Source organism: Dasypus novemcinctus, chromosome 12 (genome assembly GCF_030445035.2).
Source record: "Dasypus novemcinctus isolate mDasNov1 chromosome 12, mDasNov1.1.hap2, whole genome shotgun sequence".
NCBI lineage: Eukaryota > Metazoa > Chordata > Mammalia > Cingulata > Dasypodidae > Dasypus > Dasypus novemcinctus.
The window spans coordinates 72,359,846-72,504,024 of record NC_080684.1 but is presented as its reverse complement, the minus strand read 5'-3'; the positions used below and the strand labels follow the sequence as shown (position 1 = coordinate 72,504,024).

The 144,179-nt window shown below is 37.3% G+C and overlaps 1 pseudogene; it reads right to left on the bottom strand.

Annotated features, from left to right (window-relative positions):
* Window positions 1-26,919: 26,919 nt before the first annotated feature.
* LOC101417999 (AT-rich interactive domain-containing protein 1A-like) lies at window positions 26,920-140,620 on the bottom strand (annotated as a pseudogene).
* Window positions 140,621-144,179: the final 3,559 nt, after the last annotated feature.

Here is a 144,179-nt window from a genome sequence, read left to right as displayed (position 1 = left end):
AATGAGACTGAGAAAGAAAAGGAATTTAGGAAGAAAAATGAGAGAGGCTGTGGTATAGGTGTTTTTGGAGACTGAACATTTTTCCTTATATTTCAATTTACATGGTTCAAGTGGGGCTATTTCTCTCCCAGCACAGACCTACATTCCCCCAGCTCTTGACTGGGCATGAGACAAAGCCTTCCTGTGACTTCTACTAGTACTCATAGAAGAGACATTTCCTCCTTCTTCCCATTAAGAGCCACTAAAGAGGAAGGATGATTGACATAAACCTACAACTGCCAATAGCCTTCTTTTTTACCATGTGACATACACCTGCGTAAAAACAAGATAAAGAGGAAATATGAGCTGAGTTATAGAGAAAAATACATAGAATTCTGATATTGTTTGACCCACTACCTCCAATGATGCCATAAACCAGTATCATCCCTTGAATTTCCTGAATAGAACGACAATACATTCCTTTGGGTTTAAACAAGGAAGTTTGTTTTCCTATTTCTTGTAACCAGAAAAGACATGTCTATTATAGAGACTTGGAGAGGAGATGTTTTAAGAAGGAAACATCTTAAAATGTGGTCAACTGTGTTAAAAAGCTGTTGAAAAGTTGAGAAGATGAGGGCAGAGAAAATTTCATTGGATTTGCCAACAAGGAATCATTGGTGACCTTGACAAGAGAGGTGTCTGTGCAGTGGTGAGAGAGCAAGTCTAAGTGGAGTTGCGAAAAAACTAAATTGGAGGTGGTTGGCTGGAGAGAGTGAGAGAGGACAACTCATTTGAAGGGAAGCAGAGAGATAGGTAGTTTCTGAGAAGGATTATGGTGCCAAAGGGGAAGCAAGGGCATATCTGATGTTTACCTCAAATTATTCATTCTCAAAATATTTTTGGAAGACAGATTGTGTGGTAAGCCACAATAGTCCTGTCGGTTAACAAGGTGGCCCCCAAATTTTGAAGTAGCAACTCTTCATTCTCTGGACCAAATGGTATAGGTGGTGGTGGAGGGGGAGGGGAGAATGCTGGTTGGACTGCAAAGAGGGACCTGGATGAAAAAAAGTAAAATAAATAAGTTTTTGGGACAACATGTAGTCACTGCCAGACAGTTTTGAATTGTTTTCAAAATAATAGACTATGGTGATTAAGATCAAGGTATCCAAGAGAGGATGGAGAGCACTGAGTAGATGAATAATTTCTCACTAATGAGTTTTACTCCTGTATTATTCAGCCAAAGGGATGCTGATGCAAAATACAGAAATCTGTTGGCTTTATAAAAAGGGTAATTATTTGGGGTAAAAGCTTACAGTTACAAGGCCCTAAAGAGTCCAGTTCAAGGTTACTCCCTTACCAAACCCCATTGTCACATGCTGAAGCAAGATGGCGGACAATGTCCGTGAGGGTTCAGCTGTCCTCTTCCCTCTTAAGGTTCTATGGGCCCAGGTTCTTCTGATCTCAGCTGTAGGCTGGAGGGCTCATTTCTTTCTGGGGTCACCTGTTCTGTTCTCTTCACAAGGTCAGCTATAAGCTATCAGATAGCTGTAATCTATCATCTCTCTTCCTAGGGCCTCTGCTGAGTCTATAGAGCTGTCTCTCTTTTTTTGATATCTGCTTCCGTGTGTCTACTTCTGTGTTCCCCTTGAGTGAATGTCTGTTTATACAGCCCACAAAGTGGGTGGGGACTCAAACTGAGTTGCCTTAATGTCATGGGCAAATCAATTTAATCAAAGACATTTCAGCTTAATCTAAAACACTCAAAGGTTATCAAACACAGAGGAACAGACCAGTTTACAGTTGTATTCTATAACTTTTTTTTGAATTCATAAATAATATCAAACTGCCACAACTCCTGCTAGCCTCTATCAATAAAAGGGAGATAATAATACTACCTACTCTTAGGGCTCTTGAAGATCAAATGAATTAATGCTTGCAAAGCTTCTCAGAGTGTATGTAGTAAGTACTCAATAAATGTTCATTTATTACTATCAGTAGACTCTTACCTTTGTATAGATCCACAAGTAATATGTTAATACTGATTAAGAAAAGACAGTCACAATTTAGTGTGGTTTTGCAGATCAAATTTGGAATTCACTTCAACTTCTTACCATGTGTCTTTGGAAACTTACCCATGAGCTTCAGTTGTGTCATTTATAAAAAGGGGACAGAGTAGTGTACCCTAGCTGATCTGTGGTCAGGTGCCAGAATTTGGCTTTTTGCAGAACCAGTGGGCTGGTGACTACTCTTGGTTTCTACTTTCATACATTTATACGCATTGGAGTTTTTTGGCAAAATGTAAAAGGGGGAGGGCTTTTTTCTTTGTTTTAGTTTTTTGTTTAGTTTTGGTTTTGGTTTTAATTTCTGAGCATTGTCACCTGAGGGCAAGGAAGGAAATAAAAGTCAGTAACTACTTGAATTGGCATGAAGTCCGGATGAGAAAAGGGCTGGAGTGATTGTTATATGACTCTCAGTACAAGGAGTGCTCCTCCTGCAAGCAGTGCTCTTTCCAAGCTTCCTTATAACACTGGGTATAGGGTTAGTCTTCCCACTTTTGCAAGAAAGATCACATCGTTTTTTATTCCCATGAAATTACAATTCTTTTGGTCAGCTTTACTGTGGTAACAAACAAATCTCAGGGGTTCACAGAAATATTTATTTCTTGCTCAAGTTGCATGTCAGTATTTGTGGGACAGCTATAGCTGCTGTGGCTCAGCTCTATGTGTTTGCTTATTCCAGTGCTGTATTAGTTTGCTAAAACTGCTGATGCAAAATACCAGAAATGAGTTGACTTTTATGAAAGGAATTTATTAGGGAAAAAGCTTACTGTCCTGAGGCTACAAAAATGTTCAGATAAAGGCATCATCAGAGATGCTTTCTCATCAAAAACTGGCTGTAGCAGATCCTGGGTTCCAGTCACATTGTGAGGCAAGATGGAGGCCAGTCTCTGCCTTCTCCTCCAGGCTGCTTTCTCGTCAAGCTCAGCTGTAGGTCATTAAGCATATGGCAGGGCTTAATTCTTCAACGTTGAGATGTTCTGTGGACCTAGCCTCTTAGGGGCTTCATTGCTTCAGTTTTGGCTGCTAGTTATCCTCAAGACCTCTCTCACATGGCAGGGTAAAAATGGCTATTGTCTTTGTGTGTTTCTGCTTTCAGTTTTCAGTTTACTGAAGACCCTAGAAAGAGGGCAGAGACCCAACTGGGGTCATGCCTCACTGACATAGTCCAGTCAGGCCCTAAAGCAATCTCATCAAGTGATATAATTAAGGTCCCTTAACTGAATCTGATACAATCAAAGGACCCCAAACCCATAGGAATGGATTAAAGAACATCATCTTTTCCAGAATTCTCAAAAAAACTTCAAACTGTCACAAGCCCCTTTATGGATATGCCATTCTCAAAGCAGTGAGGAAAAAGTAAGAGAGCTAGTAAAAACAAGTGATATCTCTTAAAACTTCAGATATTGCTAACAACATGTTGGCTCACAGGCCATTAGCAAAAGCATGTATCATGGCCAAACCTGATGTCAAAGGGTATAGTGTTTTGAAGCTGTGTATACTCTAGAAAAAACATGTTTTAAAATTTAATCCATTTCTGTGAGTGTGAACCCATTGTAAGTAGGACCTTTCAATGAGGTAATTTCAGTTAAGAAGTAATGAGGATGGACCTTAGTCTTAATTACTGGAGACTTTTATAAGTGGAGTGAAATTCAGAGAGAGAGAGAGAAAGTCATAGCTGAAAGCAACAAAACCCAGAAGAGAATGGAGAGGCCAGGAGAAGACACCATGTGCATTGCCATCTGATAAGACAAGGACCAAAAATCACCAACAGCCAGCTCCAGAATACCACAGTCTTGAGGGAGAAAGTATCAGCTTGATGACGCCTTGAATTGGACTTGCTTTATGGCTCAAAACTGTAAGCAAATAAATTCCCATCACATAAACTGACCTATTTCATGGCATTTGCTTGGCAGCCTAGGAAACTGAAACAAAGCAGAAGAGAAATATATGGTATCTACATCAAGGACTGCAAGCCATGCAGTGGTGGTTTAGAACTATGTTCCATGAAAGTTATGTTCTTAATCTTAATCCAATCCTATGGGTATGAACCCATTGTAAATAAGAATAAGGAATCAGGACAGCCTTAATCCTATTACTGAAGTCCTTTATAAGCAGGATGGAATTCAGATACAAAGAAGAAAATCACAGGAAGAAGGCAGAAGCCACTGAAACTCAGAGAAGCTAGGACAGGATGTCTTGTGCATTGCGAAGTACAGAAAAGCTAAGGAACAAAGATCACCAGCAGCCAACTCCAGAATGCCACAGTCTTCTGGGAGAAAGCACTGCCCTGATGATGCCTTGATTTTGGACTTCTCCTAGCCTCAAAACTGTAAGCCAATAAATTCCCATTGTTTAAGCCAGCCTATTTTATGGTATTTGTTTTAGCAGCCAGGAAATTAAAATACACAGCAAAAGCCTGAAGTACATAATGTTTTTACAGGGCAATAGAAAGTGGAAATTGCAAACAATATTGTAACCTATTATGTGCTATTTGCAGCTTCTTTGAAACAGTCTAGCCCTCATTTGCATAATTAAAGTGAAGACTTATGCTAGTTTACCCGGATAAGTTACGTTGCTATATTTTCTAAATTGTTGATACATTGCCCCAATGATTCATTTCACTTTCACTGTCATTAAGAGCTGTATGAGCGATTGTGATTTTCACAAAAGTAGAAATATCAAGTCAATATGCAGAGTAATCATCTTTAGAACCAATGATATATTTATAGTGAAATTTAAACACAGGCACAGACTTGGCAGGAGAAGTTTTATGCCAAGGTTTGAGTCATAACAAGCAAGAATGACAGTGTATGTTTATATAAAAGTGGTTTATATTGACTCAGAATTTGATATACAACATGTGTGTGGGCTATTTTAAAACTGATTTTTGTAAAGAACTAAAGAAAACACTGAATTCAAGTTTTACAGCTTGTTGCCATCATCTATTTTGGTTATACACCTCAAATCCTCTCCTTTTTTCCCATGCTCATCATGAAAACTTTTCATTGATTCATTCCTTTGATCATCCACTCATTCTTTCATTCATATAGTTATCAAACATTTATACATGCACTTTATTTAGCATTGGAGAGACAAAGATGGATAGTCATGCCCCAACCTGGAAATGCTGACTGTCTAGTAAGGGATATAGATGTGTAAAAAAATAATTACAATATGTAAGACTAGTGCAAAGGTGAGAAAGGCAGCCTAGTGGAATGGAAATGAATCCATTCTCTAGAGCCAGATGGTTCTAGGCTCAAATCTCAACAATTACCAGGTGTGTGACCTTAGACAATTTACCAAAACTCCCTGTGCCCCAGATTCTTATGTGTAAAATAAAGATGATTGCACCTGCCTTATTGGCTTTTATGAAGATTAAGGATAATGTGTATAAAGCAACAAGTAGAACTTTGTAACGTAAATGCTCAGTAGAGGTGTAGAGGCTGTGTGGTTAGGTCATGATCTAGAGGAACAGTTATAACAACCATTTTAAGTGAATAGATACATCTGGGAAAATTTTTCCAAAAAGGTGACAGATAAGGGAGAAATGTATTCAAGGCAAAAGGAATAGTCTATGTAAAGAGACAAAGGCATGTGTGTTTGGGTGTCCTGGACACAGAATGTGTAAGAATGGGGAGAACCTGGCCAGATGTTTGAGCATGGTAGTGACAGATAGTGGTATGCTTAGGTGCCATAGCAAAGAATTTGAGTTTATGGACTTTTTCTTCATAACTTGACTCTCTGTCTCTCTTCCACTTCCCTCTTTTACTCCTCCCTGCTACCAATCATATGTGATAAGTAGTCTCAAGAGTCTTACTGTGGCTCATTTGAAGATTAAATGTTATTGTTTCTCTTGGCCCCCTATTCCCTTCCTGCAGCCCTATTCACCCTTATATTCTCCTTAGTTCTTCCCTCTCTTCTGCTGGGAAAGTTTGTGACTTCTCACCAGCAGCCTGGTTTATGAGACATTCCTCATGACTTCTCTACTTTGTCCTGAGGTTTCTATTTCCAGATGCTAGTTAAGGATCTTTTAATGAGCTCAGCCTCAACACCAATTATTTTTATTTTGGAAATAAAAACTTCCTTTGAAATTGCTTTACACAGCATTTTCCTGTTTTACCATTTCATACTCTTTGATGTTCTCCACCATCCCCTTCAACACATCTTATTTTGAAATTGCCTAATTCCATTTTTTGAACGTCTTTTCTCTTCAGCAAAGCATTCCATTCTTCTAGTCCTTCAACATTGGCAGGTGGAATTTCAAGCTTGCTCTTCAATTAACATTTCTCGCCTTTAATTCTGAAACACTCATAAAACCCATTCAACTTGAAAACAATTGAGTGTTTTTCAAGCGTTGGTTCCCTTCTACCCCTCATATAGGATATGTGTCCTTTGAAGTTCCCCATATGGGTTTCAGGGAAACTTAAAAACTGTCCACATCAAGGAATCTGAATCCTGCCTCTGGGGTCTATACATAATTAAGATGCAAGAGAATTAACTTTAGAAGCAGCTTGGCAAACCTCTTTATAATCTAGTGATAATGTCTAGTCCCTCACGTTCACTTTCCTTTGTTTTCCCTGTTTCTATTGTTTATTTGGTCAACTCTCCCTCCCCCCTCCTCATTTATTTTAAAAATTGTCTTTCATTCTAAAAAGGTGACCAAAAATCCCCACTGATTTACTTCCCCCGCATGTAACTTTTTAATTCTGTGTGATTTCTCTTTGTCTCAAATTTTTTGGTCTGCACCTTATGATTTCTTCAAGTTTTTGAAGATCTGATCACATTATTTTAAATAACAGCATCTGCCTTACATTTTGGTTTAGATAGTCAATCTCAGGGATCTTTAGGAAGTACATTTATTCTTCTTAAAAGTCATCTTTATTAAGGTATAATTTACATAGAATAAAATTACACAATTTTAAGTGTATAGTTTGATGAGTTTTGGCAAATGTATACATCTATGTAATCAATAGTCTAATCAAGATATAGAACATTGACATCAACCCAGAAACTTGCCTTCTGCTTCATCAATCCTCTCCCTGCAATTTCTGATCTGTTTTCTCTTCCTATAGTTTTGCCCTTTCTAGAATTTCATACAATTGAAATCATACAGTATATAGTCTGTATCTAGTTTCTTTCATTTAGCCTAATACTTCTGAGATCCACCTGTTTTCTTACATGTATCTAGTTCATTTCATTTTATGACTGAGTAGTATTATATTATATATGTGCCCTGCATTTGTTTATTCATTTACCAGTTATTGGACATTTTAGTTGCTCCTCCTTTTTGGATAATGAATAAAGCTGCTATGAACATTTGCATACAATTCTTCATATGGGCATGCGTTCCCACCTCTTCCCCCTGAGATGACTTCCTCTTCAGTTTGCTTGTTGTTTGTGCTTGTTGTCTGTTTTTTCTTAAGGAGGCATCAGGAACTGAACCTGGACCTCCCATGTAGGAGGCAGACACTACTTGAGCTACATCTGCTCCCTGCTCATTTGTTTTTGCTCATTTTCTGTTCATTGTTTTTTCTCTTTGTCCGCTCATTGTTTTTGCTTGTCTGCATATTGTTTTTGCTCAGTGTCTGCTCATTGTCTGCTTGTTGTTTGTTTGTCTTCTTTAGGAGGCACCAAGAACTGAACCCGGGACTTCTCATGTGGGAGGGAGGCAGGCACTCAACAGTGTGACCCACATCATCTCTCCTGTTTTAATTTCTCTTAGATAAGTACTCAGAAGTGATAATGCTGGGTCATATGACAAGTGTAAGTGGACATAGCATTTTTTCATTCCCAACTGCAATTTTTAAGAGTACTCAATCCTTACCAACATTTGGCATTGCCATTTATTACAAATTTGAACCATGCTGCTGAGTGTGTATGGTTACTTTATTGTGGCTTTATCTACATTAACATAATGGCTAATAATGTGGAATATGCTTCATTTTATTTGCCATTCATATATTTCTTTGGTGATGTGCCTGTTCAAATATTTTGCCTATTTTTATAGATGTGTTTGTCTTTTAATATTGGTTATAAGATCTATTTATATATTCTGGAAAAAGGTCTTTTATCAACTATTTATTTGGCAAGTATTCTCCTAATCTGTGGCTTGCCTTTCGTTTTCTTAAGCTTCTTTGGAAAAGAAAATATATAATTTTGATGGAATCTATTTTATTGATATTTTCTTTTATGGTTTGGGCTTTCTGTCTTATCAAAGATTTTTGCCAAGTGTCACAAAGATTTTCTCTGTTTTCCTCTGGCAGTTTTATGGTCTTTGTTCTTGCATTTTTAGTTTTTGTTTTGTAAATAGTTTTAGGTATGGTTTGAATTTCTTTTCTTTTTTTATTAATATGAATATCTGTTCTAACACCATTTGTTGAAAAGACTTTCCTTTCTTTATTCAATTATCTTAACAGACTTATGAAAATATCAATTGTTTCCATATGTGTGGGTCTATTTCTGAGTTCTGTAATCTGGTCACTTTATATGTCTATACTTTTACTAATACCACATTGTCTTGATTACTGTAGCTTTATGGTTAACCTGGAAATAAGATAGTGTAAGTCTTAAAACTTTGTTTGTTTTCCAAATTATCTCAGCTATTCTGGGTCCTTTGCCATTCCATATAAAATTTTTTAATTAATTTGTCTTTTTTACACAAAAAAACTGGGGCTTTGATTGGGATTGCATTGACTATATGGATCAACAAGGAAGGATTGTCATCTTAAAATACTGAGACTTCCAAGCCATAACATGTTTTATTTCTCCACTTATTTAGGTATTCTTTAATTTCCCTCCATTATTTTATGGCTTTCAATGTACATATCTTACATACTTTCACAAATTTATCCTTAAACATGTAAAATTGTGTTTTATTATAAATGGTATTGTTGTCAATTTCAATTTTAATTACTCATTGAAAGTATATAGAAATGTAATTGTACTATTTATATCGATTTTTTTTATTCTGTAAGTTTGCTGAACTCATTTATTAGTTCTAGTTATTTTCTTGTAGATTCCTTAGGATTTTCTGTATAAACGATCCTGTTACCTATGAATAAAAATTATTTTACTCTTCCACTTTTCAATCTGTATGCCTTTTATTTTTTAATTGCTTCATGAAAACAGAGTTTCTAGTACAATGTTGAATGGAAGGGTTGTGAGCAGACATCTTTGTCATGCTTCCAATATTAGGAGGAAATTACTCAGTCTTTCATTATCAAGTATAATGTTAGCTGTAGTGTTTTTGTTTTTGTTTTTTTTAAATTTCATCCCTCAGGTTGAGAAAGTTTCCTTTTATTATAGTTTTTTGAAAATTTTTTCATGATTGCATGTTAAATTTTGTCAAATACTTTTTCTGCATCTATCGAAATGGCTATAATGATTTTCATTTTAGTATATTAATATGGTGAATTGGTTTGATTGATTTTGAGTATTAAACCAACCTTGAATTCCTGTGATAAACACTCTTTGATCACATATTATCCTTTTTATATTTTGTTGCATTTGATTTGCTAAAACTTTGAGGTTTTTTTCATATATGTTTTTGAAAGATACTGGTTTAGTGTTCGTTGCCTGTAATGTGCTCATCTTGTTTTGTTATAAGGATAATGTTGGCCTTATAAGATGAATTTGGAAATGATCACTCTTCCTACTTTCTGGAAAATTTTGTATAATATTGGTATTTTTCCCCCTTTAACTATTTGGAAGGATTCCCCAGTGAAACCACCTGGGCATAGAGTTTTACTTGTGAGAGGTTTATATTATATTTTTTATTTAATAACTAAATGAACCCTCAGGTTATCTATTTTTCTAAGCTCAGATAGAATGTATCTTTCAAGGAACATGTCCATTTCTTTTGTTATCAAATTTATTAGCATAAAGTTGTTCTTTGTACTTCTCTGTTATCTTTTCAATATTTCTACGATCTATAGTGATGTACTCTAGATCACTTTTAAAATGGTTTTTATTGTGATAACATATAAACAATACAAACTTTCCCATGTAAGAAATTTTCATGAGTATGATTCAGTGCTCATTATATTCACAATATTGTGCTACCATCATTACCATACATTAACAAAACATTTTCATCACCCCAAACAGAAACTCTTTGCCCAGTATGGCAGTTTGAGATTATTTTATGAATCCCCAAAAGAGAAAGATTGTGTTTGTAAAATAAGCTATTCTTCTGGGTGGGATATCCTTTGATTGCACTAAATTCAGCTGAGGAAACTTTGATTAGGTTACTTGCTGAAGTTACTTTAGGGTGTGGACTGTGTGTAGCTTGGTGGTTGAGTGCATTCTTCAGATACATGAGGTCCCAGGATCATTCCCCAGTACCTCCAAAAAAAGAAAAAAAGAAAAGAAAAAAAGGATTGTTTTAGGGCTTTAAATTCAACTACATCAGTAAGGCATTACTCAGGTTGAGTCTCCACCTGCTTACTAGTTCTGTCTGATATAAAAGGATTCACAAGGACTGGCAGACACAGGAGAGACAGCTCTGTCATTTTTGATCCTGCCATGTGACAGAAAGGAGAAGCCTCCAACAGCTGAGGTCTCAGGAAGAGATAAGCCATTTGCCTGATAGCTTACAGCTGAAATTGGGAAAAGAGCAAAACTGCTGACACTGATATAAGATGCCCAGAAAGTGACAGTTCTATGCCAGCTTGCAGCTGAAATTGGGAAGAAAGTGGAGCAACTGAGCCTGAGAAAGGAAGCTCTGAGGGGAAGGCAGAGACCAGGCAGAGATCACCTGCTATCTTGCTTCAACACATGGCAGATGACTTTTGTGAGAAAAGACCTCTAATGGTGCCTTGAATTGGACATTTCACAGCCTCAGAACTGTAAACTTTTATCCACAAATAAACAACCCCCTTTATAAAAGCCAATAGATTTCTGGTAATTTGCATCAGCACCCCTTTGGCAAACCAGTACACCCATTAAACAATACCTCCCCAATCCCTCCACCACCACCACCCAGTCCTTCAGAAACTGTAATCTACATACTGTCTCTATTAATTTGCTTTTTCTAGGCATTTTATGCAAGTGAACTCATACAATACTTATCCCTTTGTGTCTGGCTTATTTCACTCGACATGATGTTTTCAATGTTCATCCATGTATCAGAACTTCATTCCTTTCATGACTGAATAATATTCCATTGTATGTGCATATCACATTTTGTTTAGCCAGTCATCTGTTGATAGACATGTGCATTGCTCCCACCTTTGGCTATGTGAATAATGCCAATATGAACATTGGTGCACAAACATCTGTTCCACTTTCTGTTTTCAATTCTTTTGTGTATATAAGTAAAAGTGGAATTGCTAGGTCATAGAGTAATTCTATGTTTGCCTTTCTGAGGGACTGCCAAACTCTTTGTCACAGTGGCTGCACAATTTTACATTCCCACTGTGATGTTTGGAAGCTGTGTTACCCAGAAAAACATGTTCTTAAATTTAATCCATTCATGTTGGTGTGAACTCATAGAAAGTATGGACTTTTTGATGAGGTTACTTCAGTTAACCTCAATCAGAATGGTCTTACTCCTATTACTAGAGTATTTACAAGCAGAATGAAATTTAGACAGATAGGAGAGAAACCCATGGGAAGCAAAAAGCTGGACTTCAACAGAACCAAAGAGAAGAGAGAGGCAAAGAGGAGGGTGTCATGTTCATTTCCATGTGACAGTGGAGGCCAGGACCAAGGCTCACTGGCATCCAGCCCCAGAACACCAGTCTTCAACACCTTGATGATGCTTTGATATGGACTTTTTTCTGGCTTCAAAAACCATGAGTTATTAAATTCTCATCATTTAAGCTATTCTTTTCCATAGTATTTGTTTGAAAAACCAGGGAAACTATAAAATAACCACTAATAATACACATAGATTTCTATTTCTCTACATCTTCACCAACACTTTTTATTTAAAAAGTAATGGCTATCTTAGTGGGTATTAATGGTTCTCATGGTTTTGACTTGCATTTCCCTAATGACTAATGATATACAGCATCTTTTCATGTGCTTATTTGCCATTCTTATATCTTCTTTGGAGAAATGTCTATTCAAATACTTTGTTCATTGTTAATTGGGTTGCTTGTCTTTTTGTTTTTGAGTTGTACTGCTTTTAAATTCTGGATATTAAACCCTTATTAGATACATGATTTCCAAATATTTCTCCCATTCTGGAGATTATCTTTTCCCTCTCTTGATAATGTCCATTTAATTTATTTGTTTTTTCTTTTGTTGCTCATGCTTTTGGTGTAATTGCTAAGAATCTATTGCCTAATAAAAGGTCCTGCAGTTTTTCTCCCATGTTTTTCCTAATAATTGCTTGGTTTTAGCTCTTACATTTAGGTAATTGATCCATTTTGAGTTAATTTTTGTATATGGTGTGATATAGGGGTACAACTTTATATTTTTGCATGTGAATATCCATTTTTTTCCCAGCATCACTTGTTGAAGAGTTTATTCCATTGAGGGGACTTGGCACCCTTGTCAAAAATCAATTGGCCATAGATGTATGGGTTTATTTTGAACTCTAAATTCTATTCCACTGCTCTATTTGTCTGTCCATATTATCAGTACTTGCTGTTTTCATTAATGTACCTTTGCAGTAAGTTTTGAAATTGGGAAGTGTGAGTCCTCCAATTTTGTTCTTTTCTATATGTTTTTGACTGTTTGAGGCCCCTTGCCATTCCACATGAAATTTATTTTATTAGAGTAGTTGTGAGCTTACAAAACAATCATGTATATTGTTCAGAACCTTTCCATATGAATTTGATGGTTGGTTCTTCCATTTTTGCAAGGAAGGTTTCTGGAGTTTTTATTGGGTTTGTATTGACTCTATAAATCACTTTGGATATTATCTCTTTCATTTTTGATATTTCTAATCTGTAATGTTATTGTCTTGAGTTAGTCAATTGTCAGAGAACTAGCTTTTGTTTTCATCAATTTTTCTCTAATGTTTGTTAACTTTCTCTTTCACTGACATTCACTTTTTTTGTTATTTCCTCCCTTCCATTTTCTTTGGGTTGGGTTTATACCTCTTCCTCTAGTTTCTTAGGGTGGAAGCTGAGATCATTGATTGTGAGCCTTTTAAAAATAGTATAAGAAATTATTGCTATAAATATCACACTAAATTCTGCTTTATATGCAAACCACAAAGTTTAATATGCTTTGTTTTCATTTTCATTCAGTTCAAAATGTTTTTTAATTTCTCTTAAAATTTCTTCTTTGGCCTAAGTGTTACTCAGAAATGTTTGTTCAATGTCCACACATTTGGGCATTTTACAGATAACTTTATTTTTTTATTTCTAATTTTATGCCATTTGGTCATAGGGCACACTTTGAATTATTTCAAAATTTTAAAATTTAGTGAGACTTATGTTTTGGTCTAGAATATATAGTTTATTTTGGTGAATATTCTGTGTATACTTGAAAATAATGTATTATTGCTTGTGATGGTTAATTTCATGTGTCAACTTGGCTAGGTTATGGTATCCAGTTGTTTGGTCAAGCAAGCACTGACCTGATTGTTGCTGTGAGGATATTTTGTTGATGGGTTTAAATCTTTAGTCAGTTGATTGTATCTATGGCTGATTACATCTACAATCAACTAAAGAGATTGTAGCAATGGGAGTTTTCTCATCTAATCAGTTGGAGATCTTAAAGTGAGAATTGAAGATTTCAGGAGTCAGAAAGAATAATTTCAATTTCTACTTCAACCAGTCAGCTTCTCCTGTAGAATTTAACATCGCCTTAATCAAGTTTTCAAATTATGGCCTGCCCTACAGAATTTGAACTGGCCAATCCTCCAATCCTATGAGCCAATTCCTGTTTTTCTGGAGAACCTCTACTAATATATGGTGTTGTTGGATGGAGTATTCTACAAATCTCAATTAGGTTAATTTGGTAAATAGTATTGTTTAAGGCTTCTATATTCTTTCTGTTTTTCTGTTTTCTTGTCCTGTGAGCTACTGACAGAGTAATGTTGAAATCATCTGGTTGTAACATGGATTTTTCTGTTTCTCCTTTTGCTTTTATCTGGTTTTGCTTCATTTATTTTGAAGCTCTGTTATTAGGTGTGTATACATTTAAAAATTATTATGTCCTATTGATTATTAGACCCTTATATCATAAAATATCTTCTTTATCCCTAATAGTATTTTGTGTTCTACTTCAAATTGTATTAACATAGCACCTCCATCTTGCCTTTGATTAGATTTTGGGTGGTATATCTTATTCTATTCTTTTACTTTGAACCTTTATGTTTCACTTTATATAATGTAAGTTTCTTGTTGACAGTTGTATTAGTCTGCCAAAGGGGTGCTGTTACAAAGTACCAGAAATCTGTTGACTTTTATAAAGGGTATTTATCAGGGGTAAAAGTTTACAGTTACAAGACCCTAAGGAGTCCAACTCCAGGTTGCTTTTTCACAAAAGTCAGTTGCCACGTGTTGAAGCAAGATGGTCACTGTTCAGCCTTTCCTTCTGGGCTTCCTTCCCTTCAGCTGCAGGCTTGCAAAGGGTTTCTCTCTTAGGACTTCCTCTCTCTCCTGACATAGGGCTCAATTCTTTCTGGGCTTTCCATATCAGTCTCCACTCTTTTCCCAAGGTCAGCTATAAGTTATTAGGCGAATGGGGCTTTAATTCCTGGGGCTTTAATTGTTTGAGCCTTCTCCTTTCTGTCACATGGCAGGATCAAAATGACAAAAGTTCTTTCCTCTGTCTTCTTGAGTGAATGCCATTTATATCAGCCCACCAAGGGGGTAGTGACTCAACCTGAGTCATGCTTTACTGAATCAAAGTCCTAATCTTAACGGGTAATTTAATCAAGGGCTCCTCAACTGAATCCAATATAATCAAAGCGTATCACATTCAGAAGAAAAGATAAGTTTACAAACATAATCTTTCTCTATTTGGAATTCACAAAAATAATCTCAAACTGTCACAACAGTTTATAGATGAGTCTTGCTCTTCTATCCAGCCTGACAATCTGCCTTTTATTTAAATATTTAGGCCATTTATATTTACATTATTGATAGGGTTGGCTTTAAATATTCCATCTATTTATTTTTAATGTTCTCTGACCTGTTATTTTATTTCTTTTTACTGTTTTCCTTCCTTCTTTCTAATTAATAGAGCATTCTTTTCAGATTCTGTTGTGTCTATAATCTTGGTTTATTAACTGTACTTATTTGTTTTATTATTTCTGTTATTGCTCTGGGTATACAATATACATATTTAGCCTATCACTCTTCTCTTCATCACTCATTTTTAAAAATATGCTTATGATATGGTTTTGTTTTGGTTTTCTTTATGTTTACTATGCTTTGTTGAGATTCTTGAGACTGCAGATTTATAATTTCATAAAATTTAGAAAATTTCATCCATTATTTCTGCAATATTTTTTTTTGCCCACTCCTCTTCTTCTGTGATGGGAAAATCATCTGTATGCTATGCTGCTTAGTATTACCCTACAGTTTACTGTGGCTCTAGGCATTCTTTTTCAGTCTTTGTTCTCTCTGCACTTCATTTTGTTTAGCTTCTACAGCTATGTTTTCAGATTTGCTGATCTTTTCTTCTTCAATATCTACTGTGCTGTTATTTGCATCCAGTGTTTGTGTTTTCAGTTCATGTAGTATATATTTTTCCTTCATTTCTAGAAGGTTTATTTGCTTTCTTTTTTCATTTCTCTTCTTCATGGTGAAATCTTCCAGTACTTTCTTGAATATTAAGATTATATTTAAAATAGCTATTTTAATGTCCTTGCCTGTTAGTTACATCAAATCTATCATTTCCCATCATGTTGCCTTTAATTTCCCCCAGTTATTTTGCTGCTTTTTTACATGCCTGATAATTTTTTATTTATTGACAGACATTGTGATTTTATGTATGTCATTGCTAGATTTTGTTATATTACCTTTAAGCATGTTGCAATTAATTTACTTGGGATTAGTTTGATCCTTTGAGTCGTGACTTTACATTTTATTAGGGTTGATAAATATGATAAGAGCTCTGGAAATATTTCTCAGAAAAATGAGCAATTCACAACATTTTGTATATATTTTCCTGAACTTAGTGGAGTTCCGAAGTCCATCAGTAGCCCCACTATGTTGGTGTGGTAAAGTTCAAATGTGGACTGATTTCCATCCTGTTAAAGGCATAACATTAAGCAGAATAGATTATTTTTTAAAACACACTAACTTAACCTCTTTTCTAAGGCATGTTCCCTTCTGGGGTACTCTATCCTTCACCCTGTGTATAAGATGTTTCCAACTCCTGTTGGTGTGCGTGCAAACTCCTTCCAGCCCTTGTAAAGTCCAGGAATTGTTCAGCCAATCATTTCTGTTGGTTCTTTCCTCAGCCTCATAGAGTGTCACTGCATGCATGTGTAGACCCATCAACCATTTAAGAGCACTCTTTGCAAATATTCAGACTGTCTCTTTCTTTCTATTTAAAACTCCCTTCTTTCTGATATTGTGCTCCACAAATTCTAGATGCCTTCATCTCCCCAAACTTTGATCCATATCTGCTCAATTTAGCAAGAATGCTGTGTTCTACTGGATTTTCCTCTCTCTCCTGGGGACTGGAAACTTCCTATAGGTAGTAAACTGTGCAATTGTAGGATTCACACCATTTGTTTCCCTTTTCTGTGCCCATTTTCCTGTATTGCTTGTTGTACAATGTCCAAAAATAGTTGCTTCATTTACTTTTTTCCAGTTTTCTAGTTGTTTTTGGTAGAAGGAAATTCATAAAGCAATTCATGCTTTCAAGGAGAAATTTAGTACATTTATTTTTAATAAAATAATGTCTGTAAGCATTTGGAACTGAGCAAGCATTTAACAAATAATTTTTCATTCCTTCAATTGGTCTCAGTATTTTTACACCTTGACTCTACCAATTTGTTTCATTTTATTTTCTTATTTAATACTCCAAATTTCCCTCCATGTGCCACTTCCATTGATGCTCTCATATTCAACTGAGAATCTTTATCTTGCTATTCTAACTTTGGGTTTTATTCTTTCCTTTAAACCTGCTTTTATATTATATTTAAACCTAAATCACCACTCTATGGCCCTTTGAAATGAGAGCAGGCTTATCCACTGAGCATTTAACCTTATTTTCTCATTTTAGGAAGAATTTTTTAAGATGTGTTTTACATTTCCCTCAAATATTTCCAAGTAACCTTCTGCAATAACAATTTTTTTTCAGATTTTCTTCAGGCCTATCCTATTTTCCCAAGGTACAATAGAACTCTTCCTCCAAGCTTTAGTCTTATTGTATTTGTTGAAGACACTTCTGATATTTCCTTTCAGATTTTTTGGGTGGCATACACATTCACAAATCTGATAATTTCCCATCCTTTATTTCTCCCAAATTGACATACACATATATTCTATATCTTTCCATAAACTATCAATGCAAAATGTGAAAGTTTAAATTTATATGATACCATATCTTTCTTTTGCTTAACTTGGTTCCTTAATTGTGAGGTGGATTTGGATTCAGCTTTAGACCTACCTCTTTAGACCTCTAATCAATCTAAAAATTTAGGTGTTTTTCTTCATTATTTAAATAAGTTATAATAAAACTGAATTTATAGTGATTTTAAAGATGTTAGTAATTATATTAAATCAAAATAATCCAATAGATTTGGTATGAAAGCAAAAGCCAGATCTGAGCATGAAGGTAATTTCATAAACAAACTCTGTTTGCTTTCTCAATTCTGACTAGATTCTTATAGGTTGCATGTCCTTTCATATAAGTTCATAGGGAGTGTGGGTGAACTCCCTAAAGATACTGGTTTTTAAAATTACATATATTTTTATTGATTCTTATATGAAGGACTCAATTCATTTTGCAAATCCTGATTAATTTATTTGTGGTAGTGGGGTAGATCTGAATGTAATTTTATAAAATGGAAATTGGGACACAGATATTTTTCTTAGTTTTACTTTGGTGAAGAGATTTTAGTGAGTATGAGAATGACAGATATTTGGATCTCCAGGGGATACAAGCTGAAATATATTTTTATCACAGAATGGAATTTGTGTCATTTTGGTTCTCACTACAAAGGAAAATGTGAAAATGTGGTTTGCTAACTTTAGTACTTCATAGCTTATGACAGTCAATGTTTTAAACCCCAGAGAGTTTTTGGTACTTATTTCACAGACTCTGAAGTCTAAGTGCTCCTCAGATGAAAACTGCCCTTTTATTTCTTTGCTCCATTATGCTAAATTCTCTGGAACAAGCCACTGACATATACTGTGATAAGTCACAGATTCCAAAATGCTATTTAAATTATTGCTAATTGGCTTAAATTTATAAAATTAATTTTCGGCTGTGACTGGAGATGAGTCTTGGCAATCTTTGATGATACATCTTTTTGATAAAAACCATTTCCCCAAAGAAGAACCTATTTTAAAATGGATAGCTATATCTCAATCACTTTTAAGTGCTATGAGTAAATTTTAAGAAGATGGTATATTATTTTACCACTATATGAATGTCTTTCCTAGAAACAGTGGTGGGGCCATAATATGCTTTGTACATCATGGTTATACAAAACTACTCTTCCCATACTCATATATTCAAATTTTATGCTGTTCAGTACACATTGAAGCAAACCTTGATAGGGATTGTTTCATTTGATGGGTACATTGAGGTGAAGTAATAAAGAGTGCATTCTGTTTTCAAAATCTAGAGTCGAGATCAGTGATGAGCAACCTAAGACCTAACAAATTTTAATTTTGACATTCATTTTATATAAGGCATTGTGAAGAAGAACAGTAGAGCAAAAATTCCCAGAAATTGATTTTATAATTTTTTTCTCAGAAGATATGGGTAGAGAGAATCACCACATGAGTGAATCACTCCAAAGCTGAGTCCCGGCGTTGTCTGGAGTCTCATCATACTGAGGACAGTGTGAAATAATTATGATCCCCCCCCCCACCACCTGGGAACATAGAGGCATTTTGTGCTCGTCAATGCTTAGAGGTACCCTGCCCAGTTTGAGCAAAGCAGAGAGAAAATCGTACAAACATGGGAGGAAACCCTGCTTGGGGAAGGGCAGTGGTCCACATCTTCTTTATCATTGCATCTTCAATGGCTTTACAGTGCATGGTACAGACCAGGCTGTTATCTGTAAATAGAATGAGCTGATTTCAGTCCATCTCTCCCATTAGTTGTATTACCCTGCGAGAGTTTGGAAAACTCACTTTAGCTCATTGAAACCCAGTTTTACCATATATAAAATGGAATTAATAGTAATTCCTACCATAAAGGGATATTTTGAAGCACTAATGAAAATAAAGGGATGTTTTGAAGCATTTATAAGACTATGTCTTTCTAATGGGACTCAAAATATTTTCATTTTACAAAAAAAGTATTAGAACATATAAATATTTTTGCTAAATTGGGATTTATTTTAAAAATTTGAAAAGATACTGATAATCTAATTTCCAAATAGTATAGCCCTAGCAATATTCCCCAGCATTTGTAACATCCACTATTTTCTAACATTTTTTGTGTTTATGTACCTATCCTAATAGCCGTGTGATATAAAATGGAGGTGGCCTGATTCCCAGAGACAGAGTAACCCAAAGGATAGAATAACTAATGGCCAGTTTTCAGGTACCCCTGAAATAGAAGTGGTCATAGGCTGTGAACTAACTTGTCAGGCCCCCTAAGTCCCTTTACATTGGCAGCCACACTTTGCCTATGTGAGAGGAAGACCCTGTAAGGTTAAAGGTGAACTGTGCGCCTTGGCGTTGACCATCACCTGAAAATGGTCCTGCCTATCAGCTGTGGCAAACCCAAACTTCTTTTTGTGACCCTGTGCTGGTCTGAGTGTTTCTTGGCCCCAGAAAATTATGTTCTTAAATCAGTCCATTCCTGTAGACTTGGGACCCTTTGACTGAATTGAATTTATTTGGGGGCCGTTGTTTGGACTGCTTTGGTGAGGTGTGACCCAAGGTGGGTCTCAGCCCACTTGCTTTTATAAATGGGAGAAACATGCAGAGATACACAGAGTAAGAGAGCTGCCATTTTATCCTGTCATGTGAGAGAGGACTCCAGAATCACCTGTAGCAGCAGAAAGACAGAAACCCTGAAAGGCAGAGAGAGAGGCCAGAGGCTGGAATCAGCAGAGCAGCCCAAACCTGAAGCAACACGTCCCAGAGGAGAGGGGAGAGATGAGTCATGCGCCTGATTGCCCACAGCTGAGCTTGGGGAGAACGTGAGCCTGGAGAGCAAGTCAGAGACCTCATTACAGACAGGCCACCATTTGCCTTGCCATGTGGCAGGAGTCCAAAACTGTCAGCAGCCGACAACTCTGATGATGCCTTGATTTGGACATTTTCACAGCCTCAGAAGTCTAAGCTCTTACCCTAGTAAATTCCCATTATAAAAGCCAACCCATTTCTGGTATTCTGCATTGGTAACCTTCAACAAACTAAAACAGACACCTTAGTGAAGCTTAGTACCTGACATCTTGTGGCTTATTTTGTGTCTCCCTTTGATCCAGCCTCTTCTTTGTAGCTGATCTCATATCTGATGGTGTTACCCACTTCTCCACTGCCCCGAGGTTAAAAACCTTTCCCTTTCTTATCATCCCCATAATAAAGTCCAAACTCTTTGGCACATAAAATGAACTTTATTACACAACTCCTGAGGCAACTTTGCTATTTTCTAACCCCCACCCTATCTACAAACCCACACACTATACCCCAAGCCAGTTTGCACTCTAGTATATTGAATTACTTTGAATCTTAGGAAAGCTTCCTTCTGTTTACACACACATGCACACACATACACACACTCACACATATATAGTCTCCCAGTGCCTAGTGACTTGGCTAACTCCTACTTATCCTATGGTTCTAGCTTACATGCCATTTCCCATAGGAATCCTTTCTTGATTGACTAGGACTAAATTAGGTGGTCTTCTATGTATTTTCCTAGTTTAATCTACTTGCCTCTATACAGCTTGTCATATTATATTGAATGTGCCAGTTTACTTGGCATCTTCCTTTTTTAATGTAATCTCCCTGAAGGCAGAGACTATGTCTTATTCATTATTGTGTCCTAAGGCCTAGCACTATTCCTGGCTTGCTGAAAGTGTTTCCTTTGTGTTGTATAATAGATTGGTGGCCATATGCGTCATTAGTTAGAAGCACTATCCTTGGAAAATTGTGAGTCTATGCTTATACTATATGTAGGAAAAAAAGAATCAGTTTTAAGTAACTTCTTAATATTTTATAGGTTGCATAGGAGCTATATTTATGCCTTATGTTAAAAATAATTTCAGATTTTGACAACAGAAATTAATTCTGGATGTTTACACCTAAGCATTCTAGGATATATCTTGCTGAACTGGGAAATAGCAGGGAGGGCTGCAAAACTGGATCAGATACAATTATGTTTAATGGGAGCTTTTTTCCTCCATTATATTCCTTTTCACAGAATTAAAAAGCTCTATCAAAAATATTGGCTAGATTTCTAAAATTTTAGAACTATGTAATGTGAAACTGTTTTAAATTAAAATACTTGATATTCATACTAGGTTTTCCCCATCACTTATGGAGTAACTAAAGTCTGCCAAATACCTTTTCTCCAAAAAAAATGTTATGAGCAATGCTTCAAGAAATTTGTATCAGGCAAAATGTGTAGGAAAAAGCATGAAATGGTACTTATTTGACAAAAATGAGAATATAGCTTGCTTAGTAAAATTGATTAAACAGAAATGACCTGTATTATATAAGAACATAAATTCTCAAGAAAATAGTTGAGGTAGATTTATCAATAGTAACTTAGATGAAAATTTATTGTGAGCCCAGGTATTTGAACAAGAGAATATTCTCTGGGAGTACCAACATGAAAGCCCAAAATACATTCACCACGTTGATTCAGTGGCAAAATCAGAGATAACCCAATGTTGGCCTTAATTAGCAAAGAAAATAATCATGGAAGTTTGATTCAATGTTCAATTAGTCAACTGGGTACTTTGGAGTCATGTTTACAGAAGGCTTGGTGTTAACGCTGTTACAAGTATGTCCAGAGACCTTTCCTTTGGGCAGATTCTCTAGATTCAGGCAACTGTACAGAAAGCTGAACACACCAGGAACAGTTTTAAATGGGAAAAGTCAGAGAACTGTTATTGAAGGATGAGTTTTCTCTTCTGCTAATTGCATTGTATCACATTCATCACGTTTCCTAACTACTTGTTTGCTCTTAATTACCTACTTATGAATATAATTGCCTCAGAGATCTGCTATGAAATCTGAAATCTTCTGTCTCTCTTGCTTTAAAAGAAGACCACCAAGCCAGAAGATGAGTTTGAGGTTAGTGTTTCACTCTCTTGAGACTGATGAAAAGAAGGGAGCAGTGCCCTAAATATCATAGTGATTGTCACATCCCATTGAGGCATATGGAAGTTGACTTGCCAGGCATTTTAACAGTCAAGAATATGACAATTCTAAACTCTGAAATTTCAGGTGATTATAGCAGTAACCATTAAAACTAAATCGAGAGGTTGATCTTTCCCTAATCTCCAAATTTTAAGATATTGTACCTATATGTCAAACCATAGTGGCCATTTAACAAATATAATGTGCTTAGTAATTACGAAGGTCCTACAGTTGGTGTTTCACATTGGCCTGGTTTTGTCCTGAACTGTGTGGTCTCAGGAAATATGTTTTTCCTTTCTGTGTCTCTCATCCTAATTTATGGAGTGGAGCAAATGGGCCTATCCAGCTCTTGAACTATCTTGTCGGTGGTTCTTTGATTTCAGGTGAAAGTGCTCAAAACATTGGGCTGATGGTTTTCTGGTTGTCAGGAAATTATGTCTGATCTCATCAAGTAAGACAGATATAGACACCATCATCTGAATATCATGGCACGAGCTCAATTAAAATACTGTGCTTCATATACTCACCCCTGCTTTCTAGGGGACAGAGACTAGTACAGCCATATTCATCTAAACTTCATCAATCCAGGCCTGGAGTAGAGCAAAGGGCCTTGTGGTGATCAGGAAGCTGAATGTCTTAGTTTGCCAGATTGCTATGACAATTATCACACAATGGCTTGGCTTAAACACAGAGATGTTTTGACTCTCGGTTTCAGAAGCTAGATGTCCAAAATCAATGTACCAGTGAAGTCATGCTTTCCCCTGAAGTCCATAGCATTCTGATGCTGGCTCTTGGCAGTTCTTGTGGTTCTTGGCTCCTATCTTTGCCTTTCATCACTTGGCAATGACTCCGTTTTGATCTTCCAGTTTCTATTGACCTCTGTCTTCTTTCTGTGTGGTCTTCTGCAACTTCTGGCTTCCGGTTTCTTCTTTCGTGATGTTTCCAGTACTGTGAATTAAGGCCCACCCTTATTCAGTTGAACCACACCTTAACTAAAACCAACATCTTCAAGAGGTCCTATTTACAATGGATTCATACCCACAGGAATGCAGATTAAGATTAAGAACATGTGTTTGTTGAGGTACGTAATTCAATCTACAATGCTGAATAACAAGAATAAGTACTTCAACTCTTTTCATTTTTCTGCTCTTCTAAGTGCAAGAAGAGAAAATAGGATTCAAGTGTTGATGATTTATGAGGAGCTGACAATGGTAACAACAGCAAGCACTTACTGAGGTTACTAATTGGCAAGAACTGTGCTGATTCTATGCATTGGCTCATTTAACTTCCAAAGGAGCCCTACAAGATGATTTCTTTTTACAGATCATGAAAATTAGGCACAGAGAATATAGATAACTTGTCCAAGATCACAGAATTAATATCATATCACAGAGCAGCACTGACAAGTTTATTACAAATTTTGGACTATTCTACTCCATTTTGTTTTCTCGTGAGAGAAATTGTGGGAAGGGAAGACATGGAAAAGATATGAATAAATACGGATGCTAGACCTAATATTTGATCTTGGTGTTTAATAATAGTAAACCAGGGCTTCAACATCTACTTCTGAGGACACTCATCCAGAGTTTTAATGAAAAAGAAAAGGTATTATAAAAATAATGTAATAAATACATATAATATGCCTTAAAAATAGTCAGAGTCTCAGCTACCTAAAAATACTTATTTCATATTTTATAATCCTGGCTAGACATTTTTTAGGTGCATATATTTCTCATTCTTCTTTTTAAACAAATATTTATGGATTATTTACTATGTGTGCCAGATACTATTTTAACCCCTAGGAAATTAAGGTGATCATTTAGCAAAATGCCTTCTCTTAGGAAGGTATATCCTAGTGGAGAAAGACAGACAATAAGGAGTAAACCAAAATAAACAAGATAATTTTAGATATTATCAGTACTATAAAAGAAATTAAAAGGGAGAAAGAGTAATGTGGCGTTAGGTCAAGTGACCTGGGACGTATTTTCTGAGGAGCCGGCATTTGACTGAGTTCAATAGGAAGAAGCTGGTTGTGCAAAGAGCCATTGGAAGAAGATTCACGTGTAAGACTATGAGGTGGGAATGTATTGGATAGGTTTAAAGAAAAAGAAGGAAGTCAGGGTGCCTGAAGTCATAATAACACATCATACTTTTTTAAATGTTTTTCCCTGAGTTACTTACATCCAAAAATTTTTATAAAAGATTTTCAATTTCATTAATTAGTAATTTTTAAAGACGTAGGAGTTTTTACTAAACCACTCTTCATTTTTGGAATCTTGAGATAGCTTTTAATTTAGAAATATAAATAATTCTGCAATGAACATTTGTAGTGAATATTTCCCTCTTTTGCTTTGTTGAATTATTTCTTTAGGGTCAAATAATTGAAGATGTTTATGATTTTGTGTAGCTTGATTCTTTATTTTTATTTTTCCCCTTATCTCCCCCCCACCCCCACTGTTTTTTGCTGTCTGGTCCATTCACTGTGTAATATTCTGTATCTATTTCTCTTTTTGTCTTCTCTTCTTGTCTTTCTCCTCTAGGATTCATCAGGATTCAATCCTGGGGACCTGTGATGTGGAGAGAGGTTCCCTGTCACTTGCACCACCTCAGTACCTGGTTTCTGTTGCGCTTCACCTTGATTCTCCCCTTCATCTCTCTTTTGCTGCATCATCCTCTTGCCGCATGACTAACTTGCATGGGCACTGGTTCACCATACGGGCACTCAGCTCACTGCATGGGCACTGGCTCACTGCACGGGCACTAAGTGGGTACTCAGCTCGTTGCGCAGGCACCCAGCTCGCCACACAGGCATTCACGTGGGTACTTGGCTCATTGTGCAGGCACAATTTCTCTTTTTCTTTTTCACTAGTAGACCACAGGGATCAAATGCAGGTGCTCCCATATGGTAGGCAGAAGTCCTATCACCTGAGCCACATCCGCTTCTGCTTGTTTTATTAAAAGAATTTCATGCTTATTTCTGAAAATATTATAGTGGTTGTTCTCATTACTGTGAATTCCTAATAACTACAGGTTAGCCTTACTTCAACATTGAAATGTGGAGGCAAATTTATCATTATTTATATTTTTTACTGTATAAATAATACATGTTCTTTCTTATAAAGAAGGTAGAGATAGCAACAAAAAACATGTAATTCTCTTAAGTCTCATTATTCAGATATAACCAACCACTGGAATGTGTACTTCCATTCTCCTTTTTATCAAGATTTAATCTTAGCATGTAGAACATATAGTGTAAAGATTTCATACTGAGTAAACGGTTTTAAGCCAAAAAAGGAGAAAAGGAGGAATACATCAAGTTTAGCTACATTGTTTGAAACACTAATATGCAGATTTTATCACTGAAAAAATCTCAGTTGTGTTTCTTCATCAGGAATTTCAACTGAACCTAGAACTTTTTCGCACCTTGATTAGAAAGAAAACAAAAACCCAGAAAAAAAATAAACGTTAAGCTGATTGGCTGCTGAGAGCAAACACTTTTCACAGAGACCTGTACAGCATTGCGCCAAGAGGGGCCATGTCTGGCAAGAGATTAAATAGCTGTGTCTTGCTTTGTGCAGGTCACCAACTTGTTAACTCGTCATACAATAAAGGGGTGACTGGGAGAGGGTCCAAACTGTGGGGATCCAGAGGGTATGTGCAATACACAAGGTCATATATACATGCATGGTAGTGCAGCTGCTGCGGCTAAAGGTTAAAACCAGGTCTAAGAGGTGATCTCAGGGTTATTCATACAATCGAGGAAAAGCGAGAGGTCAAGGTGTTAGTTTCACACATGATACTTTGAGGGAAAAGGCTTTTTTTTTCTCCTCAATGTTAACTAAAAACAATTTTAAGAACTACAGCTTGCTGCTGACCTTGCGTTTTCTTTTCTTTATTTTCCCCATGTACAGCACTATTACTACAGTATGTTTACTGTGTCAGGTGTACAGTACAGGACATGAAAATGTCTATAGTGTACTGCACAGGACTCTCCAGTGAACAGGGTCTGTCCACAACTGCTAATTTCAACTGTAAGATTGTGCATGTACAAAAATAAATCACACACAGTTCACCAGTCACCTCTTTTTGTCCTTCAGAGGATTATTTTTTTCTTTTCTTTTCTTCTTTTAACCATTTAAAACAGTTAGAAAAGTGGCATCCTGTTGATGCAAGGACTGGGAAAGTCATTTTTCTTTTATTTATTTTTTTCCCAAATCACTGTAAACGGCGGTAACTTTGGTTAAAATTAAAAAGTCTTCTATGTAGGCAGAGCTGTATTGTTTCAAATAGGATGGGGTCCTGAGGGGAGTAAGGTGTGAACAAGGAACAGAAAGGGGTAAAGTGGGAGAGCTGGAGGGAGAAGAGAGAAACAGGAGAGACCTTTTTACCCAAGGGAGAAGCTGAACTGCACAGAGTAAACTGGATTCTGAGGTGGTTTTGCCTAAATAAAGGGCAACAGAAAGTTTCTAAGTTCTCCACACACGCACACATGTGGGGGAGAGGGAATTGGTGCCCCACGGTTGTCGTGACTGGCCAGTCCAAAATCAGACATCACAAATGACTGGTGAAACCAAAGAGTTGATCAACGGTGATACCGAGATGTCCAACAGCCGGGATTCACAGCATGATCTCCGAGGGGATCTCGTCCACCTTGGCCAGGGCATGCAGTGCACAGGCAGCCTGTGGTATCCTGTCCATGCTGGTTGGCTCAAAGATGGGTTCTGCATGTGAAGTGGGGTGACCTGGCTCTCTGCAACTGTGTGGCAGCAAGGCTGTCCTCTCGGAAGCCCAGGAGGTTGCCGATGCCCTTTTGCGGTGGCACAGCTGCCAGGCTGTCGCCCTGTGCCAGGTTGACCAGCAGAACCGCAGCCATCTCCCGGCAACTGGGCTCTTCCGGTCACCCTAGGAAGTGCACCATGGTGCTACACAACTTCTCCAGACGCTGAAGAGGGTCATGGCCAGGATCTCCACATTGTTATCCTGGAGGCTGAGTTTGCTGAGGGTTTTCGGGACTAGTCTCTGAGGGGAGAAGACAGCATTGGGGCCCAGGGTGGAGAAGGGGTCCTGGACGTCAGTTGAAGGGCCGACCGCCCAGTGTAGGAGCCCGTCCAGGACAGGCAGGCAAATGCTCTCAGGGTAGGGGAAGAGGTCCATCTGCCCCAAGATATTGGCGAGGGTGACAAAGGTGTTTTCTTGAGCATCTCCAAGCAGTCCCACCACCGCTCCACTTTGTTGCGGCTCACCCCTTGGTCCAGCTCCTCCTCATCCTCACATGGTAGCAGTGCCTGCTTCTGTTCTGGGTGCTTGTGGTGCAGCAGGATCAGCTTACCCAGGATCCACAGCAGCCCCAGCTGTTTGTGCAAAGTTGTTGCCTGGCACAAATGACAGCTACAAATGGTGTTGGAAACACAAGGGCATCCTGCCAGTCCAGAAGGGTACACAGTGGGATCTCATCGTTACTGTGGCTCTTGTCCTCTAGAATCTTGATGTTCCAGTGGCTCTGCACATTTGGCTGATGCCAAATGGAAATTTGCTGCTCTCCTTGGTGGCCTCTACATTCTTTGCATCCTCCTCTGTCAATGTGCTAGACCTGGTGGACAGCATGTCATCCAGGGGGGCTGTGATCTGGTTTTCTGGAGGGCTGTCAGGCGGTGGACCCTCCTGTTCTGTTGTCCCTGTAGTGCCTTCTGCCTCTGTGATGTATTTCCAGGAGGTCGATATAGGGTACGTGAGGCTGGATAGCCAGCAGCTCTTTCTTGCTGTCAAAGTGGGCTGGATATGCTCAGTGGTGTCCCCTACCCCCTAATCTACCAGCACAGCAGGCCACTGTCAAACTCCTGCACATGTCCAAGCTTACCTGAGCAGTCTATCAAAAATGGGTCCGTTTTCTGCACGATCTTCACAGGCAGCACATCAAACTTACTGATCAGCTTCGTTTACAACTGCTTCCTCTTCCTTCTCCTTCAGTTCAGGACCTAGTCCCTCCTTGGACTAGAGACTATCAAAAAATTTATCTGCTCTGCCACTGAATAAAACTCTTAATTAAGAAAGATAATAGTTTTCGAAACATGTTGAAACATTTGGTTCTTTGGATTTCTTAAAGACTGTATGCATATTCATTAATAGTATATTTTTACAATATTGTTTTTCAAAATGTCCAGGCCCAATGTTTCTGTAGTTTAAAAATAGTTCTTTTCTTTTCAAATCTTCTTGTAGCTTGAAACCAACACAGATCATGTGAACTAAATGTCTGAGTTTTCACCCTGGACTCTGTGGGCAGAAACTGGACCACTCAGTTGACCTCACAGGTGAGAAGAAAAGGTAATGCCTTTACAGAATGCAAAGATAAGAACATATTTGTAAAGATTTTAAAAAAATGTTTATTTCTCCCCCCCCCCCGCCCAAGTTGTCTGCTTTCTGTGTCCATTTGCTGTGTGTTCTTCTGTGACCGCTTCTATCCTTTCCAGCGGCACCAGGAATCTGTGTTTCTTATTTCATCATTTTGTTGTTGTGTCAGCTCTCTATGTGTGTGGCACCATTCTTGGGCAGCCCGCACTTTCTTTTGTGCTGGGCGCTCTCCTTACAGAAGCACTCCTTGCATGTGGGGCTCCCCTCTGTGGGGGACACCCCTGTGTGGCACGGCATTCCTTGCACGCATCAGCACTGCGCATGGGCCAGCTCCACACGGGTCAAGGAGGCCCAGGGTTTGAACCACGGACCTCCCATGTGGTAGGCGAATGCCCTATCCATTGGGCCAAGTTGGCTTCCCAATAATAACATTTATAATGAAACATTTTGCAAAAGGTTACAAGTTTACTGATTTTAGAAACAAGCTCCAATCACTTTTCCTTTGAGCTTTTTTGAATTTACTGTTAAATCCTAGTATTTTTCTTATTTTTCAGAAAATTGTATGGTCACAATTAATGGACCTTTAAACTCAGGAGCTTCTTGAAGCTTCTTTATGCTACCTCAGGGACAGCTGCTCCTCAGTGATGTCATGTTTCCTTCCTGACCTTGGGATGACATTTAAAAGCAACCATTTCCAGGGAGTAAAAAATAGTTTCTGAGTGTTCAAGTCATACTACCAAAATAGGGAGCCCATTAAGCTGGGCTTTTCAACTTAGTTACATCATCATGAATCAGTCTCTTCTCCTTCAGATTGTGTTGATGACTTTTCCCCACCTTTATCAATTTCATTATAAATGCATGCCCGCCAAAGGCATTAGGAGGGGACTAAGGAAATCCTATAGGAGAACAATGACAGGAAATTGACATAGCCATTAAGAAGTCTGGAAAAACTAAGTTTGAAGAAAAGAGGGCTTGGCATATTGCCATTTTTGGGATAAGGAAAGAATTGCGGGCAGGAATGGTTTTAGAAAAGTAAACATAAAACCTTAAGATAAGCATGGCTCATGTATAAAGTACATTGAAATAAAGGTTAAAATAGGAAAAATAGTAGAAAATTACCTTTATTTTTGGTAGTTCATAATTATTGTAAATCAAGACCCTGATTTTTTGTCTTTTTAAAGACAAAGATTTCCCTGGGCTTGCACCCATGTGATGGCCAGACTTCTCAGCACAAAGCTAATTCACTGAATTGGGGAGTTAGTGAAAGGAAAGGGTTGTTTTCCTTATACATCTGTAAGGAAATATGTTGTTAAATATTTATAGGTTTGGAGAGCAGTCTACAATAAAGTAAAAAAAAAACTTAGACAAATAAATGCAATGTGGAACGTGGAAAAAAATGACCTCATTCAGAATGTGATACAATGGGAAGCAATTTTTACAATGATTTTAAAGGAAATTCATCAATGATTATTTTGATCTCATCTCCATGTATCTGATGCCCATATCAAATCAAAAGTGAATTTGGGAAATGAGTAATAATGAAAGAAAACCCTCATGCATGACTCAATGAGATATGTGAGAACAGATTGTGCCCAAATTTATCCTTGTGTGATAAAAAAGCTTTTTCTTGTTTTTTGCCTGTTAATTTTGAACTACTTTCTACCAGACTGGAGAAGATTATATAAAGCAAAGCTTTATCTCAGTAGAGACACTCAATATAGTAAATCAGAGAGATTAGAACTTGATGAATTTTCAGAGTTGGGAGTAATCTTCAGGACAACCTAATAAAACTCTTGTTATTCACTCAAGAAGCCAAGGCTTAGAGCACTTAAATGAGTTATCTGAGGTCACATGTTCTTAGAACAAACAGGCCTAAAAGTCAGCTTTCCTGATTCCCAAATTCAGTATTACCAAAGAAAGCTTATTTGATCAATAAATCCTTACCTTTATTAATGTTTGAATGCTTTTATCAGTGAATATTAGTTAAATGGGCTATTATCATCCTCAAGTCTGTAAATAGTAAAATATATGCCTCATCGTACATAGGCAGTGGCCAACTCTCCATATTCAGAAAAGAAAAAAGTGCTGTGAGAGACCCATTGTTAGGGCCAGTAACCACGGCATGGTCAGACTGTCTGCCAAGTGGTTGCTGGCCATGGTTCTCTGTCACTTGGATTCTATGATCCTTGGGTCAGCCGTGACTGACTGACCCTGACCCATGATTTAATGCCCTGTGGTCATGGTTTTGAAATCCTTACTAATTTTATCTTTGAATTTGTATTTTGAAAGTGAAGTCTGATGGGACGATGGCTGGGTCTACCAATAGCCAACCTTTTATTTGGATAACAATGGTAAAGAGAAAATTCAATGCTCAGGTTAAAGAAAGCGAGCACAGTAATATATTATTAGTTCTGCTCCATGTGAGAGGACATGAGTTAGTCCACTCTTCTGGTTTGTGGTGAGTCCAAGAAAGCCCAAGAGAGCTTCTGGGAGCAACAGGAGTACTTATCCCTGGGTCAATAGCAGGAACATTTTCCTTACCTTGTTTCTCCTAGCCTCAGCCAGAGCTATGCTTTTATAAAATAAATGCATGAACTTGACTGCATGGATTGAGTCAAGATAGTTAAATCTTTTTAAAATTTGAATCCCTCATCTAAAATAGAGAAATTGTAAGGACAGAATTTAACCTTGCCATGAGGATTGGATGAATGCTTGCAAGTAAAGCCCCTGCCACAGTGTCATAGGGAAAGTGCTTTAATATTGGTGGTGATGATACTGAGGAAGAAAACAGGGAGGAGAATCACAGAGCTACAATCCACATGCTAGGAGGAGCATTCCTTGATGGTGATATCTTCCATAGAGAAAAAAATCCCTTGTCATGGCAGGATATGTGTGATAAAGAAAAAAGAGCAGAAGGTTTAGGGGAATTGGATTAATTAATTTAGATAATATTCACACTAGACTTTGGGGTCTCACAATGCCTAAATATAAATGAATATTAGTTTTGCAAAAGTCCTGAATCCATGATAGATTTTATTAATAATAATCCACCCATTTCCAAAAAAGGATGTGAAGTAACTTACAATAAAAGGTATAAGTACCATGGCACCAGTGAAAAAAGGGTAAAAGAATGAAAGCCAAGCCATGTAGGGAGATGTTTGGATCAGACCACCTTGGCTAGGGATGGTTTCTGCAGTGGCACAGAAAACTTATATCAGTAGTTCCTGGCAGTTAAGATCAAACCACTTAAATAATTCTCATTATAAATAAAAGAAAGCATATCAATTAAGATTAAATCTTCTTTCCCTAGTTCGCCAGTCTGAGGGGAAATGTAGCATGTAGACTGTACGCTCAATAGTAGTTTTTAATGATATGAAGCTAATTCTTTTATACATATTCAGAAAAATTAAGGGCTTTGTGTTAAGATGTGTTATACTAAAAAAGAAAAGAGTTTTCTCAAAAGTAATCTAGCATTTCAAGACTCATTACAGCAAATAGTCATTAACAGTCATTTGTGTGATATAGAAACAATGAAGGCCATTGAACTGGGAAAGGGTATATTCAGATCTATGTTTTAGAAGTTCATTGCAGACAAATTGACAGGAGTTGCTGACTGTGTGAAAGCAGGGCATGTGAGAGAGAGGTCTCTTACTTAGTTCAAGCAACTGAATAGGTGACAGTGCCACTCACTGAGAGAAGCAACACAGGAACTAAAGCAGCATTAGAGTAGGGAGAAAGATGACAAGGTTCACGTAAGACTTGGTTTTGAAGTCTCCACAGAAAGCTTCAGTCAGATACCCAGTAGGCTGTCAATGACGGTAGAAGTCACAGGATTAGATGAGATTGCCTAGGGAGAGAAAATAAAGAAGGCACAGGAAAGAACCTAAGGACAGCCAACTTTTAAGAACAGGAAAAAATTTTCACAAAGGACCTCAAGAAGAATTTTCTAAAGGGGAAAAGGAAAAACCAAGAGAATGTGGAGGTCACAGAAGCCAAAGAAAGACAGTTTTTCAGGAAGGGAGTGTAAAATATTATTGAGAGGTCAAGTGAGATAAGACAGAAAAAAAATGTATTGGATTTAACAACCAGAGGATCACAGGTTATCCTGATGGAAATGATCTCAAAGGGATAGTTGGGGGTAAAGGCTATTTGAAATGTGTTGACAAAAGTGTTAAGCTGGAAAGAAACTTGAGAAAATAATCTGGTATACCTGACGTCATTAAACATGAAAGTCAGAATGTTTATATTCAGAAACTGTTTTGGGAAGGTCTCATCACACCTACTGTTTCTCCACAAACTGCTTGGCCAAACAATGAGAGATGAAAACAGCTCTTACACTCAGCTCAATCCCTCTTGTTTTTTCCCCTCTAAACAATGACTAAAATGAATTTTATTTTACTGAATTTACTTTTTTAAAGAAGTTGTAGGTTTGCAGAAAAATCATGCAGAAAATATAGAATTACCATATGACCCACTCATACAGTTTGTCCTAATATCAAAACTTTGCATTAGTTTAGTACTTTTGATGAAATAATATTATAACTGTACTGTTAAACACAGTCCATATTTTACATTAGTGTTCATTGTGTTGTGTAGTCCCATTTTTTCCCTAGTAACACATAATCAGCCTAAAATTTTCACTTTTAACCACATTTAGATATATAAGGTAGTGGTGTTCATTACATTCACAGTGTGGTGGTACTGTCACCATCATCTATTACCAAAACTTTCCATTACCCAAAAAAGAAACTCTGTAACAATTAAGGTTTAACAGCCCTTTCTCTAATCCCACCCTGGCCCCTGGTAAACTGTATTCTAGTTTCTGATTTTAAGGATTTTCTTATTCTAATTATTTCATATCAGTGAGATCATACATTATTTGTCCTTCTCCGTCTGGCTTATTTCACTCAACATGATGTCTTCAAGTTTCATCCATGTCGTTGCATGTATCAGAACTTCATTGTTTTTCATGGCTGAATAAAATTCCATTGTCTGTATTGCCACATTCCTTTATCCATTCATTGGTTGATGGACATTTGGGTTGCTGCCATCTTTTGGAAATTGTGAATAATGCTGCTATGAACATCAGGATGCAAGCATTCCAGTCCCTGCTTTTAATTCTTTTGGGTATATACCTAGAAGTGGGATTCAAGGTCTTATGGTAATTCTATACTTAACTATCTGAGGAACCACCACATTGTTTTCTATAGTGACAGCACCATTTTGCATTCTTACCTATAATGATTTTTCCCCATCCTTTCCATTGCATGGTATATTCTATATTCTGTTTTGTTTTTGTTTTTTGTTCTTAGTAGTTGTCATTCTAATGGGTGCTAAATGGTATCTCATTGTGGCTTTGATTTGCATTTCCTTCATGGCTACTAATGTTGAGCACTTTTCATGTGCTTTTTGACCATTTGTATATCTTCTTTGAAGACATGTCTATTCAAATTCTTTACCCATTTTTTTTTAACTGGGCTGTTTGTCTTTTTGTTGTCAAGTTGTAGGATTTCTGTATATATTTTGGATATTAAACCTTTATCAGATATGTGGTTTCCAAATACTTTCTCCCATTGTGTAGGTTTTCTTTTTCTATCCAACTTGCCCTGGCTAAGAACTTCCAGTACTATGTTAAATAACAGTGGTGACAGTGAGCATTCTAGTCTTGTTCCTGATCTAAGAGATAAAACTTTCAGTCTTTCACCATTAAGTGTGATATTAATTATAGGTGTTTCATATATGCCTTTTATTGTGTTGAACAAATTTCCTTCTATTCCTAGTTTTCTAAGATTTTTATGAAGAAGCTATGCTGGATTTTGTTAAATGGCTTTTCTGCATCAATTGAAATTATCATGTGTTTTTTTTCTTCATTCTCTTAACATGGTGTATTATATTAACTGATTTCCTTATGATGATCCATCCTGGCATACCTGAAAGAAATCTCACTTGATCATGGTACTTAATTCTTTAAATGTTATGGATTCAGTTTGTTAGTATTGTTGAGGATTTTTGAATCTACATTTATAAGAGATGTATATTTGTCATTTTCTTTTCTTGTGGTATCTTTATCAGACTTTCATATGAATGCAACATTCCTCCACAGAATGAGTTAGGGTGTGTTCCCTCCTCATCAAATTTTTGGAAGAGTTTGAGCAGGATTAGTGATAATTCTTCTTGGGATGTTTGGTAAAATTCACCATATGTTCCTGGGCTTTTCTTTGTTGGCAGATTTTTGAATACTGATTTAGTCTGTCTACTAGTTATTAGTTTGTGAAATCTTTTATCTCTTCTTGAGTAAGTGAAGGAGTTTGTATGTTTCTAGGAATTTGTCCATTTCATCGAGGTTATCAAATTTGTTGGCCTACAATTGTTCATATTATGCTTTTACAATCTTTTTTATTTCAGTAGGATCAGCAGCAACATCCTCTTTTTCATTTTTTATTTTAGTTTTTTATGTCCTCCCTCTTTTGTCAGTGTAGTCTAGCTAAAGGCTTGTAGTGTTATTGATATTTTCAAAGAACCACGTTTTGATTTTCTTGACTCTCTCTCATCTTTTTGTCTTCTGTTTCATTCACCTCCACTCTAACCTTCATTATTTCCTTCCTTCTGATTTGAGATCAGTCTTCTTTTTAATGCAAGCATTTAGAGCTGTAAATTTCCCTCTGAGCCTGCCTTTAATGCATCTCATATGTTTTGGTATGTTCTGTTTTCATTTTCTTTTGCTTCAAGATATATCCTAATTTCTCTTGTCATTTTTTCTTTGACTCATTTGTTGTTTAAGAGCACATTGGTTAATTTCCACATATTTATGAATTTTCCATTTCTCCCTCTGTTATTGATTTCTAGTTCCATTCTATGGTGGTCAGAGAATATATATTGTGTGATTTCAATAGCTTTGAATACATTGAGACTTATTTTGTGACCTAACATATGGTCTATCTTGGAGAATGATCCAGGAGTACCCGAGAAGAATGTATATTCTGCTGCTCTTAAGTGAAATGTTTGTTGTTGTTGTTGTTTTCATTTATTTTTCTTTAGTAATTTCTATTCTGTTCATGCAAAAGGTGCAAAGGAAAGAAGGTGGGGGTTTAACTTGGCTGATGAAAAATCAAGCAGAGGTGACTTTTCAAATTTCATAAACAACCCACAACCAGAAGAACTTCAGAGTTGTAGCTGGTACCACACAACACTCCCAACTTCACAGCTGTCTCTTCTTAGGACCATTGGCTATGGTGAGAGAAGCTGTGAAGACAGTTGCCTGTAATGGACTTTAGTAGGTGGCTAATAATTTTTTTTAAAATGATGATAGTTGCATCACAGAAGTTCCAATCAAGAGGGTGGTAAAAAGAAGGCACAAATCATTGCAAATACCGGATTTTTTCTTTCTCTTTTTGCAAAAATACCATCATATAGAAACTAAAATTTATCTCAGAGTGGTGGGGTTGGTTGACAGAGGGAAGGGCCGAGTTGGACCTAAAATTGCATATGTGATAGAATCCTAAATGGGAATGCAAAGCAAGGCAGCTTTCCTTCTGAAGCAAAAGAAGTGGGACACTCACTCCTGACTATGTGTAGTACAAACATTGGAGGAATCTGTGACAAAACAATTAAAAAATCATAAAATTATAAAGCTTGTAAATGAATAATCTGAAGTTATATTTTATTAATGGAAAAGATCATCAAAATGGTACCACTATGAACTAAACTACCTGAATTTTCATTTCACATGAGAAATGAAAGGTCTGCTATTTAATTTAGAGTATTATTCAAGTCTTCTGTTTCCTTATTGGCTTTCTGCATAGGTGTTCTATCCATTATTGAAAGTATTAAATTCTTCTACTATTAATGTAGAACCATCTATTTCTCCCTTCAAATGTGTCAATAGTTGCTTCATATATTGTGGGGCTCTGCTGTTGTAAGAATATGTATATATATATGTAATTGTCTTTTCTTATTGAAATAACCATTTTATAAGTATAGAATGACCTTCTTTGTCTCTTGTTAGAATTTTTGACTTAAAGTCTATTTTTATCTGATAATAATACATTTACCCCAGTTGTCTTTTGGTTACTACTTGCATGGTATATTTTTCCTTCCTCTCACTTTCAATCTACTTGAATGTTTAATTTAAGGAGTTTCTTATAAACAGCATACAATTTGGACATCCTTTTTTTATCCATCCTGTCAATCTCTGTCTTTTGCCTGGAGAGTTTAATCTGTTTACATTTAAAGTAACTAATGATAATGCACAACTTTTTTCTGCCATTTTTCTATTTGGTCTTTGTAGTTTTCAATCTGTTTTGTCCCTCAATGCTTCCATTAATGCCTTCTTTCATATTTATTTGATCTTTTGTGTTGTACCATTTTGAGTCCTTTCTCCTTTCTTTTTAGGTATATTTTTGTATATTTTCTTTGAGGTTACCAAGGGGTTGAAATTTAACATCCAAAATATATATAAAAATCATTTTGGATTTGGTATTGACTTAACTTCAATAGCATACACATACACTTTTCCTATACATCTCAGTCACTCCATCTTTTTTTTTTCTTTTACTTATTACAAATGATATCTGTATACATTTTATATCTATAACCATAGATTTTTCATTACTTTTTTGCATTTGCCTTTTAGCACCTGTCAGAAGTGAGAAGTGGAGTTATATACCAAAAGATACAATACAATAGTACTGACATTTATAATTACCCATATGGTTATCTTTACTTGAGGTCTTTATTTCTTTATGCTGCTTTGATCTACTTGTCTAGTGTCTTTTTCTTTCAGTACAAAGAACTTTCCCCCCCTTTTTTTTTTGTTTTTTTTTTTTTAGAACTCCATTTGACAATGTCTGTAGGGCAAGTCTAGTGACAAACTTCTTCAGCTTTTTTTTTATTTGGGAGTGCCTTAAAGTTTTCCCTCACATTCAGAAGATATTTGGCACTTGTCCAGTTATTGTGCCCTTTAACTGTTTTCTGGAGTTTTGAAGAAGATGGGTCTGCCAGTTTTTGCTTGTTTTTCAAAGGCTGTGGGGGAACAGCATCCTGGAGTGACTCTCATCACTATCTTGGTCAACTAGAAGCCTGAATTTACATTAAAAAATTAGCTTTTGCTATACTATGGATTTAAGTCCTGATTAAAAGAAACTTTTCACATGACTGGAAATAATTTGTATACAAGCAAATGAATCCTCTCTTTTGATAGGTTCACCCAAGTTGATCCTAGGAGAAATGGGGATTTCTCGGTCATCTAAATGGATGCTTGTATCATCGCACAGAATTTAAACAATGATGCCAAGCATTTTTTGAAGCAATTCCAAACAATCTCAGGAAAAAGAGAAATTATAGACTCCTTAAAAATTTTGTTTCTCTGAAAGTTCCACTGTTTTTGTTCATGGTGGTTTGTTGGTTTTGTTGTTTAATGTTAGAGATCATGTTCCTAGGATGGCTGCTTTTATATACAATTATATATCACTATGAAATTTGAAAACATAGTCTTTTAGTTACGTTGTTTTTATTTAATTTTCAACAACTATGTGAAGTAGATATTATCTTCAATAATTTTTCCTTAGGTTGAACTCTTAATAAGTCAATTCAGAATGAAAATCTGAGTGTTTTGATTCCAAGTATTCTAATTCAAATTTAGGGGTAACTGCTCTTTTACTTATGTGTTTAGAATTTACTTATGAACTTTGTCCTGAATAAGGTTTTTGATAGCTCAGAAAGATGCAAACAATAGCAAGATAAACTAATTCAAAGTAAATAAGAATGGTGAAAAAAAGGAAGATAATTTAGGTCATTACACCACACATTCTACATAGTCAAATAAACTTCCCATCAGAAGGGCCATAAATTATGATTATTTCTTTTTATGTAATACAGTCATAACTTATACAAGTGTGCAAACCATAAGTATACAGCTCAATCAATTTCCTGATATACATAACCATGGTTAACAATGCTGATGAAATTATCGAACGTTTCCATCATCCCCAATGGCTCCCACATTATTCCCCCAAGATAATCATTATTCTGACTTCTACTATAAATTAACTTTGCTTGTTTTTGAACTTCATATAAATAGCAGTATATACTTTGTGTATGATTGATTTTACTCAACATATATCTGTGATATTCATCTATATTTTTCAACCAGTTGTTTGGATTTTTCTTTCATTTTGTAATATATGAATGTATCACAATTTATTTAACTGTTCTACTATTGTTGGACATTATTTCATGTTCCAGGCTACTACACAAAAATCTTTGAAGAATATTTTTGTACATGTGTCTTGGTGGATAAAAGCACTAATTTTTGTTGAATATATTCCCAGTAGTGGAATAGCTGCATCATATTTTAACTCTAATTGGTCCTTCCAGGTATTTTTTCAAAGTTGTTATGTAAATTTATACTCCGACCAACATATAAGAGTTCCCTTTGCTTGATATCCTCATTAAAATATTGTGTTTTCTGTTTTATTAATGTTAGCCATTTTGATGAGTGTGTCATGGTATCTCATTAATTGCATTGTGTTTGTAGTTAGCATTTCTCTGATAACTAATGATGCTGAGCATGTTTTCATATGTTTAGTGTCCATTTTGATATCTTCTTTTGTAAGTGACCATTTGAGTCTGTTTTCCACATTTAAAGTGGATTGCTTGTGAGATGTTTGCATTAGAAATATCTCCTGTTAGACTAGGGCTTATCGTTACATTCTCTTACAGATATTTTTTGATGACCAGGAAGTTTTAATTCTAATGAGATCCAATTTACCTATCTTTTATTTTAAGACTAGTATTTTTTAATCCCCTTTAAAATATTTTTGCTACTTTCAAAGTCATTCAGATATTTTTCTGTTTTCTTTTTAGGCCACAAATTTGACTCTAAGAATTTTCAGCAACTGAACAGGAAAAGAATGCACGGTTACAGAATTCACAGTGTTCATGAGGTGAAAACAAAACAGTTGCTCAGGAATCATCCTGATAATGAGATAAGAGTAAGAGTAAGTAGGATCTGTATGTGGATTTTAATGGTCATCACCTTCAAAAACATCCTTACAATGTTAGCAGTGATGAGTTGCTTCTTAAAGCATCCATTGATAAACAATCAACTGCTTTTAAGTGATAAAGTTTAAGTGAGTGGAAGCACTTCTTCTGGAGTCAATATAAAACATATTTAATGCAGAAGTAGATTAAGGAATATCTAGGCAACTTCCACAAATAGTATTTTCTTCAGTAAAGTTTTTGAAATATTTTGAAAGACTATAAGATTTACTCCTAAAGATATATTCGAATCCAGCTATCTTCGTTTGCAGAACTGCCAGAACAAATACCACACAATGGGTTAGCTTAAACAACAAGAATTTTTTTTTTTTGCCTCATGCTTTTAGAGGCCAGAAGTGCTAAATCAAGGCTTAGCAAGGTCAACTTCTCTCTTGGAGTCACTAGTCTTTTCATGAGGCCTAGTGAGATAGTTAAGCTATTATGTCAACTCAGCCAGGTAATTGTGCCCAGTTGTTTGGTCAAGCAAGCACTGGGCTAACTATGATACAAGGGCATTTATGGACTTTAGTCACCATTGACTTTACTGCAGTGGTAAATAATATATAGCTGATTACAGTTACATCAGTCAGGGAGATTGCCATCAGCAATGAGTGATGCTTTATTCAATCAGTTGAATGTCTCAAAAGGGGAAGTGATTCCAGCATTGAGTGAGAATTTCCCAGCTCATCTTCGGACAGCCAATGTCTCCCAAAACTCAAGAACCTTCATTCGACTTTCACTGGAGCTCCTGGTTGCAGTCTGCCTGTGAAACCTGGACTTGTGCATCCCCATGGTCACGTGAAAGACTCTTATAGAATCACATACTATTGACAGATATCTCTTGTTGATTCTGTTTCCCTAAAGAACCCTGATTAATACACCTTGCCTCTATCCTTGTGGTTCTTTGACTTGTATCTCTGTCTCTGCTCCATGGTGGTTTGTGTTTCTCTTACAACTATCTCTGACTTCCTCTCTTTTATGTCTTCTGGCTTTTCCTAGTTTCTTATTTCTACTAACTCTCTACAAATTTCCTCTCTTATAAGACCTCCAGTCATGCACATTAAGACCCACCCTGATTCAACTTGCCCATACCTTAACTAATAATCACATCTTCAAAAAGTCTTATTTACAAATGTGTAAACATCTACAAGAACTTGGATTAATATTAAGAACATACTTTTTCCCCCAGTGTGGCAGAACTGGACTCAGTTGTGGTTTTCCTACACATGGCTCTTCTGTCCTTCTATCTGAACCTATAATTAGTACTAGGGTTGGTATGTGTACATCCAAAAGACTTAAATCTTTGGGCTGTCCATGTGCCAGTTGGGCTCTGAATCTCATTGGAGTTTCAATACCTATTCTCCAGTTCATCGTTCTCACCTAGGACAACTAAAAAGGAGGTGACAATGGGAAACTACCATACCAAGGAACTGAGAGTCTACAACTGCAAGCAAGAGAGTCCCATCCATCAGCCCCATGGGACACAGCTCCTTTTCAATTAGAGGTGGAGTGGACATCACCATTCCAGAATCCTCAGGAATGGAGAATGAACAATGGACTAAAGCAGACTTACTGGTATTCTATTATAGACTTACTGCATTTCTAGCAATGGAAGAAATTATATCATTGATGTGGAGGCAGTGGCCACTAGAGGTTCTGTGGGCAGGGAGAGGGAAAAACAAGAGTAACACACGGGCATTTTTGGGACTTGGGAATTGTCCTGAATGGCATTGTGATATTGTAAACTACAATTTGTAAACTGTAATTCATGTTTAGTGGCAATGTTCCAAAATGTGTTCATCAATTGCAATGAATGTACTTCACTAATGAATGATGTTGTTAATGTAGGAAAATGTAGGAGGTATGGGGAGCAGGGCATATAGGAATCCCCTATAATTTTTATGTGACATTTGTGTAATTTAATATCTTTTTTAAAAAAAGGACATGTTTTTGTTGAACTACGTGGTTCAATCTACCACACTAGCTATTTTGCATAACTAGTTAATTGTGGATTATATACTTTAACAACTGGGAAGCTTGATTAAAAAAACTTCGTTTGTTTTTCCTGAATAGAAAGTCACCCTGTTACCTGGAACATGAGTTGAGAAAGTAAGCTTGGTTGGCAGAGCCAATTTATCCAGTAGGCAGATAAATCATTTGTGATAGCCATCAGAAGATAATGGGCACCAAGGAAAAACTTTTTGAAAGAATTTATATTTCAAAACATATATGAAAGTCATCAGCATGTGAATAGTAATAATTCTTAAAATTTTCTTTATTTTTAAGAAAGCTTTAGATTACATAAATATTACATAAAAAATATAAAGGATTCCCATATGCCCAACTTCCTCCCCCTTCCACACTTTCCCACATCAACAACATCCCTCATTAGTGTGGTATATTTATTATGATTGATGAACACATATTGAAACATTGCTGCTAACCATGGGTCACAGTTTACATTATAGTTTACACTCTGTCCCACACAATTTTTTGTCTATGACAAAATATACAATAGCCTGTATCTGTCACTGCAATGTCATGGAGGACACACCCAATGTCCCCAAAATGCCCTCATATTACATCTATTCTTCCCTCTCCTATCCCTCAGAACCTCTGGTGGCCACTATCTTTATATTAATCATAAGAGTTCTTCCATTGCTAGAATAATAGTAAGTCTATAGAAGAAGAATAATTAGTCTACTTTAGTTCATTGTTCATTCCCTAATCTTGTGAGAATGAACACAAGATTGTTCATTCCCAAGCTTGTGTTCTGGTTCTAATTGAGAGAGAGCTTAGATCCCATGGGGCAGATGGATGGGACTACCTTGCTTGCAGTTGCAGACACTCTGTTTCTTGGAATGGGTATTGTCTATCATTATCTCCCAGTCAGTTATCCTGGGTGAGTCCAATGAACTGGTGATTTGCTGTTGCAACTTTGCTGAAATCAGGGCTCAACTGGCGCATGGATAGATCAAAGATTTAAGTCTCTGGGACATATATTTAATAACTAGTGCTAATTAGAGGTTCAAGGAAAAGAGACAGAAAAGCCATGTATAGAGAACCTATAAATGACTATAAATCTGTTACAATGGGGAGAATAAATTCCAAAGTAAAGTCCAGAGGCAGGGTGCTGAGTTCCTGAGCTGTCTGACTTGCTTATAGTTTCTGGATATCTCCAGAGCCCTCAGGAGTCATGCTACTTGAGGCCCTGTTTACTGTGGCAGTCAATGAGATCCTGTAAGTGTAATCTCTGGAATGACCTCCCAACTCACTTTGAAATCTCCTAGCCATAAAAACTAATTTGTATTTACTATTTCCCCCTTTCAATCAAGGTATTTTTCCAGATGCATTGCTAGTTGGCACTTGGTAATAATCCCTGAATGCCAGGGAGGCTCATCCTTGGAAGTCATGTCCCACGCTGGAGGGAAAGTAGTGCATTTATTTGCTAAATTTGGCTTAGAGAAAGGTCACATTTGAGCAACAAGGAGGCTTTCAGGAGTTAACTCTTAGGTAGAATGTAATACTAGGCTAAGTTTCAGGTTCAGAAGAAAAGATTCATAGGTACAATCATCAATATCAAGAGCCTGGTATATTGGTCTGTATTCTTTCACTAGGCACTGTCCTTGCACTCTGGGGACTCTTACTGTCCTATTAGAGAATGAAGCAGAACTCCCTTGGATGAGAATTCAATATGCTTTCAGTTATAGTGTGGCTTTCCAGCCACTGAGACAATGCCCCATGAACACTTGAACAAATTCATATGCTTTAGAGGCATGTCCAGGTGAACCCCTTCCTATGCATGCCCCCATCACTTATACCCTGCACCAGCGATCCTCCCCTGCCACTGTTGTGACCCTTCTGTGATCCAATACCTCTCCAAAAATGAAGTCAACAAAATAACCAAATAAAACTAATAAGAAAATGAAATAATTTTAAAAATAACCAATAAAATACCCAAAAATTAAAAAATTTTCGAATAGTAAAAAAACAAAACAAAAATTTTTAGACCTTGTATCTTTAATAATTGTAAGATCGGTTATCTTGTATGTACAGTGACATTTTCTTCTATATATTCCCCCAGCGCCTTATTTTTTTCATTTTATTTTCAAAGAAGCTTTAAGATACAGAAAAGTCACATAGAGAATATAGGGGATTCACATATATCCTATGCCTTCCCCCTTTTTTCTTCTCCCTTATTAGTAACATTTTACATGGTAATGGTACATTCGTTAAAATTGATGTACAAATATTGAAGCATTACTACCAACCATGGTCAATGGCTTACAGTATGGTTTACACTTTGGATTGTACACTTTTATAGGTTTTGATGAAATTTGAAGTGGCCTGTATTCATTATTGCAAGATCATGCTGAACAATTCTGATGCCCTAAAAATGCCCTACATTCCATTATATTCTTCCCTCCACTTTCCTCAGAACCTATGACAACCACTAAGTTTCAATTTTTGAAGAATAAGATTCATAGTTACTTGCAATCATATTGAAGTTTTGGCATATTGGTCTGTTTTCTTTATATATGTGTGTGTGTATATATATATATATTTATTAGAGAAGTTATGAGCTTACAAAACAATCATGCATAATGTGCAGAATTCCCATATATCACCCCTCTGTCAACACCTTACACTGTTGTGGAACATTTGTTACAGATTATGAAAGAATGTGATCAGACTATTACCATGAACTATGGTCCATACAGTACATTTGGTATATTTTTCCATATACCCCCTATTATGAACACCATGTATTAGTATTGTAAATTTTTTTAAAAAGATTTATTTCTCTCCCCCACCCAGTTGTTTGTTCTCTGTGTCTATTCACTGCGTGTTCTTCTTTGTCTGCTTTTGTTGTTGTCAGCGGCACAGGAATCTGTGTTTCTTTTTGTTGTGTCATCTTGTTGTGTTGCATCATCTTGTTGTGTCAGCTCTCTGTATGTGCGGCACCATTCCTGGACAGGCTGCACTTTCTTTCGCACTGGGCGACTTTCCTTACGGGACGCACTCCTTGAGTGTGGGGCTCCCCTACACGGGGACACCCCTGTGTGGTAGGGCACTCCTTGCGCGCATCAGCAGTGCACATGGGCCAGCTCCACACGGGTTAAGGAGGCCTGGGGTTTGAACCACGGACTTCCTGTGTGGTAGACAGACGCCCTAACCACTGGGCCAAGTCCGCCGCCAGTATTGTAAATTTTTTGTAGTTCATGAGAGAACACTTTCATATTTGTGCTGTTAACCACAGTCCATCTTACACCACATGGTTCACTGTGTCTACAGTCCCATGCCTTGTACAATCTGTCCAAAGTGTACAATCAGTGGCCCTCACTTTCATCACAGAGTTGTGCTGCCATTCCCCCAGTGAAGCTTTGAATGTTTTCCTTTGAAGCTAGGACACTTTTGACAAAAATAAGGGCCCCATGAAATAATAAGTGCCTCAGCCTTGTGGGCAGAGCCCTTCAGTTTGATGAGGTGGTGTTCTTTTTATCAGGTACTGCTTATGTTCTTTAAGGCTTCTTTTCCCTCTAATTGAGAACATAGCAGGACTCCCCAGGATGGGAGTTTAATCTTTTCTTGCTTATTGTGTGGTCCTCGATCCACTGATAACACACTATGACAAAATGAACAGTTGCATATTTCACAGAAGTCTGCCCTAGCTGCACCCTGTTCCCATATACCCCCCACATCCAACACCCTACACCAGTAGGGTGTTTATCCCCATTTTTATCCACAGACATGCAAATCTCCAGAGTTCACCTGCTCCTTCCCCCCACCCTCCCCAGTTCCATGGATTGTCCAACCCAACCCCCCTACTCCCCTTCAGAGACCAACACTTCTGAACCTAATCACATCACTGCACCACTGTCATGTTCAACCAATGCATAACTATACCCTTCCACCTTTTCATAGGTTTTGCCCATACAGGCATCAGCTCACCATCCTCTACTCCCTTTCTGTCTCCTGTAAACCTGTCTTCCTGACTCTGGCTCTGTGAGTGTGCTTAATTCATATCAGAGAAATCATATAATATTTGTCCTTCAGTGCCTGGCTTACTGCACTCAATATAAGGTCTTCAAGATTCATCCATGTTATCCCATGTGTTAATACTGCCTTCCTTCTTACAGCTGAGTAATATTCCATTGTACATATATGTAATGGTTTGTTTATCCGTTCATCTGTTGATGGACATTTGGGTTCTTCCAACTTTTGGCAGTCATTAATAATGCCGCTATTAACTTTGATTTGATGTGCGTGTATCTGTTTGTGTCCCTGCTTTCAATTCTTCTGGGTATATACCCAGCAATGGGATTGCTGGATCATATGGCGCTCTATATTTAGCTTCCTGAGGAACTGCCAAACTGTCCTCCACAATGGTTGGACCATTCTACATTCCCACCAACAGTGGATGAGGGTTGAGGGTTCCCACTCCTCCACATCCTCTCCAGCACTTGTAGTCCTTGTTTGTTTGTCTTTTATCTCTCCCCCCTCCCTTGCAGCTTTTTGCTTGCTGTCTGCTCTCTGTGTCCATTTGCTGTGCATTCTTCTGTGTCTGTATTTATTTTTATTTATTCCCCCACCTTGTGGCTTGTTTGCTGTCTGCTCTATTTGTCCATTCACTGGTGCTATCCTGTGGTTTTGGTTTTTTTTTTTCTTTCCTGCTTGTCTCCCTTTTTGTTGCATCAGTTTGCTGAGTCAACACCCCATGGTGCTTGCAAGCTGGGCGGCACTCCATGGCACCTGCATGCGGGCGAACCTGCCTTCACAAGGAGGCCCCGGGGCATGAACCCAGGGACTCCCATATAATAGATGGGAGTCCAACTGATTGAGCCACAGCCACTTCCCTGTAGTCCTTGTTTTTTAATAGTCATCAGTCTAAGAAGTGGAAGATGATACCTCTTTATAGGTTTGATTTGCATTTCCCTAATAGCTAGTGAGATTGAGCATCTTTTCACGTGCTTTTAAGCCATTTGTATTTCTTCCTTGGAGAAGTGTCTATTCAAATCACTTGCCCATTTTTAAAATGGGTTGTCTTTTTACTTTTAAGATGTAGGATTTCTTTATATGTGCTGAATAGTGAGTAAGCCCCTGTTGGATAGATGTTTCCCAAATATTTTCTCACATTGAGTAGGCTGCTTTTCCACGTTCTTGACAAACTCTTTTGAAGCACAAAAGTTTTTAATTTTGAGGAGGTCCCATTTATCTATTTTTCCTTTTGTCACTCGTGCTTTGGGTTTAAAGTTTATGAAACCATGAATAGTAATAACTTTGAAAGACTAATTTATTTCAATTATTTTGTATATTAAATAATTGGGGTGTCATGGCACAAAAATTCATGTTTGTTTTTTAAGGTCCCTAAGTTTTGCATTGCCACAAGTCAGAAAGAACTTTTGGCATCATATTGTGTTTGATTCTGATTGCTAAGAACTAAATGAGTTTCCCTTTAATCCAAGCTTGTGTTCTATCATAAGGAATACATGTTTGTTGTAGAACATTTACAAAATGAAGGAAGAGAAAAAGAAAGTAATAGTAAAACCAAATTGTTTTATTTTCCTGAGACTACTACAACAAAGCACCATAAACTTGGTGGTTTAAACACCAGAAATTCATTATCACACAGTTTTGGAAGCTAGAAGTCTCAAATCAAGATTTTGGTAGGACTGTGGCCTTCTAAAGTCTATAAAAAAGAATCTGCTCCATGCCTAATTCCTGGCTTCTGGCAGTGGCTTTCAGTCAATCTATGTCATTCTTTGCCTCAGTCATCACAGGGCATTCTCCCTGCTTTCTGCTTGTGTTTGTGTACAAATTTCCTCTGACAAGGAAATCAGTCATATTGGGTCAAGATCCCACCCTAATCCAATATGGCTTCATTTTTTTCGCTCCCTGAGATGGCTCCCTCCTCTGTTTGCTCATTGTTTCTGCTTGTTGCTTTCTACTTGTTGTTCGTTGTCTGTTTTCGTTTGTTTGTTTCTTTCTTTCTTTAGGAGGCATTGGGGACTGAACCTGGGACTTCCCATGTGGGAGTTGGACACTCAACTACTTGAGCCACATCTGTTCCCTGCTCATTTGTTTTTGCACATTGTCTGCTCATTGTCTAGATCATTGATTTTGCTCATTGTCTGCTCCTTGTTTTTTCTTACTGTCTGCTCACTCTTTTTGCTCATGTCTTCTTGTTGTCTCCTTATTAGTTTGTCTTCTTTAGGAGACACTGGGAATCAAAACAGAGATCTCTCATGTGGTCTCAACTGCTTGAGCCACATTCATTCCCAACCTCACTTTAACTTAACTAATTCCATTGCAATGACTATTTCAAAGTAAGATCACATGCTGAGATACTGGGGCTTTGAACATCAACATATATATTTTGGGGGAAACAAAATTTTGGGGGACTTTAAAAGTCTGTCCTCTGGCCCACAAATATTTATGCTCTTACCAAGACAAAATACATTTAGTCCATTCCAACATCTCCAAAAGTCATAATCCATTGCACGATCAACTCTATGTCCAAAATCTTTCCTAAATCATCAAAATCAGTTATGGATTAGACTAGCAGTCCAAGTCATCCTGGGGTAAAATTCATCTCTATCTGTGGACTCATGAAACTATGAAACAAGTTATCTGATTCCAAAATACAATGAGGAGATAGACACGCAATAGATATTCCTATTCCAAAAGGAAGAAATTAGAAGGGAAAGGGGTCATAGTTGCCAATCAAGTCCAAAACCTGACAATGTAAGTTCCATTAGATTTCAAAGCCCAAGAATAATCTTCCATGACTTAATCCTATTTTCTCTGCTCTATGGGGATAACTGCCTTGCCCTTCTGCCCTTTTGGCTCTGTCCTTGAAGTCATTCTTCTTTCATTTAATCCCATTTGTCCCTTTCAGTCCAGGCTGCCAGTGTTTCTGCTGGTGTAAGATTCTTAAGAATCTTGGTCTCACAATTCATTGGCATTTGAGACTTCAGATAAGATGGTCCTCCACAGATACTTCTTAGATAAATTGCTTATCTACTCTTGGTGTCTACAACAATGGTTGATTGGATCCCTAAGTGACAAGCCTAATCTATTTAGCAAACAATTTTTCCAACCACATCCTTGGCATGACTCCAGACCATGCTATCTGAATAGGCTGAGAGTTGTCCAGATCATCAAATGTTGGTTCCTTTTTGCTTAGCAGTTAATTTCTCAATTTTTTTTTTCTTTTTGCATTTCATTACTACCAGCAAGAACTAGGCTGCCCTTCTACACTTTCCTCGAAAAACTCATTAGCTAAATATCCAAATTAATTTCTTGCAAGTTCTGCCTTTCCCTGATATCAGAACAAATTCCATCAAGTTCTCTGCCATTTTATAACAAGGATTGCCTTTCCTCCAGTTTCTACTAGCACATTCATCATTTCCATCTATGGTCTCACTGGAAATACACTTAATGTCTATATTTCTACCAACAGTCTCTTCAAGACAATCAAGGATTTTTCTACTAAGCACACCAAAATTCTTCCAATTTTGACCTATTACTCAATTCCAAGCCACTTTCACATTGTTTGGTATTTGTTACAGAAGCAGCCCATTTTCCAATACCAAAAACTTTCTTAGTTTTCTAGGCTTTCATAACAAAGCATCATAAACTGGATGGCTTAAAATAATGGAGATTTATTATCTCAAATTCTGGAGGCTAGAAATCTAGAATCATGGTGTGGACAGACCATGCACCCTCTGAAATCTGTAAGGAGTAATCTGTTCCATGTCTCTCTCTTGGCTTCTGGCAGTGGCAGGCAAGTTTTGACAGTTCTGGGCTTGCAACACTTCAATTTCTGCCTCACTCATCACATGGCATTCTCTCCTGTGTCTGTTTTTGTCTCCTCTCCCTCTCTTATAAAGATATCATTCATATTGGAATAAAGGCCCACATTACTGCAATATGACCTCATTTTAATTTAACTAATTCCGTTTGCAATGCCCCTATTTCCAAATAAGGGTGTATTCTGAGGTCCTAGGGGTTAGGACTTCAGCATATTTTTTGAGGGGATACTGTCTAACCCATTACACTCATGATCTTATAACTCGCACAACCAGAAGGCTATTTTCTGCTAGTATTTTTCTATGCATATTATATAGATGTGTACAACAATACATATTTCTACTGGAGACATAGTTTAATGATTAAGAGCAGAGTTTCTTAAACTAGGTAGCCTAGGTGCAAATCGCAAGTTCTGTTATTTACTAGCACTGTGGGCTTCCCACAAACCCAGGCACACACAAACACACACACACACAGAGTATAATCCCTCTGCCTGGACCATCTGTTCAGTGGTTTACATGCATCCCCATCATTTTGCAGATGAAGAAACTAAGGAAAGGCTAATTAAGCAATGTCTCCAAGGTCACATCATTATGAAAGATGTGGAGGACAAAGAGGGTTGTTACAGGCAAGGAGGTCTTAAAGAAAGGATAGGACTTGCATTAAAAATAATAATAATAACCTTTATATTTTGGGATAATTCTAATTTTACAGAAAAGTTTCAGAAACAATTCAGAGAGCTGTAGTATACTTCTCATCCAGTTTTCCCTAACTTAATCATCTTATATTACTTGGGTGTATTTGGTGTATTTGTCGAAAGTGAGAAACCAACCCTGGTACATTACTTTGTTGGAATTTCTACAGTTTTTCCACTAATGTCCTTTCTCCTGTTCCAAGATTCAATTTGGGATACAGTGTTACATTTAAATGAACTGGGTTTTGAAGATGAATAATAATTTGATGTACGAAGGGGAGGAAGGAAAGCTCGGGACAATGTGATAGCTGTGGGATAATGCAACTAAAGATACTGAGACAGGACTGAGTAATGAGATGTGGTATATAATGAGGGAACTGACTTAACCAAAACTGGCTAAGTAATAGGAAGTAAGGAATGGAAATGTTTGGGAAGTGATTTTGGAAAGGATAAGAATGGAATAATTGGTCTGGGCAATTATATTTTATGTGCGTTATGGGGAGAGCAGATAAGGAAGCAAGTGTGTTTAAGGAAGTTGGGAGAAGAACATGGATTTCTGGCCCTTCTTTCTCAGATCTGCTTCTGGAGTGAGGCAGTAAAGAGGATGGTCCAGACCTAGTGGAGAAATCCCACTGTCCAAGAGCTGCATTGCACTTCCTGTGATGAGTCCTATTGACCTTCCCTTTTGTGGAAAAACAGTTCTCGCTCATTTATATCATATTGTTTTATTCTATGTGTCAGGCACAATGCTAAGCACATATTTACATTACCTTGTTTAATTCTCAGAACAATTTCTTAGTAAGCATTTTCACCATGCTTATTTTAGGATAGGAAACTGAAATTTAAAGAGGTCATGTAATGTGCATAAGAACAAACTACCAAAAAGTAGTTTGGAAAATCTAACCCAATCTCTAACTGATTCCAAATCCTGTCTAGTTCAATCTAAAATTTTATTAATTATACTAAACAGATTTCATAGTATAATAATCTTCCTTTTTCAAGCAGGTTGCTAAGTGTCAGGCATTTGTATTTCATCAGCAGTTTTCTAAAGGAATCCACTTAGGACTTTGATATCCTCTAGTATTCCTCCAAGGCTCAGAACTTGTCTCTGTTCTTTCATGGATAGTGGTTACACAATAGAGGAAACCGTCTTAGGGTATCAGTCATTTGAGTAATGGAGTCAGTTTAGCCTTGGTGGGATATATTTTCAAAGATATATTTTCAAAGTTTCACTTACTTAGGGGTTCAATCATGACCTATATTGCTCCCACATTTTGGTTTGAGACTTGGCTCCAGGATGAAGACAGACAGACAACTTGAGAAGTGGCAGGAAGAAGCTACTGGCAGGGATATCAGGGGTTTTCAAAATGCCACAGAGAGGAAAAGGAAGTTGCATGATGTTTTTTCCCTGCTTGTATTCCGCTCTGAAAATTAGTGCCACTGAGAAGGGAAATACGTGAGGCAAGGTCTTCAAAGCATCTCTCACTGAACTCTACCTTCCTTTATTCCTCTTGTTTCTCTTCTGCCAGGTTTTTTCAGAATTTCAGGCTTTCAGCCAGGCTTTTGGAATAAAATAATATTCATCAGGGACATACTGTCTCAACCTGGCAAAATCATAAAAAGTCAGCCTTGGTTCTATCATAATATTGACCTTCAAGTCTGATGAGTTGGCATTTTCTTGGCACTCATTTGGGATTGTATTCATCATTTTTAGGGTTTGTTTTATCTCTGAATTATGACTGATTATCTTACTTGGGTTTTCTCCTATCTCAATAGTTCAACTGATATACTTTCTCAAACTTTCCTATTGACTCCTCCTCTTATAATTGATAACTGGTATAGTGCTCCAATACTCCATCTGTGGCCTTCTCCCTTTCTCTATCTACATTCCTTCCTTAGGTTTACTGGTCCAGGTCCATAACATTCTGTATCATCTGTTGCTTCTGACCAACAATTTTATATCTCCAACATTAACTGTATACTCCTCTGAACCCAAGAGTCATGTGTTTAAATGCTTATTTGACATGTCTTATTGAATATCTGTCATCCCACCTTACTAAGTCCTACACTAAATTCTTAAGGCTCTCCAAACTTTCTTTGCCCAGAATCTTTCACATATCAGTAAATGACAGCAACTTCTACCCATTTGTGTAGGTCCCTATTTTAGGAGTCACAGTTGCTTTCTCAAGTCCCCTTACTGCCCTACTTCAATCCATAATCAAGTCCCATTGGCTATACCTAATTCTGATCTCTTCTTCTCATCTCCACTGCTGCCACCATAATTCTCTTCATTTCTTGTTAATATAGCCATAGCTTCTAACTGGCTTCCCCACCTCCATTCTTGACCACTGACCATCTATTTTCCAGAGTTAAAATGTAACTCTTCCACAGAAGACAAAAAGTTAAATTTTAAATTTATAAACAAGATCTGTCATGCTCCTGCTTAAAATCTTCCATAAGCTTTCCATCACACATAAAATGAAGCTCTAACTATTTACCACCATCTACAAGACCCAAACAATTGGTCCCTACTTCCCTTTCTAACTGCATCTTACCACTTTCTCCTTTTCTTTTTCCTGTTCTGTTTTATAAACAGGTCAAAATTGTTTCCTTCTTAGAGCCTTTACACTTGCTTTTCCTTCGTCTTTATGCTTCTTCTTCCAGTCCTTCATGAACTTACTTCTTATGGCTAAATTTATGCTTAAGTGAAAACTTCTTGGATAAGTCTTCCTTCACCACCCAATTTATACCAGCCCTTTCTTGTACATAAAGTCAACTAAAATTACACATTATATGCCTTCCCTGCTGGTATTTAAACTTTACAAGGGCAGGGACTCTTGGCACATAGTAAGCATTCACAAATTTTTGATTGTTTGAAAAAATGCACATCTCTTCCCTCTTAAATATTCCTTCCAATGCTAAAATTTCATAATTCTTGAATAATACAAATGCTCATTTTGCATCTTATATATGAATCTTAATAAGGTTTATGAAAATAAAGACCTACAGAAAACCAGGAAAAGTCAATTTGGTCGTTCCAAGATATCTATTGAAAGTAACACAGATAATCTATTTTTAAACATCTGTCATAAAAAATGCTGTATGATTACACACAATCTCAAAGCTAAATGCCCATTTGTATTTTTGTTCTTGCTGACACAACTTACCAAGAGATGAAAGAATGGAAGAGAGAAGGAGAGAAAAAGGAAAATAAAAATTATTCAACTTCTACAATGTGACAGGATACTTTGTTGGAGATATTACATATCATTTTTTAGTCTTCCCTATAAACCTTTTAGTCTTCCCTATAAACCTTTCCTATAAACCTTCCCTATTAACTCCATTTTACTGATGAAGTAAATAAGGTTGGCTCTTTGATAATTTACCTGAGGTCACATGGGTGGTTATTAGTGACCTCAAGATGCCAGATCTGTTCATTTTAAAAGCTCAACCTTTTCCCACTATATTACATTGCCAACCCTGCATTATACTGAATATTCAAATATCTTATCCCCCTGAAATGACACAGTTTTATTAGATCATAATATTTTAGAAGTAAGCCCATAAGTATTTGTTTCCAGTCTTATTTGCTATTCATTAAATCCACAGGCCTTTTGATCCAGACTCACAGGTGCTGTTGCTGGTGGGATGGTCTTTTCATGGGGTGAGGTTGGAGGATGATCTGAAACCGTGAAAAGAAGGTCATATAAGGGAAGACGCCAAGGGGAAAATACTCTTAGTAAGTGGAGATGAGAAAGAGAAATTATTCCCAGGTATGTGTTTAAGTATGGTCTTCAAAGTAACACCATTTAAACTAAATTAGCCTTACAATTAATTCTGTAAATGTTTTCTGCCAAGCATCTAATAAATACTTGGAGGTGGGGAGGATAGAGAGGAAGAGAAGAAAATCATGCCTAAAATATTTTAAAAGTCTGTGCTCCTTGATCCTTTCTGTTCTTCTTTGTTTGTCTTTCAATATACTTTTTTTGGTCTTTTTTTTTAAAAAGGTATACAGATCACAAAAAATGTTACATTAAAAATTGTAAGACGTTCCCATATACCCACCCCTCATCTCACCCCACTTCTCCCACATCAACAACCTCTTCCATCAATGTGGCAGGACTGCAAGGAGAAACAACTGAGGAGAGCTGAGCAGCTTCCTCTGGTTCCACTAATTTCACTGTGTGCCCCACTAATAGGTATCAAATTTTGTCATTATCCAAGTGTCTAACATACCTACATGCAATTGGAGGCACAATTTTATTCCAAAGTACATTAAAATTAATTTTGATTAATGGTCTCTTTGGAGAAATCTCATGATGACAACTATATGGATAGCATATTATAGGTTAGGATTGACTTTCAGATGACTTATTTTACACAGTGTGTGTAACCTGATACGTTCTTTTACATATGAGGACAATAAGATCCAGCATTTCACTGACTTCCACAAATTCACATAAACTCTTTCCATATCCATCTTGGTTATTAGACAAAGTATGGGTTCAGCCATGTGCATTTCTGAGTCTCCATTTCATCAACTGTAAACTGAGGATAACAAACCACTGCCTATTCAGTAGAGTCTTGTGAGGATTAAATCAGATAACATGTAAGAAGAACCATAGTTAATGTTAAATCTGTTAGTTACAGTATAATTCTGGATAGATAAAAGAAACATACCCTTTCATTTCAATGGAATATTAAGTATTTATTGTTTATAATTAAACTATGGCAAGAATTCTTTTAAAGTAAAGCAAATTGTTTTAAAAGGAATATTGTATTGCTGGAACAATAAACTACATAAGATTTTGTTCTTAATGTGTCTTTCCTAGAATTGGTGTTTATAAATAATTGCTGTCCCCATAGTTTATGCAACCACTTTATTAGAATCCAAAATATTCCCCCCTGCAAAAGGCCTATTTTGAAGTATAACACTGTGAAAGTTACAAAATTTATATGAGGTAAATTTCCACTTTGACAGTGGGGAGCAGTTTGAAAAGGATGTAACAAAGCAATTCCTTCTTTGAAGGATACAACAGTAGACCCAGATTAGGAATATACTGCATTTTGAACCTAATAAAAAGTGTGAAATATAGTTTTGAGTTGCCTTGGCAAGATGTGACAGAATGATTAAAAGATAAAAGGTATAAATGGCCTATAAAATGTTTCAAACCGCTTGTTGAATATCAAAGAATTATTGCTAAATATAATTTGATGAAAATGAATCAGAAATTTCAGAGATAAATATTCCTTCAAATGAACATGGCTATGAAATAAAAAAAGAGAATAATGAAACATGAACATTAGTGATGCTAGAAACACATTTAAAAACAAAAGTCAGCATCAGGTAAATGAAAACCTAGATTTCATCCAATCCTCTCAATACTCTTTTAGGGCAGTGTTCCAAGTAGGTAAGAGCAGAAACTGCAAGGTCTCTTGGAGTTTAAGTTCAGAAGTTAATTGTCAATACTTCTGCTACATTCATTTGTCAAATCAAGTCACAGACCTATTGAGATTCAAGGACTGAGAGGAGTGACTAAATCGCAATAAAAATTCACATGTCCCAGGACAGGAAGTATTGTGGCCCATTGCAAACCATGTACCATCATAATTTTGGTGTTTACTAAACTTTCAAACAATTTGTATTGGCACAAATTGCAAAGAAAAAGTGCATTTTCAGCAGAGATATTTTATTATGAATGATGATACAATAAGAAGAATTTATGCATTAGAATTCTGTGAGAAGTATGTGAAACAAACATAAGAATAAGTTAGGACATCAGGACAAACTTGACTTGAAACTGTATGGATTACACCAAAAGAAAGAGAGGTAGAGCCATGCAATAGATTCAAGGTTATTTTCATTTCAAAGGCCTGGAGAAAAAAAGTTCAGTAATAAGAGCCATAGTTGGAAAGAATTTAGGAGGAACATATAAATAGATGATATCTCTGGCATTCTCACACCATTTCTGAGCCTCCGCCTCTCATCTATTCCATCTCTATGATAGATTAGGGATGCTGAAGTCATACAACGTCTGGGAGATGAAGGAGTTGTGTTTATCATTCTTGCTACTCTCAGGAAGGCCATCAATGAATCTCACCTAAGGAGCTTCCCAGAGCCTGAAAACTTGCATATTCATGTTCAGTTACTTTCAAATAATAGGTAGATATGGTTTTTAAATAATGGTTTTCATTTTAAATTTAAAGCAGTGTTTCTCGACAGGGATGTGCCCATTTCAACGTTTCTGAAGTCATAACGTGTTTTGAAAACCTTACTTAATACTTTACTTTTAAATTTGGAAAGGGAAAAGCATACTCTTTAAAAATGTGGACAATAGTAACTAGAGTACCACAGAAACTTCTGTTCTGGTAGTAGAGATGCAGATGATATTGATTGATTCTACGAAGACAGAGGTGACAATAGGATGATATTTATCCCTATATCAGGGTTTTAGAATAGTGGAGAGGATGAAGAGTATATATAATCTATACATAATTATATATATATTTAAATCATGATCAGATTATAGAAATATACATATTTAAATCATGGCAACTTCATATAAATAAGTATGCATTTAAATACATATAACTATACATATTTATATGAAGCGGCCAGATTTAAAGAAAAAGATGAGAAATATTCAAGGACACATACTTAAGACATTCAATGGACATATCTGCTTTCTGGAAGCTTTCTGATTTACCAATTGTATTAGAGTGGAGATTACATAGTTGGGCAGATGGACGTTGTAGAGCACGTAATTCACACAATTATTTTCATTCCTAAACTTTGCAGGAAATCTTTCAAAATAGAACACTGAGAATATATCAGGCTGCCTTTGATTTATGCTGATCCATTTGGTGAATAAGAAACCTTAGTATAGATGAAAGTATCATTAAGACAAATTTACATATTCCTAATCTTTTACAAGCTTGATATAAAAATCTTTTAGCTACCCAATTATTAGCCTCAGTAAATTCAGTCCTCACTTATAAGATTACACTTAAACCATTTTAATGCACACTGTATCTCCAAACCCCCAGATAGATTAGTCTAAAATAGAAAAACATGCATAGTTCATTTAAGCAAGAAAAGACTGCAAGTTAGAATTCTGAATTTCCCAAGTGAGTAACATCAGAAAAATTCCCCTCACCTGTGTGGATTGTGAAATAAGCAACTCTTTTACTGAGAGGCTCTCTCCTCATGCTCTTTGTGAACAGAATCAGTTTTTTTTTTCTCTACTACCAAATATAGACTATTAGATCTCCACAGTGGCTTCCAAATCCCCTCAGTCACAATGGTCTTCAGTTCAAAGGTTTGTTGTAAGCAGGACAGTCAGTGGCAATGTGAAGAAATCAAATATTATGGAGCAAATTAGACTGGCTCATTTTTGTATCTTGTCAAAGCAGCAAAAAATATATAATGACTTCTCCTACTTTGCAAATAATGATTATATTGAGGAAAAATATAAATAAGATATAACCTAGGAATTTTAAAAGTTTATGGTCATGGAACTAAAATGCTGAGTGTTATGATTTAATGTGTATTTAAGATAATAGGTGTGAAGCATTTAACAAACTTTCTTCACATATACTAAAGGTTCTATAGCAGTTTCATTAATATTAATTTTTGTTATTGTTACAATGTACATATGAATATTTTGTGGGATTATTTTTAAATACCTTTTCTCCCACAGAAAGACATTTTTATTAAAAGAGATGAAAAATAATTTTCTCTGTATTTGACATTAGTGATTTTTTCACTTGAGTAATATGACATAGCCAAATGTAACCATCTCCAAGGGACTAGTTGAATTGTTTTGTTGCACTATTATACAAATATTGTTTGAGAGAAAGAAATCATAGCTTATGAGTTCATTTTGCCCATTGATTACCTATGATGTATTTGCCTGGACTGAAATGGATAGAGGAAGGGGAGGTTTTGGCCACTGGAGCCCATAAAAAACAGTAAGAGTTCAGCAAATTAAAATTTACCATTAAAGAAGAAATACAAACTCATGGATGAAACAAATAGCAATACCCTCCTCAATTTAAAATGTCACAAAATAAAAACACTATAAATAAAGAGAGCAATTTATCTCTGCCACAACAGGATTGCCATAGCACGTGCTGTTGGTGGCAGGCACCCCCTCCGTCTTCCCTTCCTACTCCCCTCACCCTTCCCAGATCCTGTGAACCTGGCTGTTGCTTGTAACAGCTGTTAAAGCCTCACTTCTGGAGGACTGCCCTTGGTTAATGAGAGCCATCTCACCAGAAGATGACTGGGAGGCTGGTAACCACAGGCTGATGAGGCAGGGTTTTAAAAACCCAGCCCTCTTGCCTTTAATCAGGACAACCTCTGTGATACAATCCAAGTTCCAGAACTTGTGATCAGGAGCAGGCTAGACTTTTCTGAAAGCCCACAGTTGCCTGGCTTTCCTAGTGCTCCCGTTGCATCCTTATAGTTTCTCACTCAATAAATAAATCCCTTATATAAGAATTCCCATCTCTGGCTCCGCTTCTAAGGAACCTGACATAAGGCGATTACCAATATCATACATTGTCCTATTGTGTAGACAACAATGTGAGATTTTGAATAATAAGCCTAATTTTCTACAACTGTCAACCTATACTCTCATTGCTAATTAGCATCCATAGTAACTATCACTTATTGGTTGCTTTATTTATTAACTTTGATAGATATTTTAATCAAATAGAATCTGTATGGTTTGGAACAACATATTTGTATGAGAAGAAAAGCTAAATTCTACATTTGCTCATGTTTACCCAGCTAAGGTTATGGTTTAGCTCTGTGAATCCATCATGGGATTTGGACCTAGACAGACGCATATGCTAATCCTGGTTCAATCCCACATTAGCCTTTATCTTATTCCTTTAATATGGGAAAAACAATGCCAATGCCACTTCATTGTTGTGATGACTAAGGTCATGATAATGTAGAATAATTGTTTGAATGAGTGCTTAGCACATAGTAGGTGCTCAGTGAATATCTTGAACAATGGAAAACGGCACAAATGCAGGTGTCAGCAAATCAGTTCATTAAGCCTGAGTTTGTCAAGGGACTCTGTTTCCAGTCCCTTGGGAAACAGATTTCTTAACTGATAATGCAAGTCCCTTTTAGAAGATTTCAAGTAGAACCTGTTGAGCTTGGAACCATAGTTTACCCATGAATATCCAAAGCGGAGCCGGACATCCCAACTGATGGCAGTGGCAAGGAAGATGGCAATACAGAAGCTCCCAAATAGTACAAATTTTAGAACCAAAGACTTCAAGTTGGTGAGCCATAGGCAAATCTGTCAATTAGACAAGTTACGTTTGTCTTACAAAAAAGAAAAAGAAAATGATTGAGCTAATGTTAAATATTGGAAGATTGTACCTAAAATGTAGTTTTGGTTATCCTGAAAAACCACTAAGCTTTCTTCTCTACATGATAACAATTGGCTGGAGCCAAGTGTAAGGTGCCTTCTTTACTAGAATAGCAGAACAGATGCCCTACAGTGTTTCAGAGTCAGGATAATCATGTAATTTATTGTCAAAACCAGATGCTTTGAGAAAGATAGGGACTATCATTAATTATGCCAGAACAATAGACATAAAACAAAATTGGCCCAGGTAAAGTGCGGTAAATCCTGCAAGGGTCCCTTCCACTGCCGACTGCTCCTCACACTGAGCCTCTTTATTCTACTTTTTTATTTGCCTGGTCCCTGTGGGTATCATAGGACTCTCTTCAAGGGAATCTGGTCCTTTGCATGACTCCAGAAATCAATTAATTTCTCGGACTCAGTAGTTTTATGGTGAATTTCTATTAAGTAAAAAATATCTCTAATAAAATCTGCCTAGTATTTCCAAGATGAGTTACAGTATTCAAATAGTGTATTGTTTTCTATATCTTTCTCTAAATTCAAGCTACTTCATAATTAAAAACATTTTTAAAATTTGTAAAGGCTTAGATTTAAGAAAATCAGTGGGAAAAAAAGCAGAGTTTTCATATTGGGATATCAATAATTTCAACAAGTTAACCATGTTTGTGGAATGAGTTTGGAGAACACATTTGATGTGGGTGGTGAAACATCTTTGAAAGGAGTGATCAATGATTGGAGATCAGAGGAAAATCACACATATGGAAGCTAGAATTGGAGATGTGAACGCTACCAGCTTAAGAGAGAAACAATGCAAGTGTACTTGGAATGGACAGCAGGCTTAGCAATCTGTTGCACTGGACTTTTAGGGACTTACCACAGACAGTATTTGTTATTGCAGAACGTTTTGCCTCCCAAGAGGAAGGAAGACTAACCAAAAGAAATACAATGTAAAAAAATACACAGAAGATACAGCAAAATAAAGTCCTAGACTATAAACCCACAAAAGGGTCAATATGTTTCTTGGTAATTGTTGAAGTAGCCCACACTCTAATGTTTCCATCTAAAGGATGTTTATATAGAGTGGACTTACTGGTGTTCTGCTGGGGAACCATTGTGATTACTAAGTAATGGAAGAAATTGTAGTATTGATGCGAAAAATGTGGCCTTGGTAGCTGCTGATGGTAGGGAGAGAAAGAAGAGACATGATGTGGGGGCATTTTCAGGATTTGGAGTTGTCCTGGGTGGTGCTGCAGGGACAAATGCTGGGCATTGTGTGTTCTGTCATGGCCCACTGGGTGGACTGGGGGAGAGTGTAGACTACAATGTAGACCACTGTCCATGTGGTGCAGCAGTGCTTCAAAATGTATTCACCAGGTGCAGTGAACATGCCACGATGATGGAAGAGGTTGTTGATGTGGGAGGAGTGGGGTAAGGGGGGCTGGGGATTATATAGGGACCTCATATTTTTGAATGTAACATTGAAAAGAAAATAAAGAAAAAAAAATAAAGGATGTTTACAGAAGAAGAAGATTGAGTAATGCTTGCACTCACTTTTTGGCCAACCTCCTCTATTACTCCCCACATTATCCACTCTTTTGTGGCTTCTTGGCTTTCTAAATTTTGTTTTTGTCACAGTGGACTTTTTGTCTCCTAGAATCTGGCTTGCCTGAGGAATGTGTGTCAAGAAGCAGTCCTTATTTACTCATTGGGAAACTGACCATGCGTGAGGAGTCAGGCATACCCAATGCAAAGAAAGGGAGAAGGGCCACATGCTCTCTGACCCACTGCACAGGATGTTAGCTTCTGGGCAATGGGTCACTTTGCTCCTAACATCATAATGAAAACCACATGGCAAGGAAGTTGGCATCTCAGGCTTGGGTGTGCTGAATAATTGACCCTCTAGCCAAAAGCCTTTTCTAAGTTCCAGAAATTCCTTCTTCAGATTCTGAGGTATGCGAGATTCTTGTTTATCCCTCAAGAAAAACAATTTCAGTTGTTTTAAACAATTTTTTACTCTTTACTTTAACCACAGTTAAGATGGTTAAGTTAGGGTGTAAATAATGTTTCTATAACATTTAACCTAGTGTCTTAACTCAGTAGTCCTTTTATTTTTGTTTAGTCTTCTTAGCACTGCAATTTTATGAAGGAAGAATAAACTATTAAACATTTTAAATAAGCCCATTTCATGCAAAAGATGTTAGTAGATATTTTGTCTTTAGATAAACATTTTATAGCTATTATGGTAAAACCTGCAGGAACTCGTCAGTTGACCCACCTATTTATATACAGTCCTCTTCTGTATTTCCTCTTGCCTTCCCATCAAAATAATAGTAACAGTCACTATACACACACACACACACCACACACACACATACTAGATAAAAATAATGAAAATTCTAACTAGAATATTGATAACTCTACAATGAACACACTATTTCTATTTGCAATTATGTGCTCATTGTAATAATAATACCTATTTTGTGCTTATTTGCAACAATGTGGTTTACTAAGCATTTTAGGTATAGTCTCACAATTAGCCTATATAACAACCCTCTGAAATAGTACTAAGAATATCTTCATTTCGCAAATTTTAAATTGAAATTTAAATAAATAAACAATTTATTTGAAGTCATGTAGCTTATTAATGGCAGAGCAGGGACTGCAATTCTTATGTTTATCTGACTTTAAGTCTGGGTTCTTCAGTCACCGCCATATTGCTTCCTTTGTTTTAGGCTCTCTAAAATAATGGAGACAGGTTTTAGAGAGCCAGATTCTCTGAAGTGCTTATCAGATGTCTTACTTTGACAACTAAATGTTGAGCTTTCACATGATCCCAGGCATACAATCAAGCTATTTGTCTCCAGAATAGTGTCTTTACCTTACACTATTTGTCTCAAGAGTAGTGTCTTTACCTCTCTAATCTTCAGTTTTCTCAATGTCAATAAAGATAACAATGCCTAGCTTACAGGATTATTGAGTATATTATCAATAAAAGGTAGCTATTATTTAAAAATAAATAAGTTCCCAGCATAAGGTAATCAATAAAAGTTTATTTATTTTAAAGCCATTTTACTGAGATACATTCACATACTACAATGTTGGACATTCATCACCACAAAAAATTTTAGAACTACAAAAAGGAAAACTCCATACCCCTTAGCAGTCACCTCTAAATCCCTCTAGCCTTCCCCAGCCCTACAAAACCACTAATCTAATTTCATCTTTATAAATTGATTAGTGAATGGATGGACAAATGAGACAGAGTTTTTGTCCACAAGAAGTTAACAGTCTGGCAGCAAAATTGAAAGAAACACCTAGCTATCTGTGCTTCAGTGGCATGAGTTCTATGCTATTGGAACTTATAAATTCTATTGGTAAAGAAGTGAAGCTAATAATTAACATTGGGAAGAAATGAGAAAGCAAAGTATTCAGGGTGGCTTTACGGAAGAGATGATATTTGGAAGGAGAACTGGATGGAAAGAAAAAAGGAAGGGAAGAAGGAAATGTCAGGCTGCTGGAGGGATTAAAGTGGGGAGACATGAAACAGAAAAATCATTTAGGAGATCATTTTTATCTTTAGGCCAGAAGATGATGAGAGTTTGAGTTTGGCAGTGGCAGTTAAAGAAAAGAAAATTAAGAATTCCGGAATATGTGAGGGGTTGGCAAGGCTTAATGAATGATTAAATGAAGGAGGTGGGGTAGGAAGAGATAGAACTAGGTTTCTAATTTGTTCAACTGAGAAGATAAGGATGTCATTGAGATGGGAAAACTATTTTCCACAGTATAATTCTAGGCAACTTACTACCTTCTTAATCTTCACTTTCCTTATCTGTAAATTTAAGACAGCAAAAACCCTTACCACATATGGTTGTTGTGGGATAAAGTGATATAGTATATGAAGTACTTAGCACAGTATTGGCACTTAGTAAGTGCTCAATAAATTGGCAGTGATGGTCAAACAGAAAAGAGAAAATATGTTTAATGGTGGCATATTTGAGTTTGAGTTACTCATTAGTCATTTAAGTTGGCATGTGGAATTCCTGAAAGAACTTCTGGTAATTTGTGAATTTAAGGAAAAGAAGACACATTTTTGGTTGGAACATTCTAGTTTAAGTGATGTTTTAAAACTTAAATAAAAGGGATCACAAATCCACTATGGCCCTTCATTAAAAGATCAGCCAAATCAGGAATGAATGAGGAGGCTTTCACAGCCAACTGTAATTCTCCATATTCTACGAGACTGTGACTGCTTGCTTCTTGAATGCAATGACTACTGCACTCAAACAGAGAAAACTTACTTTCTTCCTCCAGAGTACATTTAAGAGGGAGTCATAATCACTCCTGACTTGCTCAATGTATGTTTTAATCCAGATTTAATTTAGTATTTCAGCCCTTCCTCGCCCATTGTCACTTTTATTTGCACTTTCCTATTTAAACTGTAATAATTGCTCCTATTTTTTGTTATATTTTTGAGTCTTTAAAATTGACTTCTTCATTTTAATAGTATCATTTAAATTTTTTTCATGGTGTTGACTTTTTAATTCATCTATGTTGTTTGTTTCTTCAATTAATAAAGTGAAATATTATTTAACATTCCCTAGTGGAACTCATTCTCAAGTCAAATCAGGGGTGAAGGGTAGGGAATGGATGGATACCCCCTACATTTTGTGATATTCTTTGTGACTGAATGTATTTTAAGAGTAAGTGAATAGGAAAAATGACTATTTTTTCATATTAAGTTCAACCCTTCAATCTTCAGTCTCAGGGTTTTTATGTCATTTTTTAAAAGCAAATAACTCACTTGTGCATTAACTTTAATTCCTAAAACACAATGTAGTCATGTAAAATTGTTCTTTTTTATTGTTATGCAGACTAATCCATGTTAATAAGACATTTAACCAACACAAAAGATAATTTGAAGAACCTTTTCAGCCTAAGAATTTGGGGCAGCAGATTAATAGTACAGCTTGTTGAATCTTTGCTTGGTCGGATTGTTTACAGAAACTGTTGCCAGTAGAATCGTCTCTGAATTCACCCAACACCAAAGGAAGCACAGACTGTTTATATAACCTAAGAATGTACTCTATAAGTGACTGTTTTTCCTGAATTAGCATTTATGAAGCAAACCACTTAACGATTCATGGTAAGTAAGTAAACAGACATTTAAAAACTTCTTTAGATATGGAATCTATTGAACGTAGAGAATCAAAAGAAGCTTCAACTCATTTATAAGAGAAAGAACATTGTTGACTCCCCTCGGCAGCTGGTATGAAGATACAAAAGCAGATTTGTCTCTGAGACTCTGCTCAGTTGTGCATAAGGGCAATCCTTCTGGTTTAAGTTATATTTAGGGGATTTGAATCTCTGGACTGACAATATGATAGCCAGGCCCTGATCCTCAACAGACTTCAGCTCCTACACTCTGATTTATTGGACTTACCCCACTCAGCTAACATGGAGTTGAAGAAGGTCAACCACCACACCATGGAGCCTAGAGTGCCTACAACTGAAAGCAGGAGGAGTGCATCCAGTATCCATATGGAATCTAAGCCCCCACTTGACATAGATGTGCAATGGACACAACCAATCCAATGTCCACAGAGAAAATGTGGCATTGGTGTGGGAAGGGTGGCCATGGTGACTGCTGGGTGCGAGGAATGGGAGGAAGAGATGAGATGGGGAGGTGTTTTCGGGATATGGAGATGTCCTGGGTGGTGCTTTACGGACAACTACGGGACATTGTAGATCCCCCAGGGCCCACTGGATGGAACGTGGGAGAGTGTGGGCTATGATGTGGACCATTGACTGTGGGGTGCAGCGATGCTCAGAGATGTACTTACCAGGTGCAATGGATGTGTCATGATGATGGGAGAGAGTGTTGCTGTGGGGGGAGTGGGGGGTGGGGGCGGTGGGGTTGAATGGGACCTCATATTTTTTTAATGTAATATTTAAAAATATATATATATATATAAAAAAGAAAGAAACACAGTAATGAAAATTCCAGAGATAACAATTTAAAATATTAAAATACCCTGTGTACAATAAAATATTATAAGACATTCAAAAAAAAAAAAAAAAAAAACAAAAGCAGATTTGTGAGTAGACTTTACACACCTTTAATATTTTAGAGTGCATGTTCATTTTTGCCAAAATCTCAATCCAGTTGTTATGCTGAAGATTCATCTTGTAGACACTGTCTTTCTATGACCAGAATGTCACCTCCTCATCTTTAGGAGGTTAAATCATCCCATTGCTGTGTTCCCACAGAAAAGATGTGTAATTAGGCCCTTTGTGTTTAAAGGGTAGAAAAAGAAAAATCTACTTAAAATCTGTGAGACACCCAGTGAAAGAAAGGGCAATGTGGTTTCAAATTTGTACATTGGCACCTGAATTAATTCTGACTCCTTGAGGAGGCTGGCATTTTAGGGATGGCTGTATACCGGCTTAAAAAAAGGTACCAGTTAAGAACTCCAGCTGGAGGGTTTCAAAAGGACACGGCTGAGGTTAACTTGAGAGAAAATTCATGGCTCCTGTGCAGGGATCTTGATTCACTACACATCAGCATCATCTCTGAGATTGCACAGCAACTAAAAGCAGTCCCAGGCTCTTCTCTCCTCTTCAACTGGGGTAATGGAACTCAAGTTTCCCACCTCCAGTCTCGCTCCTTGTTGGACTGTGGGGAGGAAAGACGCTGAGCTTTCTACTCACCTGCCAACTGAGAAGGATTTTGACTGCCTCAAAAAACAAAAACAAAAGCAAAAACAATCTTATCATATTTTAAAATTGGCATAGGAGTTCACAGCAGCTTTATTTTGGACAACTTCAGCGTGTTGGCAGTCTTTTGCAACAATAAGTACTGGTGTTCGATTCAATCATACTTTTAGACTGGCCCTAACCTGTTCGGTAGGTTCCGCTACAAACTGTGAACTTGATCAGGGCTCATTTGTGGGATTATGCTGGACTGGCAAGAGAATGAATTTATCAAGACCTTATAGAACGCTTTGACATCTTGAAAAGCGGATCAGTCAGGTGGGAAGAGGTGATAAATGCAGCCTACCCAGAGTTTTCTAAAAATGTGAATTTGTTTTATCTCCAGGGAAATATATAAAAGGTGAAGACTGAAAGTAATTCTTAGACTTTATATTTAATTTTTTTAAAGAAAAAAGAAAAGATAAAAAATTGAACCGTATGTTGGAAAGGGGGGCACACCCTGTCAGACATCACCAGAGACCGCAGTCCTCATGTGTAAGAACGCCCATTGTGGCCCAATCCAATAAAAGCCACTAGTGATAAGGTTCCCATGTTGAAGTTAAGTGGTTTGGAATGCTGTAGTAGAGAATGAGTAGAATGAGCAGAAACTGAAAGCATTTTCTAGGATACCAATTTCCATTTCACCAGAATATATACTTGTCTTTGTGTAATTCAGACCACTGAATGTCTTTAGAGTGGCAAATAGCAAAATAACAAAATGGAGACAGCTGATGGGTATCTACTTAATTCTTATTAATTAATGTGCTCTGAGAGACAAGGCCGCAATAACTATAGCAGGAATTTATACAGAATCAAATGTGTTTGGGCATATGGAATATTGACAAGACATGCTTAATTTCTTAACCTGTACCAGAATCCTGGTTTTATTAAAATTGAAATATATATCTACTCCTTGATCTAATAATTCTGCTTTTGAAAATTTATCTAAAAGAAGTAAAACCTTATGTGAGTAGAGATGGAAACATAAGAGAAGATAGAAATAAAAGTACTGATAGTAAGTTATAGACATAAATATACAGATAGTTGTTACAACACTGTAGTGAACAAAAGAAAATACCCTTGGAAATTGAAAACATTAACAGTAGGGGAATTGTTGAATATATTTTGGTATATCCATACTACGCTATGTTAGGCAACATTAAATGAATGAGTTACAAATATATGTATTGTCCCAGGAGGTTGTCCATGATTATTATTAGGTGAAAAAGCAAATTGTAGGGTAATGTATATGGTATGGGCCTCTTGTATGTGTGCTTGTGTATGTGTGTGTTTGTGCATACAAATCCACATGCATGTCATGTCTGAGCATGGAGAAAGATGTAAAAGGATACACCAGGCTTTTAGATTGGTTACCTCAGTGAAAGTAAGATTGAAAGAGACAGAGAAGTGAGATCTAAGAGAAATCTTTTCTAGTGACTAGATTCAGATCCTTTTTTTAAAAAAAGATTTATTTATTTATTTCTCTCCCCTCCCCCCCCCAGTTGTTTGTTCTCTGTGTCTATTCACTGCGTGTTCTTCTTTGTCCACTTCTGTTGTCAGCAGCACAGAAATCTGTGTTTCTTTTTGTTGCGTCATCTTGTTGTGTCAGCTCTCCGTGTGTGCGGCGCCATTCCTGGGCAGGCTGCACTTTCTTTTACCCTGGGCGGCTCTCCTTACGGGGCACACTGCTTGCATGGGGGTTCCCCTATGCGGGGGACACCCCTGCGTGGCAGGGCACTCCTTGTGCGCATCAGCACTGTGTGTGGGCCAGCTCCACACGGGTCAAGGAGGCCCGGGGTTTGAACCGCTGACCTCCCAGGTGGTAGAAAGATGCCCTAACCACTGGGCCAAGTCCGCTTCCCAGATTCAGATTCTTTTAGAGTTGTTTTATTATCAACATTTTAGAAATTCTGTCCCTAAAATTAAAAACAAAACAAGAACAAAAACACAGAGGAGGCAGCCTACAGCTGACATTTTTTCACTTTGCCAAAAAAGAAATAAGAAAAAAATTATCTACTAGCAGTATCATTTTCTAAGAGAAAAGATATTTAACACAAAAAAAGCAAGGAAGGGCATGATCAAAGGTATTCTTCCTAAGAAAGGACAGAGGGAACATGTAACTGCCTTGGAACATTGCTTTTTTTTTTTTTTAAAGATGGTTTCAGGGATTGAACCCAGGACTTAGCACATGAGGAGCAGGTGCTCAGCCACTGAGTTACATCTGCTCCCTGCTTTTACTTTTAGTTTCAATACAATTCAGTGAAAACCTGATCATGGATCAAGTTTTCAACTGACTTTTAGTGGAAAACACCTCACTCAATGTCAGAACACAAACATTCCAGCCACCCACTTCCTTAGCTCCAGACAATTCCTCTGGCTTGTTTCATCTGGAAGGTAAGTGGGTTAGACCAGAGCATCTCTAAAGCTGCTCTACCTTGTAACATCTTATTTCCATGATGATTTCACTTCTCATTCTCCACAATACTTCTATTCCTATTTTTTAAGCTGTTCATTTAACAAATATTTATTGAGCACCTAAGTACATATCAGGCATAATGATGGCTGCTGGGAATGCAGCTGTGAACGGGACAAGTGAGGTCCTCTACTCCCAGGCTTGCCTTACCTTGAAGAGATACAATAAGCTCATAAATAGAATGAGTAAATGGAGAGGTGATTACAGATTGTGTAAATGAAGAGTAAATGAGTAAGTGAAGTAAATGAAGAGAAATGACAGGTTGCACCAATGTTGTAGAGGAAGGAAATGATGGAAGGTGAAGGGGGGTTGTAGGGAGAGGCCACTCGTGATGCTTTGTCTGTGGAAGGCCTTTTTGAGACTTGAGTTAACAGAGGAAGAATGAGCAGGCATCAGCTATGCAGGGAGCTAAGTAGAGAGCACCCCAGAAAGAGGTATAGAAAGTACAAGTTTATGAATTGGTAAAGGACTTGTTTACTCCAGGAACAGAAAGGAAGCCAGAGTGACTGAAGTGTAATAAGCAAATGGGGAACCGGAGTGCAGGAATAGTACAAAAAAAGGATGGAGAAATGGGCAACCAGGTCATGGAGAATATGGGAAGCATTTGAGTTTTCATTGAATATATAAGTATATTTGTATATACACATGTATTTATAATCATATAAATGCAATGAGAAGTCATTAATAGTTTCTAAGCAAGGGAACAATATAATCTGATTTCTGTTTTAAAATGATCACAGACTATTGGAATCACAGAAAGAGAATAGAATGGGGCAAAGGAAACATTTAAAGAAATAATGCCAAAAAATTTTCCAGAACTGATGACTGATGAGATATGATGTATGGTCTTTGGATCCTGATTAAAATAAATAATGGTAAAAAGAAAAAAAAAATCACCAACTGCCACCTGAACGATGGAAATTCGGGTTGCAGGAAGCACAGAAAATAACTTGAAAGCTATTGTAGTGGTCCAGGTAAGACATGATCTGCTTCTTACTAGGACTTTGATGGGGAGAATGAAATTAACTGAAACAATTAGAAAAACATTTTGGAGGTAAAATAGACTGGAGTTGCTGGGTTGGATGCAGGGCATAAAAAGAAAGAAAGAATCAAGGCTCACATCATTGTTTTTCACTTGAAAAACTGGGTAGACAATAACATTATTTACTGAGACAGAGAGGACCCAAAATGTCAGGGATTTTGTTTTGTTTTGTTTTGTTTGTTTGTTTATTTGTATTTGTCTTTTCTTATTTGGAGTTAGGTGTGGAAATCGAGGAATTAGTTTCTGTTGTAATGAGTTTGAGACACTGATCATCCAGATGGAGATGAAAATTAGGTGACAAAATGAGTCTGTGGCTGAGAGGAGAGGTTGGAGCCAGAGACAAACATTTTGAGAGCTATCAGCACACATGGGCAGTTTTAAAGCCATTTAAAGAAATTTCAACCCTAGCCAGCTCGACATCTACAGCTGATTCAGACCTATCAGCAATGCTAAGAAATAATACTGGTGAGGTAAAAAGAAATATCAAAAGTGTGCTATTATTAATGCCAGTAATTTATTTTAAAACACCTAAGCACAGACACTATTATATGATGTATGTGCCATTCTGTTGCCTTGCTCAGGAGTTCACAGAGTATAATTGGCTTAACATTTCATCAGAAGGGTCACATTGCACAGCATTTTTGTCTTAATATCTACATGTGATGCTTTGCTGATATTGGAAGTGATGTTGCATTGGTGAATTTAGTAGCTTTTTAATTACCACAAGGGATGTTTACATATAGATTTGATTAACTTAAATAAAATGTATTTAAGATATGTGAGATGCTTCTCACTCTACATGAAACGAATAGCAAGCCTTTCATCCATCATCTTTCAGAAGGAACCTGAGTCAGGATGCTGAAACAATTCTGAGTCCCACTGTGAATTCAAAGGATTCTGAGTACTTGACGCATACTAGAGAGTAACAGAATCCTACTTCTAGAATATCAGCATGTTTGCCTCAAATGAACCTTTCATGCATGATGTAGTTGAAACACTTGAAAGGAAAGAGGGTTGACACCCTGTTTGAAATTGTATCCCCCCTCACCTCCTACTCTACTTTCTGATTCACCTTTACCTTGATCTATTTTTTTCCTCCATCACATATACTACCTTCCAACATATACTACCTTTCAAATTATTTTTAATTTAATTTTTTTCCTGTTATATAAACTTGTATTTTTATATGAATGTGGTTTTTTTTCTGTCTTCTTCCACTATAATATAAGCTTCAAAGGGCAAGGATTTTTAATCTCTTTTTGTTCACCATATTCACAAGGACCAAGAATAATGCCTAGTGCATAACATACTAAACATAATAAGTATTTGTTGAAGGAATAGATGAGCTGATAGTATAGGTTGTGAGATGTATCTGTAAGCAAAAGAAAATTTGTAAGTATAGCAGAGTTCCTTCTCAATCTCACTTTCCTTTTAACCTGATAGTGAGTTTGAAGGAAAAGCCTTAAACCTCACTTTTCCCTCACCATTGGAGGTTACCATTATCTACTGCAAATAACTGAATAGTTGCACCAGTCCAAGTTGGTCTAGGTGATCTTGCAAAATTTGGTTCAGTGAGAAGGGTAGTATTTAAAAACATGGCATCACAAAAGCCAAGATAGGAAAGTATTTCTAGAAAGAGGAATTGTATTGAATGCTACTGAGGCATCAAGAAACAAGGAGTGGGGAGCAGGTGTAGCTCAGTGATTGAGCTCCTACCTCCCATGTCCCAGGTCCCAGGTTCAGTCCCCAGAAATTCCAAAAAAAATAAAAAGAAAAAATGACCTGAGTGGAGGTTTATTCATTGGCAATTCAAAAAATTATGTATAACAAAAAAAGTAACAAGGAGAATAGAAAGTGTTCTTTAGATTTGAAAAACCACAAGCTGTTGAAGCCATTGACAATGGCATTTCCAACAGCTGGAACTACATCAAGTATCACATTAGAGGAAGGAAAGAGATAGGGACAAACAGCTTCCCCTTTGCATGGCTTCCTCCTTTCATCAAGAAGCAAAATTCCCAGAACTCCTCTGTAGACTCTGATAGGCTGGCCTGTGTCACAGAGAACACATAGTTGTCAGGAAGGCTGGGATGTTGAGTACATGTGGCTTTTTCATCTTCTGGTTTGTGGGGAAGGTAGGGGCTGGAAATGGATGCTGGGTAGCTAACTAACATTAACTGTTAGTCTTTTTGTTTGGTTTTGTGTGGTGGTGTTGATTGTTTTGTTTGTCTATTAAAGATATAATATAGTATAATAGTAATACTACTGGATATGGAACCAAGCAGAGCTGAATTTAAATTTATGTCACTGTTGTTTTTTTTCGAGGCATGTGACCTTTTAATAACTTAGATGACTTTCAGATCACCTGTAAAACAGAGAATTATATAATGTAATACACAGGTTTGTAAGTAATATGTCATTTGGAACCTGGCACATAGAAGTTACTCAGTAATTTTTTATTTCTTTCATTTCTTTGAATTCAAGATTTCTCTAAAATTCCTAATTTGCAATAATGTTAAATACTAGTCTTTACCTCTTCTCTAAGTACCCCTAATATATTATCTTGCTCTCTCTTCACGGCACTTTAAGAAAACGTTTTGTCTCAGAACCTGACACAGTTTTCTTAATTAATGTCAATATTCCCTTATGAATCAGAATTCACAAAGGGTTTTAAAGGATATATAATTTATTTCTTCCTGGGGGACTATTATGAACACTTAAATTTGGAAGAATTCTTGATATTGATGAAGGGAGAAAAAACTTTCAAAAAATGAGAAAGAATGAAGTAGCACAGAAGACAGAAGAGACAGAAAATGGTTTGGGGAAGAGAGTAGAAGAGAAGGCATAACTCATGCACATGCAAAATATGAAAAATTTCTCTTAGTGGTTGTTTCTGCTACCAAGCCACAGAAATGAACCACACAGCTCCCTGATGATCCTTAGACGGAGTAAGGAAGATGGTTGATGGTATTTAGCCACACTAAATAAAGCCTCATGAGGGCTTTTATGATTTTTGAAAGAGATCCAATCACACTGTGGTTTGTGATTTGAACAAACTGCCCTAAAATGAGCTCTGACACAATCCCAGTGTTGCAGCCTGGTTCATGTTTTGGCCCAAACTGCTACAGTAAGACAAGCAAAGTGCCCCGAATACCGCAGTGGCCCCTTTAGATAACACGATTTTATTGCTGGAAAATATAAACATATTTTTCCCCAAATTTCCATCATGATCAAGAAATTTTTGCTAAGGAAACAGAGCTAATCCACAGAGAATTGTGAAACTGATGAGAGATTCAGATTACCCATGATTTGTCTTACGCGTTGCCTTTGAGCCAAAACAAATGCAATATTTAGAATCTCTTTCCCATAGGTGTTAAGGGAAAGGGGGAATTTTCTCTAGGATACATATGTTTCATTTAGGAAAAGGATTTTAGGATTAGGATAAGAAAAAATATGCTCTTACTCTCCCTCTCTAGAGTACCTACATGAGATGAGCATATTCATGAGATTTTACCTAAAGCAACTCTTCACACTTGCCAAATGTCTGCATGTTTTCTAATTTAGGAAAGTGGTGATTTAGCTAGACTCACTGCCCATGTCTTTTCACTGTTTTTATTTGTAAGAATTTTTGTACAATTGATTATTTTTAAAAAATCATGTTAAATTTTTAACCATTTTAGAATGGTTTCAACCACTCTATGCCTAGAAGTGGCTGTGGCTCAAGTAGTTGAGCTCCCTTTTACCATACGGAGGACCTGGGTTCAATCCCTGAGACCCCCTGGCAAAAAAAAGAAAAAAGAAGTCCCAAACTTGCATGGTGCAGAGAGGTGCAGGGCCCTGCCCATAGCGAGGAGAGGCACAGGCTCTCACGGGCAGAGCAATGCACCTAAAAGACAATGATGCAACCAGATAGAAAAAACATTCTTTTAGCTACAAAAGTAAGCCCAGGGAAATGACATGGACAGCCTACATTCTCAAATAAACCTTTCAGCTTCTTTCTGAAATAATCTTCTGTTGCTGCTCTATAGGAGTGTTCTAAGGGTATATGTATGCAAAGTCGCAAATTCATTCACAAAAGAAGAGATAGTTTCCTTTGTTGACATTGGGCAGACTTTAGGGATTCAGCTTAACACTCACTGACAAACTCAAAGGCAAATAAAAAGAAAATCTTCTTTTGGAATGTAGTCTTTCAGGAAGAAGGCTTAGTATAAATACCTATGACAAAGATTTACAAGATATCGTAATTCCTACACATGTATGCTTTGCAACATGGTCATTTATTAAATATTGTAGTTAGTATAATAATCTTACTCCTGAAGAGAAATTCCACCTGTGTTCAGTTTCACGATCAGGTGGAATCTTCCTCTTTCCAAAATTTCCTTCCCTGGTCCTTATTGGAGGCACACACCCTGGAGTCACAACATCTTGCTCACTGTGTGATATTGGTCAATTTAATCAAACTCTTCGTGCCTTGGTCTTCTCAACTACTAAATAGGGATCCAGAAACATCTAGCTCTGGGTAGCAGATGTAGCTTGTGTTTGAGCACCTGCTTTCCATGTCCGAAGTCCTGGGTTCAATCTCAGGTACCTCCTAAAAACAAACAAACAAAAAACCCAACTCTCATTAGGAAGCGGATGTAGCTCAGTGGTTGAGCGCCTGCTTCCCATGTACAATCCCCAGTGCCTCCTTAAAAAAAATCTGGATTTTAGTAATGTTTTGACAGTAGATGAATCCCCCCACCTTTGAAATTTCAATGTTATAGATGCATTGGATTTATTTCCAACTGAGGGCTGTGAGCAAGAGAATATGAAGAATGGATCTAAATTGTTAACCTGTGCTCAACACCAAGATCTTGAAAGTCATGAGAGGTGACCTTGCACTCCTCCGGCATGAGGTCAAGTTTAGACATTTTTCTGATTCCAACCATTCTATGCCTGGAGTAGCAGCTCTGCTTTGGGGAAAAAACATAAAGTAATGTGAAACAAAGAATGTTAAACTGGAGTCAGCCACATAGTGCCATGTGGCAATGACAGAAACATTGGTAGCCAGAAAGTAATCAGAGTCTACATTTCTCACCATGGTTCATATGTGGATGCACTTAATTCTCTGAGGCCACACAATATGATGAAAACCTACCTTCATTCCTAAAGTGACTATTATAGCATTATCTATTCTACATGTGCTGAGTATAGAAACTCTTACTACTGAGTGCTGTGTGTTTGTGTGTTTGTGTGGTCACTAATGTAGTTCATGTATTTATAGGAATAGTGTTAACTATGTGGCAAACTTATAAATAATTTTACTGGAAGTTTTATACACATTACTTGTTAGGGCAAAATCAACATTAATTCAATGTCACAGTCTTTCTGTCCATATAATAACTATTAAACCACAGTATCTAATATTCTATAAAACCAATACACTCACTGAACGGAATTGCAAGAAACCAGGAATTCCAGTGTCTGCTGGTTTCTTGTCAATCATGGAAACCAGGAACATTGGTATTTGTTACTCTTATTCAATACCTTCAAAACATCTGGCCATCTTGAAAAGAGAATCGGGGTTGGATTAATTATTTGTTCAAATATGAACCCAGCTGAGTTTGAGAGGGGAAGCTTGTGTACTTTTCTTTGGAATAATAAAAAGAAAAATATTTGAGAGAGGCATTATCTCCATAGATTAACACATCAACAGTGAAAGCATTCATGCAGACACAACTATTGCATTCATCTAGCGTGCTTACTCTAAAATCATTTTCAATTCATTAGATATAAATGTTTTTAAATGTTAATATCACATTTAACATACATATTTTTAAAAGCACTCATTGATTTACAAAAGATATGTGACAACTATCTTTTTAAAAAAATCTTCCTTCCACACTGGGTTGATGAAAATTTGTTTCAAAAGTTTTTTTTTTTTTTTTAAAGTTGATTTGGAAGTGTATTTTATTGAGACTACCCAAAACTTTTTGAAAAAGATTTGCCTTCTAGATATGTAAATACGTTACTAAATTGTAGTAGTTAACACAGGGTGGTATTGTCTTACAAATAGGCAGAGGATCAATGAAACAATAGGCAATGGGAAGAGTTCTAATGAGTAAGTGATACTTACACCTGGAGACATTATGGAATGCTTCATGAGGTCATGTCATAAAAATTAATATCTTCCTTAATGATGATATCTTCCCAGTCTAGGTTTTAAATGTTTATCTTTTAGAGGTCATCTTAACCAAGAAGATATATGAATTGTGTATGTATTTTAAGCACTGACCCAGGTCAATGAGGAGACATAATGGAGCAATCTGCATCCCTCAAATGTTGTTTGATCAGTGGTGTCCCATTCCCTCTGTATCATGACATCATCATGATCATTGTTACTGTAAGTTTTCTTTAGAGGTTACAAAACCACTTCATATTTCCCCAGTGCCTATTTTCACCCATTTGAAAGTTATATTATGAGAAACATATTTGTGTTGGAGAGCAAGGGTAGTATTCCACATAGTCAGAGAAAGTTAAAAGCAGATCAAATATTAACGGACCAACACTGCAGCTGTTTTTGTGACAAGAAAGTGTTAACTTATTTCATCTATGAGCAAGCTGATGGTGCCCATATTTGGTGTACTAGAAGATGTTGAATGAATAAGTGGGGCATCTGTGGAAGCCCAAAGAGAATAACATCTTCCAAATAAATGTCTGGGCAAAATAAACAATCAAAGAACAGGTCTGTTCAATTCCACTGTTCACTCTAAAAATAGATATACATGAAAATAGAGTCAAGTGTTTTACAAAGTACCTTGGCAATAAAAAGTGCTATTCCAGAGAGGTGTAAGTCCTAGGAATTCAAAGAGTTGGGTAAAGCAACTAAATGGCTAAGTTATAAACACAGGCTGCTAGAGGGAGAAGCATTAGTAATCATGACAAGCATGGTGGGAACCCCTGCACAGAGTACCATAAATCTGACTAGCTAATGTCAGCAAGACACAAAACAGCAGCTGAAACAAAAGATGTGAAATACGTGCTGGAAAAAATGTCACCAGGGAACCGTGAATAACTTATCAGAATCAGTGATGGACAATGCCAGCCAGTCTTTCTACCTGACCAGAGCATTACAATTTGAAAGTTCTCAAATAAAGATGAAATACTATATGTTAAGATGCATTTTGTGTGTTTACTGGAAGGTGGTTGATGTTAATCCTTTTAAATCTCTGCTCAGTCAGCATTAACGCTTAGAGAACCCTTTATATGGCAGCAAGGAGTCATTTTTCAAAAGGGATGTAATGGAAGGATAATCCTAATATTTGGGACTTGATATTTAGTCCTCATTCAGCTCATGTGAATTTGCAACTCATTTTGCAGGTTGATTATGGAGCATTATAAATCTCAAAATTTGGCCAAAGCATCCACGAATGAGTTCCAATTACCTATCATGTCATGTGGGGGAATGGAGATGATGAAGTCTCAGCTCCAATAATGATGTACCATTTTCTATAAGTGTGCTGCTTTCGGGATCCCTTAAACTATCCAGAACTTTTTATAATAACATATTTATAAAGCAGATTAAATCTGGATACCAAAGCAAAGACTACTGCTTGAGACTTTGGCTTCTGGATTACTTCTCTGGGGATCCTTCGCATGTTATAAAATATCACAAAAGCCTCCTTCCCCCTTAATGTGGCACAACAACACTTAAATTTAAAAGCTATTTCAATTGTAGCTCATCTGTAAGTGTCAGGCAAAAGAGGAATTCTCCAACCTCTTCCATGTTTGCACATCAGTTTGTCTGAACCACTGGCAAAGGTAATTAGGTTGACCATCATGAGGAATGTTGAAGATTTTTTATATATTTTTATATATATATATATTTATATTATATATATATTTATTTACTTATTTATTCATTCATCCATATATATATTTGAATGCCTGTAGCTGTTGATTTGTAGTCTTTTACTTAATATTGAAAATGAGGGAGATAATACATACCTTGAAAGCCTGTTTTCCAGTTGCCTAACAGGAATGAAAGCAATTTATTTTAAGCACTAGAAATTGGATCGCAGCATAAATCTGATGGTTTTTCATAGACCATGCTGTATTCCAGGTATAAATGACATGGAATGATCAAACCAAGCCCCATCCTGGTGAATTTACTGACTTACAGGCATATGCACAATCTTATCTTATGCATATGGTTTAAAATCATAGCAGGATAACTAAGATAGTCACATAATATTGATAATGGTTATTCTGCATTATATAATTTTTGTTGATTTCTCATACCTAAAAAAGACAATGGATGGTGATATATCTAAAATGCTTTGGAAGTACAGAAAATGAAGCAGTTAATTTTGTCTGTAGGGTAAGTGGTTGTGGAAGGCTGGAGAAAGAAGAGATTTGAGCTTGACCAATTAGAGTGGAGTGTTCTGTAAGAAGGGGGAGGAAGACAAGAGAATTCTAAGCACATTATTGATAGAAAAGCTTTAACATCTTAATTGCCATTTTCTTACACTCAGTCAACTGTCCACAAAATTAAGGCCCTTGATATACAGGTGAGAGATGGTTTCAACAGCCAACCCTAGAAAAGTTTCTAGTCAAAATGTCATTAGATTCACAATCAAAATGACACAATGCAACAATTCTGATTTAAAGTGTCTTTAAGTAATCTCACTTTCTTGGTATTGCACATTCTGTTTCCTTTTTAAAATACTCCTGGAAATCTCAAATTCATTATTCAAAGCTCAGAAATAATCTCCTTGCTGAAATCTTCTTGGACACCCATATTCATTCCCATTTCTCATACTATGTTGCTTCCTTGAATATACTGTTTTCAAAGGTATCACATTCTATTATAGTTACTATTTGTCTCACTCACTTGTTTTTGAGGTACTTGAAGAAAGAGTATATCTTTTTTACTATAGTTTTATTTCTTTTACCAAGTATGTTGGCTGGCATAGTGTAGATGTTAAATAATTTTTTCTTGGACAGAATTTAATTATTACTACTTTTGATGCTTCTGAGATGATCATTCAGGTTGATTCATTTGACTAAGAAATATGATTGGAATTACTTGGCATCTATGTATGTATGCACAATTTAAAAAGTTTTCTACAGTTTTCTTTTACTTTTGCTAGCATCAATTTTATTTAAATCAACTTAGCTACATTGTCTACTGAATGCATTGTAAGTTAAGTTTGGAATTGAATAATTGTAAAAGAGATGATTGATAGAAGCCATTATATAATTATGTCAAAGTAATCCTTTATAAACTGATTTGGAAATGACACATCAGTATTTTACAATTAAAATGAAGTTCAAAGTGAGATATCTGAAAATGTAACTGACAAACTTTTACTCTTTCTGTCTTTGAAAGCAGAGTGATCAGTCATGTTCTGGCAAATGAATTACATGTTAATACATGAAACTGAGTACATAAATACCTCCGTTTAAATCTCCTTTCAAAATACCTTAATTCTTCTTCTATATTACATACCTAACTCTATCCAGATAATATATGTGGTCTTTAAAAATCTCAAAAATCTTTCACCTTCATCTTTAACATGTAGGAGAAGTGGTTAAAGGAATTCTTTTCAGGTACATCATATAAGTACAAGTGAGTCTAATCCTCCTTGGCTTGCATTTCAATTAGTCTTTAATTAAACATGTTATCACACTGTTCTCCCTGTCTCCCTACTTCTGTTATCACTAGTACTCAGCCTCCTTTGCGGACTCTTCTTTTTCCTCTTGCCCCTTGATTGTAGATATTTATTGGATTGAACCCTCAATTCTGTTCTTTTGCTCTCCTTGATGATCTCTTCAATGTCCATGGCTTAAAAAATCATCCTCATACTGAAGACTCCTAATTTAATGGCACCAGCCCTGGCAATTTCCTGAGCTATATATCTTCATTTTCAATTTCCTGCCAGACATAACAACTGGAATTCTCTGCAACCTCTGCAATCACAGTATATCTATTTTCTCCTTTTGGGAATTTCTTATCAGATTTGTATCAATGGTTCATGTTTTAGAGACAGCAATTGGGATTGTTAGGGAAGTGAGACTGAATATGAATCAGGTGTGGAGATTTTCAAAACAGCCTCTCACCGCATAATCTGTGGCAGAATATCCTGGAGCCAGGAACATAGAATGAACACAGAGTGCTAATGGTTTAAGGGGTGATTTTGCCCAACCTTCATCCCCCACTACTTCCAACTGACAATCACTGTTAGACATATGGATACCCACACTCCTTCCTTGTTACCTCTTTGTCACTACCACAATAATGTGATCGAATGTGCCTGAGACAAAGGGGAGGGATTTCTTGTTTATAACAGGAGAGAAGAGAGAGAGAAGGGGCTGGGAAAATCTGTGGAATGGTACAAATTCTGTAACATCCCCAACAGGTATCTCATGTTATTTTCTCCCATTCTTTCCACAGCTGCCTTACTTCAGTATTACTTAAACATCAGAAATGGCTTAATAAATAACTTATTTGGGAAACGGACTTTGGCCCAGTGGTTAGGGCGTCCGTCTACCACATGGGAGGTCCGCGGTTCAAGCCCCGGGCCTCCTTGACCCGTGTGGAGCTGGCCCATGCGCAGTGCTGATGCGCGCAAGGAGTGCGTGCTACACAGGGGTGTCCCCCGCGTAGGGGAGCCCCACGCGCAAGGAGTGCACCCATAAGGAGAGCCGCCCAGCGCGAAGGAGGGAGCAGCCTGCTGAGGAATGGCGCCGCCCACACTTCCCTTGCCGCTGAAGACAACAGAGGCAGACAAAGAAACAAGACGCAGCAAAAAGACACAGAAAACAGACAACCAGGGGAGGGGAGGGGAATTAAATAAATCTTAAAAAAAAATAAAATAAATAAATAAATAACTTATTTGTCATTAGACTTTTCTTCATTACTATCTACCCTACACACTGTTGTCAGAAATATATATTTATTTTTATAACTTTATTGATATTATATATGTAATAGAAATATAATTTAAATATAATCAAATTTATCAATATTTAGCATGTATTTTGAAAACTATACAGTTGTACAATCATCATGACTACCATGGAATAGAATATTTCCATCACCTCTACAAGTTTCCTCATACCTCTTTGACAGATATCTCATATCCCAACTCTTAGCCTCTGAATACCAGTCTTCTGAATTTTTCATTTCAGTTTTGTTTTTTCTAGAAATCTATATAAATTGGATCATACATTGTATAATGTTTGTATCTGGTTTCTTTCATTTAGCATAATGATTTTGAGATTTATCCATGTATCAGTAATTCACTCCTATTTATTGCATTGTAGTTATCCCGAAGTATGGCTATGCTACAATCTGTTTAACCATTCACTATTTGGGCATTTGAGTGTTTTCCAAAATTCAGCTAATGTGAATTCAAATCTTTATGTGGAATTAACTTTTCATTTCTTGAGTAAATACTTAGGAATAGGATCAATGAATTTCAAAGTAGTTATATCAATTTACATTCCCACCAGCAATGTGTCAGGCATACCATTTGTATATCTATTGTACTGCTTTTGTACCTTTGTAAAAAAAAAATCAATTTATTGTATTTGTGTAGGGCTATTCCTGGGTTCTCTACACTATTCTCTTGATATATGTGTCTATACATATGTCAATACTACACAGTATTGAACATTGTAACTTAAATATGAATCTTGAAATCAGGGAGAGTGAATCATCTCACAATATTCTTCTCTTCCAAAAATGTTTTAGCCTCTGTTTCCTTTGTCTTTCCATGTTAAATTTATAATAACATTATCTATAGCTACAAAAAAGCTTGCTTTGGATTTTGAAAGGAATTGCATTAAGTCTCTATATATATTTGGGACGAAATGACATCTTTATTTGAATCTTCCAATCTATGAACATAGTATGTCTCTCTATTTATTAGATCCCCATTTATTTCTTCATCAGCATTTTGTATTTTTTCAGCATACAAAACACAAGTCATGTACATATTTTATTAGAGTTACATCTAAGTATTTAATCTTTTTTGAGTGACTGTAAATGGCATAGTATTTTTAATTTCAGTTTCCACATGTTCATTATTCTTACACAGAAATAAAATTTATTTTTGTATGTTGATCTTGTGCTCAGTAATCTTGATAAACTTACTTATTAGTTTTAGGTGTTTTTTTTTTAACTTTCCTATGTAAATGATCAAGTCATCTGCAAATAAGGAAAATTTTATTTCTTCCTCTCTGTGGTTGTTTGAAACTATATGTACCCCAGAAAATATGTTCTTAAATTTAACCCATTCCTAGGGGTGTATACGCATTGGGAGTAGGATCTTTTGATGAGGCTACTTCAGTTAGGTCTTAATCCTCTTACTGGAGAATGTTATTCAGAAAAAGAAGATAACCACAGATGCAAGAAGCTAAAAGCAAGCAAACCTGGAAGAGAAGGGAGGGACAATCAGATGCCCACCATGAGCTTTGCCATGTGGCAGAGGAACCAAAGAATGCTGGCAACTGGTCTTCAAAAGAATACATCACCTTACTGATGACTTGATTTGGACATTTTTCCTGGATCCTAACTGTGAGAGAATAAATTTCCATTTTTTTAAGATGAATCATTTCATGGTATTTGCTTTGAGCAGCTAAAGAACTAAAATACTCACCACTTTTTATTTCTTTTTATTGCCTTATGGCACTTGCTATATTTTCTAGTACTATGCTGAATAGTAGGGAGAAGAGTAAATATACTTGTCTGGTTCCCCATCTAAGAGGGAAGGCAGTCACTCTTTCATGATTAAGTATGGTGACAGCTGTATAGGTTTTCTGTAGATTTTTTTAAAAAATTGAAGTTCTCCTTTATTCCAGGTTTTCTGAGAGTTTTGATTATGAATGCATGTTGAATTTTGTCAAATGCCTTTTTTTGCATTAGTTGAAATGGTACTGTGATTTTTCTCCTTTAGCCTTGTTTTAGTTTGCCAGAGCTACTATGACAAATACCACATAATGGGTGGGCTTAAAAGACAAGAATTTATTGTCTCACAGTTTTGAAGGCTAGACGTCCAACACCAAGGTTTCAACAGACTATGTTTTCTTCCCAAAGTCTGTTCTTTCTGGTGCTGGCTTGCAATAAATTTTGGGGTTCCTTGGCTTGCAACTTTCCCTCTATCACATGGCCACCTCATCTGGCTCTCCCTGACTTCCAGCTTCTATATTTTCTAGCTTCTCTACCTGTATCTGAATTGCTGTATGCTATTTGCTAATATTTCACTGAGGACTTTTGTGTCTATTCATGAGGGATATTGGGTCTTAGTTTCTTGTTTTTGTTTTTTACTCTCTCTGGTTTTCTAATCTGGGTAATACTAGCTCCATAAAATGAGTTGGAAGTGTTCCCTTCTCTTCAATTTTTTGGAAGATATTGTATAAAATTGGTATTAGTTCTTCTTTACATGATTATTAGAATTCTTCAGTGAAACAATTTGTACCTGGAGATTTCTCTTCAGGAGTTTTCAAATTACAAATGCACTTTCATTGATAGATTTTAGGGCTTCCAAATGATTTAATTCATAATGAGGAAGTTGTGATAGTTTCTGTTTTTTGAGGAATTAATCCACTTCATCTAAGTTTCAAATGTATGTGGGTAGATTTGTTCTGGGGGATTCTCTTATTATTCGGATGTTAGCAGGATCTGCTTTGATTACTCCTGTTTAATTCCTGACGTTGGAATTTGTGTCTTCTATATTTTCTTTGTCAGTCTTGCTAGAGTTTTGTCAACTTTATTAATCTTTTCACGGAACCAGTATTTTGCTTCAATGACTTTCTCTGTTATCTGTTTTCAATTTCATTGATTTCTGCTCCATCCTTTTTTTTCACTTACTTCTTTCTGTTTGGTTTGAGTTCATCTTGCTCTTTGCTCTTCTTTTTCCAGTTTCTTGAGATGAGTGCCTACACTATTGATTTGAGACTTTCCTTCTTTTCCAATGTAAGGATGTAGTCTATAAACTTCCCTCTCAGCACTACTTTAACTGCATCTTACAAATTTTGTTATGTTATATTTCCATTTTCATTCAGTTCAATCCATTTTTTTATTTCCCTTGAGGCTGTCTTTTTGAAGCATGGATTATACAGAATGTGATGCTAGTTCCCAAGTGTCAGGAAATTTTCCTGTTATTTTCTATTTACAGATTTCTAGTTTGATTTTATTGTAGTCAGTGAATACATGCATGATTTCAATTCCTTTATTTTGTTTTAGCTTTGTTCTGTGGCCCAGGATATAGTTTATTTTGGTATGTATTCCATGAGGACTTGAAACAAATGTGACTTAACAGACCAGAGAAAGCTGAAGTTTAAGCCAGGAGGGTGAAAATCTCTGAAACAAGCTAGTCACAATGCAAAAGCCCCAAAAAACTCAGGAATTGGAATCATCAATTACTCTGAAATTAGTTGGGGCAGAGGTGAATCTATAAAGAGGAGGATTTTTCAAAAGTTTGTATAAATAGCTGCTCAAATCCAAGATTCTCTCCAATGCTCCTCTAAGTGAGGAGACTACACCCCTGTCACCACTAGGGAGAATTAGAGTTTGCTTTTTGGAGAGGTTGAAATGAGGGATACCATATACAGCTGAAACCATGGGTATCATAAGAGAGTATCTTAGTTTGCCTGAGATGCTATAACAAACCCGTTGGTTTAAATAATAAGAATTTTTTGTCTCACAGTTTTGGAAACTAAAAGTCCAAAATCTAGATATTGACAGGTCATGCTTTCTTCAGTTTGTAACTTTCTAGTGATAGCTTGCTGACAGTCCATAATTCAGTCTCTGTCTCTGTCCCTTGGACATCTTTCTCCTTCTGTCTCTTCCTCACTCTTTTTACAATGTCCAAATTTCCTTTATTAGTATTCTAACCATATTGGATTAAAGTCCATCCTGATTCAGTTTGACCTCATCTTAATAATGTCTTTGAAGGTCCTATTTACAAACGGGTTTACAGCTATACAACCTGAGGTTAGGACTTGAATATATCTTTGTGGGGAGCATGATTCACTCCATAACAGTGAGCAAAGTAAAAATCTACATATAACAGTGAGCCTCCTCACCTGATTTAGTTTCAAGATTGCTGGTAGCCAGTCTCATACCCTCTAGAAAGAATATTGCAGGATTCCTTTCTGAAAAGTTTACCAGCCCAAGAAATGGTATCTGCATATGCTGAATCTTTATTAGTCCTTCAGTGAAGCAGTCTAGCAAGATCACACCATGCTGAAGCTGAGATGTGAACAAGCCTGCCTTTATATGCTGAGTACCCCATCAGTTTTCCAGCCTCTCTTAAAGATGAACAGGCAGCCAAGGATAACAAAACATGAGGAGAAATTCTCTAACATGAAAGGCAGAAATCAAACAAACAATAGAACTTGAAACAGAAATAATGAAAGGCACAGAGAAAATTTTTCTAAAAAATATAATTACTATCCTCAGGAAAATGAGAAGAAATTGTAGTACATAAGAATAGGAGGCAGTAAGAATGATTCAGAGAACAAAACAAACCCTTAGGAATTAAAAACAAAGGAGCAGAAATAAAAAATTCAGTGAAAACGGTGGAATATAAATTTGAAGGAAAAGCATTCTAGGAAAAGGAAGAGATAGACTAAAGGAATGAAGAAATAAATCAGATTTTCACTGTCAGCCTTATATAGCTCTTTCACTATATAGGAAGTTTTTATGAATTAAAAGTAAAAAGAATTGGACTTGAAAGTAGTGATTAATGTGACCAGATTTTTAACTTCTTAAGAAATTGGACTATTTCCTAGAAGAGAAAAGGCTATATAGCCAACATGATATATCTGATTAAGGACTACTACCTTGGTCCACCTGCTGAGACAGGATTCTTTTGAGACTGCTAGTGAGGCCAGTTTTCAAATAAGCATTGAAACCCCAGGCTGAGGTTACATGCTATTAGAAACTAGAACTATTGCAAAGAATATTGCCATAGGAAATGCACAGGAAGATTTTGAATTATGGTTAGAAAATGACAATGAAATATAAAAGGACTGGCATACCACTGAAATGTGCTAAATGATCACAATTACAGAAGGTTTGTCCAGTCCAACATCAGCAGTTTTATGTGTCAAAGTTGCCAGTGCATGCATTTTGGTAGCAGAAGGGTATTATAGGTAACATGGGGGAAAGCTGGTAAAAGATGTCGTATATATATTAAGACTTAAAGAATTGTTTTAATGAACTATTAAACATGATGCTTTAGAGCACAACTTAAGAAATTAGACCTGGTTAGAGCTGGTTACTGCCAAAGCAATTGACAACAAAGCCTTACTGAGTAGTCTTAGCTGATATATGTGATTTACATACATACATGCCCTTCTTCCCACTAATTGCATGTTTATTTATTCATCAAACATTTATTGATTTAGGCATTGTGCTAAATCATGGGATTGTCATGAAAATGACCAGATATTGTCTTTGTCTTCACAGAGCTTATAATCTAATAGGGAAATGGCACTGAACAAATGAGAAGGATGATGAGTACTTCCAAGAAGGGGCATGATCATTGGAAATGGGAGGCAAAAAAATGCGAGTGATTTAACTCATTCCAACAACTCCGAAAATACGTTTTTGAGAAAGCTGGTTTTGAGCTGAGACTTAATGTGTGGGTGAGGTCAAAGAAGGGTGTCATGTGTTTTAAGCAGCAAGAACAACATGTACAAAGGCCTTGAGGCAGGAAAGAGCATGTGCCTTCAAGGAAAGAAAAGTCTGTCCATATTGGGCAGAGTGTGAAGAGAAAAATGGGGGAGGGATCTTCATGGTGATATTATGACAGGCATAAGCTGGGGTGTGCAGGACTTCTAGGCATATTGTGGATTAGGGGCTTTATCCTAAAGGTAATGAGAATGTATTGACGGGTTTAAAGCAGAAGCTGATCAATTTTGAATTCTGGAAATATATCTCTGACTTTCTTGTGAAAAGCAGACTGGAGGAGAGAAGTGGATCCCAAGAATCCAGTTAGGAGCCTTTGTCAGTGTGATAATTTTTTGTAAAATTTTCTGTTCCTTGTGTTTGGTGTTTTACTTTCCTCAACAGCTTTTTTCCCCCCTTAAAATCCATTCTCTATATATGTCTATATATTTACAATCATTTAAATTAAATGTGAATTTTGTATTTAAGTATGAAGTGGCCAGTGATATTTCATCTTTCTGTGTGGCTAAAGCACCTGATGGCCAGCAGGTACTTTGTTTTTCCAATGGAACATAAACCACAATTTCCTTTGATCCACTGCCTTTGCTGTCTTTCGTTCTGCCTCTGTGTCTCCTTGTTTCTTTGAAAGGGCCAACCCTTTTCTAAATGCTGTATGTGGAACGGAGTTTTAAAGTGCACACCACTTTCATTATGTATTATGTGTAAAATAGACCGAATGTATATTATATCTTGATTGTAGAATATAGTACAATAAGTTGTATTGATTTTATGCTCACATTTCAAGTTTTAAAACAATGCTTCCCTCCACTGCAAAAAGGTTCTGTTCCATTCCAGCCTGCATGAGATCAGTTGGTCCATCTAGAACATAAGCAACCCATGTGAGTGTGGATATGTGTGTGATGACCAACCCCAACTTCACTTTCTGAGAAAACTCATGGGACTCTGGAAACGCAGTTACCATATGTGCTTATACAGTTATAAACAATTAAATTAAATATCAGAATCAAATCTCTCATACTCTTCCTGCTGATATGGTATAGGGTATGCTGTTCTCATGACAGTTAAATTGTTAAAACGAGGCTGGAGTAATCTCTGCATGCCACTCCTTTACTGAGTAGAAGCTAGTCAAATTCTAGATATGTGTGTATGCAAGTGAGTATGCAGTGTACCCTTATAACTTAAAAAATTACCTCTGAATCTGTATTTAGGCCAGGCCCCCTTTCTCTTCTAATGTTGTTTATCTTCTGTTTTCCTTCTTCATAAAAACAAAAACCAAAGAAACAAAAAAACCTCATCACCTCTCATTCTTTCTATGCCTCCCCTGCTATACAAAGCTGCTATTCTGTTTCCATCTCTCTGCTTTATTTGTATTTATATTTTGTAAAAACAGTCTTATATATGCAATAATACCCATATTTATATTTCACATAAGGTTTCACTATGTTATACAATCTCATGGTACACGTTTTAGCTTTCCTTCTAGTAATATACATGCCCTTAGACTTTTCCTTTCAACCATTGTCATACCTATATAATAGCACTGCTAGTTACAAACACTATGATATGCTTTCACCTTTTCTATTCATTCCCAAAGGTTTGCAATGTTTTTACCAGTTCTGCACAGATTAACCCTCAGTTTTCCATTCTCTATCCTCTTTCTTCCTCAATAGATTTTTAAAGTTTAAAAGGGTTATTTATTTAATAGCCAAGAAACTCAAATCAAATTTGATAACCAACGAGTAATAGGTTAGTGACGGGCTGTGTGTGTGCATGTGTGTGTTTGTCGGTGTCTCTGTATGTGCTGCATGTGGAGTGAGGAGAGGTCAGGAAAGGCAGGAGGATTGTCATTTTCTCATCTTGCTCATTGTTTCCTCCCCAACTCAGGGATCTGTCGCCCGAAGCACCTGCGTTTGGCAGGGCAAACTTGCAGCTGTGGTGTTTTGTATAAATCATCCAGTCATTCACCCAGAGCATCACAATTTCCTTCATGAACTATCAACCTACCTCTTGTGTAACTTTATTATTTTAATCTTAAAAAATGAATATGTAAACTGGGGTCAAAAGTTCTGTGTTTTGATAAGAAAAATAGATTTTCAAAGTTAAGGGCATGCCCTCATTTTCCCTGGTATAAACCTTCACCTAATTTTAAGTGTAACATCAATCAAGTGAGTTTGGGAAGTGAAAAAGATTCAAGTAAGATCTGAAATTCCTTTATCAGAGAATTTTTGTTTGTTTTTATTTTGGAATTTTTTTCCTTTTGTTCTAGCCTGACCTTCTTAGAATATTGGAGGGAGGCATATGCTATATATAGTTATATAAGCAGAAAACTCAACCCATACCCACTCTGTGGCATGGCTGATTGCTTAATAATTGTTCATTTACTGTTTACACAGCAATTTATAGATCGGCATGATTCTAAGTGCTGAGATTCTTGTTTTCAAGGGGCTTACAGCCAAGGTGGGCAATATAAATTGGCAATTATAATGTACATAAGGAATTGCAACAATGAATCAATGTGATCTAGGTGCTAAAAGAGCATACATAAAGGCATTTAACTCACCGTGGAAGTTGCCCTAGAGGAGGGGAGACCCAGAGGAGTTTTCCTATGGATGTATAGAATTCACACAGGTATGGAATTGGAGAAGAATATTCTAAAGCAGAGAAAACAGCATAGGCAGGGCCCAAGGACAGGGAGAACGGCCCATTTGATGAAATAATGTTCGGGTGGAGGGAAAAACAGGAGTTGAGACTGATGAGTTAAGGAAGGACAAGATCACCAAGGGTGTGTGAGACACATTAAGGAGTTTAGAATCATACTATTATGTGAGCAAGGGGGAGCCACATAAAGTCTGAAAGAGAATATGATAGATTTGGGCAGATCATCCTGGCTGCAATGCAAAGGACGGACTGGGGCCAGAAAAATGAGTTAGGAAACCATTAATGACATCCAGGCAAGGAACAGTGATAGATTGTATAACAGGGCAGTGAGAATGGAGAGTATTAGTTGGAATGAGGAATGATTTAGTAGTAGACTAATAGGGCTGGATGATTGACTTGGATATGGAGCATATGGGCTGAAGGAGAAGGAAGAGTCAAAAATCATGCTGAAGTTTCTATTTGGGAGGACTTGTTCAGTATGTGGTACTAAAGGGTCTTCCCAAATGAGATAACTAATGGGAAATTATATTTATGGAGTCTAGACCTCAGAAAAAGGGTGGAAAGTATACATATATACGTGTGTGTGTGTTCATATATATTTACATAGAAGTAAATAGGTGGGTAGGTGGGAGGGGAGTATTTTATCATCAAAGACTCTTTTATTTGCAAATGATGTAAATTCACTTAAACAATCCAGGAAATGCATTGTCTGGTGTTATTGTGAAGTCCAGAGGGTTTCAGACCCACCTGGATCCAGAGATTTAAAAGAAATAATCACGATTCAGTTTTTATCTGCTTTCCACAATCACGCTTCATTTTCCTGACCTCTGGCATTACTGTACTTACATCATGCTCATTAACAGCAGTTTCAGCAGCAAGGACATAATTTTTCCTCAAGGTTTCAACATAAGCCCTGAAATACAGCCCCAATGTTTCTATCTGACATGACTTGGGTCAAGTAACATCCCTAACTCAACTTCTGTGGCCTGGTAGGAAGGATGAAATGCTCACTAGAAGGGTATAACCCAGGATGAGCTCATTATAAGATGAGCATGGGAAGACTCAGAAAAAATGGCCAGAAAGGTGATAGGAACTTATAGTTCTAAAGAAACAAACAGAAGAGTATATGTAAGAAGCAGGAAATGGCCAGTTGTGCCTACAGATGATGCCGAGAAAAGAATATCAAATATTCATTCAATTTAACAACCAAAGCATGATTTGTGACCTTGGAAAAGAAATTTCAATGTTCTCGTGTCTGAAAACATAGCAAAGGCCCACAAATGAAAAACCGATGAGATACTGGAAAGCAGGGAGTATAGACAATTCTTTGACTACAAGGAAGATGTAACAACCAGGTTGGATGTTAGGTTCATAATTGCAGCTCAGTTATTTTGGGAACAAGTACTCTCTACGATTGATGGAGTCAAAATAAATGCCACCTGCTTCTTCTGTCCTTCCTGGCACTGTCTCTGAATTCTTACAATGAAAGCCTGATGTCTCAGCATGAAATTACAGCAGAGGAGATGGAAATTCATCATACCTAACAACACAAAAAGATGGAGTCAAGGCTGAAACAATGACCACATTAATTTCTGAAGCAGCAGAAGAAATAATCTGAGGCACAATTTAAGAATAAAATGAATATTTGGCTTAAACAATGAAAGCTTATTTTGAGTGACAAGTGTTTTTAATGAGGTAGATCCATTGATCCATTTCTAACTTAATGGGCAGCTATCATTAAATTTTTATAAACTGTACTTGGATCTATTTCTAATTTCCTTGTCTGTGTTGTGCTGAGATAGTAGGTAAATGAAAAGGGCTTTGGATTAAAGAAGCTAAATTTAAGAACTGGTTCGAATACTTTCTAATAGTGGATCTTGGAAAAATTATCAAACTTCTTTATACCTCAATTTTTTCATTGGTGAAAGATGGCTAATAATAAAAATACCCCTATATGAACATGGTCTGAAGATTAAGTTATATATAATGAAGTATTTTCTTAGTAAAAATGAAAGCAGAGTTTTCCTACTAACACAGCTTTAGTCTACACTCAAATATTTTACATAGTAAACTAGTGAGTTTTTGTCTGCTGGAGCACTTTAACATAAATCTATACAGGTATACTTGATCAATAATTAAAAGTGAAAAGCTAAGCAACTTTTTCCTTCCTGAGAATGGACTCACTATATGGCCATATATGGATAGACCTTGATTTCTATATGAATAAAATAAAAATTGAGTAGGTTTTGAGGCAAAATAGAGGAATATATGCATGCATTCCCCCTCGGTTTATAATGAGTTTTGTTATCTTCATAGGTCCACTATTTTTCTAATATTTGAAATACTTAATACATTCTTACCAAAATTTGTTTGAGGACAATGAATAGACTAAGAATGAAAAAAAATAGAGGAGAAGAGGAAGGAAGGAAAGAAGGACAATCAAGGTGCTATTGAAGTATACTAATAAACTTAAGAAACTTTTAATAGTTTAGTTTGTATCAAACTCACCATGATTATATTTTGAAGAAAACAACAAAATTTAAAATAAATGAAAGACATCTAACACAATGATTAGCATTCAATTTTGTCTATGTGTGTTCATACTTGGAAATAATGACATTCCCTAAACAGTAATTCTCTCTCAACCTTATAATTGAGTTTATTTTACTTTGTAAAATATGGATCCAACAGAAAGTTATACGCTTCCTTTGTAGTGATACTGGGGTGCAACAAGTCAGTGTTGGGTTATATAACAACGTCAAAACAGAGTACTAATAGTGATTTAGGTAACTCAAAAATGGGCAAGGCATGGATTACTCTGCTTTTCTAATGTGACATTAAGGTTGAATTATGATTAATCAGGTTTTAATTCAGCATTTTGTAAATAAGGTAATAAAGCATTTTTATATAAAAGATCGTATAAGGAATCCTACACCCAAGAGAGTTTTAAAATTATGCCCATCATTTAATACAAAGGAGCATGAAAGAAAGGAAGAAGGAAAGAAGGAAAGAAAGAAAGAACAAAAGAAAGAAAGAGAAAAAGAAAGTGAAAGAGAGGAGGGAAGGAGGAAGGAAAGGAGGGGGGAGAGAGGAGGTAGAAGGAAAAGGAAAAAGAAACAAGGAAGGAAGGAAAGAAAGAAAAGAAAGATATTTAGGAATATCTTTAGGAAGATATTCATCCCTAGGAACTTGCTGGGGTTTGAATCATGTCCCCCACAAAAGGCATATTCAGGTCCCAATCCCTGGTCTTGTAGGTATGAACCCATTTGAAAATAGGACCTCTGAAGAGATTATTAGATAAGGTGTGCCCCCACTGAATGAAGGTGAGCCTTGATGCAATATGGCTGAAGTCTTTATAAGCAAAGGACTCTGGACATGAGAGTGAAGCCATGGGGAGCAGCCCAGAGCTGGAAGTCAACAGAAGCTGGAAGAGAAAGAAGAAGATGCCATTATGTGCATTGCCATGCACATTGCCATGTGACAGAAGGACTAAGGATCACTGTAGCCAACGCTGAAATAGTGCCGTCCTTGGGGAGAAAGCACTGCTTTTCTGACATTTTGATTTTGGAGTTTTCTTTGCCTCAAATCCATAAGCCAGTAAATTCCCATGGTTTAAACAAACCCAATGTATGGTATTTATTTTAGCAACTAGGAAACTAAAACAATCCTTTACAGGAGAATTTTGAAAAGCTGAATAGACTGCGTTCCTCATGCTGTCAGATCACAACTTTGTAATTCTTGCCTATCCTACATAAAATTGTAATCAGTAAGAAATATGTGAATAAAGATTTATTTAAACACTAATTTATTTGAGTAGTGGTTGTATATGTGTTCTCTCATTTGATTTGTTTAATTTTGAGCTAATATTACTTTAACCACCTTCTGCTCCAATTATAAAGATGAGAAAACTGTGCTTTAGAGAAGTTAAGATTGGAGAATGTACTGGGGGAGGGGCACATCTCCGATTACAAAGCGCTTTCCACCGTACCACACTGAATTCCTTATTACTTATAAAAATAAGCCATCTCTAAGATTGGTTTCAGAGAATGCTCTGGTAGTCTAGATTCCATACTAACATATCAGTTTTTCAAGCCAGAGAGAGTGAGTGGATTGGTTGGACGTAGGAAAAAGAAGAGAGAAAACAGTGAAATTCTTTGGAGAGCTTCCTTTGTATTCCAATGCTTCTAAATAGTGTTAGCCACAACAGAGGTAAACAATGAAGGTAAGAAAGAGGAGAAACTATTCTTATTTATACTGGATCCTGACTTTAAGTATCACCCTATTTGGAGGGAAGAAATGTTCTTTCCCTTTTTCCCAGTTCTTAACTCAGCCCTTCCCCCTCCCACCCACCCCTCCCTACAGGAGGAGTGAAGGTAACTACTAGTGGGAGTGAAAAAGAATCATAAGACTTGCTTAACTCAGGTTCCATTTGTCTTTCTGGGATCTACCTATCCTTAGGTCTCTGGCATTCTCCTCTACTCCTGATCACCGGGTTGAGCTCCTTGCCTTGGAGAGGCAGGCTGGAGTCTTCCTTATGATCAGTTAAGTTCTAGTGACTACTCTGAAAGCCCATAGGTGGCTTCTAGGACCAGATTTGGAAGAAATAACAGAGACTTATTTTAACACCCAGACCTATGTTATGCTTGCTAGTATGACATTAATAGGCCTGCTAGTTTATCTCAGACTCTGTTTAGTTTCCTAGGCTGCTCCAGAAGGTACCATGTAATGGGTTGGCTTAAACAGTGGCAATTTATTAGCTTACAGTTTTGAGGCTGCAAAACTGTCCAAACAAAATATCATCAAGGCAATGCTTTCTTTCCAAAGACCAGTTGCCAGCAATCCTTGGCTTCTCTGTCACATGGCAAGGCACATGGTGGCCTCGGCAGATCTCCCCCCTTCTCTTCCAGGTTTTGATGATTCCAGCTTCTTGCTTCCATGCCCAGAGTGGACTTATTTCTATTCTTGGAATCCTTTATAAACAGGATCAGTTGGGTAGTATTGTCATCTTAACAATACTGTCTTCCAATCAATGAACACAGGATGCTTTTCCATTTATTTAGATCTTTGTTAATTTCTTTTAACAAAGTTTATAGTTTTCAGGGTATAAGTTTTGACATTTTTATTGTTTACTCCTATTTTATTATTTTGATGCTATTGTAAATGAAATTCTTTTCTTGATTTTCATTTTTGAATTCCTCATTGCAAGTGCATAGAAATATAATTGCTCTTGCATCTTTCACGTTTCTTAAGTGGTTCAGAATCCAGGAGGGCTCAATAGATATTTCCAAAATCCCAATATTATTACTTACCTTTTTGTGGTCATGAATGCTACTAAGAAGCCAAATAATTGGTGCCATGAATATATTGATAAATTTGGCTCACTTGAAAGGCTCTGTAATAATTTTAAGAATGTAAAAATAATGCCTTGTGTTTTCAATTTTCTCTAGTGACTGTAATTGCAGCAATGGGAAAATATCTGAACCTTGCTTTTGAGGACATGTAAATCAAAAGAAATAATTTTAAAATGGGATACTTTCTTAAGCTCTGCAGCTGAACAGTATTTGTTTAAAAACTGAAAATCTTTGACATATCATGATTTAAGAATATGCTTTCACATGTCTAATTGCTCTGATAAAAAGACATGAATCTGTTTTGAATCCAAAGCTTCCATCTGTCTAGCCTATTGCTTCAATGTGAGTTTACTAATATCTAGTTCCATTTTAAAAAATTAACATTTTAAATTAAGATGTGAAAATATGCTTTTCCTTCTTCCAGAACCTGGTATTGTGATTAGATATGCGAGTCACCCAATCCCAGATGCCTCAGGCTAGGTCACTTTCTCTGGTCAGGTACTCTCAGAGCTTCCACCATTTTTCCTTTATATCTGTCATTGCCGTAGCAAACAGGAATCATGGTTAATGGATTGCCTTCTTCGTCTCTCCATAAATGCAGGCATCACATTTGTATCTTTTATCATCATATCCCTGCTGTCCAGCATAGAGCTTATACATAACAAGTAGATAAAGCTGAGTATATATTTTAGGAAGGAAGAAAAGAAAGAAGGTGGAAACTAGCTATAATATACAAGTCTTTGGTGATAAAGAATATGTCAGGTCATTGTGCAAATTTACCCATTATTTTGATTTATGAAATCTTTCCTTTGAAACAAGAATGTCTTATAAAACGTTTGCTATCAGTGAAAACTTTAGTAGTGTCAATGGGACTATTTATTGAAACAAATTTTTTTTCAGTTGCAAAGCTTGTGGATTATCTAGATCCAGGGATCAGCAAACTTTTCTGTAAATGGCTGGATAGGAAATATCTTAGGCTTTATCAGCCTTACCATCTCTTTTGCAACTACTCATCTCTGTCATTGTAGCATGGAAGTAGCCATACACATTACATAAATAAATGGGTATGGTTGTGTTCCAATAAAATTTTATTTACAAAAACAGGTGGTTAGGCCTGTGTTCTATAGTTTGTAAAATCTTGACCTAGATCAGTGGTTCTCAAATGGAAGCAAATTTACCTCTTCTAGGAGATTGTGACAATGTCTAGAGACACTTTTTAAAAAATATATGTTTTAGTTGTTAAAAAAAGATACTTAGATTACATAAATATTACATTAAAAATATAGGACATTCCCATATGCCCCACTCCCTACCCCTCTCACATTTTCCCACATTAACTATATCATTCATTAGTGAGGTACATTTGTAACAATCGAAGAACACATTTGGAACATTGCCACTAAGTATGGTTTAAAGCTTTCATTGTAGTTTACACTTTCTCCTGTGCAATCTTGTAAGTTATAGCAAGATATATAATGGCCTGTATCTGTCATCACAATGTCATTCAGGACAATTCCCAGGTCCTGAAAATGCCCCCATATTACACCTGTTTTTCCCTCTCCCTCCCCTCAGAACCTCCAGCGGCCACTGCCTCCACATCAATGATATGAGTTCTTCCATTGCAAGAATCACAATAAGTCTAGAGTAGAGCATCAGTAAGTCTATTCCAGTCCATTGTTCATCCCAGTCTTGAGGATTCTGGAATGTGATGCCCACTCCACCTCTAATTGAGAGGGGGATTAGATCACACAAGGCAGATGGATGGGACTATCTTGCTTGCAGTTGCAGACTCTCTCTGTTCCTTGGGATGGGCATTGCCCATCATCATCTCTTTGTTAGTTGTCCTGGATAAGTCTAATGAACTGGAGAGTGGATGTTGCAACTCTGTTGATTTTCAGGGCCCAACTGGCATATGGACAGACCAAAGATTTAAGTCTCTTGGACATGTACCTATCAACTCTAGTACTAACTCTAGGTTCAAATAGAAGGGGTAGAAGAGCCATGTATAGGGAAATCACAACTGAGTCCAACTCTGTCACACAGGGGAACATAAATTCCAAAGTAGGGGTCACTGGCAGGGTACCAAAAGCCTGAGCTGTCTGTCCTGCCTATAGTGTCTGGATGTCTCGAGAGCCCTCAGGAGCCCTGCTATTTGGAGAAGTATCTACTTTGGCAGTCAAAGAGATCCTGCTGAGATATGCATAAGTGTAACCTCTGGGATGACCTCCTGACTCACTTTGTGTTTTAGCCATATAAACTCATTTGTCTTTACCTTTTACCCCATTTGATCAAGGTCTTTTTCCAGTTTCATTGGTAGTTGGTACTTGTTAGAAATCCCTTGGTGCCAGGAAGGTTCATCCCCAGGAGTCATGTCCCGTGCTGGGGATAGATAATGCATTTATATGTTGAGTTCAGCTTAGAGAAAGGCCACATTTGAACAAGTAGGCTCTCAGGAGGTAACTCTTAGGCATCCTTTAATACTAGGCTAAGTTTCAATTTCAAAAGTCAAGGTTCATAAATACAGACATCAGTGTCAAGGGCCTGTCAATTGTCTATCCTCCTTCACTAGTCATTGCTCCTGTACTCAGGCGATTCTTGGTGTTCCATTAGAGAATGTGGCAGAGCTCCCCAGGATGGGAATTTGATTTTCTTTTGGTTATTGTGTGAATCTCCACCCAGCAAGACATGCCCCATGAACATTTGAGCACATATATGTGCCTTATAGGTTTGTCTCTGGTGAACCTCCTTCCATGTATACCCCATCACTGACACCCCACATAAATGATCCTCCCTTGTTATAGTTGTAACCCTTCTGTGATCCAAAACTTATTAAAAAATGAAGCCAACAAAATAACCAAATATGATTAGTAGGAAAATGAAATAATGATAGTTTTAAAAATAGGAAATAAAATATAAGAAACTTTTAAAAATTTAAAATTTAAAAATTGGAACAAAAATAATGAAAAAATATTTTTAAAAAATATTTGACTTTGTCTTTCATCACTGTAATATCTGTTGTCTTGTATGTACAGTGACATTTTCTTCCATTTAATTCCCCAGTGGCTTATTGTTTTCATTTTGTCTTTGAAGAAGATTTAGGCAACAGAAAAGTCACATACAGAATATAGGGGATTCCCATATACCCAATATCCTCCCACTTTTCCCTTTCCCCTATTAACATTTTACATGTGGGTGTTATATTTGTTACAATTAATATACAAATATTGAAATATTGTTACTAACCATGGTCAATGATTTACATTATGGCTTACATTTTGGACCACACACTTTTATAAATTTTGATGACATTTAGCATAGCCTGTATCCATCATTGCCAGATCATGTAGTATAATTCCATGGGCCCCAAAATGTCCCATTTTCCATCTATTCTATTCCTCCCTTCTCCTCACTTCAGGACCCATGGCAATCACCAAGCTTCACTCCTTGAAGAACAAGATTCAAAGTTACTTGCAACAACATTAAGGACTTGACATACTGGCTTGTCCTCCCCTACTACGCACTGCCTATGCTCTTGAGGGACTCCTGCCCCTCTATTAGAGAACACAGGACTCCCCAGGATAGGAATCCAACACCTTCCCACTTTTATGTGGGTCTCTTCCCACTGATATAGCCCATTATGACAAGATGAACATTTGCAGTCCCTAGAGACCTGCCCCATATATGCCCTGTCCTGCAGGTGGAGACACTTTTGGTTGTTGTAATGAAGGTAAGAAATGATTTAGTATCTAATGAGTAAAGGCCAGGATACTAGTAAACATTCTACAATGCTACACCGCACAGAGTCTCACAACAAGGAGTTATACAGTACAAAATGTCAATATTGCCAAATTAGAGATCAAATCATTGCTGTTTATACACTTGTATAAATATTTGGGCAAAGGTAAAGCTATGAGGCAGCAGAGCAATGCAATGCCTGATACTGACAGCAATCTACCTTGATGTGGAAAGCCTGTGAGATCTAATCCACTCCTGAATCCCTGATTGTTGTTCTAGAATTGGAGCATAAGGCTCTATTAAGGAAAATTAGATTTACTTGGGCATGGTAGAACTCTGGTGGAAAAATGGTTTGCTGTAAAGCATTTTTTTTTCACTCAATTTGAATGCTTCTGGGAAACTATAATGAGCCTCTAATCTCTGTAACTTCTGCTGAAATAGATTCATCTACATGCTCTCTAAGAAATTGAAATGGGGAAAATATGATTGTGATCTGATAATTTAGCTAATAAAACGCATACACAAGATTGCTAAGACTAGCCACCTATAGGAATAAAACAGAATCTGTAAATATAGTCTGAGTAGTTTGAAAATGATCAGAGTGATCTTCCTGTGAAGACAGAACAGGGCTGAGACTATAGATTAGCAAGACGAAACTTAACCCACTTTGTTGTCCCTTTTTTGAAGAAAGACATATGCTCAGAAGAGGCCTCGTCAGCCTAGAGTGGCATTTCCCTCAGTGGATGATTTACTTGCTCAGGCTCCAATCAAGACCCTGTGAGGGACTCTAGCAATGAGTTTACTTGGTCATTTGTTTCTGTAAAATTTGCAAAACTAAGATATTTTAGCTGCAATCTACTAAGACCACTCTTTCTTTTCAGTCTGAATTCCCTACCATTACACTTCTTTTGCCAAGTAACATTTGCATGACAATGTGAATTTTTCGATTCACAAAGAATTCATTTCTTTGTGGGCTACTGTACTGAGGGCCTCAGTTCCTTTCTGGCTGTTGTCCAGAGACTTCGCTGAGGTCCTTACTGTATGATCCCCTCCTTATGCCAGCTTGTGTCCTAAAAGCCAGAAAAGGAAAGAATCTGATAGAGAGGTGGAAATTATCTTATGCAATCTAAACATGGAAGTGGCACCATCATCTTTGCTATTTTCTATTGGTTAGAAGTAAGCCATAAACTTGCTTATGGGAAGGGGATTAAAAAGGGGCATGAACAATAAGAAGCAGAATCAGTGGAGACCATATTAGAGACTGCCTACAATGGAGATATTTAGATTGGGTTTGGGGGAGTATTTTTAAATGGCTCACAGTCTCTTCCATGCAAAACTAAGTTATTACTAGTCAACTTGTGCAGGAATGGCTCCCAAAAGAACTCCTATAGTCAGTGTACCAACCCCGCACGTGTTATGACAAAGAGATGACACAGATCATTTGCCATCAGCATCTCACTGAAGAAAAAGTTGCCTCCATAGTAACTGTAAGTGTCACCCATATTGGTGCCTTGCAAAGCTATTTTGGGGTTGGGGGTAGGTGGGTTTGGATTTGGAATATTTCAAATATATATGCCAAATTGGATTTTTCTTTAAAGTGCAACATAATGAGTTATCTTTTCCTTCATATGTTTGTGCACTTCTTTCTTTTACATGGGAACAATGACATTTTAAGGATTCTAAAATGTATTTCAAATAAAACAAAAGCAAAAAGATAAAATGAAATAAAATATATTTCAGAAGAGTCAGAAGAGAAATCTGAAACAGCCATGCATGACAGAGGGGTGGTGGAGTCTGCTCCAGGTGCAGGCAATAAGATTATGCATTCCATAGTATTTAAAAACAGTAATAAAAGAGATGAAAATTTAGTCTAATTTATGTTATCGATATGCTCTAACAATTTAGTCAGTTATAAAGTAACTTTTGTTGTTCTAAATTCCAAACGATGGCTGCTGAGTTTTAAATATATACATATACCTACACATGCACATATACAGAGGGAGAGAGATACTTAAAATTAGTTCACTATTATTATTTGTCATTTAATAAACATTACATTCTCTATGGAATTATATTCTGGGAATACCCATTTATACATTAGCCCTAGCCACATGGGGCCTCAGCTATAATAATTTTTTCAAGATTAAATTTTAATGACTCAGAATCATTTAGCCTTGCTTTAAGCACTATTTGGTCTCTAACCCTTGTGATGATACATATACTTGTGTCTAAACCATGGATTCAAATAATCAGTGGATAATAGCATGAATATAAAAACAGAAAAATAGAATCTAAACTACTTATTTTTGTCATTATTTGAAATCATTTAAATTTTCATTTATGTTGAAATTTTTCAATTGTAGAAACATTTGAAAACGATTAGAGTTGATTGCAAAGAAACAAAGACAAGAATAATATTGTGATATCTGATGTTTATTATGAAATAAGGTTTTTATTAATACAAATCTCTGCCAAACTTATCTTTATATATATGGCCTTTCCTAATTATTTGTATACCTGTTGCTTCAAATAAAAGAACTTTTTTTCAAAAATAAAATCAATAAAAAGTGCTCTTTACTCCACTATAAGACATATTGACAATTTTGGCATGAATATGTGAAGATGATCAATTTTGACAAAGGCATTGGCAAATGTACAGAGGTTAGAGCTCAAAAGCAGAAATTATAATGTTATATTTTTCATTAGTATAATGTATAGGCATATGGTTTTTCCCTTTTGTCAAATAGTACCGCAATGCAACTAACAGAATTAATCATCACTTTTTCATATTGTTATACTAATAAATTTTACTTGCATTATTTTATATACTTGTGTGTATATATATAATAATTGTATATGAAATTTTAAAATGACAATTTATGCTATAATAATATTATTTTAATATTACTGTTAAAAATATTTTTGTATAAATAAAATTGTTACAAAATTATCTACTCTGTCATATATGCTGATCTGAACACAAATGATATTTAAAAGATTCATCAAAATGGAGAAAAATTTTAATTATGTCATTTTGTTTGTAATTTGGAAAGATATCATAGAAAGTTTATATAAAATAAGTAATAAATTATAGATTATGGATATAGATGTATATGAAAGACATGTTCTTTCATCACTTTAAAATGTATTATGTAGGACTGAAATAACTATCTAATCTTTAAGAAATGACCACTTGTCAAGTTTGGGAGTAGTATCAAAGACGAGTATCCAGGGACTTCCAGGAAGATGGGGTCAGAGTAGGCAGGCAGGGCTCAACTCTTTCACAAAAACAACAGAGAAAGGGCAAGAGGCTATCTGGTGAAGCTGCTTTGGGTGTCTGTAGACAAGGAGATTGTACAACCTCCAGGAGGTGAGGAACAGAGAGATGAAGAAGCTGAAATGAAAATCATAAGCTACACACAATGTTCCCCATGTACAAGGTCCCAGGTTTGAGCCCTGGTACCTCCTAAGAACAAACAAATGAATAAAACAGCTCTCATTGGGGAGTGGATGTAATTCAGTGGTTGAGTGCCTGCATCCCATGTATGAGGTCCTGGGTTCAATCCTTACTACCGCCTAAAAAATACATTAGATGCATAGGGATATTAAACATGTTAAATTCTGAGTCAATGCTTCCAGAGCAAGGTATTAGTTATGTTGGGATTTCATCCAGTTCTAACCATGGTGCCAGACCTACCTTCCCTTAATCTGAATAGAATAGCCAGGGAGTTTCACACTCCATCAGGAAGGTATTACTGCCCCTAACCTGCAGGAATCAGCTACAGAATAACCATCACCCTTCAGCTCCCCCTTAAGAATAAGGGTGTAAACTCTCTGAGGGGGGAGTTGAGGCAACTCTACAACTGATGCTGGTGGGACTCTCATCAAGAAGACTGTGGGGCCTCATGATCAGCTAGCTGCATGGGACACATGGACAGAGTCTGGGCAAGCACCAGAAGCAACAAAACTGAGAAAGTCACTTTCCATCTCTGGACCTATTTCCTCATGTGCTCATGGATCAAATGGGGATAGTATCATTTCTTCATCCTCTCAATTTTGATGTAAATATAAAATAAATTGATAGAATTGAAAAAATACAATAGAGGCACATAAAAGCAGACTTGAATTGGTGGAGGACAGAATTAGTGAATTGGAGGACAAGCATCTGAACTTGAGTAGACAGAACAGAAAGAGAAAAAAATGGAAAAAATTTAACAGGGTCTCAAGGAGGTGAACAATAATGTGAAATGCACAAACATACACATTACCAGTGTCCCAGAAGGAGAAGAGAACCAGAAAAAGGACCAGAAAGAATAATTTAGGAAATAATCACAAAAACTTCCCAACCCTTATAAAAGAACATAAATATCAATATCCAAGAAGGGCAATGCACTACAAACTGAATAAATCCAAATAAATTTACTCTGAGACATCTACTATTCAGAATATAAAATATCAGAGATAAAGGATTCTGAAAGCAGCAAGAGAACACAATGCTTCACATACAAGGAAATGTCAATAAAATTAAGTACTGAGCTCTCATCAGAAATCATGGAGGCAAGAAGAAAGTGGTATAGTGTATTTAAGGTACTTAAAGAGAAAAACTGCCAGCCAAGAATTCTTTATCTGGCAAAAATGTCCCTAAAAATGAAGGTGAGTTTAAAGTCTTCACAGACAAACAAAATCTGAGAGTGTGTTACCAAAAGACCAGATTTACAAAAGAGATTAAAGGGAGTGCTACAGCCTGAAAGGAAAAGGCAAAGCAAGAAACTTGAAGAAGAGTGTAGAAATGAAGATTGGTAGTAAGGGTAACTTAAAGAGTAAAAAGACAGACAATAGAAAAATATGGCAATCGATAGCCAAAGGGTAAAATGGAAGAAGTAATGCCTCTACAGTAATAATATTGAACATTAATGGACTGAACTCCCCAATCAAAAGAAATAGACTGGCAAAAATGGATTAAAAAAAATATGAGCTATCTATATGCTGTTGACAGAATACTCACCTCAGACATAAGGACACAATCAGGTTGAAAGTGAAAGGTTGGAAAGAGATATTCCACAGAAACAAAAACCAAAAGAGATCTGGAGTAGCCATACAATAAATAAAATTAGTGAACTCACAGAGGTAAACTCTAGAGGATAGGATACTAGGCGATAGAGTGTGGGTTAAGAATGGGAGCAGATGCTTAATGTATATAGGATTTTTAATCAGTTTTATTGTGAAAATGTGGAAATGAATAGAGTTGATGGTAACACATAGTGAGTATGACTAACTCCTGATTTATAAATGTGATTGTGATGAAAAGGGATAGTCTGTGGACGTAAATGTCAATTGAAAGGAAGCTACAGAATAATCTAGGGAATATTTAACATAGTGATTTCATTAATGGATGAAGATTGTGGTTAATAGTATAAATATAACAGTGTTCTTTTTTACAAAGTAAGAATATAGTAATACATGGGAAAATTACAACTAAAGTATTGTTAATTACTAATTGTAATTACTAAATGAAATTATTAATTGTAATTACTAAATATAATTCCTAATTGTAATTATGGATGATCGTTAACAGTGATATTATAATATTTTTACAGCAATGGCAAAGAAGATATTACATCAATTCTAAGGGACAACAATAAAGGAGTATAAGGGGGTATCGGATACTTCCTTTTGTAGTAACAAAAATATACCAAATTTACTGAGGTGATGACAGCACAACTGTGTGATGAAAATGAGAGCCACTGAGGGTATATTTTTGAATGGATTGTACAAAGCATGGGACTGTATAACACAGGGAATCCAGTGGTTAACAGAACAAATATGAGAATGCTTTCTCATGACTATAACAAATTTATAATACAGGGTATTAATAATTGGGTGGTTTTGGGAAAATACAACAAATGTAAGAATTGGGCTATATAGTTAGTAGTAATATTTTGACAATGTGCTTTCATGGTTCGTAATAAATGTTTCACAAAAATGAAAGGTGTTGTTGGTGGAGTGATGTATGGGAATCCTGCAATGTTACATATGTTTGTTTTGTAAGTTCACAACTTTTGCTATACACTTACTGTTTACATATGTTCATGTATGAATGATATACCTCAATAAAGTTTTTTTAAAAATGGAAAAAAGAATATCCATGATTATCTGAAAAGTCTATTAAAATACTCTGTCCTCTTTCTAGTACATATTTGAATAAGGCCAGATTTTCTCATAAATGTCAACCAAAACAAAATACTACAACATTTGAATGCAGATGTAGTTATGAGATGCCAGCTATCTTCTATTAAGCCAGACATTAGAGATTTGCAAAAATGTAAAGCATTGACTTTCTCCTCATTAAATTTTTTTTTTTGGTTTTGAAAAATATATTTATTTTTCATAATAATAGGTTAATTATATTAACCAGAGAAAATCTAAGTAAAGGTCTTAGAACATAACAAATGCTCAATAAATGTTACTTAGTAATATCATCATTGATAAAATTACTGCTGTTTGCACATTGGCTTAGTTTGTCAAGTCTGCTATGACAAAAACCACACACTGGTTGGCTAAAGCCCCAGGAATTTATTATTTCTTGGTTTTGGAGGCCAGGAGTCCAAAATCAAGGTCTCGACAGGCCATGTTTTTTCCTAGAATCTGCAATGTTCTGGTGCTGACTTGCCTCACTTCTTAGGGTTCTGTGGATTTCGTCTCTGCCTCTCACATGCTTCTGCTTCTGCTCAGTCTTCTGTATCTCAGTCTAGATTTCATCTCCTTATAAGGACTTCAGATAAATGGATTAAGACCCCCCCCCCACCATAATTCAATTTTGCCTTGTCTAAGGATCCTCAGAGATCCTATTCATAAATGAGTTCACACCTTAATTAATATCACCTTCAAAGGTCCTATTTACAAATGGGTTCATGCCACTTAAGACTTGATCACCTCTTTTATAGGAAACTTGACTCAATCCCCAACACTGATGGTACTCTTGACACAAATGTGAAAATCTATTATAAAAAGTAATTTTAAAAAGCCACCTCTTTCCAGTCTTAACTGCAGCCCCTCTCTCCCTTGGTATGCCCTACTCACAGAAAATTAGTTGAGGTTTCTGCAGAATACTGCATGCATTAATCTTATTACATTTGCACATGCTATTCCCTCTGCCTGGAAATGTTTTCTTTACCTAGTTTGTTAGAAAACTCAGTTCCTACTCCAAAACTTCCCTGTCATAGTCCTTTTAGCACTTTTATTTTTCAGCTACACAACATTTACAGCCTTTATTAAGTCATTACGCCAAAATTCAGCCACCTACATACAACCTCATTTCCCATATAAAAGAAAATGAGAATAGATGTATTTTAATTTTAAATGAAATGTAGATGTAAATTACTGAGAATGAAAGCAAAACCTTAACGTTTTAATTTCACACTTTGAATCTAAAAAAACAATAATTCTTAAAATCATAAAAACATGGTGAAATAGCTACACAGAAAAAAAAGGACATTTAAGTTATTTCTTTCTCAATATTATATAGTGAAAACACATAAACATGATTTCAGCCTTCCCTTGGCATGTTCATAAGATCATTATTCATTTAAAATAGTATAAAATGCTTACAAAGAACATTAAATTTCACAGTTACTTATAAAATAGTACATGAAAAATCACCAGTATAAGGAAATAAGAGTGTCATCAAAATGATGGTAAACTATGAATACAAAATATACCACAGTGTGAAAAATCTCATCACTTTCTATAGGAAAATAAATAAAGATAACAATCTTTCTAGGGAAAAAATATGTAGCACTAAAAATTTAAAGTGTAAACTTTATATATGAATTCAAAAAGAAATATATTTAAACATTGCATTGCTACATAGTCATCATCTATTTTGTGGAAAACAATAAAAATTATGTACTTTTTGAGTATATGTACAAAAACAAAAAGATAATTTTTACTCTTACCTTTATTGGCAACTTTTGTAGCATTTTTAGTTTTTGGTTCCCAGAAGGCTTTTTTTTTTTTTTTTTTTTTCCACAAATTTTGAAGATGTACCTTTGTCCCATTTGTCAGCCTTTTTCTTGTCTGATATTTCTTTGACTCTATTCATGTATATTCTAATTCTTTCCAATTCCTGCTTTACTAGATATTCCTTAGGATTAACTCCCTGAGTTGCCAAATAAACCCATCACTTTTACTTGTTCAAGTGGATCCAAATTCTGCAACAACTCATTTCTAGAAACAGACATCATGGTCTTGAGCATCTCATCCACAGCAACAATGAATTTGTGAATGTTGATAAATACTCAGGAATTTCTGCTGGATAGTCTTCATTAATTTCTCCACACTGGCCTCCCACGCCAATCTTCTGGAAAGAGTTTGGATGGTGGTCCCTTTTAGCACTTTTTACTTCATGTTTTTTTATTGATTTGTGCCCCTGCCAAGCCTCTAGAGCAGTGTCTGAAACATAGTAGGAAGTCAAGAAATGCTTGTTGAGAGATGTGTGAATGCAACTGAGCAGGACAAATTTACTTTTAATAATAATGTGGCTTTTCATGTAGTACTTTAAAATTGTTTTTGAGAGCCGAGAATGAGCGAAGAGTTGCATGTTTGATCTATAAGCCCAGCCTCCCCTCCTTTCCTCGCTCTCACAGGCTGCCTGCCCTCTGTCCTGCTCGCTGCTCAGAACACTTTCCCATGGCCACAGCAGCAAGTTTCCACTTGAATAAAGGCATCAAGCAGGTTTACATGGCTCTGCTCAGGGCAAGAAACTCTAAGCTATGTATATATGAATTGATGGCCTTGGAGAAGGACTACACTGTAAGACCCACACCCTGGAAGTGAGCCCAAGGGTATAGAAGAGCTGCCCAAGCAGACTTTGATAGTTCTAATACTTTTCAGCCTGAAAGCTCCAGTAATGACATGTATCTCAACCCTGTTACCATGTTTTGGACCTGTTCCGCAAGGACCTCAGCAAGCTGGTGTTCTGGGAAGGTTTCATATACAACCAAAATCCTACAGAGACCAATTTAAGGCTCACCTATAAATGGGTAATGCACATGGTGAACAAGCAGCCGCTCTGATTTGGAATGAAGCAGGAATGTTCCCTGATGGGAACAGGCAGGCACCCCTTCTACTGACAGAGAGTTTCTGTATTTGTGAAGGGAGAGCACGGCTTTTTCTGTGAGGTAGCTGAAGGTGAGGGGGGCTGACTTACACTGTAGTTAACGTAGAACACCTCCTCCCATTTTGGTGGGAAGTTCCATTTTTTGAAAAGATTGTAATCAACTTTCCTTTTGAAGTAGGAATTTGTAGAGAAAAATTTGGGAGATCAGGAAGAAAATAACTGTGGTCTCTTGGCTGAATGCTTCCCTGGCTTGGGGCAAAATGCCTGCCTGAAGACAAAGCTCGGAGGAATAACTGATGAATATCCTTAACCTTGAGAAGAAGGAAAATTTCCTATTGCTTGGCCCTCCAATTTTAACACAAAGCAGAGTAGCATTTTTATATTTAAATGTAAAAACAACAAAAAAGTTATCTATATGGGTGTGTGGATATGTGTGTTTTTCTAAAGGGGAAAGCCATTCTAAACACCAGGAGGCAAATTTGATGCAAGCAGTCTGATTGAAAACAAGGATCTCTTTTTGAGTGGGAATGGGAGAGGCATTGCTTAAAAAGTTGACTACAGGGTCATTATTTCCTCTCTACCACGTAAGGAGTTTGGTTGTGCCCTGCCCACCGTTCTGAGGGGAGTGGAAATTGGTCCATTAACAAGTGGAAGCACCACTAGCAGTGGCAGTCACCTGAGCCTGGTGACTCTGGTTTAAGACACACACATGTGCTTGTACATACACAGAGGTTTAGCAATATGAGTTGGCTGGTCAACTTAAAAATGCTCCTGACAAGGGCAATTCAGGTTATTTTCTGGTGGGAGTAGCATGTCACTAAAGCAGGCCTTTTGATATATTAAACAAAAAATTTTAAGCAAAACCAGTTTAGATTTTAATCATATTTGTAGGGTTTCTAAGTCTTTCTGTTTCACAGAATTGCTTATTGGTTTCAACTGTCTTCTAACCAATCTCTGCCCTTTGAGGAGGTGGGGAAGGCCTGGAGTTACACAATTGTAATTTTGTATTCTGGTATCTTTTTCCATGAGTGCAAGATATCCCTTTCCTTTAAGATTTCTGAAGAGTCATTTTTTTTTTCTTTTATAATTAAAAAAACAAAACAAAACCACCCTACTTTAATCCCTCCATTTTTCCCTACTGTTCTGCAGTTATTTTTATATTGGCTGTAGCAAGTAGGCTGTGGTTTCCTCTTGACATGATGACTTCTAATTGCCATTTACAGTATGTTCACAGTTAGATAATTCCTCATTGAAACCAACTGTGCAACTGCCCAGAGCAGCTCTTATTAATCAACTTAACAAAAAAAAAATTTCAATTTTCTCTTTCAAGGTGGTAAGATGTTGGACAAGCATATAGGTCTTCATTTACTAAGAATGACTTCTGATATTGCTAAATGTATCTTTGCTATTTCCTACTGAACCTCACCAGATGTGCCACTAAATCTCTTTCCTGCGATGAATGACTTTCCTAAAGACTATAAAGAAGTTCATATTTTAGCAGTGACTCTGGAACACAGAAGATTTGATTAGAGATGCATTTCTCACAGATCGTCAGGGATAAGAGGGTTGCTCTCTGGATTCCTTGACAGAAGGCCCTTGTTGACTCTCAGCCTGTTCTCCTCGTGAAGGTCACAGCATTTAGGACCTGAACTGTTTGTCCAGTCGAGTCAGGGGCTGGCTTTTGTGGAAGATGATAGAAAGGAAAACAATCAGGAAAAACTGAACAGTTCACAGGGTGTATTTCTCTCGTAAAGATAAAGAACTCCTTCATCTTGATCCCCTTTCATTGAGTCCTTAGTAGGCACAGAAGTTTGAGACAGTCACAAGTTTGCTAAGAGTTAAAATGGGAAATGTAGGATAGGATATATTTGCTGTGCTTCCTGTGTCTTGATGTCTTAATTCCCTGCTTGCTAATATCCATTTAAGCAATTTTCATAGGGCACACTACCATTACCAACTGTCCTGGTTTATCTAGGACTGGGAGATTTTCTGAAGCATTGAACTGCCATGCCTAAAACTGAAAAAGTCCTGGACAAACCAGGATTAGTTGCTCCCTATATGGGAAATTTGGAGGGCTTCAGCTGCCAGAAGTGCACTATTGTATTCATACTAACACCACCTGGGTTCCATCACTGAAATAGAGTAGAAGCTACTGCTATAAGATGGGTTTTGATGTATAATAACTACATCTATTTATACATTGCTACTGGGGATAGTAGGGCATAACATTTAGTGACCTTGATTCTAGACCTAAAGTGCCTGGGTCCGAAACCCATTTTTACCATTGACTTATTGACTATCCTTGGGAAATTTATTTAACTGCTCTTTGCCTTAGTTTCCCCATATGTAAAACTTCTGGTTCTAGAACTTATTTCATTGATTTGTAATTGATATGAAATTAGATCACATGTTAAGTTCTTAAAAGAAAGTTTATTATTGTTATTGTTGCCATAACTAGTGTTACCACTATTCTATTAATTTATTGTTCCATCCTTCAGTTTCTTTGTCTTAAAAATGGAAATAGGAGCCCATGTGCCTCAAGCACTTGAGTACCTGCTTCCCACATGGAAATTCCTGGGTCTGGTACCCGGTATCTCCTAAAAACAAAAACAAGCAAAAAGCAAACAAAATGAAAAAACCGTATCAGGGAAGTGGATGTGGCTCAGTAATTGAGCACTGGCTTCCCCCACATATGAGGTCTTGGGTTCAATCCCTGGCCCTGGTACCTCAAAAAACTAGGAAATAATAAATAATAGTATGCATGCTATAAGGATTAAAATGGAAAATGCAAAATGATTAGCACAGTAACTGACAAATAGTGAGCTCTGAAGATTTTACTCAATGTCAATATTATTACTAATGTTATTAAATTATTACTAATTAGTTTGCTTTTTCCTATTTCAAAGGCAGAAAACAATATTAATGGAAATAAGCAGATGCTTTGGATTCTTGGAATGATTTAAATTTCTAATTTAATGTGTTCTGTGGTTTGTCTTTTGTATGGCTCCAACACCCAATAAACTACCTCTATTGACAACTTTCCAACACAGTGATATGATTGGCACAGGTTACTTGGTCTCTCTAGGATGATTTGGCCATCAACAGAGAACCAGAACATGAGTCAATGGTAGTGAGAGTGGACTGCTGCTTTATATCTGGTGGGTGGTTGTCTGGACCTCTCCTAGAGAAGTTTCAGGCCAGTGATTGTTTGGGGAAGATGATTACCCTGTTTCTTTTTTTTCCCACCCACCCTCAAATTCTTAATTCCTACAATTCAAGGACCACGTAGACCTACTCTTTTCCATAAACACCAAAAGATATTTGAGAATAGAACTGCACGCATATTAATTGCTTGTTGAAAGAAGAAATGAAAAACAGGAAATGATTTTTTAAAGCAAACAGTTCTGACTGGGAAAGCAGGAAGGGAAGGGAAAAAGAGAGGATGGAAATTATAAACCAGTTGATAGAATTTAGCTAATCCTTTGGGACTCCCAGGAACACATTGTTATCAAGCATATATTCCAGGCCTGTAATGTGACTATAGATTCTTTAAGTCTCAATATAGCGTGACAGGTCATAGGCTTTGTAGCTCAGGGGGAAAACCAAAGATCAATTTAAGTAAAGTTATAACACCAGGGTTTACAGAAATACAAATTAATCTTAGAACATTTGATACCATTAGTCCTTCAAACAAGGAAAGCATATCCAGCCTTCAAAGTCTCCAAAAAGGTATGGCAATATAGAAGGAATCTCTGTCCTCACATGAACTCATTGTACATTAGAAAGACTTAAAAGTAGCTCTATTTGTAAGAAAATATGCAAACTAGCCAAAGAGGGATATCAGATACTTTCAGGTGGCCTAAGCTCTGGCTCTTACAAATATGTTGAAAGCTCAGGTCATTGACAGCTTCTGGTTGGATTTGGAGGGTTCTTGCAAAAAACCAAAGGTGTGTAGCCAGTACATGCAATAGGATCAGTTTTATTCCTTTTCTGTAATTCAGCCCTACTCAAAGTGACAAAAAGAGCCCAGAACAGGGTAGGCTTCCAGTTAAAGACAAGGTTTTAAGCTCAGCAGTCCTATAGCCTGTGAGGTGGTAAGAAAGAGTCACAGCAAATTCAGGCAGCCTGCCAAATGAAAACCAACACCCACTTGCAGAGAGGACGCTAAGCAAGCAATCATGGGCAGGTGTACCTTTATTTGGGGATAGTACGGGCCTTTCTGAATGCCATGGAAGATAAGGAAGGAAGATTTTCAAGATTTTAGAAGATAGGTGGACCCATTATCCAAACGAAGAATGGATATGCTTTAGGAATTCCTTGAATTGTTTTTATGAAAATAGTTTTGTGAATAAAAGATGATTTCTGAAATTCATCCTGAGTTCAGACAGTCACTCTTTTTCAGCCTATATTCAGGAAGTCAGTGGTAAACTGAGTATATATACTAATCAGGCAAATAGTAAAGATGGCTTTTTATTTCTGGGGAGCTGAGGGCATTGTCTTTGAGAAAAGCTATGTTGTCTCTTCTGTCTTGTACAGAATTTATTTGAGGATATGTTGAGCAATGCTGGCTCAACAGCTCATCTGCTTTGTCACTTTTCCCCATGCATATGCTTAGTTTTCTCTTAGTTTCTCTCAAGCTTTACAAATTTGATGCATCACAGAACTTAATGCTATTTTGCTATAGCCCAATGAAACCTACATATAAAGACCATTTCTCAACTGGCCCTTGCTATTTTTACTACATTTGGCTGCTTTTAGAGATTTGCTAATATCCTCTGACTAGTATTTTTATAGTATGATTTTGCCATGTTTAACATCACAATGTGCTACTACTTCGCTCTTCCCACCAGTGAAATGAATGAAATGTGAAAACTTAACCAGGAGGAACATCATCATCAAATAATATTTACCAATCATTTCAAGTATTTTAGGAGTTCCCTCAATATTTACTGTTCAATCAACTGATTGATACTTATTTTGTCTCTAATACATACTCAGGCACTGCTAGCAGCTAATTATCTGTCTCTGTACTTATTTACTAAGTGATTTATATCTGTAATGTCTGTCATATTCATGTGACAAAAAGTCAGGTAGTCTTTCATAATCTCATATTAACTTCTGTTATGCAAAGCGTTTTTTTTTAAAGATTTATTTATTTATTTTTCTCCCGTCCCCCCCACCCAGTTGTCTGTTCTCTGTGTCTATTTGCTGCTTCTTCTTTGTCCGCTTCTGTTGTTGTTGTCAGCAGCACGGGAATCTGTGTCTCTTTTTGTTGCATCATCTTGTGTCAGCTCTCCATGTGTGCGGCGCCATTCCTGGGCAAGCTGCACTTTCTTTTGTGCTGGGCGGCTCTCCTTACAGGATGCACTCCTTGCGCGTGGGGCTCCCCTACGCGGGGACACCCCTGCGTGGCAGGGCACTCCTTGCACGCATCAGCACTGCGCATGGGCCAGCTCCACACAGGTTAAGGAAGCCCAGGGTTTGAACCGTGGACCTCCCATGTGGTAGACGGATGCCCTAACCACTGGGCCAAGTCCACTGCTGCAAAATGTTTTATTTATGTCATTTCTGAACTTCCCCCAAATCTCTTCAGAGTAGGAATTATTCCTATTTTATAAATGAGAAAGTTGAGGTTCATAGCCACAGATCTAGTAAGAGGTAAAAGGGTTTTCCAAACCATAACTCTTTGATGCCACAGCCCTCTTTTTACTAGACCCATGTTTAGTAGTTGTCTGGCAAACTTTATTGAAAACTCTTCAAAATCAGAGTAACATATTGAAATTTCACTGTCTAGTATGGTATTTTCATAGTTTGTTTAATAAATTTTATTTGACTTTTGATTAAATAAAGATATTGGTCATTGATTTCAGGGGATGAATCCAGCAAGGCTCTGAGCTAGATAAAGAATAGGACTAGTGGGAAGTGGACTTGGCCCAGTGGTTTGGGCGTCCGTCCACATGGAGGTCTGCGGTTCAAACCCCGAGTCTCCTTGACCTGTGTGCAGCTGGCCCAAGCGCAGTGCTGATGCGCGCAAAGAGTGCCCTGCCACGCAGGGGTGCCCCCTGCATAGGGGAGCCCCATGCTCAAGGAGTGCGCCCCATAAGGAGAGCCACCCAGTGCAAAAGACAGTGCAGCCTGCCCAGGAATGGCGTCACACACACGGAGAGCTGACACAAGATGATGCAACAAAAAGAAACACAGATTCCCGTGCTGCTAATAACAACAGAAGCGGACAAAAGAACACTTAGCAAATAGACACAGAGAACAGACAACTGGGGTAGGGGGAGGGGAGAAAAATAAATAAATCTTTAAAAAAAAAAAAAGAATAGGACTAGTAACAAGCCACAGGAAATATCTTAGTTTGCCACAGGGCTACCAATGCAAAGTACCAGATATAGGTTGGCTTTTATAATGGGAATTTTATATGGGGTAAGAGCTTACAGTTCTCAGGTTGTGAAATGTCCAAATCAAGGCACCATCAGAGATGCTTTCTTACCAAAGTCAGCTACTGAGGATCTTGGCATCCTGCCATATGATGAGGCAAGGTGGCAGCTGATCTCTGCTGAGGTCCCTTCCTTCCCCTCAAGGCTCACTGTCTCCAGGAGCTCAACTGTGGACAATCAGGCATATGACTCATCTCTTCAGCCTTGAGATGCTCCATGGGACCAGCCTCTTGGGAGCTTCATCCTTTAATTTTGGCTGCTAGAGATCCTCGAGTCCTCTCTCTCACATGTTTGGTCAAAATGGCAGCGCTCCCTTTTCTGTATATCTTCTTTCTCTTTATGTCTCCAGTAAGAGGGCAGAGACCCAACCTGAGTCACACCTCACTGATATAGTCCAATGAAAAGCAATCCAATCAAGTGATCTAATCAAAGACCCCTTAACTGAATTTAATAGAATCAAAAGGCCTCATAGCCACAGTAATGGGTTAGTCCAAAAACAATCTTTTTTTGGGGGGGAGGCAGGGAAGGGTAGATTCACTAAATTCAAATTGTCACAAGAAGGAAGACAATCTGGGCATAAATCCTAAATACAAAGTAAGAGGAAGACCTGTAGATAGATGACAGTTATCACTCTAGAATTGGAATATTCTCCAAAATTGAGAAAATTGTCCAAGGAGAAACCAAGCATTCATTAAGTAAACTATATTCTTTTTTTAAAATTTATTTATTTATCCCCCCATCTCCCCCTACTGCTTGTGCTCACTGTCTGCTCGTTCTGTCTATTTGCTGCATGTCTTCTCCTTTTGTCTTCTCTTTAGGAGACACCAGGAACTCATCCCAGGACATTCCTATATGGAAGAGAGGTACTCAATTGCCCAAGCCACCTCAGCTCCCTGGTTTGTTGTGTGTCTCACTGTCTCTCCTCTGTGTCTCTTTTTGTTACATCACCTTGTTGCACCATCTCTCCATACCGCTCAGGCCATCCAGCTTTCTGCACCACACGGGCCAGCTTGCCTTCACCAGAGGCCCCAGAAATCAAACCTGGGACTCTCCATATGATAGACAGGAGCCCAATTGCTTGAGTGAGCCACATGCACTTCCTGAACTATATTTTTTCTTCTTCCTGTTGTTTCTCCATCTCTCTCTACTTTCTTACCCTGTTTCTCTTCTTCCTTCCTTCCTTCCACATTTATTAATTAATGATATACAAGGTTCTGTGTTTTACGCTGTGACTACATTGATGAATAATGAAAGACACATGGAAGAAAATAATTATAAAATATAATCAATTTTCTTCCAGGTGCTGAGAAAGTATAAAGGGAAGGCAAAAATTGCCAGGGTTGAGAAGTAAATTAAGTTAAAAAAGTATATAAATATTTTTCCAAAACTTTAATTATGTATGTTTTATATATGCAGATATACATATAATGAGTATATACAAACTTAGCCTTAGAAAACAAACGTCCTTAAGAACATGGGACATGCATTGTATTTACTTTTTAAAATTGTCTTCTAAATCTAGCTTATTCCTGGGCACATGCCTAATCCTCAATAAATACCTGCATTACTTTCTTAGTTGAATGCCTAAGCTGACAATTTCTTATTTTCCTCAAGTTAATTTTTTCTATGAGCTAAAAAAATGTTTATTTGGGCTAAAATTCTACATATTGTAGAAAGTCTATTGATCAAAATTTCACAGTGTTGTCACATAATCATCTTGTTTTATTTCTTCAAAGAATGTGGTTTGCTATTTTCAGGTGACTAAACACAGGCCAAGGAAATATCTTGACTTTTCCATATTGGTCACTCAACTAGAAAGGGAGACTCAAATCCTAAGCTTCCAAGTTCAGAGTCCATTGCATTATACTACCTCTATTAGAAAGAATATATATAAAACCCTTAAACTTTATAAATCTAAATTTAAAAGGGCTTCCCTTCCACTACAACACAGTAGAGTAGAAGTGTAGGCTTAGGAGACAGTAAGACCTGGAGTCATTATTTATTAACAGCAAATCTTTGAGGGAGATAAAATTAAATTCCTAAGTTTCAGAGGCTTCAAATTTTAATAAGCTGAGAATAATAATCACCTCGGAAGGCTTGTTGCCTAGCTGCTCTGAGATCACAGAGGAGACTGGCTCACAAAAGGGTGTACTAAATGGAAAGTATTATTAACAGAGCAACTGTCCATATGAGTTACAACAACTCAAAGAAGGGAGAGTGGCATATATTTATCTGCATGGTGATTTCATGCTTCGTACCCCCCCCCAAAAAAAACCAAACATGTTCTTCAACTTAATCCATTCTTGTAATTAGGACCTTTCTCAGTTAAGGTATAATTAGTACCTTACTTCAGTTAAGGTATGGTCCAGCTGAATCTGAATGGGTCTTAATCCTATTACTGTTACTGAAGGCCTTATTGGGAAGGTCACAGAGAGAGAAAAACACTAGAGGAAACAGTCAGAAGCTAAAAGTCAACAGATCCTGGAAAAGAAGGGAGAGGCAGGAGAGGCTTCCATGTGTACTGCCATGTGACAGAGGACCCCGGGACCAAGGATCACTGTCACCAGCCCCACAATGCCAGTCTTTAGGAAGAGAGCATCACCTTGATGATGCCTTGATTTGGACTTCTCCTAACCTCAAAAACATAAGCCAATAAATTCCCATTATTTAAACCAATCCACAGCATGATATTTTCTTTAGCAACAAGGAAACAAACAATCTGCTCAAAAGGACCTAACAGAAAAAGATGACTATTAAAAGATACATTTAGTTGGCAGAAGAGAGAGGGAGAGAGAGTGACAGAGACAGAGACAGAGACAGAGATTGAGAATGAATTCCAGGCAAAAGGGCAGAACAAGTGAAAAGAAGAAAGAATGGTAAAAATTGAATGAAAATAAAATGACCAGACTAACTGGAGAGGGTTCATGTTACAGAATCATAGGAAATAAGGCAAAACAATGAGGTGAAACTATTTGAAGGAGGCTTGGATTCCAGGCCGAGAACATTTGAATTTTGATTTAACCTTTCTCACTTTGTAAATCAGAGGATAGCATAATAGAAATGGTGTTTTAAAAACAAGGCTCTAAATTTTAGCATATGTTGTATGGGAAGTGTTTGAAGCAGGAAGCAGGATTAAGAGAGAACAGGTTATCACAATAGCTAGAATACATGTAAACTGATCCGCTTGGCCTTTGGGAAGCAGACAGATTGTTTCCTGGGTATGTCTTCTCACATGTCCTTCAAGCACTTCAAAATGAACATTTCTGGACAGCCAGCAAGAGGGCAGCACAGTAAGGAGCTCCGAGAGTCAGCTCCTGCTACAGGGCAGTTAGTAAACACCCAGAGCTCTCTGAAGCTAGCTGAAGCACCTGTTTGGAGGCTTCAGGAGGCCAGAAGAGCATCCTGTAACATATTTGAAGGAATGGAAGGAGGAGACTGCCCATCTGCTGAGAAGACACGTAAGTAGAGGTTCCATGTCCTGGAGGCCGGTACCCATCCTCTACCAGAAGCACAAGCCGCCTCCGGAGTTGTTCTGTGGCTGGAATTGAAAGCTCCACTTCCCCAAAACTGGGGAGGAAGAGAAGGTTGGGCACCAACTTCAGCTGCTGATAAGTAAATTGAGCAGGCTAAATAATAATCCTGAGAACAGCTAAAGTTTGAGCTTGTCCCAGTCAGGAAGAGGCCAGGAGCCACCATCTTCACTCTGCTCCTGGCACAAGGGGAAGCCAGACAGACTGAAAATCATGGTGCTGGTGGAGATTGGCTTCTTTTCATCCAGGTCAGATTGCAGGTCTAGCCTAGGCCCCAGCACCACCTAGAGCAGGGAGGAAGCTGTGGGGACCTGTGCCAGCCTCTTCAGGAAATTTCCGGCCAAGCCACAGGGGCTGGTGATTATCTTACCCTGGTGGTGCGAGCTGCCCTAGGAGCTATTCTGTGGCTAGAATTGGAAGCTCCATGTCCCAAAAACAGGGGAGGAGGAGACAGCTGGCTGCCGATTTTGGCTACTGAGTAGTAGACTCAGCTGCCTAAGATATAACCCTAGGAACAACTGGAGTGTGAATCTGTCCAAGTCAGAAAGAGGCCAGTGGCTGCCATTTTGACTCTGCCCCCAGCCTGAGGGGAAGCGAGTCTGACTGAAAATCACAGTGATAGTAGGAACTGGTTACTTTCACCCAGATCGGCCTGCAGCCCTAAGCTAGCCTTCCGCCCCGCCTTCAACAGGGAGGAGACTGACAAACCCTTCACTACCCTATCCAGATAACTTCAGGTAACTTTGGCTGGCACAAATGAATAATAGGAAGTATACTGGGGCAACTGTGGTCATTTTGGATCCACACTGCATAGATAGCTGCCCATACCTGCAACTCCATCGCCATCCCAGGCAGGGGAGAAAGGGGCATGAAGTTTCATCAGTCTCTCTGGGCAACTACAGTCTAGGCCTGTACGACTTGGATTATTTCATACAGTTGTGACTCTATCCCTACCTCTGGCAAAGGAGAAAGTTGGAAGAAGTTTCATCTGTCCCAGGGGCAATGAGGTGCCATAGTCTATAGCACCAGTTACATCCTTGGCTCCTACTACACAACCAACAAGGGAGAAAGGGCAGGAAGCCCTAAACTAAACAGAAAAAAACTGCACCTAGAATAAATACTTTAGTAATCCAGATGCCAAGACAGCAACAAAAAATTACAACCCACACCAAGAAACAAAGAGATATGGCCCAGTAAATGGAATGAGATAAGCCTCCAGATGACATAAAGGAGTTGAGACAACTATTCATAGATGTTCAAACAAATCTCCTTAATAAATTCAATGAGATGGCTAAAGAGATTAAGGATATTGAGAAGACACTGGATGAGCACAAAGAAGAATTAAAGCATGCACAGAAAAATAGCAGATCTTTTGGGAATCAAAGGTGTAATAAATGAAATTTTTAAAACATTGGAATCATATAATAGCAGAGTTGAGGAGGCAGAGGAAAGGATTAGTGAGCTTGAAGAAATGGCCTCTGAAAGTGCACATACAAAAGAACAGATGAAGAAAAGAATGGAAAAAATTGAACCAGGTCACAGGGAACTAAATGACAGCAAAAGGCATGCAAACATATGTGTCATGGGTGTCCCAGAAGGAGAAGAGAAGGGAAAAGGGCAGAAGGAATATTTGAAGAAATAATGGTAGAAAATTTCTCAACCCTATTGAAGGCCATATATATCCTTGTCCAAGAAGCACAACATACTCCTATCTGAAAAAATCCAAATGGAACAACTCTAAGACACATACTCATCAGAATGTCAAGTGCCAAAGACAAAGGGAGAATTCTGAGAACAGCAAGAGAAAAGCAATGCATAACATATAAGGGATTCCCAATAAGGTTAAGTGCTGATTTCTCACAAGAAACCATGGAGGCAAGAAGATAGTGGTCTGATATATTTAAGATACTACAAGAGAAAAATTTTCAGCCAAGAATCTTATATCCAGCAAGGCTGTCTTTCAAAAATGAAGGTGAAATTAGAATATCCACAGATAAACAGAAACTGAGAGAATTTCTAAGCAAGAGACCAGATTTTCAGGAAATACTAGAGTGTGCAGAGCCTGAAAAGAAAAGATAGGAGAGAGAGGTCTGGCAGAGAGTCTAGAAATGAAGATTATATCAATAAAAGTAACTAAAAGTGTCAAAAGAGTGGTGAAAATAAAATGTGACAGATGAAACTCAAATAGACAGGAATAAACTTAACCAACAAAGTAAAGCACTTGTATTCAGAAAATTGCAACTCAATTGTTAAAAGAAATTTTAAAAGGCCTAAATTCCTGGGAGAGCATTCCATACTCATGGATTGGAAGACTAAATAGCATTAAGATGTCTCAAATTGATATACAGATTCAATACAATTCTGATAAAATTTCCACCAGCATTTAAAAAAAAAGTAAACAAGATTATCAAATTTATTTGGAAGGGTTAGGAGTCCTGAATAGCCAGAAACATCATATAAAGGAAGAGCAAACCCTCATCTCTGGACTTTAAATCATATTACCTAGCTATAGTGGTAAAAACAGCATGTTACTGTCATAAGGACAGACATATAGACCAATGGTATCAAATTGATGGTTCAGAAACAGACCCTTACATGTATCATCAAGTGATTTTTTACTATCCTGTCAAACCCACACAGCTTGGGCAGAACATTCCATTCAACAAAATGGTGCTGAAAGAACTGGATATCCGTAGCAAAAAGAAGGTTAGAGGACCCTTATCTTATACTTTATCCAAAAATTAACTCAAAATGGATAAAAAACCTAAAAATAAAAGTAAGAAATCATAAAACTTCTAGAAGAAATTGTAGGAAAATATCTTCAAGATGTGGTGGTAGTTGGTGGATTCTTAAAGGAGATAAGAGAACTGAGATGGACTACTGATGCTTAATGTATGTAGAAGTTTTAATTAGTTTTACTGTAAAAGTGTGGAAATGTATAGAGTGTATGGTAACATATAGTAACAGCTGTTTATAAATGGGGGTGTGTCTGAAAATGGTACTCCAGTTATGTAAATGCCAATTGACAGAATACTGGAGAATAATCTAGGAACTGAATAGCACAGTAAACCAAGAGGCGAATGAGAATTGTGGTTGATGGTATAGATGCAATAGTGTCCTTTGTGAGCTTGAGCAAACATATCACTACTGCAGGGTGTTGGGAATGCATGGGAAAAATACAACTGAAGTGACCTGTGGACTGTGGTTAACAGTAATAATATAATATTCTTGCATCTATGTGAAAGATGTACTATATTGATAATGAAGCAGTATGGAAAATGTGAACCAAATATACACTATGGACATGGTAGCAATCAGATGATATTATCTTATCTGTAACAAATGTTCCACCAGTGTGGTGTGTTGACAGAGGAGTGTTGCTTGGGAATTCTGCACATACATATGATTGTTTTTGTAAGTTTACAACCTCTGTTATAAAAAATATATTTAAAAAACAATAATAGTGTTGGTTGGGGGGAAAACACACCAAATATAAGATGAGGACAATAATTGATAGTAAGATTTTGACAATATTTCATAATTTGTAATGAACGTCTCATGATAATGCAAGGTGTTGGTGGAAGGTTGATTAAAGAGACCTCTGTATGATGTTATGCATGTTTGTTTTGTAAGTCCACACCTTTTACTACACACTTAATTGTTTATATATGTTCATATATAAATGATATAAAGATAATAATAATAGGGAGGGTTGGGGGAAAAATACTTTGGTTAGTAGTATTATTTTGATAATGCTCCTTAATCATTAGTTAAAAAGGTTTAACAAAATGCAAGGTGTTGGTGGTAGGGTGAGTTATGAGTGTTTTGTGTGGTGTTATATATGTTTGTTTTGTAAGTTCACAACTATTGCTATGTACTTATTGTTTATGTATGTTTGTGTATAATATATTTTAATAATTTTTTTAATTAATGGAAAAAAAACATTTCCACAACTTCCTCAAATACCACTTCCATCCTCTCTTCTCTATTGTTGTTCCACCAAGCATTTTGTTACCCAAATCTAGGAGTTACCCTTAATTTCCTAATGTCAACCATTCATTCTGAAAGTGCTGTCAATTGCGCTTGGTAATTATCCTCTTTTCCAATGCCAGAGCCCCTTCAAGCATTGATTAAGCATCTATTATTCTGAAGTAGGCACTGTGGTGGGCACTGGGACACAGCGGTGAGCACGTGGCTTCCAGTCTAGCTCAGAAGACAGGCACTGAGCAAGAATCCTGGGTGTGATCATTTGTTGTGGGAAACTGGCTTACCTATTCCTTATTGTAAATGTTATACCTGTCCTATTGTAGATAGGTGTTCCCTATTATTGTAGATGATGTTGCAGTTCTAATAGCAAACAGCTGCCTGGTAGTTCCCAATAAATACAAGGTGGAAACTAGGGTCAGAGCTCTCAGTTCCATAAACTGTGAGTCCCCTGGTCCCATCTTCATCTCCTCTCTTGTGTGTGTCTCTCTCTGTCCTTTATTTTGTAAAGTTCTGCATTGCCTTGCCTTTGAGCCAACCTATTGCTGAACTGGTTCTCAGCAATCATTGCTCCAGAGAAGTACAAGTTTCTATTGTGTATCACTTGGCTCTGAAACCTGGTCAGCGAGCTCAAGGAGAGCTTTTGTGGAGAAATGACCTTAAAACTAAAACCTAAAGGATGAGGAGTTAAGTGACAAAAGAGAAAAAAAAAATCCAGAAAGAAGGAATAACATCTTCTGCAAAGGCTATGAAGCAGGAAAGGACATGGTGTGTGTGGGGAAAGCAGGGATAATTTCATGGAACTAAGAGTTGGCAAATTCATATCTGTATGGCTTTTGCTGAACTACCAAAATAACATTTTCTTTCCTTTATTTTGGACTACTGTCCTCTCATCAGTTTTTCATATTGCTAATAAAGTGACCTTTCTAAAATGTAAACTTATCATGTCACAACTTCCCCAATGGTCCCCTCTGCCTAACAGTTAGGTCAAATTCCTATCATGGCTCAAAGAGTCCTTCAGTTTCCTTCCCTGTGTCTCCCACCCCCTCCAACCTAAATGTCCATGATACTATTTATGGTTCTCCAAATGAATCATGCTTCTTTTCTTTTTTTTTTTTTTTATTTTTTATTTTATTTTATTTTATTTTTTATTGACTTTGTAATAATATTACATTAAAAATATATATGTGAGGTCCCATTCAACCCTACCCCCCCACCCCCCCTCCCCCCCCCCCCCCCCAACAACACTCGTTCCCATCATCCTGACACATCCATTGGATTTGGTAAGTACATCTTTGGGCACCTCTGCACCTCATATACATTGGTTCACATCATGGCCCATACTCTCCTCTATTCCATCATGTAGGCCCTGTGAGGATTTACAATGTCCGGTGATTACCTCTGAAGCACCATCCAGGGCAGCTCCATGTCCCGAAGACGCCTCCACCTCTCATCTCTTCCTGCCTTTCCCCATACCCTTTGTCCATTATGTCCACTTTTCCCAATCCAATGCCACCTCTTCTATGTGGACACTGGTTTGGTTGTGTCCATTGCACCTTTATGTCAAGAGGAGGCTCAGATTCCACCTGGATGCTGGATGCAATCCTCCCATTTTCAGTTGTAATCACTCTAGGCTCCATGGTGTGGTGGTTGTCCTTCTTCACCTCCATCTTAGCTGAGTGTGGTAAGTCCAATAAATCAGATTGTAGGTGCTGGAGTCTGTTGAGGCTCAGGATCTGGCTATCACATTGTCAGTCCAGAGATTCAAATCCCCTAAATATATCTTAAACCCCAACATTAACTGCACCTCCAGCACATTAGCATGAAAGTCTTATGAAGGGAGATCCCATCTGAGTCCAGATTCATCACACATAAACACCATTTCCAAAGAGGGGCCATCTGCCCTGGTAGTTAACCCCATCGGCCATGACCATAACTCCCATGGGTCTCTTTAGCCCTCAAAGGAACCAATATCTGGGGGTTGTATCTGCTTTATCTGTCTCTCTGACTCTGCTCAGTTATGCATGAGGGCAAACCTTCTGCCAGCCTCCAGACTCTTTTTTAGAAACTCGTAGCCATATAAACTCATTTCTCCTTTCCATTTCCCCCTTACTTTAGGTCAAACAGCATTTTAAAGTCATGGTATTTTATGTAGACATGGATATTCTGCTGATCCGCATTGAACCTTCCGTATAAGGTCATTTTCCAGTTGTCATGCTTCTTTTCCATTTCATCTTTTCTGAATACTATTTTTCTCTCCTAGAATGCTTTAGTTTGCCTGGAAAACTACTACACATCCTTTAATGGAGCCCACATATCACATTCTGTAAACCAAAGGTTAACAAACTATAGTCCTTGAGCCACCTCCAACCCTCTGCCTTAGTATGACCCACATTGTAAGAATGGTTTTTACATGTTTTAGATGTTGAAAAAAAAAATCAAAAGAAGAATAATATTTTGTGACATGTGAAAATTACATGAAATTCAAATTTCAATAACCATAAATGCAGTTCTGGTAGAACACAGCACACACCATTCACACACAATGCCTTTGGCTGCATTCACGCTACCACAGCAGAGCTGAGTAGTTGTGACAGAGACCATTTGGCCTGCAAGGTTTAAAACTACCTGGCATTTTGTAGAAAAAAATTTGTCGACCCCTGTTCTAATTCAATCTCCCCAGCTCTCTCGCTGACAAACAAAATGCCTTGAGCAATTCACTTGCCCTACCCACCACTCCAAAGCACACACCAGAAAAGTTGGTTTTAACTGCAGACATGTAACTTTCTCTCTTTTTGCCTTTATGTCCTCACCTGTATAAAGGAGGTAATAACAGTATCACCCTCATAGGTGTTCTGTGACGATTAAAATAATTAGTAGAATAAAATGGTAGAAGAGTGCTGACACATATTAAATGCATTAACGCTTTTCCTTCTAGGTTGCATATTTAGTTACTGTTACACTTCATTGTATTTCAGTTGTTTTCTTGTTATGAGTTAACTGTGATTTTTTTTGTTGTTAAACTTGCACTACCGAACAATTTGTGAATGGGTGATGGCCGTTGAAAGTGAGAAGGCATGTGGATTGTGGCCGGCACTAGACTGGCATTTAATATTCACATCACAAATTTTGTGCTCCTTTCCTTTATGACTTTCCTTCAGTTGAATTTTAAAAATGCAATAAAACCTGGAACAATTATATATTCAAATGCCAAAAAAAATATGAGGTTTTGACCAAACATATTACCTATGAAAGTCTTATAAACTCCAGTAACTAACTCTGAGCTTTTATCACCTTGAAGACAATATCCTGAATTTTATTGGAACCATTCTGGGTACTTGTTGATGCCTTTGTGTGCTCTTGTGCCAACTTCTCTTTTCATCTCTCCTTGCCACTGATTTATTTGCCTCCTGCACATGAAATTGCCTTTAACTTGGCTTAAAAGCAAAAACAGGCATTATCACAAGGTAAGATATTGAAAACTATCTGTCCTCTTAAAAGCAGCATACACACAAGTTAAGTCCACAGAATATATAGGGAAGATATTTTTTCCTTGATTATCAATAGAACAGAAGTCCCTATTATAATCTGAAATGTGTCTATTACTAGGATTTAACTCAGGATCTTTTTAAAATGTTGATTCACAAGCAGCATTGAATCTCCCTTCAAGAGAGTATATATGTTAGAGGTTTGCAATAATTAACAAACTGTAACTCAGTTTATCCTGGTATGCACTGGGGAAAGGCTGACCCTCTCCCCCATGTCTGAGGGCTCAGCACTTTCCCACAGGTTAAACAAAGAAACCTCATAGAGACAAGAATAAAGAGAGATAGAGAGCTTCACCATCTGCATATCAGAGGGAGATGGAGATCTTTACTACCTCTACCTGCATATCAGAGGGAGACTGAGATGGAAACTTTCACTATTTACACATCCTTTAATCCCTACAGATGAAAGAAACAACTGCTCCCGCAGCATTCCAAAAAACTATAACTCCCTAACCCACTATCTTCTAGTCACTATCAGGGACAATTTTCATCTGCGGGGCTTCCTACTTGTCCCTGTCCCTCACTCGGATCCTCAACCCCCTCCCACCAACTATCATTCCCCCAACTAGGAAAGTTCTGTTTAAAATTCAAGTCCCCCCTTCCAGGAGGGAGCTGAAGTCTCTCTTCAGACCCCCACCATGCTGGTGGGAGGACTGAAATCTGTTCTTCAGACCCCTTCCATTGGGAGAGCTTCTCAGTAAATAAATTCTTTGCTAATGATCAATCAGTCTCTGTATCACAGAGCCGTACTTTCTCCAACATATGGTACCAAAACCCAGGACTGGGGTCATGTTGAGACTGATTAACTAGTAAGGAATCTACCCTCTGCCACAGCCAAATGCCCACCCAACACTGGACATTGAATCTCAGTTGGGTGAGTTAAGGAATTCTCCACCGGAGGATTCTGCTGTCTCTCTCTTTCCTTTTCCGTTGTCCAGAGCAACCCAGTGGGAAAACCCAGTTCTAGGTCAGGATCCTCACTGTTCCCCAAATGCCATGGCAGGTAGTAGGCCTGCGTCCTCATGGGAAGAAACCCCTTGGCTCCAGAGACGTCTGGCTCCAAGAGTGGTTTCCCATTTCCTTGGAGATATCTGACTGATTCAGGGACATCTGTCTCACTCAGAATCTCCCCCATTCTAGAGATCCTTAGTCTCACCCCAGCCACCCAAAATCCATGCCTCTGGGCTGTCTCCTTCATAACCTTAAAACTCTGTACCCAGAAGGAGACATCAGACCTAAAAAACTCATTTTCTGTGTTGTCACAATACCAACTGGACAGTAAAAATCAGTGCACCTTTAATTCCCAAGTTCTCCAAGACTTAAAGAACTTTATCCAGGCAAATGGCAGACATGCAAGATTCTTTATGCTCAGGCCTTCTCTCATCTTTGTATCCTGTTCTTCTTTTACACCAAAAACCTCTTCAAAAGCTTTCTTCTTCCTCCTGCAAATCTCTCCCTATCCCCCTATCTCCCCTGCAAATCCCACAAAATCCTCAACTTTGATCCAGCTGATCAGACTCCCCCTGTACTTCTTCCATATATTTGCCAGACATCACATCAACCCCCACCCTCCTCATTCTCTGATTCCCTTTCTTCCACCTCTGGTCCATACCACTTCCCACCCCAACTCTCTCCCCTCCTCATACAGGTACTGGAGCTGGAGCTCGCCTCCTCTCCCCACCCTGCCTTGCCATCCATACACAAAAAACCCTTCTTCCAACTCAGATCTCTCCAATCATGCCCCTCCCCTACTGCTGTATGCCTCATCAGCACCCCAACTTACTCCATCCTTCTCCAGTTCCCCCACATCTCCCTGTAAAACTGCTCCCTTCTCCCCACCCACCATCCATTCTCCAGCCCAGCTCGACACTCTCCAGGCTCCTTCCCAGCTCCTGTCCTCCCTCTCCAGGAAGTGGCTGAGGCAGAAAACACATCCCCTTCTCGGATCCTATTCCTCTGATCCCTCACCTCTTACCAATACCCAGCTGTCCTTAATAACCTTCCTTAACCTGCAACTGCTCGCCTCTTACAGGTAAGCTTTCAATGGACTCCTAAGTCTATGTATATTCCTAAAAAGCAATAATCTAAAATGTATGTGCTAAATATCTATCTAAACTGTTAAAGTTTAACTGCATTTATCATGCTCAAATATTCCTAACTTTTGCTGATTACTAGTAAACATGTTTCCAAAAACAAGCTACATATTATGAGCGACACTGATTCCAAAAAAGGCAGTAAAGAATTATGAGTCAAATTAATAAACTTTATGTTTTTGTGTGCTGTAACTCTTTTTGTATTTGTCTGTTTGTTCAGTGCCAGCATATATTTTAATACCTCTGGATGGTAATATTAATTCCTACAAGAGCTCTATTCAAATGGCCAAAAATTAAACAAGCACTTATATTAATAGATAAGTATGAGTAATGAATATTATAAGTCTTGACTGATGAAATTGTTACAAATCTCTTCCTAAAAGACGGTTCTTGCCTAAATTAAAATGAAGCTTATTTTCCTTCACAGAATAAAATGTAATGTGTTGAAAGAAGTAAAAATTTGTAAGAGTACTGACTGAAATTTAATAAGTTTGTGTAAGAAGTGTGTTTTGTCCTAAGATAAGATGGCTGGTTTTCCTAAAATCAGAATGGAAGTGCGTAAAACAAAACTTGAATGCAGATGACAAGTTGTAAAAGGTATTGTGGTAGCATTAAGTAAGGGAATGTGTTCTGTGAAGGCAGAGTCTGTCTTGAAATTAAGTAACTATACTCTGTGTGGTTATAAATAGTTATAAAAAGTTTGTAAAGCATTGCTTAAACTGAAATATTCAAATAGCTAATTACAAAAAATCATTATTAAACAGAAACTGAATTGATGATTAAAAGTCACTTCAATCTGCATGTTACAGTATTAATAGGAAAAAATAATTTTAATTCCATTGGAAATCTTAAGTTTTCATAAAATAATGAGAAAAGTAGTTTTTCTGCATTGCTAAAATAAAATACCTGCTAATTAATCATGATAGTTGCATGTTGTGAAAATTTGCTTTAAAACAGTTTCCAAAATCATTTTAATAACTTATGTATGTAAAGTATATACAATGTGTTTTATTGTTAAGGAAAAAGATAATAATTTTGTCCTAAGATAAAACAACTGGTTTACCTTAAGAGCCTGAGATAGGTAAACAATTAGGATAAGCTACAAAGTCCTGACTGTCTATCACATTCTTAAATGGTGTTTAGTTAAGTAAAACAAAAAACTGTACCCTCTGTTGTAACAGATAAAGTATAATGTTTTCTCATATTATTGGGATACTGAAAATCCTTCATCCCTCATTTAACTCAGATATTAAAACTATTATATGTACTAATCAGAAAAAGTTGTGCATGGAAATGAGAGGCTGCTTTTAAAATGATAATTCAGGCTCAAGCAGTAAAGGGGTGGATCTTAACTTACCCTGTAAATTGGATATAGCCAGTACCAATATTGGCTTTGGGTGGGGTTTGTGGCAAAGGTAACTCTCTAAACAAATACCACTTAAGTTTTAATCACAATTGCAAGAAGAAACCAAAGTGCAAAACAAGAACAAGGAACTGTTGTAAGCTGCCCTCTATTAAAAAAAAGAGAAATCTGTGGAAGAACATCTGGAATGCCTACCGGCAGTGACAGGTAACTATCTGTCATGTCCCTGCCCTCTCCTCTTACATCTCTCTTGGAACTGTTAACGCAGATGCTCTCACGAAGATCCAGAGCCATACTATTGAAACCCAAAAAGCAGCAGAGTGGCTCCACTGAAAAGGCAAACATCATGGATATCAGACCTTGTGGTGCCTAGTCCAGCAGTTCCAGCTGCCTGTCACTCACCAGCAGCTCATGAACATCACCCACGAGTGTCCATCGTGCTCACTCCAATGACTGTGGCAATTACCTCGCTGGATGAAACATACTGGCCAAGGACAGACTCCAGTAGCATGATGGCAAGTGGATTACATTGGTCCCCCCTCTCTCTCAGAAGGGGCAATGTACGCTTTCAGTGCGGCAGGCACTGCAACAGAACTCATGTAACATTGTAACTGAATCCTTACAATGGGCTAAGTCTAAATTACAAATTAAAGTGCCCACAGCTCCAAGCCCAAAAAGGGAAGTAATAATAATTTGTTGTTGCCTATGCTTCAAATCATATAAACTGGGGAAAATGTGGTCATTTTGATTACCATGCTGGTCTATGCAGCTCTGCCAGCTGGAAATCTTAAATCCACAAAAAATCACTCAAAAACCCTGTTATAAAACCACAGTTAATAATCTAAATTCTCCTATTCCAACAAAAACTCTGTGTGTATAAGCCCATCAAATCATATAATTTCACTGTCAACCATTAATGCCATTGTTTAATACTGAATGTATAATCTTATAATTCCTTTTCCTCAGACTCCTGGAGGCCATAACCTCACAGCCAACCCTAAGTTTCCCGACTAATTCCTATCCTTACCATAATTATAACTCTCATTCTCCTCCTATCAGCAGGTCCACACATCTTGCATGCAATAACTCAGTTTATCCAGACAACAGTCCAAGATGTCACCCATGATCATGTACATGATCTTCTCCTGCTGCAAAAATATAGTGCCAGCCACTGAGCCAAAAGCCATCTCAGCACCAAAAGAAAAACAGTAACTGAATCCCACAACACCTTCCTGCTCTCCTCTCCACCCAACCATATCAAAAAGAGTGGGGAATTTCAGGCCTTCCCTGCCCCAATAATAGATAACAAATGACCACAAACACCCACCTGTCCTTGATCCAACAGGATGTACTAGCACCTGTGCAATCATAAATGAAACTTGTTTTTACATTAACAGAACTGGTCAGAGGGAAAAATCGTAAAGTCCTTTAAAAAAAAGCATAGAAATCATTCAGAAAATCCAAAATAATAACTATGAAAATCAATCATGGCTATCCTCATTCCTTTCTTATTTTTCTTCACCTTTAAAATCAATCCTTTTACCCATTATAACATCATTATTAGTAGTATTGGGGCTGCTTCTTTTTAGTCCTTGTCTCTTACAGCTTCTTGTCCAATTCATACACCAAATCATACAGTCAACAATCCAGGAATATGTAAGTAGCATCTTTTTGCTTCATGAACAAGGATACCAACACTGGTGGAACCTGAAACCACAGCCCACTGTACAGGATGGAAGGGAACTTTTCTCTGCCCCTTGACAGCAGGAAGTAGCCAGACAGAGCCAACATCCCAAATCCCCTCACCCTCCCATCCTGCCCAGTAACATATACCCCAATACCCAGGTCCCCCTGGGTTAAACAAAGAGTTAGGAATGTTAGAGATTTGCAATAATTAACAAGCCATGACTCAGTTTCCCCTGATATGCACTGGGGAAAGGCTAACCTCCTCCCTGGTGTCTGAGGGCTCAGCACTTTCCCACAGGTTAAACAAAGAAAACTCATAGAGACAGGAATAAAGGGAGATAGAGAGCTTCACCATCTGCCTTTCAGAGGGAGATGGAGATTTTTACTATCTCTACCTGCATATCAGAGGGAGACTGAGATGGAAACTTTCACTATTTACATATCCTTTAGTCCCTACAGATGAAAAGGAACATCTGCTCCTGCAGCATTCCAAAAAACCATAACTCCCTAAACCCACTACCTTCTAGTCACTATCAGGGAAAATTTTCATCTGCAGGGCTTCTTATTGGTCCCTGCCCCTCACTCGGACCCTCAACCCCCTCCCACCAACTATCATTCCCCCAACTAGGAAAGTTCTGTATAAATTCAAGTCCCCTTCCAGGAGTGGGCTGAAGTCTCTCTTCAGACACCCACCATGCTGATGGGGGGACTGAAATCTGTTCTTCAGACCCCCTCCTTTGGGAGAGCTTCTCAATAAATAAATTCTTTGCTTATGATCAATCAGTCTCCGTGTCACAGTAAGAACCGTATTTTCTCCAACAATAGGCAAAACAATAAAGGGAGAAGGCTCTGCTAGATCACATGACAGCTTTGAGTTTTGAACAGATCCAGTGCTTTGGTGACAGTTGCATGGGTGATGGTCCTGGGCACATACAGAGGTATCTTCAGAGGAGCTCCCCTGGGAGAGAATCACACGATCTGTGGAAAAACATCAGAGGAACATCTAAACTTGGAAGATCAAAAGTTTCCTAGAGGACGGACCAGCTAATCACTTAAACGAGATGTTTCTGAACAAGTGAACCCACTGCCTGATGTGCATGAGAGACCAATTCAATAACACTGGGTTTTCGAAGAGAGAGTTTATTACAAGGTGCCAAGTAAGGAAACAGGAACTAGCTCAGATCTGCCTCCCTGGACAATAGAAACTTGTGATGGTTATGTGATTTGGAGGAGGTTGGCTTAGGGAAATAAAATAGGATGAAGTGAGATTAGTAGGCGAGGAAGCTGGATCACGTAGAGCATGTGCCATTGCAAATCATATTTACTCATACATCATATGTTTAAAAGTGGTGGCTTAGTTTGTACAGTGGGTGTGACTTTTATTATTATAATTAGGTAAAGGTAAATTCAGGTCAGAATTTTTCTATCTGCACATGCTCCAGGGGCTTGAACCAGTCTTAACTGGTTCTATGAACAGGAGCTTATCTTAAGGTGAAGCAAGTTTCTCATTAATTAAACACAAGGTGAGACAAATTCCCTATTAATAGGCATAAGTAGTTGGGCTCTCTTGTGGAATGGAAAGCAGAGGATTTTTCTAGGACACAAGGGAAGGGTTCTACAAGTAGGCTAGTGGCAATTTCAGAAAGAGTGGTGAAGTGAAGGAAGACCTACAAAGGCTTGGCTGCAACGAGATCATGGCCCATTAGCGGCACTGCAACTCATTTAATTCCGACCACAACTCCATGAAGTAAGTAGTAGATACAACTATTATCTCCACTTTCAAATGAGAAAGCTGAGGCATAGAGAGATTAAGTAACTTGCCTTAAGTTGCAGAGCTAAAGAGGGGCACACCTAGAATTTAAGCGCAGGCAGTCTCACTCCAGGGTCTGTGATCTTATCTGTTACTCTATATCATTACTACCATAATAGTGATTAATTAAATATGTACTATAAGTCCTGCATTGTATTAAGTGCTTTATATGCATTATATGATTTTAAAATGTTCCTGTTATTAACATGCAAATCACCCAAAACTTAGCGACCTAAATCAATAAGTCATTTATTTTGTTCATGAATCTGCATTTTGGGCTGGCCTCCGTGTGGAAGGTTCCTCTCTGCTCCCACCCAGTGTCAGCTAAGGCATCTCAGTTGAGATCTGGAGGATCTGCTTCCAAAATGACCTACTCACATGGCTGGGAAGTTGGAGCCAGCCAGGGCTGATGACCAGGTGCCTTCGTTTCTCTCCATGTGGACCCTTCCATGTGACTAGGGCTGCTTCACAGCTCAGTGGCTGAGTTTCAAAGGCTAACACCCCAAGAGATAGCCAGATGGACAGTGTATTACATTTTGTTGGTTGCCTCAGAGATCAATAGCTCCATTTCCACTGTTCTCTATTGGCTGATGCAGTCACAAAGACCTGCCTAGGTCCAAAGGTAGAGACATAGAACTCACATCTAGGTGGGACAGTGGCAAGGTCTGGAGGTACATTTGGCATAAGGAATATTGTTGCAGCCATTTGGGGAAACAGAAACTGCCATAAATGTGTCATCTGATTTAATTTTCACAGCATACTGATGATGTGGGTTTCATTGTGCTCATTTTTAAGAAGAGAACTCAAGTTCAGACAGATTAAATAGCATGTCCGAAGTTATGTAGATGGTAACTGGTAGGAGAGGGAGCATGTTTCTGATTCAGGATGCCATGTCAATAATCACTCCATTGTAACACCTTCAGCTTCAGGTGCTAACTTCTCACTTAAGCCTTCCATAACCACGACCTTCTCAAGAAATATAATTACTTACTCTTTGTAATCTTTCATGTCCTTCTGCAAGTTTCTGTTATTTCATGTATTGCACTGATTTGTATAAAAAGGAAAGGCGTTAGAGTGTGGTTTAAAGGGCATAGATTCTGGAGCCAGACTGCTTGGTTTCAGGCCTCAGTCCTTCCACTTACTAGCTGTGTAACTGTAGATGGTCACTGGACTTCTACCTTTCTCAATTTCTCCCAAATAACTGCCTTCTTAGTCAAGTTGTGAAGAGCAAATAAGATCATTGTAAAATGCTTAGGACAGTGCCTGGCATATAGTAATTGGTATTATTCTGTATTTATTTGTTTGAATGTCTACTTCTGTCAGGAGATTGTAAACAGGACTCCATCACATTCTTCTTTTTACACCAGGTAAAAAGATCCAGGACTTTAATATTTATTAGATGTACTGAATAGAAGGAATTTTGCTATGTGATTTGTATTGCCCAATGAGTCCTCAAATTTCAAGTAATCAAAATTTTTTCACTTTCCCCTTTAGGAAAGAGGGCTTTTTAAAAGAAAACCAGGGAAGCGAACTTGGTCCAATGGATAGTGCATCCGCCTACCACATGAGAGGTCCGCGGTTCAAACCCTGGGCCTCCTTGACCTAGGCGGAGCTGGCGCATGTGCAGTGCTGATGCTTGCAAGGAGTGCTGTGCCACACAGGGGTGTCCCCCATGTAGGGAAGCCCCATGTGCAAGGAGTGTGCCCGGTAAGGAGAGACACCCAGAGTGAAAGAAAGTACAACCTGCCCAAGAATGGTGCCGCACACAAGGAGAGCTGACACAACAAGATGACGCAACAAAAGGAAACACAGATTCACAGTGCCACTGACAAGGATAGAAGCAGTCACAGAAGAATACAGTGAATGGACATAGAGAGCAGACAACAGGGGTCAAGGGGAGGGGGAGAGAACTAAATAAAAATAAATAAATCAAAAAAAAAAAAGAAAACCAATTGCTGTCAGGAATTTAGTCACAAAAACTGATGTACAGCATCTATTTTTTAATTAGTCTATTTTCTACACCTTTTATATTTACTACTTGTGGTAGGTTGAATTATTATGTACCCCAAAAAACACAAGTTCTTAATCTTGATTTGAGTCCCCGTGAGTGTAAAACTCTTATAAATAGGACTGCTTGAAGATGCTGTTTTTCATTAAAATACAGCCCACTTGAATAGGATGGGTCTTAATGTGAGTTACTGGAGGTCTTATGAAGAGAATTGGAAAGTCACAGACGTGAGAAAGGAGAGGACATCACCATATGATGGGAGGCAGATATACAAATTAAGGAGCCCCAAAGACTGCTGACAGCTAGCACCAGCACATACAGACTCCTGGACAAAGCAAATCCCACTGATATTTTGATTTTAGACTTCTAACCTCAAAACTGTAAGCCAATATGTTCCTGTTGTTCAATCCAACTCTTGGTGTGATATTTGTGATGGCAACTCTGGCAAGCTAAGACATTTAATTACAGTTTTATAAATATTTTAACAGCTAGAAGAGACTTTTAAAATCATCATTGCCATCTCTTTTGTTTTATAGATAAGCAAGCTGCACCTCAGAGAGGTTATTTTTCCATTGGTCATCTAGTTAGTGAAAAAACTCAGACTAAATCCAGGACACTCAATATCCCTGTTTTGTTCCATTTCTTCTACCCCATTTACTTAAAGTGAAAGAAATATCAATGTGATGATTAGGAAACCCAAAAGACCCATCAGTTAGTTAATTAATTAAAATTGTTTTTGTGTGCCCACTGTAAACAGGTGCCATGCTAGGTTCAGGGGATACAAAGGGGTGAGTTCTAATCCTAGACTTCAAAGATAGTATTGTTAGGGGTTTGAATTGTATATACCAAAGGATAGGTTGAGGACTGTGATGGTTAGGCTAATGTATCAACTCGGCCAGGTAATTATGCCCAGTTATTTGGTCAAGCAAGCACTGGACTAACTGTAATACAAGGACAGTTATGGGCTTTAGTCATCAATGAGTTTATTATATAGATGGCTGATTACATCTGCATCGACCATGGATATTGCATCAGCAGTGAGTGATGCTTTATCAAATCAGTTGAATGCCTTAAAAGGTGAAGTGATTTCAGCATTCAGAGAGAATTTTCCAGCTTGTCTTTAGGCAGCCAATATCTCCTGGAAACTCACCAAGGACCTTCATTTGACTTTATCAGAGGCCCTGGTTTGCAGCCTCCCTGCTACAGAACCTGGACTTGTTCATTCCCATGGTCATGTGAGAGAATCTTATAAATCTCATACTATTTACAGATATCTCCTGTTGATTCTGTTTCCCAAAAGAATACTGACTAATACAAGGTCCTAACCCCTGGTACCTGTGAATGTGACACTACTTGGATTTAGAATCTTACAGCGTATTCAATTTAAGATGAGGTCATACTAAATTAGGATGGGCCCTAGTCCAACTTGACTAGTGTCCTTTTAAGAAGAGAAAAGACATATGACATCAGGGTAGAAATCTATGTGAAGATGGAGGCAGAGCTGCATCTACAAGCCGAGAAACACCAAAGATTGCCTGAAAATACCAGAAACTATAAGAGGCAAAGAAGGATTCTTTCTTGCAACTTTCAGAAGAAACATGACCTTGCTGACACCATGATTTTAGAATTCTAGCCTTCAGAAATGTGAGTGTTACAACACAACTCCTGAAGGAGCATATGAATTGGTGGGGCTGCAAGACCAAAGAACACAACTGGTACTTACCCGTAAGTTTTATAGGGACTTATGACAGGAGAGGCTCTCTGATAGCAGTGGTTCAGAGAATAAAGAAAGTGTTCTGCAAAGAGAGAAGAAAAACAAGGGGTAATATATAAGGGGTTTCAGAACAAGGACATTCCATAGGGTATAAGAACAGAGTTTTTGCTAGGGTCACCTGAAGTGTACACATGCTGCCTGATGATATTTTCACCATGTTCGCAGGAAGGGCATTTACTAAGGACATTTACTGTTTTAGAAGTTTACCATACCATATACACATTCTCTCCCCTCTGGGGAACATTGTTAACCTTTAACTTATGTCTAGGTCATGCAGGCAGCTATGTGCTGAGGACTTGAGAGGGGCCCTGGGTCCCCACAATCCACCCCCATGTAGCGGCCTATCTTGACCATAAGACAAACTTTGCATCCACATTCCACAGTAACGGTATAAAAGACAACAGCTAAAGTTGTTATGGGTTTTTGGTGGCAATTGCAGTTCCACCTGGCACAAAAATGGCCAATGGGTAGAACCACCAGGGGTTGTGCTTTGCTCTATATCTAACCTTGATAGTAAAATTATACAACTCAGGGAGTAACCACAGTATATCATGGGTTCCCTCTTGTCATTCCATGCAGACAGGGTGTCAGAGTCAGCTGTTAACCATCCTAAACTGTTACATACAGCATATCCTACTAAAGGCCTGGGCTTATTCATCTGTTCCCTTACAAGGGGAAAAAAGATATGATTACAAGTCTCACTGAAAGACGGCAGCAGAATCTCAGTCTTAAATGAGATGTCTTGTTCCAAACTTGTTGATGGGTCATATTCTGATGGGTCATATTCCACGCTGTCCAATTTGCAGAAGTTACGGCCCAAGGAAGGCCAATAGCACTCAAGGATGGTAAGTCTGTGCAAACCAGCATTGTTTTGATTATAGGCATGGGTTACTGCTGAGGCCCACTGTAGAAAGGTAATGGTTAAGGCACTACAGGCATAAAGAAAGATGTTTATGGGCAAAAATAAGGGGCAGATCATGCTGGTCTAACAATATATAAGGAACCTTTCCATTAGTATATAACAAAGTACCAGGTAGGGGAGTCCTATGAGAAGACTTCCAACATCATACATTTTCTCCCTTCTAAATTCACTGAGTTTTCTACAGTGACCTCAAAAACTAGTTTAGGCATAAGGGGAGTCTACATAGACACACATACGGACCCAGCTATTTGATTAGTTACCTTTTACCTCCACCTGTCAGCTTTCTGGGAACCAATGGGGAGAACTTTTTTTTTTTTTTTTTTTTTTGGAGTTATTCAGGACTTCTTCTGAGTCTGGGACTTTCAAACTGGACCTTGTGACCAGGGTCTTTGGCAGGCTTTATTCTGACCAGTCACTTTCCCTGTTCCTATACTAATCTGCCTCACTACCCGCTCAGAGAGTTTATACCCCTATGCCTAAGGGGGAGCTTAGGGGTGATGGTCTCTCTTCTGTAGCAGCTTCCTGCTGATTAGCAGCAGTAGTTTAGTGCCTGACAGGGTATGAAAATATCTGCCTAGTCTATTGAGGTTGAGACAAGGTGGGTCTAGCACCGTTGTTGGGGCTGGATGAAATCCCTGTATGACTAATACCTTGTTCCGGAAGGCATTGATTCTGGAAGAAATAAACTGCTAGAATTTTGCAGATACATCATCCTACTAAAAGGATAAAGAAAACAGTGGTTAGCTACCCCAAAAGGGGGCAGGCCATTACACATTGGACCATAGGAATGAGGAAGGCCAAGTGCCTAGAGAGGCTACTTCCTCCCAAAGCCGATGGACTTAATCTTGTAAGTTTCAAATGCTGATTAGGAAAATGCCACCCCCAGTTCTCTTTAGTGGTGATTATGCCTAGGACAGCTAGGAGCTAGGAGAGGTATGAGGTGAGTCACTGCCCCAGACATAAACTCACAATGACAATATAGGCAAAAACAATATGAGCATATGGCAGACAAAATAAAGACAGTACTTAATGAACTAATTATTTTGGAAAATGAATTGTTTACATAGACTTTTAAACACATTCAATACCCTTCTGCATGTCACCTAGAATAGAAGAGACATTATTATATTCATCAGGTATATAGGTACAGCACTTAATTCTAATCAATGCACTAATAAATACACAAGTTCCTCTTTGGGCTGCAGTTAATAGATCTAAGCTCCAGGTTTACAATATCAGATATGTTGTCTCTCCCTAGGAGCAGACCATAATGCCAATTGTGTCTGTTTAGGTTCTACTCACAATAATTTAGTAATTATTGTTCCACTTGGTATATCCTTCACTTAGCCAGCATGCTACAGTACCATTGGCCCTTGGTGGGAAACTCCAATGTTTCACCATCCTGGTGTATAGTGCCCATTGGCAGTATGAGAATGAGTCAGTCTAGAAGAAATGTCCATTGTAAATCTGACCATATTAAGCCATCACCAGCTGCTGCAGGAGTCCAAAAGTGCAACATACTTTCCATCCACTTCAGGAGCCATGTTCAGAGATGTGGTAGATCTATTTAATTTTTTAGGGGTCGTAGTGATGAACCTAGCCAACAACTCAAACAGAGAGTCACCATGCAGTGTACTGAGGCCTAGTTGAATGCACAAGAGAGTTTGAAAATATTGAAGTCTATCTCTTAATTTTTATACAATTTTTAAACACTTCCAATGCAGCTTAAAGCATATTAAATGAGCTAACTATTTTTAATACTTTACTTTTTACTTCTACACCTTCACCATGATTCTGTTAATTAACAGTTATTTATTTTAGCAGTATAGGAAAAACTACATTCTCAATTATTTTATGAAAATCTAAGACTCCCAATGAAATAAAGATTATCTTCCCCTTACCACCACTCTAACATGCAGATTGAGGTGGCCTCTGACAGGTTTCCATATTATGAAGCTACTTTTTGTTATCAATATCAATTTAAGTTTCCATTTAATAATGGCTTCCTGGAATTAGCCATTTAAGTACTTCAGTTTAGATAATGCTTTTGCAAACTTTCTATAACCAACCATAACAACATAGACTACAGCTACTTCATCTCATGACAAATTTCACCTTTACAAAACACATTCCCTTACTTAATGCTATGTTCTACAACACCTTCTACAACTTTATATATTGATTCAAGCCTTGACTTACATATTTCCACCCAGATTTTATGAAAACTAATTTTATCTTAGGTAATTTTATCTTAGGACAAAATACATTCCCTTAAAAAAATTTATCAAATTTCAGTCAGTATTATCTATGAATTCTCTTCCACAAACGTTTTACTTCTTGCTATACCCATTTAAGTCTCATATACCTCATTCTGTTTGTGAAGAAAAAATAACTATTTATTTCAATTTAGGCAAAAACAATTTTTTAAAAGGTGTTTGTCGTAATTTCATTAGCCAACTCCTTACAATTTCCATCATCTTAAAGATTTAAAACATATAATGTTAATTTATTTTATTAGTATCCTATAAACTTAGGGAGATTACACCCAAGCTCAATAAAATTGAAGCCATTATAATTTATGCGAGACATGTTCTTTTTCTTCCTTCTTCCACAGGAGGCTAAAAACTCTCTTACCTTTAATAAAATCATAAAGTTGTGAATAACCTTAAGCATACTGACTAACAAATTCTGGAGTATTTATATTATTCAAATTTGTTGTCATCATAATTTAGAAATATCATTCCATAGCTTTCAAGGACTTTTTCTTTATTTATTGAAATCTGGTCATTGGATTATTACTGTCATCTCAAAAGGTGTTAAAATTTAATTGAGGAATTACAGATATTATTCTGTAATATCCCCTCTATTCCAATTATCTTAATTTCCAGGCTTAGCAGACAGAATTCTAAGCTAAAGTCACATTTCCTCTATCTTTCCACACCCAGTCCATCCCCTTAGTTTCCTCAACTGGTTTTTAAAGAGTCATTGGAATGCAATCAAGTTTAGGAAAAGACCCTGGGGACATGATAGGCTATAAAGAGATTATGGGAGAATTTGGGAAAAACGTTTTAGTTTCTTCCTTTAAATAGTTTCTTTATTCAGATTTTATGTGCCTTTTTATCCTGTTTGGCTTCTCCAATTTGGACTTCCGGAGTACTCATTTACCTATGTAGGCACCTATTTAATTTTCAGCAATTTGAATAGAGCTTTTTTTTAAGAATTTTCATTTGTTAATTTAATATTACCATCTGCAGGTATGAAAATATACACTGAACAAACAGACAAACACAAAAAGAGTTAAGACACACCAAGAGCAACATAAAGTTCACTAATTTGACTTACTCCTTTGGTTTGCCTGTGTCCAAGCACTTCACATTTCTGACTTTCACTTTTGTTAAGATCTCCTCTGGAATCAGTGTTGCCTGTAATATGCAAGCTCATTCTTGGAAACACTTTTATTAGTAACCAGCACCCGGTTAGGAATACTTGATCAGTATAAACACAGTTAAGCACTAATTTAGCAGTTTAGACAGACAGACATTTAACACTTTCATATTCTGGATTACTCTTCCAAGTACACTTAGACTCAAAGTTCAGGATTAAGCTATTGATTCAAAATGGAAAATTCTTTTTAACACCTTCATAAAAATTCTGGTAAAAATAAAATGTGAATAAAACTTAAAACATTTCTAAATAACATCCCATTAAACTCTTCCAGTTTACGTAGTTTTGCACTGTAACTGATGATCAGCATTGCCCAGGCAATCAGTTAAAGAATCTTTCATCTCTGCCTGTGCTAAGCACATATCTCTTTCTCACTTTAACTGCCCTTCTACATGGCACACAAAGACCTTTGCCATTTGTTCTGCCTCAGGAGGCACCTGCAAGTTTCCTAACAGGGGCCAGGCAATAGCTACCGCCATCTGGCAGCTCCCTTTTCCTTATTTAAGTGCAGCTGCTCTGCTGCCTGCTGTAGTATAGCCAGCACACCTGCCAGAGTTTTTAGTGTGTCCCCATATTCTTCTGGATGTTATAGGCCAATCCATAATTTCCTCTGCAGGTTCTCCTTTCCTGGAGCTCATGCTCACCACTGCCAGTGGTCCATTAGTCTCCTGGTTCATGGCTTGCCAACTGTTACAACTCAACTCTTAAAGGGCACAAATTAGTGCAGCCACAAGACCAAAGAAAACACCTGGTATGTAGTCAGTCATGAACTTTATTGGGACTTAACAAACAGAAGAGGCGCTCTGATGGTAATGGTTCAAAGAACGAAGCTAGCACTCCACAAGGAGATTAGAAATTGAGGGGTAATATATAAGGGGTTTCAGAACAAGGACATTCCATAGGGTATGAGAACAGAGTTCCTGCTAGGGTCACGTGAAGCATACACATAGGATCTAGTGATATTTTCACTTTTGCTTGCAAGAAGGACGTTTACCAAGGACGTTTACCATTTTGGGAAGATTATAGTTTACCATATCATTTATATATTCTCTCTCCTCTGAGGAGGGTTGTTAACCTTTAACTTATGTCTAGGTCAAGCAGGCAGCTACATGCTGAGGACTTGGGGGTGGGGGACCTTGGTCCCCACAGTGAAAGAGCAAACTTTTGATGTTTTAAACCAATTATTTTTCATACTTTGATATAAAAGCCCTAGGAATATAATACAGTCATATTGAAGGAGACAGTTATAAACACAAATAACCTCTAGGCTGCATAAAGGCCCATCATAGCACAGGATAATCTGTGCAATGTGCTCTGGGCAAAAAGTAGCCCCAAATTCTAATTAAGGAAGGAACTCAATGTGGTTTCTCTAGGGAGCTAACATTTGAGTTATGTCTTGAATAATTCAAATTAATATTATTTCGCCAGAGGGTGGGATTCTAGACATTAGAAACAACACAGACCTATCATCAAATGCCTATTAAAATGCCCCTTTGTACCAGGCTCTATGCTATGTACTGGGCTATAAAAATAAGCAAGATGGTTAAGGTCTCTGCTCTCATGTAAATTTTATTCTAGCGCGAACTTTGAACAGCTAACTACGTGATTTATCTTTTAAAAATGCAAAGATATTGTATGGTAGGGAAAATGGGGTGTATGATTAAGATATTTAACTTGGAGGTAGAGGGAACAAGGGGGAAGAAGTGATGCTTCTGGAGGAATTGGCATTAAGTTAAGGCCTGAAGGGTGAGCAGCAGAGTTAGCTACCCCAAGTGGGCTGTGGGGAAGGAAGAGCCTTAGAGACAAAGGCAGTTAACAGCTTATTATAAAGGCGAGTATGACCTGGACTTAAACAAGGGGTTAGAAGTGGCTAAGATGGCACTGGAGCGGTAGGCAGGGCGCGGTCAGGGAAACCCCTATAGGCTAAGTCAATGAAACTATTGAAAGGTTTATACATACAAGGATCAGATTTTCATTCTTAAAAATCACCCCTATTCCATGGGCAAAAGCACAGAAGTGTCAACAACACGGCACAGTCAGGATCTGAAGGTAATTACATAAGACTGGGGTTTGGGGTCTGAGTGAGAAGTCACAGAAAATGAGCTGAAAATGCAGCCAGGAATCAGATTCTGGAGGAAGACCCTCCTGCCTCAGATTAAGACGTGCATTTTACCCTGCATCAAGTGGTGATTTTTTTTTCTTTTATTTTTTTATTGTCTTTTTTTAAAAGATACACAGATCACAAAAAAATGTTACATTAAAAAATATAAGAGGTTCCCATTTACTTCCCCCTCACCCTCCCATTCCTCACCCATCAACAACCTCTTTCATCATTGTGGCACACTCATTGCATTTGGTGAATACATTTTGGAGCACTGCTGCACTGCTTGGATTATAGTTTACATTGTAGTTCACACTCTCCCCCAGTCCGTTCAGTGGATTATGGCAGGATATATAATGTCCAGTATCTGTCCCTGCAAAATCATTTAGGACAACTCCAGGTCCTGAAAGTGCTCCCACGTCACATCTCTTCTCTCTCCCTGCCCTCAGCAACTACTGTGGCCACTGTCTTCACATCAATGATACAATTTCTTCCATTGGTAGAGTCACAACAGTTCTACAGTAGAATACCAGTATATGTCCACTCTAATCCATATTTTATTCCTTCATCCTGTGGATCTTGGGATGGCAATGTAAGTGGGGATATTTTGATGGCTGCTATGAAGGGAAATAAAATGGTCAGGTCATAAAAATCACCCCCAAAGCATTCATTTGCACCCAGAATATTGTAATTACTAATATAGATAATAGATTCACATATTTTACAAATATTTTCTAGAAAGTTGGAAAGAAAAAAAATCAATGCCTTTCAATTAACCAGACTGCCTATTTTCAGTAGTCTAAATATTCTAGTATTTGAGGTCTTGTTGAAGATCTCAAATATAACAAAAACTGTATCAGAAATGGCAGAGAATGGTCAACTAAGACTTCAGCATACAATGCTTTCTGATAAACCTTACATGCGCTCCCCAAGGAACTGCCTGGGCTTATACCAGAATAATGCCTGTCCATGTGATGTAACCCAATGTTGCCTCTACTTGCTACAATTTTATTTTGTGCCTCTGGGTGGTAATTAGAGATTGTTTGATCTTGTCAGTAAAGTATTATTCAATTTTCCTTAAAGATATCAGAGATACCGTCATTACAGTAAAAATATTTTCCCATGCCACTATTTGAATTTCAGGCATACATGTCTACTCATTTAATTTCTAGCTATTACTCTTGTTTCTGGATGTAAAGATAGATGGATGTTGAGTAAACTGCAACCACTCTATGGAAGTTGTTGCTCATGTAGCTCATGCGGGTTAGCTTCTTGATAGTCTACAAGGCTCTTGTGGCATAGTCTATAGTCTGAGCTGAGATTAGAGATGGTGCAAGAAACACCTACATTCAGAATTTTAGAGCTACCTTGAAAGTTGAATGTACTCATATTGTATATAATTGTAATAATTCTCTTGTTCACATGCACATCAAGATCCAAATTCAGTCCTTCAATATATTATAATTACTCAGCTTAAAAGAGTTTATAAAATGGGAAGCTATTCTTTTTGAAACCTCCAGTGTTACAGAGAGGTGCCCTCCTTAACATCTTATGAGACTACTATTGGTGAGGGCAAAAATCTTGGGTTTGTCCAATGGTTAAGTACTTCAACCTCATCTACATATTCACAAGAAAAAGGCAGGTAAATCTCCCCCTCTCCCAGCACTGTTGCCACCTTGAAAAATGTGAGTCAGTTTGCATCATTGAAAAACTGGTGAAATACACAGCTTTAAATTTGGAAGTTAAATATTTTCTGTTTACTTCATTAAGTATAATGATACAATATAGTAGTATCATATGATATTAAATATCAGGTTAAATAACGATGCCTGTGGGAAGCAGATGTGGTTCAATCAGTGGGAACCTGCCTACCACATGGGAGGTCCCAGGTTTGAGTCCCAGTGCCTCCTAAAAGAAGATGAGCAGACACTGCTCAC